Source organism: Chlorocebus sabaeus, chromosome 8 (assembly GCF_047675955.1).
Source record: "Chlorocebus sabaeus isolate Y175 chromosome 8, mChlSab1.0.hap1, whole genome shotgun sequence".
In the NCBI taxonomy this organism is placed as follows: Eukaryota; Metazoa; Chordata; class Mammalia; order Primates; family Cercopithecidae; genus Chlorocebus; species Chlorocebus sabaeus.
In genome coordinates, this window is record NC_132911.1 from 60,828,920 (window position 1) to 60,973,098 (window position 144,179).

A 144,179-nucleotide genomic window follows, 5' to 3' on the forward strand; every position below is an offset into this window, starting at 1 on the left:
AATTTGTTTAAGTTCTTTGTAGATTCTGGATATTAGCCCTTTGTGAGGTGGATAGGTTGCAAAAATTTTTTCCCATTCTGTAGGTTGCCTGTTCATTCTGATGATAGTTTCTTTTGGTGTGCAGAAGCTCTTTAATTTAATTAGATCCCATTCGTCAATTTTGGCTTTTGTTGCCATTGCTTTTGGTCTTTTAGTCATGAAGTCTTTGCCCATGCTTATTGTCTTGAATGGTATTGCCTAGGTTTTCTTCTAGGGTTTTTATGGTTTTAGGTCTTTCGTTTAAGTCTTTAATCCATCTTGAGTTAATTTTTGTATGAGGTGTAAGGAAGGGGTCCAGTTTCAGTTTTCGCATATGGCTAGCTAGTTTTGCCAACACCATTTATTAAATAGGGAATCCTTTCTCTATATCTTGTTTTTGTCAGGTTTGTCAAAGATCAGATGGTTGTAGATGTGTGGCATTATTTCTGAGGCCTCTGTTCTGTTCTATTGGTCTATATCTCTATTTTGGTACCAGTACCATGATGTTTTGGTTACTGTAGCCCTGTAGTATAGTTTGAAGTCAGGTAGTATGATGCCTCCAGTTTTGTTGTTTTTGCTTAGCATTGTCTTGGCTATACAGGTTCTTTTTTGGTTCCATATGAAATGTAAAGTAGTTTTTTCTAATGCTGTGAAGAAAGTCAGTGGTAGCTTGATGGGGATATCATTGAATCTATAAATTACTTTGGGCAGTATGGCCATTTTCATGACATTGATTCTTCCTATCCATGAGCATGGAATGTTTTTCCGTTTGTGTCCTCTCCTATTTCCTTGAGCAGTGGTTTGTAGTTCTCCCTGAAGAGGTCCTTCACATCCCTTGTAAGTGGTATTCCTAGGTATTTTATTCTCTTAGTAACAATTGTGAATGGGAGTTCACTCATGATTTGGCTCTGTTTGTCTATTATTGGTGTATAGGAATGCTTGTGATTTTTGCATGTTGATTTTGTATCCTGAGACTTTGCTGAAGTTGCTTATCAGCTTAAGGAAATTTTGGGCTGAGATGATGGAGTTTTTTAAGTACACAATCATATCATCTGCAAACAGGGACAATTTGACTTCCTCTCTTCCTATTTGCATACCCTTTATTTCTTTCTCTTTCCTGATTGCCCTGGCCAGAACTTCCAATACTATGTTGAAAGGAGTGGTGAGAGAGGGTGTCCTTGTCTTGTGCTGGTTTTCAAAGGAAACAACCCCAGCTTTTGCCCATTTAGTATGATATTGGCTGTGGGTTTGTCATAAATAGCTCTTATTATTTTGAGATACATTCCGTCAATACCTAGCTTACTGAGTTTTTTAGCATGAAGTGTGTTGAATTTTATCAAATGACTTTTCTGCATCTATTGAGATAATCATGTGGTTTTGTCATTGGTTCTATTTATGTGATGGATTATGTTTATTGATTTGCATATGTTGAACTGGCCTTGCATCCCAGAGATGAAGCTGACTTAATTGTGGTGGATAAGCTTTTTGATGTGCTGCTGGTTTCAGTTTGCCAGTATTTTATTGAGGATTTTTGCAGTGATGTTCATCAGGAATATTGGCCTGAAATTTTATTTTTTTGTTGTGTCTCTGCCAGGTTTTGGTATCAGGATGATGCTGCCTCATAAAATGAGTTAGAGAGGAATCCCTCTTTTTCTATTGTGTGGAATAGTTTCAGAAGGAATGGTACCAGCTCCTCTTTGTACCTCTGGTAAAATTCAGCTGTGAATCTGTCTGGTCCTGGGCTTTTTTTTGGTTGGTAGGCTATTAATTACTGCCTCAATTTCAGAGCTTGTTATTGGTCTATTCAGGGATTCAGCTTCTTCCTGGCTTAGTCTTGGGAGGGCGTATGTGTGCAGGAATTTATCCATTTCTTCTAGATTTTCTAATTTATTTGTGTAGAGGTGTTTATAATATTCTCTGATGGTAGTTTGTATTTCTGTGGCATCACATATGTGATTTTCCCTTTATCATTCTTTTTTTTTTCTCCCAGGCTGGAGTTCTGTGGTGCAATCTTGGCTCACCACAACCTCTGCCTCCCAGGTTCAAGCGAACTTCCCGAGTAGCTGGGACTACAGGCGTGTGCCACCATGCCCGGCTGATTTTTTTTTTTTTTTGAGACAGAGTCTCTCTCTGTTGCCCAGGCTGGAGTGCAGTGGTGCAATCTCAGCTCACTGCAAGCTCTGCCTCCCAGGTTCACACCATTCTCCTGCCTTAGCCTCCTGAGTAGCTGGAAGTTCAGGCACCCACCACAATGCCTTTGTATTTTTTTTTTTTTTTTTTTAGTAGAGGTGGGGTTTCACCGTGTTAACCAGGATGGTCTTGATATCCTGACCTCGTGATCCATCTGTCTCGGCCTCCCAAAGTGCCAGGATTACAGGCATGACCCACCGCACCCGGCCGTGCCTGGCTAATTTTTGTAATTTTAGTAGAGACGGGGTTTCACCATGTTGGCCAGGCTGGTCTTGAACTCCAGACCTCAAGAGATCTGCCCGCCTCTGCCTCCCAAAGTGCTGGGATTACAGGTGTGAGCCACCATACATAGCCCCCCTTATCAGTCTTGTGTCTATTTGATTCTTCTCTCTTTTCTTCTTTATTAGACTGGCTAGCAGTCTATGTATTTTTTTAATCTTTTCAAAAGAAAAAACACCTCCTGGATTCACTGGTTTTTTGAAGGGTTTTTTGTTTTTGTGGCTCTGTTTCCTTCAGTTCTGCTCTGATCTTAGTTACTTATTGTCTTCTGCTAGCTTTTGAATTTGTTTGCTCTTGCTTCTCTCATTTTTTTAATTGTGATGTTAGTGTGTCAATTTTAGATCTTCCCCGCTTTCTCCTTTGGGCATTTAGTGGTATAAATTTCCCTCTAAACACTGCTTTAGCTGTGTCCCAAAGATTCTAGTATGTTGTGTCTTTGTTCTCCTCGGTTTCAAATAACTTATTTATTTCTGCCTTGATTTTGTTATTTACCCAGTAGTCATTCAGAAGCAAGTTGTTCAGTTTCCATGTAGTTTGTAGTTGTGGGGTTTGGAGTGAGTTTCTTTTCTTTTTTTTTTTTTTTTTTTTTGAGATGGAGTCTTGCTCTGTCACCAGACTGAAGTGCCGTGGTGCAATCTCGGCTTACTGCAACCTCTGCCTCCCAGGTTCAAGCTATTCTCCTGCCTTAGCCTCCCAAGTAGCTTAGACTACAGGCGCACGTCAACACACCCAGTTAATTTTTGTATTTTTAGTAGAGATGGGGTTTCACCATGTTGGCCAGGATGATCTCGATCTCTTGACCTCATGATCCACCTGCCTCAGCCTCCCAAAGTGCTGGGATTACAGGCGTGAGTCACTGCACCCAACCTTGAGTGAGTTTCTTAATCCTGTGTTCTAATTTGATTGCACTGTCATTTGAGAGACTGTTTGTTATGACTTCCATTCTTTTGCATTTGCTTAGGAGTGTTTTACTTCCACTTATGTGGTCAATTTTAGAATATGTGTGATGTGGTGTTGAGAAGAATGTATATTCTGTTGATTTGGGGTGGAGACAGTTCTGTAGATGTCTATTAGGTCTGCTTGGTCCAGAGCTGAGTTCAGGTCCTGAATATCCTTGTTAATTTTCTGTCTCATTGATATGTCTAATATTGATAATGGGATGTTAAAGTCTCCCACTATTATTATGTTGGAGTCTAAGTCTGTTTGTGGGTCTCTAAGAACCATGAATCTGGGTGCTCCTATATTGGATGCAGATATATTTAGGATAGTTAGCTCTTCCTGTTGCATTGATCCCTTTACCATTATGTAATGCCCTTTTTTTGTCTTTTTTGATCTTTGTTGGTTTAAAGTCTGTTTAATCAGATACTATGATTGCAATTCTTGCTTTTTTCTTGCTTTCCATTTGCTTGGTAAATATTCCTCCATCCTTTTATTTTGAGCCTATGTGTGTCTTTGCACGTGAGGTGGGTCTCCTGAATACAGCACACTGATGGGTCTTGGCTCTTTATCCAATTTGCCAGTCTGTGTCTTTTAATTGGGGCACTTAACCTATTTACATTTAAGGTTAATATTGTTATGTGTGAATTTGATCCTGTCATTATGATGCTAATTGGTTATTTTACTCGTTAGTTGATGCAATTTCTTCATAGTGTTGATGGTCTTTGCAATTTGGTATGTTTTTGCAGTGGCTTGTACCAATTTTTCCTTTCCATATTTAGTGATTCCTTCAGGAGCTCTTGTAAGGCAGGCCTGGTGGTGACAAAATCCCTCAGCATTTGCTTGTCTGTAAAGGCTTTTATTTCTCCTTCACTTATGAAGCTTAGTTTGGTTGGATATGAAATTCTGGGTTTTCATATCCAGAATTTCATATGAAATTCTGGTTTTCTTTAAGAATGTTGAATATTAGCACCCACTGTCTTCTGGCTTATAGGGTTTCTGCCAAGAGATCCGCTGTTAGTCTGATGGGCTTCCCTTTGTAGGTAACCGATCTTTCTGGCTGCCCTTAATAGTTTTTCCTTCATTTCAACCTTGCTGAATCTGATGATTACGTGTCTCGGGGTTTCTCTTCTTGAGGAGTATTTTTGTGGTCATCTCTGTATTTCCTGAATTTGAATGTTGACATGTCTTGCTAGGTTGGGGAAGTTCTCCTGGATAATATCCTGAAGAGTGTTTTCTAACTTGGTTCCATTCTCCCCATTACTTTCAGGTACACCAATCAAATGTAAGTTTGTTCTTTTCACACAGTCCCATATTTCTTGGAGGCTTTGTTCATTTCTTTTCATCCTTTTTTCTCTAATCTTGTCTTCATGCATTATTTCATTAAGTGGATCTTGAATCTCTGATGTCCTTTCTTCCGCTTGATCAATTCGGCTATTGATACTTGTGTATGCTTCATGAAGTTCTTGTGCTGTGTTTTTCAGTTCCATCAGGTCATTTATGTTCTTCTCTAAACTGGTTGTTCTAGTTAGCAATTCTTCTAACCTTTTTTCAAGGTTCTTAGCTTCCTTGCATTGGTTTAGAACATGCTCCTTTAGCTCAGAGGAGTTTGTTATTACCCACCTTCTGAAGTCTCCTTTGGTCAGTTGATCAAACTCATTTTCCATCTAGTTTTGTTCCCTTGCTGGGAAGGAGTTGTAATACTTTGGAGGAGAAGAGGCATTCTGGGTTTTGGAATTTTCAGCCTTGTTGTGCTTGTTTTTCCTTATCTTCATGGATTTATCTACTTTTGGTCTTTGATGTTGGTGACCGTCAGATGGGATTTTGTCCTTTTTGTTGATGTTGATGTTATTCCTATTTGGTAGTTTTCCTTCTAACAGTCAGGCCCCTCTGCTGCAGGTCTGCTGGAATTTGCTGGAGGTCCACTCTAGACCCTGTCTGCCTGGGTATCTGGGTATCACCAGAACAACAAAGATTGCTGCCTGTTCCTTCCTCTGCAAGCTTCATCCCAGAGGGGCACCTGCCAGATGCCAGCCAGAGCTCTCCTGTATGAGGTGTCTGTTGACCCCTGCAGGGAAGTGTCTCCCAGTCAGGATGCATGGGGGTCAGGGACCCACTTGAAGAGGCAGTCTGTCCCATGGCAGAGTTCCAGTGCTGTGCTGGAAAATCTGTTGCTGTCTTCAGAGCCGGCAGGCAGGAACGTTTAAGTCTGCTGAAGCTGTGCTTACAGTCACCCCTTCCCCCAGGTGCTCTGTACCAGACAGATGGGAGTTTTATCTATAAGCCCCAAACTAGGGCTGCTGCCTCTCTTTCAGAGATACCCTGCCCAGAGAGGAGGAATCTAGAGAGGCAGTCTGGCTATAACAGCTTTGCTAAGCTGCCGTGTGCTCCACCTAGTTAAATCTTCCCAGCAGCTTTGTTTACACTGTGTGGGGAAAACCGCCTACTCAAACCTCAGTAATGGTGAACATCCCTCCCCCGACCAAGCTCCAGCATCCCAGGTCGACTTCAGATTGCTGTGCTGACAGCGAGAATTTCAAGCCAGTGGATCTTAGCTTGCTGGGTTTGGTTGGGGTGGGATCCGCTGAGCTAGACCACTTGGCTCCCTGGCTTCAGTCCCCTTTCCTGGGGAGTGAATGGTTCTGTCTCACTTGCATTCCAGGCCCTGGGGAATGAAAAAAAACCTCCGGCAGCTAGCTGGGTGTCTGCCCAAACAGCCTCCCAGTTTTGTATTTGAAGTCGAGAGCCCTGGTGGTGTAGGCACCCAAGGGAATCTCCTGGTCTGCAGGTTGCGAAGATCCTGGGAAAAGCATAGTATCTGGGCCAGAATGCAATGTCCCTCACAGCACAGTCCCTCAAGGCTTCCCTTGGCTAGGGGAGGGAGTTTTGTGACCCCTTGCACTTCCCGGGTGAGGTGACTCCCCACTCTGCTTTGGCTCGCCTTCCCTGGGCTGCACCCACTGTCTAACCAGTCTCAACGAGATGAGCTGGGTATTTCCGTTGGAAATGCAGAAGTCACCTGCCTTCTGGGTTGATCTCGCTGGGAGCTGCAGACTGGAGCTCTTCCTATTCAGCCAGCTTCTCAGGTCTCAAAATGTCTGTCTTTTAAAGTACTGTAGAAGTTAACTATTATCAATTGACTGAAACTGCCAAGTTTTTCTCAAGTTGGAAGTGACTTTGGAATAGAAAAAGGGACTTCATAGTTTAGTTGAATCTGGATAAATTACAAATGACAGGCTTTTAATTTGTATTATTTAATTCATAACTTCAAAATTTTGCAAAGGAACAAAATGAAAATTACATTTTCCACATAGTAAAATGAGTGTCACTTTTAATTTAGTTTGTCATGGAAATATTCCTATTACTGCAAGAATCATTCATTCAATTTAAAGCAAAATTGTGGAGTATGTATGGGCTATACTCCAAGTATATATGGACTAACTACAAGTGGTTGAACAGAGTCTTTTTAGAATTTTGTGTACTATCAATTAACATTTTTACTTATCTAAGAAATAAATGTGAACAGTATATTTTTTCATTTTCAAAGTTTCCTAATGGCCTGAACAAGAAGGTGGAATTTGGAGGCATTTAGGGTAGAAAATTAGTTGAGAATTGTTATGCAAATCTCTCATTTCCTGCTCTTCATCAATAACATCAGCAAACTGTGTTAAAAATAACTTCTTTTGGCCTGATTTTCCCTGTGTGCCTTAATGATAGTATATCTGGAATGAATCTTTACCTTGAACTGTTTATAGTTTTTTTTCATAGACTTTTCTCCCACATTTGTGTCTTCGATTCTTTTTTGCCTAGATGGCTTACTCAGTTCCCACTTCCATCTGAAACCCCCTCCTGGCCTTCTTACTCTTCTCTGTTCTCCAGGCCCCTGGTGTCTCAGCCAGTCCTGTGCCATCTGTCATCTTGCACAGTCCAGTGCTCAGAACACCTCCTTCTTGCCCTCCTTCACCAAATCCACTTCACACTCCACTTCATGCAGTTTGGTCCCCCCACCGTTTATACCATATTGCTGTGTACAGTTTATTAAATGTCAACAAGCTAAAAGATAAACAATAAACCTATAAATAATCAAGTGTTATTTGATTTCAACGTTACATTTGTGTTTATGGCCACTTGCTTAGAACTTAGTGTAGAGGGGACATTCTCCTGGACATTATTTGACACCAAATAATTCAGTCCATAGGACTATTAAAGAACAACATTTTAGCAAACTGAGTTTTAAACATCAAACTGGCTTTTATTAATGATTCATGAATCGGGTGACATTCTATATATGAAATAGAAAGGCGCCCTACTGAGCTGAGCAGGTGGGTGGGCTTTATAGTGGAAAAGACTGAAGAAAGCAGAAAGAAACAAAAAGTGGATTGGTCATTTCAACGCTACTTTCCATGCATACGTTAAACTAGAGGAGACTTCCTTATCATGTGAGCTTAGGTTGACTGGGCCCCGTTCAATTGGTTACTGTGAATCTCTCTCTCTCTTTTTTTTTTTTTTTTTTTTTTTTTTAACAATTGGCCTATTTTCACATTCAGTTTGACAATGTGGCATCTGGCATGAGTGACTCCATTCTGGTTTGATCTGGTCCGTTGGGGCCTAGTGCAGGAGCTTAATCCAAAACAGTGACCTCCCACATATTTTATTGAACAGCTTTCCCCTTTTGATCAGACTCAACCTGTACTGAGGGATTTGATAAAAATTTATGGCATCAGTACTGCTCTCAGTCACCATCATGGCTAGGTTGTCTTTGTCTTAGCATGGAACTCATAAGTCACAGAGTCAGACTTGTGGAAGACACATTCCTTTGTTCGCCTTGCATTTGTTGCTCTAATCACAGTGAAACAACCTGGTATACCACTAATTGCTGCAAATACACCTTTAAAACCCTTGAGAGAATGCACCTGGGAGAGTACAATGGGAACGATCAGGAGAATATACCAAGGGATTAGAGTATGCTTCTTTTTTTTTTTTTTTTTTTTTTTATTGTAAAGGAAATTTTATCATCTAAAAAATCAAAATTCACAGATTGGAGATTGCTCATGAGCACATCTGGTTGCCTTATTTTTTTTTTTTTTAATTTATTTATTATTATTAAACTTCAAGTTGTAGGGTACATGTGCACAACGTGCAGGTTTGCTACATATGTATACTTGTGCCATGTTGGTGTGCTGCACCCATCAACTCGTCATTTACATCAGAGTATGCTTCTTAACAAATGCCCTCATGAACCAAACCAGATAAACAAAACAAACCAAAAACAAGCCATTAACAAAGGTTAATGGCTTAGGACAAATTATAAACTCAGTTTCTGAGGGCAGTTTGTTGACAAGATTTCTGGATTTGAGCTTGAAACATATTTTCTTGGCTTAGTTTTGAATGTCTCTGGTTGTGGCATTGGACATTGTGATGAACTCTCTTAGTGTCCCACACATCAGGCATGGGGATTGTCTCCTGAAATTTACATCAAGTTGTCCAGTTCCAGCTTGTAGGGCTTCAGGAATATAGATGTTTTTGTCCTTAGTGATTCCAAGTTAGAAAGCTAGGAGAAAATTGGAAACATGAGTTTGGAAAGACACAGTCAGATATTGGAGGAAATTAGAAGATACAGGATCTAGTCCTGTCTACAGCTAGATAGCTAGATAATAGAAACCTCAAAAACAATAAACAGGTCTCTAATCTAATAACAGATGTATTTTAATTTTCTTCTGAAACATATTTTTTCTCTCGACAGCTGCTCCCATTTCTATCAAATATAATCACAGTAAATCTAAATCATTTGTAAAGTAAGTCTAGTCTCATTAAACTTGGCCTAATTTTTTGTATAAGTATAACAAGAATAGTGATCGTCATAGAGACTCTTTAAGTCTTCCGGAACTTTTGATGAGGTATCTCAGATTAGACTTTTAAAAGCCTCTTGAGACCAGGAAGCCACACCAAGGACTCACCATCAGATTTTGCCTGCAATATCTATAAATGCAGGTGAACTCCTCTCTTTTTGAGATCCCCCAAATATTTTTAAGGTTCTTGGACATAATTTTCACAAGGCTTAAAAACCCTTGAAGGCAGCTATTCTACACACATTCTCAAATATGACATTCCAATCTAAACATTGGTAATATAATCAATGTTATGGTGTTCTAATGTGTTCAATGTTTTATTGTGCCCTTTTATAAAGAGAATAGATTCTTTTTGAACTTATGCAAATAACTATTTTACCATGAAAATAAGAATACTTGCTAATAGTTTCTGAATTCTGGAGGGAATCAGAGAGAGGAAAAAGTAATTGTTTTAATTCTGTTTACAAAGGTATAATTTGCCAAATTGCTATAAGCTATACATAGCTTATGAGAAAAAAAAAAGGTTCGCTTAAATCTGGAAAATGAACCATTAAAGGACCAACAAAATTTCAAATAAAAAGGCCATCCTAATCCATAATTCTTCATCAGTTTATTCAGTCTCATGTAACTAATTCTTATTCTGCTTGATCTTGATTAACTGTTCCACGAGCCTATCAGTTTCTTCATCAGAATTCTGGAAATTCTTACCCAGTCTAATGATATAATCTCAAGCTTATCAAAAAGCTGTACTTGTCAGAGTCCCTTTCATGAATCTCATTAAAGATGAAACACTTTAGGATGGTAGTTGCTTACAAAAGCTTTCAGGAAAGTACTAAAGTAAAACAATTAACTCTGTGTGGATGACAAGACTTAAAATGGCCATGGTCAACAATCTGATGAGAGTTCATTATAATAATGATGTAATTGACAAGGAAATTTGGTTATTTCTGTGGCATACAGCATTTTAACACAATAGAAATTACAACTGATAATATTATACCAGGACATTTAGGATTATTATATAATATCTGGAATATTCATATCACTAACATTCCCATAGATATAACTTAAAGAAGGTTTAGCATTACTTGTTTGGCACTGCTTTACCATATTAAATAAACCTAATTAGTTTAATATTCCTTATTTGCAAGGTGAGAGACAAGTCCTTTGCGATTTTTAAGGAGCCCTCTAGAATATCTCATAGTTAGTTAGAGATCAAAAATATTTAATTTAGAATTTGATTTTGGGAAGTTTGTCAGAAATATTAAAGGTTTAAGACACTTGATCAAATAGAATCACAGGTCATTATGAAGCAATATTCATTTATCCATAGTGATAATTTAAAGACTTCAGAAGCAGATACAGAAAGTTATACAGTTGTAGAAAAAATTTATCTGTTTTAATAAAGAGGATGCAATTTTCTTAAGTAATCGAATATCTGATAAAAGAAAACATGAAATATAGGAACTTATTTTATAAGATAAAAAAACTTTGTTTACAAGGCAGATCATTCAAAGGGCTATTAAAAAAATGTTTTAAATAAGAGCAATACTCCAAGAAAACTTTATCCTTTTAACAGACAGAAAACCAGCTTTGAGGTTTGTGCCAATGTATTTTTGATATTAAGGCTCATTTTAAAAACCCTGTATGCCCAGATATACAGAGAGATATGCCAATATCTAGTCAAGTTTTCCAAAAGTTTTTTCAATTAATAATTTCCTTGGAAGAAACCTAACAATTGTGGTAACTACCTCAAATCTTTTATGGAAATACAAAGAAGAAACATTTATACAAAAATATTGTAGATATGCAGATTTATCTAGTATATATTTTTGTAAAGAGAAACATTTATATAAAATATCACAGGTTTTTGCTACCTGTGGTCATTTTGATTCCCATGGCTAAATAAAACACATTGGTTGGGGTTACATGGCATCCTAGATTGGTACTTAATTAAGACAAGGGAATAAAGAAGCAAAAAATTCACTGCATGGTACATGGTTGGAACCAGCATTTTTTGGTTACCATGAAAGTCAAAGGAGACAAAAGCCATGCCCAGGATAATGAGCTGCCATAGGCCCTATAATGCCAATAGGTGTAGCCATTGAGGTTTTCTCTTCTAGTGATAGCCCTCTACCATCAATTAAGAAATTGGGAAACATCTATTTGGGAAGGAAAAGAACAAAATTGCCTTTAGAAACTTCAATTCTGGGAGGAAAAAATGGTTAAATTATTTACTTAGGGTTTTGTTTGTTTGTTTGTTTAGCCCACAGAGACTTATTCTTGTTTTTGTATCATGGCTAAAAGTTCCTAATACTTACTACATGCATACTGGACTTATAAATCTCAGATAGAATCTGTTTGCCAAGAATTTGCACTGGATCAAAATATTTTTTATTTTGGTCAGTTACACTGTCCAGAAAATCTGTGATTAAAATAAATAAATAATACAGACTTAATAATCATAACTGAGGAAGTTCCCAATAGTTTTTAAGTGAAAACAATGAGGAAGCAGGTTAAGCAGACTATTAATTGAGTTCAAATATCTATAGACCAATGTCCAAAGTAAAGGTAAGAAACACACAGAGTTCAATATGATAGCTGAGGTGTCATTGATATGTAAATATGTTTGACTGGAACCTGAGAATACTTTTAAGGGGGAAAAAACCCAAACAGTAGGCAAAAATTATGTAGCTAGAGTTTTTTATAGTCAGATCTCTTTTACATACATTATCATCATATTTCATCTTCAATCCTTCTTAAAGGAAATCAAAGAATCATAATTTGCATTTTAAAGATGAAGAAAGTGAAGTCTAGAGATACAGGTTTTCAAGGGTCACACGAATGGTGTCAACCTGTAATAAGCCTCATGTTCCCATATAGGAATCCAGAAGGCACATCTCTGATGGGAAACCCATGATTTTTAACGTAGAATCATAGTGTTCAGCGTTTGAGTAAGTGGTGAGAACAGAGCAGTGTTATTGAGCATGGGTATAGTAAAGATCACTGTGAAGTAGAAATTACAATTTATAAATTCACTGATTATTAATGAGCAGGGTGGATGTGTTTTCTCCACAGTAGTGACACAGTGGGCAGAGAGAAAATCGAGCAGCACTAGGAAACTCCACTCAGATATGATTGTGATCACCAGGCAAGTGACCACGTCATGGAGATCACATTAACTGGGCGGAGATAAACTACACCTGGACAGATGTATTGTAATCTATTTTAGATTAAAAGACATTCAAAGAAAGAATACAACCTTATTCTAGGGGCTCTACTAAATTCTGGGGTGAGAGTCATCCAGCAACTCAATTTATGTATTAGACTGAATGACTGACTGACAGTTCTCCTGATTGACAAAATCCTTTTCATCTACAAACTACTGGTCAAGAAAATGGGAAGATATATATCCTAATCAAGTTAAGCTTTTGCGTCACATAAAGTACTCTTGAATATGTTTCTGTACCTATCTCTAGTTGAGACAAATTCAAATTGGGGAAGTGTATTTTCTACACTTCCTATTGTTCTGTAGCTTGATTAATTTTGAAAGATTTCTTTGTTTACATGTAAAGTAAAAATACCTTATCTCAACTTTAAGAAATGGGAGTTGGGGGAGACAGCTATTGCATTAGTCAGGGTTCTCCAGAGAATCAGAACAACAATAACAATGATATATTTTATATATAAGTATTTTATGTATATATATTGTGTGTGTGTGTGTGTATATATATATATAGAGAGAGATTTTTAACAAATTGGCTCATGCAGTTGTGAGGGCTAGTAAGTACAAAACCCATAGACTGGCTGGAGATTCAGGTAAGAGTTGAGCTTGCAGTCTATAGTCTTGAATATGAAGACTGGACACTCAGGCAGAATTTCTATGTTGCATTCTGGAGGCAGAATTCCTTCCTTTTCAGGGGACCTATTCTTTGTTTTTAAGGCCTTCAACTGATTGGATGAGGCCCACTTACATTATGGAGGGTAATCTGTTTAATTCAACATCTACTGATTTAACTGTTAATCACATCTAAAAATACTTTCACTGCAACATCTAGACTTGTGTTGAACCAAGCAACTGGCACCATGGTTAGCAAAGTGGACACATAAAATTAACCATCACAGCTTTAAAAAGAAAGAGTGAATGTTATATTTTACTATCTTTTTTCCATTTTGTTCTCCATTCACAAATACCATCTGTCACCTTTATATGTCACACAGACATAATGGCAAGAGTTTGGCATGATAGTCATTGTTTATGTTGATTTGAGTACATTAAAAAATTTTTAAAACAAGGCATCAATTTTAGGACTGAAAAGGGATGGAAAAGTCTTTTTGGAGAAGCCTGATTTTCTTTACTGCTTGTTTCTTTCACACATTAGGAGGCGTTTCCTTGTTTCCTTACTTCTATGTTAATAATGTACAGCTGTCCAAGAGCAAAGGAGAATCCATTCTGCTAGCAACGGTCCTTAGTTGCAACTTTACTTCACATTTTACAATAACAATGTAAGATTGTACTTAATACTAGTTCTGCATGTTGATATATGCATAGCAGAGGCTTCCAAACATTTCTGATCATGCTCTGTATTAGTCCATTCTCACATTGCTATAAGGAACTACCTGAGACTGGGTAATTGATGAAGAAAAGAGGTTTAATTGACTACAGTTCCACAGGCTGTACAGGAAACTGGCCTGGGAGGCCTCAGGAAACTTACAATCACGTTGGAAGGCAAAGGAGAAGCAGGCACCGTCCTCATATGGCAGAGCAGGAGAGAAAGAGTGAGGGGGAAGGTGCTACCCACTTTACAAAAACAGATCTCATGAGAACTCACTCACTAGGAAAAGGACAACAAGGGGGATGTCCGCTCCATGATCCAGTCACCTCCCACCAGGTCTGTCCTCCAATATATGTGGATTACAATTCAACATGAGATTTGGGTGGGGACACAGAGCCAAACATATGATCCTCAATACTTGTAAAAACTTTTGAACATGCACCTCTGTGTTGCTAATCGCTGTATTTGTAATTGATACACATAATGCTACCAGTGTGTACAATACAAAATATATAAAAACAGAATAGGAAAAGGTGAGAGGAAAGTAAACACAAGTGGAGGATATAATATTTTTTTCTTACTCCCCAGTGGATTGTCCTGAGCACATCCAAGGGGAGGCTACTCTTCTTTGGGTATTCACTTGTCTAGAGAATGCTTGGTAAATTGCACTGACTGTTCTCATTAGAGATAATTGAAACGCCTCACCTTGGAGTGCCAAACCATCTTTACTTGGAGAATTTTTGTAAGAATCTTTCTAAAATGCAAAGCTCATTGCAATACCCTTCAAAAAGAATACGCCAATATAATCTAACTTTTTTGGGTAATTTGTGGTTGTCAGATTTTATGCAGGAATTTTCACAAGGCCTTTTGAGTCAAGACTATTTTGTTCTTCATTAAATGGATCCCACTGCTGAGTTTTCTCCCTGTAGTTTTCCCTTCTTAGCCATAATCTGTCCTCAGGGTGTCATTTCCTAGCAACACAAACTTTTTATCTTCTCCATAGTGCTTCTTCTCTTCCATTAATAAAGCTATAACAAATAGTTTTAAATAGTTATAAATAACATTACCATTGAGAAACAAAATAAATCACATTGGAAGAGCAGAATTGACTTTTATTTTCAACAGTTAACTCTAGCCTACCAGAAATAAAAAATATAAACAAAGAAACAAAAGAAAAATGCATTGATTAGCAAAACCAAGGCCTTAGAGATCAAATTCTCACAGAAGTGGGGGAAGGTGATGGAAATCAATGCAAATATCACAGATTACATATTGTTTAAAAACAATGAAAACAGTACTAAACATGCATCTTTTGAAAAACAAGTCACATTTTGGATATTAAAATCCTGCTTCAATAAGTACCGTTTTTCCAGAATCAAAATCAAGTCTTTTGATTATGAAGGAAAGCACTGATCAGAGGGTAGATTTCCCCACAGATTATCTACCTTTTAAAGTTTCTCAAACTTGTTTTTACTTGTTGAAAAATAAAGTCTTTTGCATTTATCTATTATACAATTGCAACTTTCTTCAAAATATTTGTATAAATGCTGAGTCTTTCTTTGAATTATTAGAATATTCAAAGTGAGATTTTGGGGGCTGGCTTTCACCTCTATGTTGGACTAGCAGAGCTTGAATGAAGGTTCCCCCTCCTGCTTTGTATTATGTCCTCAGACTCACCAAACCCTCTGATCTAGAGGCCAGAGGAGAAAAATGACACTTGTTGTTTTTTTTTCTTTAAGGGGAATGAAGTGAACTTTGTATACCTACAAGGCCACAGATTTTAAACATTTTACAATGTGGGTAAGATATATTTTTCAAGCCTTGATTGTCACAGATTTACTGTATTCAGGTATTAAACTTTCAAGCAGGCCTTGACAAACTTTTCTGTAAAAGGCCAGATAGTAAACATTTCAGCCTTTACAAGAAAGAGGCAAAATCAAGGATATTCTGTGTGTACTTACATAACAGTACAAAAATAAATTTCTTTCTTTTTTCTTTTTTTTTTTCTGATACAGAGTCTCGCTGTGTCGCCCAGGCTGGAGTGCAGTGGCTGGATCTCAGCTCACTGCAAGCTCCGCCTCCCAGGTTCACGCCATTCTCCTGCCTCAGCCTCCCGAGTAGCTGGGACTACAGGCGCCCGCCACCTCGCCCAGCTAGTTTTTTTGTATTTTTTAGTAGAGATGGGGTTTCACCGTGTTAGCCAGGATGGTCTCGATCTCCTGACCTCGTGATCCACCCGTCTCGGCCTCCCAAAGTGCTGGGATTACAGGCTTGAGCCACCGCGCCCGGCCCTCAAAAATAAATTTCTACAGTAAGTTTGTTGAACAACTTCAAGATATCATAATTGAGTACAGTGTCTTTTACAATACAGGTCTATTAGTGGGAAGAATGGAATAATTTTTTCAGGCTATAACACTTCACTTCATTAGGTTGTAAAGTGAGCGCTCCCTCTCATTAAATTGATTGAAAATGTTCATCTGTAAACATGTGCCTTGAAGGCCACAGATTACAGGCAGCCATCTGACCTCTGCTCTGAAGCAGGAATGTGCAACGTTTCGCTTTTTTCATCGTAATTCTTGGGGGAGATGGTCATGAATGCAGATTTCTGAATTCCAGAGAGAAGATTTGATTTTGTTTGCTTGAAATAGGGCCCAGTAAATTGCATTGTCAGAGAGCTGCCCAGCTGATTCTGGTATCTGTGGATTCACACCGCACTTTAAGGAAGACACAGTCAGAGTGAAGGCCTGAGACTGGCCTTGGAGTTCCTGTGAAGAGACAAAAAGAAAGAGCAGGTGTTCAGTTGTGGATGTCCTGAGGTTAAAGTTTCAGGGTCATGGACTGAATGGTATTTTTAACATGCTGCAGGGCAAAAGCACCTGTTGGGATGCCCTCACCAATGCTCCCTGTCCAGAAGTTTCATGCCCACTGTTTTTCTTTCTATGCAGGACATCCTCCTTCACTTTCTGACCTTGGCTGGCTGCAGTTCTTGGCTGGCTGCAGTTCTGGCTTATCAGTGAGTCAGGTACAAGTATATCTCTGTGGTAATGCTGGGACACAGCCCAGTTAGATTCCAAATTTTACATTCTGCTTTTTCACTCTCTCCAAAACCTCACACAATCTCACAATAAACAAATCCAATAGGATTTTATAAATGTGAATAACAAGATAACTAAAGTATAGGAAACAGATAAATTATCTGAATAAAAAGATGAATTCCAATCCACTTAGGGAGATACAATTGCTTTATGAGTACGCACAAAACAAGGAGAAAGTGACCGTGCCTCAGAGGAATAACGAAAAAGCTGTGGAGTGGGAGGAATGCCTCAGAGGAATAACTAAAAAGTGGGAGGTGGCATTACCTACAATTAGGAGAAATTTGGAAAGACTTCCTGGAGGAAGAGGCACTTGAATTGATCCTTTAAAGAAGGCTAGATTTTAGATAAGTGAAGAGGGGAATGTGAGAGAACTAGTGCAAGAGGAGGCATTTCAGGAAGAAAAGTAGAATACAAAGACACAGAAATAGGAAATATTGGGCTAGGGTCAGCAATTTCTTCAATTTGTAAGAATACAAGTCATATGAAAAGAAGCAGCAGCAATAAGGTTGGGGATTTATGCTGAAAACCACACAGATCTTTGAGGACCATATTATAGAACTGGATGTTTTCCAGTGGAGACCTCCTGAGGAGTTTGGGGTAGGGGAGCATGAGAAAGCCTGTTCTTTAGGAAGATTCATCTAAAAGCAGATTATGGTAAGACCGCAGCAGGGAGAGAGTGGCGTTTAAGAAGGTGGCATTTAGGAAGGTCTGGCCTATCAGGGTGGGGGCATCTAAGAGGGAAGAGAGGAGTGGATGTCAACACCAGTGAAACGAAGTCTGTAGTGCAGGCAGCCACTTTGAAGAATGGGGCAAGAGTAAGAGAGAAAACGTGCCAGTTGTGTGTCTTGGTTCTTGCGAGGAGACTAGTACCATCAGCAGGTGATGACTGCAGAGGAAAAGGGACCTGTTTTGGAAAGAGCAGTGCTCGGGTATGCTATGCCTCCACTGCAGGTTGCATTAAGCTCTGGAAAGAGCAGTGCTCGGGTATGCTATGCCTCCACTGCAGGTTGCATTAAGCTCATAGCTGAACTACCCAGGAGGTTAACATTTGCTTGGAAGAAGGTGGCCAAATTGGGCTGGAGCAGGGACATCACAGAGTGCCCCAGGGTGCCTGACAAGGACCACACTATGACCATGAGGTGGGCCTTGCTAAATGAGGTAGCTCAGTCCTTCCTGAACGTTACCTTCTTTATCATCAGCACAGGCCCTGGAGTCAGATAGCCTGTGTGGGAGTCCTAGAGCCACTGCTTATTTGCTGTGAAACACCATGCAAGGTTCTCAACCTTGCTGGGCCTATTTTCTTCTTGTAAAACGGAGATAATAACAATGCTGACATCATAGGGATGGTGTGATAATGAGATGAGGGTGTAAGCAAAGTGCTTTGAACAGTGGCTGGCAGCTGGTGAGTTAGCAATTGTCATCATTTTACACTGGCGATGCTTAATTTTATGCATCAACTTGACTGGGTTAAGTGATACCCAGATAGCTGGTAAAATATTATTTCTGGGAGTGTCTGTGAGGGTGTCTCCAGAAGGGATTGGCATGTGAATAAGTAGAATGAGTAAAGAAGATCTCCCCTCACCAATGTGGCGGGCATCATCCAATTGGCTGGATCTGGATAGAACAAAAAGGCGGAGGAAGGGTAAATTCTCTCTCTTCTTGAGTTGTGACATCCATTATCTCTTGTCTTCAGACATCAGAGCTCTAGGTTTTCAGACCTTCAAACTCAAACTGAAATACATCACTGGACTTCCTGGTTCTTTAGCTTACACATAGAAGATTGTGGGACTTCTTAGCTCTGTAGCTGCGTGAGCCAATTCCCATAATAAATTTCCTTTTAAAATCTGTATTTCTCTTATTGGTTCTGTTTCTCTGGAGAACCCTAATACCTTGAAGAACTGACATTAATTATCAATGTACTTACATACGATATGGTTGCAAATATTGAAAGCTTCTATATCTTGACTCAGTTTAGCATATCCAAACCTCTTCCTAATCTTTGGCAAGAAAGTGAGGTCAACACTCAAGGATCCCTGAATAAGCTTTCTCTTGTAGCTGGGCAGCACTGCGGAGCCTCTTTTTGTGTATTCCTTCCCCCTCATACTGATTTAGTTCTCATTTATCTGGGATGTTCTGATGCTGAGTCTGGTCTAAAAACCACATTCAGGCTGGGTGCGGTGGCTCATGCCTGTAATCCCAGCACTTTGGGAGGCCAAGGCGGGTGGATCACGAGGTCAGGAGATCGAGACCATCCTGGCAAACACGGTGAAATTCTGTCTCTACTAAAAACACAAAAAAATTAGCCAGGCATGGTGGCAGGTGCCTGTAGTCCCAGCTACTTGGTAGGCTGAGGCAGAATGGTGTGAACCCGGGGGGCAGGAGGTGGAGCTTGCAGTGAGTGGAGATCATGCCACTGCACTCCAGCCTGGGCGACAGAGCAAGACTCCATCTCAGAAAAACAAAACAAAACAGAAACAAAAACAAAAACACACATTCGGGACCCATCTATTTACCCACTGCAGGAATATTAAGTGTGGAGTTTGGGATGTATTTAAATTATGGTGTCTATGTCAAGGATTAATCAGTCATTTCAGCTTCCTTCAGCGTAAAACCAAGTTCTTGAGGAATGGAATGGGACATTCTAATGAGTGCTTCTGTCAACATTATCCACTACCCACTCATTGCCCCTAGTCTCTTCTCTCTTCCCGTACTAAAGTTCAGAAGCCTTTGGACCATCATTTAATAGTCCTCTGACACTATCTTCTGATACTACTTATTTATTGTTCAGAGTTTGAACCTTATGGCTCCAAAGTGGATACTTGAAACTGTCCTGGTTTTCATGTTTCTTTTAGAAACTTTAGCCATTCTTCACACTTCTTCATGGATGATTTTCAAAATCTGTATTAAAAGCTTAGGTCCAATTCCTGAATTTCAGAATCACATTCTTGACACTCTACATTTCAAAGTTCCACCATCAAGTTTAATATGTCTAACTCTAAACCCACTATCTTCTTATGACCAGATTTGCATCTGAGTTTCCACATTTCAGTCGGTTTCTCTCCCTGCTTCACTATCTTGCCTTGCACAGATGCACTGTCTTCATGTCCTGCAGGCTTGGTCAGCTCAGGTTGCAATAACAAAAATCCCAGAGACTAGGTGGCTTAAACAATAAATATTTATTTCTCATAGTTCTGGAGGCTGAGACATGTAAGAACAAAGGGCTTGAAGGTTCAGTGTCTGATGTGTCCTGCTTCCTGGATTGCAGAACACCTCCTTCTCACTGTGTCCTCACAATGAGAAGAGAGAAATCAAGTTCTCTGGTGTCTCTTCTTATAAAAGCATTTATCTTGGAAGGCACAGGCAGGTGGATCACCTGAGGTCAGGAGTTCAAGACCGGCCTGGCTAACATGGTGAAACCTAGTCTCTACTAAAAATACAAAAATTAGCCGGGCATGGTGGTGGGTGTCTGGAGTCCCAGCTACTTGGGAGGCCGAGGCAGGAGAATAGCTTGAACTCGGGAGGTGGAGGCTGCAGTGAGCTGAGATGGCGCCACTGCACTCCAGCCTGCGTGACAGAGTGAGACTCCATCTCAAAAAGAAAAAAAAAAAGGCATTTATCCTATCATCTTGTTAGGTCATGAGACCTTCATGGTCTAATTACCTTCCCAAGGTCCCATTGCCAAATACCATCACATTAGGGATTAGAGTTTCAACATATATATTTTTGAGGGACACAGACATTCAGTTCATAACACATGCCAATCATTTCTCAACAGTATCTTTCCAGGCTTGCACTTTGCTCAGTTCAGTCGACTGCTTTTTTTCCTTTTCCCGATCCCATCACCTCATACCTACAGTATTCCAGGAATACTCTAGTTGCCACGCTTCCATTCTGTACATTCTCCATTCTACACACGATCCTGCTGAATGGATGTGCCCAAGTGAACGAACTGACTTACCTTAGTCCACTTCTGTTGCTATAAAGGAATACCCGAGCCTGGGTAATTCATAAAGAAAAAAGGTTTGCTTGGCTCATGATTCTGAGGTCTGGAAAATTGGGCATCTGGTGAAAGCCTCAGGCTGCTTCCATTCATGGCAAAAAATAAAGGGGAGCTGGTATGTGTAGAGGTCACATGGTGAGAGAGGAAGAAAGATGGGGGAAGGTGCCAGGCTGTTCTCAACAATCAGCTCTCACAGGAACTGATAGAGTGAGAGCTCACGCATTACCACGAGGAGGGCACCAAGCCATTTATGAGGGATCTGCCTCCATGACCCAAACACCTCCCATCAAGTCTCACTTCCAATGTTGGGGTCAAATTTCAACGTAAGATTTGGAAAGGTCAAACAAACCAAACTATAACATTGCTGTGTGGTTGCTCTGCACTAACATGCCTGCTATCCACTGAGAGGCAAGGCCCGAATGCCCTCAGTCCCACCGACACTGAAGGAGTCTCCATTTAGGGGAACTGATACCTTTAAGACCACTGGGACGTAGCTCAGCTGGGGCTCTGGCAGGTGTCTAGTGCCACAGGCTGTGAGGGCTAGATGTATGGGAAAGTAATTTGGACCATATTCCCCCAGGGAGAAATCCTTGATACTGGGCAATCTTGTGAGCAGGTGGAAGGATAGCTGGCTCCTGTGTGGCTCCCATTTTAGAAAGGATGGGGCCTTGGCTGAACATATGAATCACTGATGGAGCTTTTAAAAAATACACATGCCTGAGAGATTCTGAAAAAGAAGGTCTGGGATGGGTCTAGAATCTTTGAATTTTTAAAAACTCAGTGGGTAATTCTAGATTGAAAACTGAATTTTAGTGGTTAGCTGCACCCCCTTTAGTCAGAAAACTGACCCCATGGAGCTGTTCATTTCCCAAGCCAGAGCTAGTGCTCTTTGGGGAGCAGCAGGCAGAGTTCTCCATGGCAGTGGTTGAGGAGCAGGGGCAGTGCAGATTTTCCCAAAGGCCCTTTCCAGCACAAAGCAGTCTCCAGGGCCACAGTGCATGCATGGTGGGGTGGAGCCTTTCGCCAAGCAAGGAATTGGCCCTATTTGTGCTATGTTGCTCTCATTAGAGTCCAAGAGAAGGGCTCTTTGAGGGATGAGATTTCACAGCCCAGAGAAAAAAATTTCTCTATTCCATCTTTGTCACTGTCTTTGGGAGAGGCTAGAGGCAAAAGGAATACCGAGGGAAGCAGAAACTAGCAATGTGGGCAATGGAGCATGCTATGGGTTAAATGGTGTCTCCTCAAAAGATATGTTGGAGTCCTAACCCCTAGCATCTGTGAATGTGACATGACTCAGAAATAGAGATTTTGCAAAGGTAATAAAGTTAAGATGAGGTCAGTAGGGTGGGTCCTAATCCAATATAAAAGTTGTTCTTATAATAAAAGAAGAAGACAGGGACACGCAGGGAGTGGAGGGTCATGTGACCACAGAGGCAGAGCTAGCGTGCTGCGTCCACAAGCCAGGGAGTGCCAGGACCGCTGACAAACACGCTGGGGGAGGCAAGGAAGGATTCTTCCCTGTGGGTTTCAGAGGCAAGGAGGGATTCTCCCCTGTGGGTTTCAGAGGCAAGGAAAGATTCTTCCCTGTGGGTTTCAGAGGCAAGGAGGGATTCTCCCCTGTGGGTTTCTGATGGAGCTTGGCTCTGTCATCCCTTTTATTTGTGACATCTAGCCTCAAAACTGTGGGAGAAAACATTTCTGTTATTATAAGCCACCTAATTAGTGTTCCTTTGTTATGTTGGACTTGAAAATGAATAGAAGGCATTGTTTTTAGTCCATTCCTGTTATCTGGGTGAGGCAACATGGGGACCAGCTGGGCATGCTCTGTAAGGAGTCCCAATTCTGCTCAGGAACTATTGCCAACCTCATTAGCACAGGAACTAGGGGCCTGGGACATGGGATCACATCACAAAATTGGCCTCTAAATCCCCAATTGAAGAATCAGAAAGAACATATTTTTCAATGTATTCTTTTTCAAACAAGAATTACTATTTGAAAATATTTTTTCAATATATTTCACTTTTAATCTTTCTTCTTTACATATGAGACAGAGTAGGGATGGGACCCAGCCTTAAGCACACCATAATGTATTTTTCCATACACACCCGCTAACCATCAGACCTTGCACCACCTCCACTGGTGCCATTCCCTCTGACCACAAAACCTTGCAACCCATGTGGGAATGCTAAGGTAAGCGGCAGCCCATCATAAATCTCACACAAGGGGGTTAACTCAACCACTCGCATGCGCAGAAGACCAGAAAAATGACGATCCTGACCTCCATCCTCACCCTGCAATATATATACTAACTATTTCTCACTGCGCCTGTGCACTCTGCAGCTGTGTCCCGCACAGTACGTCGCAATTATTCATGTCGCCCTTCACTTTTTTTTTTTTTTTTGAAACAGAGTATCGATCTTGTTGCCCAGGTTGAAGTGCAATGGTGCGATCTTGGCTCACCGCAACCTCCGCCTCCCGTGTTCAAGCGATTCTCCTGCCTCAGCCTCCGGAGTAGCTGGGATTACAGGTGCGTGCCACCACGCCCGGATAATTTTTATATGTTTAGTAGAGACGAGGTTTTACCATGTTGGCGAGGCTGGTCTTAAATTCCTGACCTCAGGTGATCCGCCAACCTCGACCTCCCAAAGTGCTGGGATTACAGGTGTGAGCCAGCGCGCCCGGCCTCAAGTCGCCCTTCTTAAAACACTACAAAGACCTGCCTGCAGGGAGCCAGCTGAGAATTCTTGTTCCTCAGCTGGCTCCCCTGTGCTGGGGCGTGTGCAATAAAGCCTTATCTGGAAAACCTTCACAGACTTGTGTCAGTTTCGGTTACATGAAAGCTGGAGAACCCATAGTCAGTAACACATAGAATGGTAAATTCAGAATTGGACTACTAATTTTTGAGTCAAAAATTCTTTTTCTCTTTCCCTTTAAACTTGTGATCATATAATTTCTTTTTTACTTTATGCACTCTGTGACTGATTTATCAATGACTATAAAATCATTAATCTTGGGAAATAAAAATAAAATCCTAAGCCCGCCAGTTGACTGAATGGACTCCCTCTTGGCCAAGGGGACCCCAGAGTAAACCTTAAAAACTGAGTTCTGGCCATGACGAGATAGGAGGTCAAATATGCCTTGTTAAACCCCCTTGCTAAACGCCATTAGGCTTGCTTCCTTAAAGGTTAAGCAGAAACCAGATCGTTTGTTATTTGTTATTTATTTATTTATTTATTTATTTATTTATTTATTTATTTATTTTTGAGATGGGGTCTTGCTCTCTCGCCCGGGCTGGAGTGCAGTGCCGTGATCTCGGCTCACTGAAACCTCCGCCTCCCGGGTTCAAGTGATTCTCCCGCCTCAGCCTCCCGAGTAGCTGGGATTACAGGCTTGTGCCGCCACGCCCGGAAAATTTTTATATTTTTAGTAGAGAGGGGGTTTTACCATGTTGGCCAGGCTGGTCTCGAATTCCTGACCTCAGGTGATCCATCTGCCTCAGCCTCCCAAAGCTCTAGGATTACAGGCGTGAGCCACCGCACCTGGTCAGAAACCAGCCCTTTTGAAAGACTCCCTTCCTACTGGTATCAACCAACTCCCTGATGCGTGCCCCCCATCCTGCCTGTGTTACTGGTAGAAGGTGTCCAAGTGACATAGTAGTTAGATAGTTCCTCTTCAAACTGTAGCCTAGTCCACCTCATTCAGCCCTGTTGCTGTTACAACAAATTACCTGGGAGGCTCAAGGGGCAAATGTATTTCTTATCTCTTCCAATGTGTGTGGCTGTTGGTATTCCTTGGCTCCTAACCGTCTCTCTTTCTGTTCTGTCTTCACATTGCCTTCTCTGTGTCTGTCTTCTCCATGTGTCTGTTTTGTAAGGATCCTTGTGATTGCATTTAGAACCAACCTAGATAATCCAGGATAATCTCCTCTCCATCCTTAATTTAATCATATCTTTTGCTATGTAAGGTGATATTCATTCTTTTGCTATGTAAGGGATCCAGGGATTAGGAGATGGACACCATTTAATCTACACATCTGCCAAATGCAGAAATGCTTTCTCTTTAAATTCACAATTCTGTATAATAAGTTACCTACCTGTTACACATTTGAGGCAATAAAATATACAAGTTTTATGCATAATAAGTTACCAATTCTGAGGACTGCCTACTTTTTCATCCATAATCTAAGCCACAGTTTTAGTCTACTGTTTGCCAACATAAAATCCTTTACGTTTTCATATACACTGTATTCTACAGTTCCCTGCTGTATACATAGTTGCTTCTCTCAAGAAAAACATGAAGCCACTGGGGGCAGGGCGTGGTGGCTCATGCCTGTAATCCCAGCATGTTGGGAGGCCGAGGCGATGGGGCGGGGTGTGGGGGATCACAAGGTCAGGAGATCCAGACCATCCTGGCTAACACGGTGAAACCCCGTCTCTACTAAAAATACAAAAAAATTAGCCGGGCGTGATGGTGGGCGCTTGTGGTCCCAGCTACTCAGGAGGCTGAGGCAGGAGAATGGTGTGAACTTGGGAGGTGGAACTTGCAGTGAGCCGAGATCATGGCACTGCACTCCAGCCAGGGCTACAGAGCAAGACTCCATCTCAAAAACAAACAAACAAACAAAACAAAGAACCATGAAGCATTTAAGTAGAAAGGTTCCTAAGAGTAAACCAGTTGCCGAATTTTACAAATGAGACAACCCAAATCACACTACTATGATAACAGAGCTACGGTAGAATTCAAGAGGCGTGACCGATTCCCTAGCTTTTCCTGATATATATTTCCTTTCCTTTTATCTAACGCATCAAAGGTGTTATTCATTTGTTTCTTCAATCAAGACATATTTGTTAAGAGCCCATGAAGTACTGGGCACTACATTATGATTATCTAGAATATATAAAAATTATAAAATGTTTCACTATTGAAAAATTGTTGCTTATTTGTCAGCTTATATTCCAGTGCTCACTGTTTTAAGAAATCCTATACTTCTGTTGGCCAATTCCTTAAGGAGAAAGAAAAGTGGAAGGTTTTCTTGTTCCTCCAGGTTTTCCCTTTTCTGCATTAGGAGCAGGACCTTTTCCTTATTCTGAAAATCCCACAGCTAAATGCCATTTCCTTTACTGGCTGATCACCTGACTGCATCCTTACTCTAGGAAGCTCCGGAGACAGATGTGTGCTCTGCCTTCACATAGGAAGGAATCAATCCGCTGCCACTGGAACGAGGGGCTTGAGGTGTCCTTTATCCAGAAGTCACAAAGGATTTGTTCAGAGGCAGCTGTATTTTGCTCTTGGCTCCACTTGCAATTTATCCTCCATGTTGCAAGATGGCAGCTGGCCAGTTAGAACAGGATAATGTCATCAGGGGCTGTTATCAGCAAACCAGGTAGACTGGAAATAAGGTAATGACTGGGCCTAGTTACCAAAAGATTGGCCAGTACATCTGTGAAGCCCAGACAAGTTTTCTATGGGTATCAGCCTAAGAATTCTCTCTCTGTATATATTTCAATAAATAAACATAGGCAAGAACCAGCTCTTAGGTTTGCCTGCTAAGATGACAATACATGATTCAACTTGCTATGTTCGGGTGCTTAATAAGGCTCACTAATCTAGAAACAGGGTAAAAGTACATATCAACAAATACCTGCCAAATACCATGTTGTAACTAAGTATTTACAAATCTGCCTTCTCCTTTGGATTATACAGTCCTTAGGGACATAAGCTGTGTATTTCGCCTGTTGGTTTCCTTTGTGCCTAACACAGGACCAAGTCCACAAGAAGCACTCTCTAAATGCTTATCCTTGTTAAATTCAGTCCATCTGTACTGTGGGGCAGATATATGACAAGTTGCTTTCCCATGGATCATTTATTCTATTTCCACTGAAATGTGACTCTTGGCCTGAATATTTTCTCTTCATCAGAATACTATTAAAGTAATAGAAGAAAATGCCATATGAAATGTGATTATTTAGGACTGAATAGCTTACTCATTCTAATTCTTTTATCTATTATTATCTATTTGTCACACAGTTTGTCCTAGCTGCTTGTAATATTATGGCTTTTCCAAAAACAAAATAGAGGGAGCGTGTGCACATTCATGTATGCTGTATGTGTGTGTGCATGCATGGCTGTGTGTGGACGTGATGTATGTGTGCGTGTATGTATGCTGTATGTGTGTGCCCACAGAAGTATAGCAAATACATATGGATTTGTGAAAGACTTCCTAACAGAATTGCATCTTTAGTTACTTTTCCAATTTTTTTCTGATGTGAAGAAGCACCAGGATGAATCATCTACAGTGGCTGAGGACTATTGATTATGTTTGATAGGAAGGATATGACACCACCGATGTAACTTCTTTTGAATGGTATTAATTGTGGGAGTCATTACTGTGTTCCAGTGCTCTGGTGTCTGTCATCTGCAACACAAATTCAAATGCAGCCTCATTGGATGGTTTCTTAGACCATCTAATCAGACCATGTGACATGGCAGCATGTTGGGAAGATGATCAATGGAAAGAGCTTTAGGATAAATTACTTCTGCTTGAAAAATATTCATATTGCCTACCTGGGTAAAAATGTAATTGTGACTGTAGAGATGGAAGAAATCAATGATAAAAATAATGATTGCCTCAGATTGTTTATAATGAATTCAGTATTTTTTTATTTGCTAAATTCATGAGCAAACTGGAAAGATAGACTGAGAGGAGAAATGGACTACATGAAGGTTTGATGATGATCAAATGAACTAATTTTCTTCTTTAAGTTAATGTTTTGAACGTACATACAAGTACATGAATTATGTTCAAATATACTGATACATTTTCACAAACAGATAATACCCATCCACCCATGTCAAGTCACTGAACATTACTATCTCAGACCCTTGCCATTGGGCCCCTTTTTAAGCTGCCATCCCCCACCTTCCAAGACACCTTCCAAGACTGTCTTGACTTTTAACCTCATACATTTATTTTGAAGCTGGCATTATTTTGGTGGGGGGAGGGGATAAATGCAGGCAGAGTAAAAGGATGAAATAAGTATTCAGATCATTCAGAATCAAAAATCCTCTAGAGAACAAAAAAATGAAGAATAGTGAATGGTGTTGGTTTTGCTGAAGCAGCAGAAATGGAAATAGTAAGCAAAGAAGAAAAGTAATCTATATACAAATAATATAAAGTGATTTTTTCAGGGGTCATATTTTAAAACATAGTTTGGTTATTTTGAAAGTCATTTTATGAGTGCATATGTAGCCTTCTTGATAAATTAGAAGTACTTCAGATATGAAGACTGCTAGAATCTGTTCATAGTAATTTTTCCAAAAAGCATTTGGATAGTGCTAATATTTGGATATTGCTAATATTTAAAATCACAGACTGGGAGAGTGCTAATATTTAAAATCACAGCTGGGCGTGGTGGCTCACACCTGTAATCCCAACACTTTGGGAGGCTGAGGTGGGCAGACCTCCTGAGGTCAGGAGTTCGAGACCAGCCTGGTCAACGTGGTGAAACTCCATCTCTACTAAAAATACAAAAATTATCCGGGTGTCGTGGTGGGTGCCTGTAATCTCAGCTACTTGGGAGGCTGAGGCAGGAGAGTTGCTTGAACCTGGGACGCAGAGTTTGTGCCATTGCACTCCAGCCTAGGCAACAAGAGCGAAACTCCTTCTCAAAAATAAATAAATAAATAAATAAAATGAAATCACATGGTAAGTATAATACATAAGGCCATGAAGAAAACCTTTAGGGATAGATAGACAAAGCGTGTTATTTGACTGCCAACAGTGGTTGTACAATGGACATGAGTGACATCTATTCTCAAACAGAGCACCTGAACATAGATGTGCCCTGGCCATGGGTGCTGAGGAGGAAGTTGACTGCCAGGGACCTTCTACAGGAGAGAGTAAAGGAGTTTTAGAGAGAGGGATGCAGTTCTGCTTCCTGGAATTGAGATTTCACCTCCATGAGAAGTAAGCAGTGATAAATAGTAAAAAGTTCAGAATGGGGAGATTCAAAAAAGACTTGAAAATCAGCATTCTTGCCAAATGAAGCTTCTATGGGATGGAGGTGGTGGAAGAGGAGAGGGTTGGCCTGAAAGAGCTACCCATAGCAGGTATATAAGAACCACCTGAGCTTCACAGGGGTGATTGCTACTGTTGTCTTTTCTTGGGCCTAGGCAAGTTTTAGAGGAGTTCCCAAGCATTGTCGTGAGGCCAGTGTGCTCGCTGGGTGGGATGGCCTGGGCTTGTGCGTGGCCCGAGGATTCTCCTGGGGCCTTCCCTTTTCCCAGTCACCTTCCGAGCCACAGAAGCAGTGCACTCATTGGATGTCTGTTCTTAACATAGCTTCTCTTTCTACATTTAAAAAAAAAAAAAAATCATTATTGCATTTTGGAAAGCAGTGCTCATCAAAAGCAACTTTTAGAGTGTATTTTATTGTTCCTTTAAATGTTCTCTCCCGCTGAAACTGCCCTGGAGAGCCTAGCTGCTGCTCTTCTATTTCCCCACATCAGGGTATTCTCCACATGACTGAGCGGAGATGACTCCAGATGTGTTTAAAGACTGGACAATTCACCTATACTGTGTAGGAAATTACCTCCTTAATTACCTGGTGGAATTGTCAGCAGACATGTTCATCCGATGATAGTACTGCAGTTTTCTATTAATAATTTGCAGACTTTTATCTAACGTGCACTCATGTACAGATTATTAAAAGTTTTAAAATGTAACTGATCAGTATTGATCAATCATTGTCTTGATTTTTTTTACAGTGTATATTTCCAATCATATTTTTTAAAGCCAAGAGAACTGGTTGAATGAATATTTTCCTGAAGATATTTTTAAGATAAACCTTCCTAATGGCCTGTAAACTTTGCATATGTATGTAGTTTGATGCATATTGTCACATTTGAAAATCTTATGAGTTGTAACTGGTTTTTTACAAAATATCGAAGAGTGGAAATTGTATAATTACAATCATGTAATTAAAAGTATTAACCCAACAAAAACAACACCACTTAAAAAAAAAAAAAAGAGAGAACCACCTGAGCTTGCCTAATAAGCATAAAGGAGTGTAATGCAACTTATGCAGTGAAGCATCACATATGGTCACCATTCCTTTTCCTTCAAAGAATGTAGTCAGGACTTTTAAAAACCAGCAGCTTTGTATCACTGAAACAAAGATCGTTGTACAATTAAATAGCAATATTGAAACATTTTTGGTAATTGAATGCTCATTTGAAGCATTCTTGGCATTTATCTTGATTTAGTCTATTTAAGCCTTTCCAAAAGCAGTGCCAGTAAATGCAAATCTTAAAAGTACCAAAAACAGCCCATTAAAACTGCCCCCGTGATACTAAAGAAACATACCTTCAGATGATTTAGTAAAAGAGCCGGTGTTTTCTGGTGACTGTCTGCATTCTGGGTCTTGGTATCTGGGTAAGAAACTTGTCAGACATGTTGTCTCCTTGATTCCAGCTGGTGTTTTATCTCCTGTCTTCAAGGAAGGAAATTAGTGGGGAGAAACGTAAGCAGCACGATGGATGCTGCGAACCACAAAAGGCCCTGCCAAGTCCACAATCAATAATATGCCAATTTGTTTTCAAATGCTCTTTGTACTGATTGAGTTAAAAGGTCTATAAATGTATATGGCTTATCTGCACTGTGGTCTGAATTATATGGGATGGTGGAAATTGGTTCGCAGTGGAATATCAGTGTGTCTAAGTTTCAAAGAGAAGATTATGAGGCCAGACGCATTTCCACTGCAGGTTTGCATCTGCATATGGTGTGCCCCTTAGAGTCAGAGGGAACACAGAGCTCATTGGAGCACTAACGGAAAAGGATATGGTACAATGGGGGAGGCTGTGTCTCAGGATCTGCCATTCTACATCTGAAAATGTCACCTCACCTGTTAAAATGGATCGACAAATGACAAGTGCAAACAATCAGATATCAAAGTTGATGGGCTGGATTGATGGTAGCATTGAGTCAGCATCTCCCTACACACAAAATGCTTAAAGATCGACTTCACACATAGAAATACAAACTGCGCTTTTGAAAATTGGAGATGAAAATTATGCCTTAAAACCAATTCTTGCTATAACAAATGGAAAACTAGTTATCTTATCTTGTTTGTACATAGACATAAGCAAAAACACTTTTAAGCCCAAACTCTTACTCGATATCGTATTTTATAGAAACGTAATCTTTTGTATCAAATAGTATATCAGAGTTCAGTCAGAGAAGAACCACTAAGGTATATATAACATGTGTTAATATATACACTATTGATTATATAATACTTAATAATATAAGATACAAAGCCAGATGATGTGTAACATGTAAATAAAGAGATTTATTCCAGGGACTTGACCTCACACAGCTGTGAGAGCTGGTTAAGCAGTGTTGGTGAGGCTGCTGTCTTCACGCCTGATCTGGACCTTGACTTTTGCAGGGAAGGAAGGACAGATATATATATATAGAAAGAGAGAGAGAGAGGGAGGGAGAGAGAGAGAGAGAGAGGATGGAGCTGGAACCCAGGTACATGCGTTGGAACCCACGAGGATGGACTGGACCCTGGGTCAGTCTCTTGATAACTCTAACTTCAACTTTGTAGATGTCCTTCATGAGAAAATGGGGCTCTCTCAGAGGACTAAAACATACAAAAACTTGAAGAGGCTGAGGGAGAAACCAGGGTGGGCAGGGGGACAACTGCAGGCCCAGCTGCTGCCCATTCCAAAGAGATGCGCCAGCAGAGCAGCAAAAACATGTGGGCAACAGGGGTACCTGGTGCACATGTGGGTCCTGCTTCTCTCCCATATTCCAAATATTGCATGAAATATCTTTTATTTTACCATAATGAGAAAGATACTGGGATGGGAATTCTGGAAACCATAGCTTAGTCTAATCAAGGTGACATATGACAAAGCCACCCCAAACTTATTACAACTGTCTCATGTACAATAGAAAAAATACTAGTCTTTCCTTCCAAAAAAGGGTGATGCTTGTTTTTCTACATCATGCTTTTTCTCTGATATCCAGTAACACTGAGATATAAAGCTTAACTGCTGTTAACATACATTATGATAGCTGGTAGAGGAATGGGAGAGAGGATGGAAAAAAATTGTTAGTAACTGCAAACATATTAATATTAAAATAAGGAAAATGTTCTAACTATTTAGTTTGCATTTCTATAAATGGTCGTGTGGTCATAGTTACGACTAAAAACTTCCTCCTTCCACTTCCCAATCTGTATCTCCTTTGCCTCCAGCAAGCTCTGGGTTCTTACATGTAGGATGACTTAAAACTTCTTCCTGAAGAAGCCTTTCCTGTATTCAATTGTTGTAGTCTTTTCATGGACTTAAATCACAGGAAGGACATGGGCATATTAAAAGGCACCCTATCTTTATCAGATCGATAGCTTCATACTAGGACCCAGAGGTTGTGTTGATTTGCTTCAATAGTACATCTGAAAAAGCAGATGAAATTGGAGTCACAAGTTGATTAAGTTTTTGATGATAACTGTAATTCACTGGGATTTATTTGTCTTCTGCCCAGGCCAAGTAAGTGAGTTAAATGGGGATGTGCTAGGAATCACCAGCCCTACATATTTCAAGTCCTCAGTGGTGGCGCTCATCTCTGCAATATCTTGAAATATGGTATCACTTTTTGTTTATTATTTAGGTAGATAGAGGCAGTTCCAGTGGCTTCTAAGTAGCCTTTTCTACCATAATCACCCTCACTCCACAGGCAAAAAATATTGAGAGTGGTTTAGTGAGGCAATAGTGGCTTAGGATCTCTCATGAGATTACAATCAAGGTGTTGGTAGGGACTTCAGTCATATGAAGGCTTGACTGAGGCTGGAGGATCTTCTGTAATCAAGACAATGAAGAATGATCAAAGGATCAACATAGATCAAATTGAATGATAGAGTCCAGAAATAAACCTATATATATATGATCAAATGATTTTTGACAAATTTGCCACAGAATTCAATGGGAAAAAAAAGTGGTATTGAAACAATTGGATATTCGTATGGAAGAAAAGTTAGCATCAAGCCTTACATTACATCAGACTCCAAAATTAACTCAAAATGTCACATAAACCCCAATGTAAATGCTAAAACTATAAACTTCTAGAAGAAAGTAAAATATTTGTAATTTTTCTATAGGCAAATATTGCTTAGGACACAAAAAGCATTAACCATTAAGGAAAAATTGATAAACTAGACTTTGTCAAAATCAAAGACACTTTTTAAGACAAGGAAAATGAAAGCCACAGAATGGGAGAAAATACTTACAATACATGTATCTAAAAAAGGCCTTGTATGCAGAACATATAATGATTTGGTAAAGCTCAATAAGAAGTAGTAAAAAATCCTTGAAGAATTGTAAAATATTTGAACAGACTTTTACACAAGAAAAGAAATGAATGTCAACTAAACTTATGAAATATATTGAGCATCTTATCAAGAAAATGTACATGAGATACCACTACACATCCATTAGAATGAATAAAATTTAAAAGACTGACAGTACCCAATGTTAGTGATGATATGGTACAACTGCAACTCTTAAGCCATTGGTGGGAATGAAAGATGCTAAACCACTTTGAAAACAATTTAGCAGTTTCTTAAGAAGCTAAGCATACACCTCAGATATGACCTAGTCTTTTCATTTCTGTGTATTTAGTCAAGAGAAATAAAATTTAACAACATGTAATGACCTGTATGCAAATATTTATAGTAGCATTATTTACAATAGCCCCAAACTAGAAACAACTCAAATATCCATCACACATTTTCTCCCATTCGCCAGGTTCACTCTATTGATTGTTTTGGTGTGCAGGAACTTTTTAGCTCAATGCAATCCCACTTGTCTATTTTTGCTTTTGTTGCCAGTGATTTTGAGGTTTTTATCTAAAAATAGTGCCCAGACTAATGTCCTGTATTTTCCCCAATATTTTATTCCAGTAGTTTCATAGTTTTAGGTCTTACATTTAAGTCTTTAATCCATTTTGAGTTGATCTTTGTATATGGTGAATGATAAGGACCTAGTTTTATTTTTCTGCATATGGATATCCAGTTTTCCCCGCACCATTTATTAAAGTCTGTCCTTTCTCTAATGTATGTTCTTGATGCCTTTGTCAACCAGTAAATGGACAAGCGAAGTTGGTATATCCATACAATAAATATGACTCAGAAATAAAAAGGAATAAATTACTGATACAGCAATGATCAGTAGAATGATCAGGAGAAATATCAGAATCATTATGCTGAGTGAAAGAAGCAAATACAAAATAGTATGCACTATGATTCCATATATACTAAATTCTAGAAAATGAAAACTAATTTACAGTGACATAAACAGATAAGTTGTTGTCTAGTGCCAGGAACTGAGAGAGGGATGGATTGCGAAGGGGCGTGAAAAAAACTTTAGAGGTAATGGAGACATTCTGTATTTTGATTTTGGCAGTGATGTGATGCATCTTTCAAAACTCATTGAGTTGAATATTTTATGGATGTAGCTTATTTTACATAAATTATACTTCAACCAAGTTGTTTTTTTTGTAAAGGAACTAGTAAAAGAAACTTGTTTCCAAATATTTAAAAAATTCTAGTAATTCCTAAAAATGCCCTGCTCATTATCTCTATCTTTGAATTCACTTTGTACCTGAATTTTGATGAACTTAAAACCACAGACCTTGGCCATTCTATGCAGAAGAGGGGGAAAATATCAAGTTCACAAGCATATTGTATTGTCTCTGTTTACATCATTCCAAAGCGGGCTCTAAACCTTTACATCAGTTGAAGTTTTTCATTATGTAGAATTAGTTTTTCTTCTATATCTGTTGTGTATATATTTAGTGAGTGATGATCAGGATGGTGTGTGTGTGTGTGTGTGTGTGAGAGAGTGATATTTTAATTAAAATTTGTTTCCATGTACACATGGAAGTGTAGCTTTTATGTAATAAAGATGATCTTTAACAAAAGAAGTGAGGTTAGCCTGTAAAGTCAACCAGTTCTCTGCAATTTGTTAAAATATAGTCAAATTTAGGAAGATACAAGAGTAGACACACTGCATGCCATAACTTCTAATTTGCAATGAAGCTGGACTTAAATCTTGGAACTGTTGAACAGAGACTACTAAATTCAATCCTCTATATAATGAAAGAGAAAAGAAGAGAAATGAAGCACAAAAAGATTGTAGAAATCAGTATCTGCACCAAACACTGAAAAGCCACTGTAGATGAATGATGAAGAGGGGCCCAGAGGGTTTGTGTGGGCCGCTAATGGGGCAGGACGTGCTGATTTGCAGCACCTGCAGTGTGATTTTCTGCACTGGGATGAGACACTCTAGGTTTCCATCCTAGAATCGTTTTCAGATCAGTCTTCAAAGTGAAGCCAGCAGCCTTTGCCACTCTCTGGTCCTATCCTACATCTTTATTTCCCGTTTCCCACATTGTATGACTATTAGTTTATGTCTGCTTTTATCCACTAGATTTTCATAACTTTAAGGGCAGAGATTGTGGTGTGCCTGCCTGCCTTCCTGCCTTCCTCTCTTCCTCCTTTCCTCCCTTCTCTCCTTCTTGTCTTCCTTCCTTTGTTTTAAAACCACTGTACACATTGTCTGCTTGCATGCCTGGCACAGAAGAAACTCTTTTTTTTTTTTTTTTTTTTTTGAGATGGAGTCTCACTCTGTCGCCCAGGTTGGAGTGCAGTGGCTCGATCTCGGCTCACTGCAAGCTCCGCCTCCCGGGTTCACGCCATTCTCCTGCCTCAGCCTCCTGAGTAGCTGGGACTACAGGCGCCCGCCACCGTGCCCGGCTAATTTTTTGTATTTTTTAATAGAGACGGAGTTTCACCGTGGTCGCGATCTCCTGACCTTGTGATCCGCCCGCCTCGGCCTCCCAAAGTGCTGAGATTACAGGCGTGAGCCACTGCGCCCGGCCAGAAGAAACTCTTAATAGGTTTCTTGAATAAATGAATGAATGATCGGTGACATATGTTATATATAAATGTACACATGCATATATATATAGTATATAATTATATGTATACACTGATTGGTATTCTATTATTACTTTTGTGCGACTGCTTTATCTCTATGTAATACGTGCTTTTCTTTTACTAAATATGCACATTTGACTAAATATTTGCAAAGTTAGTTACTTTCATAGCACTACTTTTCGAGAGAAAATTAATCAGTTTCCCCTTTTCTGTAGTGTTACCTTCCAACTTATTTGAATGAGCTTGATGATTTTTATGGATTTTTTGGAAGTACAGCAGAGTCCAATTTTTCATCATTGTACTTTCTAATAATTTGTAGTATAAAATTAAACTGTCGAGAAATCAAAGTACACTGACAATCTTAAAGTCAACACTGAACAAAATGATTGCAACTAATTCATCTTTCTTTAGTTCCTGACTTTCTTTTTTTTTTTTTTTTTTTTTTTTTTTTTTTTTTTTTTTTTTTGAGACAGAGTCTCGCTCTGCCGCCCAGGCTGGAGTGCAGTGGCCGGATCTCAGCTCGCTGCAAGCTCCGCCTCCCGGGTTTACGCCATTCTCCTGCCTCAGCCTCCCGAGTAGCTGGGACTACAGGCGCCCACCACCTCGCCCGGCTAGGTTTTTGTATTTTTTAGTAGAGACGGGGTTTCACTGTGTTAGCCAGGATGGTCTTGATCTCCTGACCTCGTGATCCGCCCATCTCGGCCTCCCAAAGTGCTGGGATTACAGGCTTGAGCCACCGCGCCCGGCCTAGTTCCTGACTTTCAATTGATATTTCAGAATGAATTATTCATTTATTTGCTCAAATTTAAGGTCCAGTCATGAGAAAATTTTAAGATGCCAATTGCCACATTTAATTCTCCCTAAAACAAGAGTGAATACTTTGTAGCTTTTTGAAGTCAAAGGATCTTCCAGAAAAAATGAGCAGCTGTCAAAAATGAACATTCTTGCAAAACAGCTATTATTTATAACTGTGCCAAAAAAAGTTATCTCATTTCTTCCCTGAGTTATTTCAAGACACCAGGAATGATAGATAACAGATAAAACGACAGGCAAAGAGTACAATTAACATCTTCACCCGTTCCAGCTGGTTAACCCCAGTGAAATCCAGTATTTTCTTCTTCATCTGCATATAAAAGGCTCCTGTTATCTCAAATTACTTTTGTGATTCCTTCATTTGATTAAGATTAAATAAAGGATATTGCCTCATGAAATTATTTTGAAATTTTAGATTAGATTTTATGACTTTCTACTTTATAAATACTTGTGAGAAGTTATCAGGGAACTCAAATATCTTCAAATGAATGTGAAAATACCACTTAATCACAATATAAATAATTAAATCATATGATATGTACGTATAAAATCAGGACTAAAATGGGTTTTCTAAACTGTATTAATACTCTTGTCAGTATACTTGTTTTAGACACGCATAGCCAGTTGACTATTTGATACTGACATTTATGGCTTACAGATCTGTTAGACTGAATATAACTTCCAAGTTTTCAATCACCTTATCTATTTTTCTCATGTTGACTGCCTTCATAAACCTGTCAAGTTTTTCCAGCCAGAAATCGTGCGGTGTCTTTGATTCTTCCCTTTCCCTCCTTCTTGCTATACCTCAGTCACATCTAAGTGACAAGTGTCTCACTCGTTCTACTTCTCTGAGCTGCACAGCCACCCCTAACCCAGCTCCAGCTGCTACTTCTGGCCCCTGCTGCTCCCCTTCTTCTTTCCCCAAAGCCATCTCTACATAGTGACCACATTCTAAAAAGTAAATCAGATAACGTCACTCCTCTGTTTAAAACTTTTTGGGGGGTTTCCGTTACTCTTGGAGAAAAATGTCCAGAGGTATGATGCCCTGCATGATCTGGTTCTTACCTATCTGTCCATTTTCTCTCACACTCTTCACCTCTCGCTCAAACTGCCTCCAATCAGCTTCTCAAACAAAAACGCTTTCCACCTTTGAGGCCTTTGTTTTTCTTTCGTTTACCTAGAATATCCTCCCTGGACTTTGTATGGCTGGTTCCTTTTCTTACTTGAATGTCAGATTAGAAGAGGCAGCGGTGAAATGTAGGAGGGAATGGTGGAGCAAAGATCATATGCTAGCTACTGTGCTAGACAGGCAGGATATGTATGTGTGTGTGTATAGTATATTATATATATTATAGCATAATCTATTATTCCATTCTCTGTTAGTGAATGCAGGAATGAAAATCAGTATACACTGCCAAAAGAGTTTTTTGGCCTACACATTGAAACAAAAATATTTTCTCATTGTTTTTGATTAAAACAAAATATTCACTTAACTAGGATAATGTGAGTCTACTATCCAATTAAAATTTTGTTGCATAAAGTACAAGACATTACCTCTTGATGATATGATAGCCCAAGGTACAGTAAGAATCATAGATGGATATTCTGTTCACTCATTTTTGCAACAAATACAGCTTATACATCTATAATAATATATAAATCTTATATATATGTTTAATATATTTATTTACTTAAGAAAAATTCCCAGTAATCTAGGCATGCTAAATTGGTTTTCATATCAGGTAGTTTTAAGGATTCTAAAAAAGAACACACCTGTGTATAAATAGTGAACCTTATTTAATGCCAATAAATTATAGACATTTTAAAATAAAATATTGAAATGATGCAGTCATTAAGTGGAGTAAAAATAGTACTTGATTTTAAATGTAAAGTTTGTGTTTTAAAACAATCTGTGTAAATTATATATTCATATGTAGTAAATTTGCAACATTTAATCATTACTTTTAGATAAATTTTGTATATAATTTCCAATGTAATAATACATTAACTTTATAAATATTGGTCAGGTGTTTATAAATTGATTCAGGAAAACTTAATTTGATGTATTGCTGTAAATGGTCTCTAAATAAAATTGTGAAACGCTATATTTACCAAATTACATTCTTTAATCTTAGAGGAAAAAGATTTATTTCCTGATATGAGTTTCCAAATAATAATTAGAGAAGGCTTTATTATGAATTTAATAAATGTTAAATTATGCATAATTATAGAGCCAAGGCTAGAGACACTTCAGAAATATTTTCTTCCCCATAACAGAGGCAGCCATCCTATTGGAGACAGTAGAATAAATATATCGCCCCTCCCCTTCTCCATGAAAGTAAACACAAGATGTGGAGAACGACTACTGAGTGCAGTGGCAATTAAACCATGAAAAAGAAGTCTGAGAGGCAGAGCCTGTAGACAGCTGAGCCTTCTGAAGCGAGTGGCTACACTGCGCACTGAAGCAAATCACCGCTTGTTTGTAGCATGAGGATCAGGGAGCACTATGTCTGTTGGAGCATTCCTTATCTGGCAAAAGACCTGGGTCTAAAAAGGGAAAAGACTAGACATGTTGTTTTTTTCAAAAAGTACACTCTTTATGTGATGAGGGAATGCAAAAAATAATTAATGGCAAATAATCTAGTAGCTTCAGATTTTGTCAACTAAGAAGAGGCTTTGTTTCCACTCCTAGACATACACGTGTGCACATGTTGGCACATGCTGAAAGTTCAGAAAAACTAGTTTCACATGAAAGTGAACAACAGATAACTTTCTTTTTTTTTTTTTTTTTAATTATACTTTAAGTTCTAGGGTACATGTGCATAACGTGCAGGTTTGTTACATATGTATACTTGTGCCATGTTGGTGTGCTGCACCCATCAAACAGATAACTTTCAAAGTGAAATCCTATATAAAATTATTATAAGAAAAGAAGAGAATAAGGATCAGAATAGTTTCTTACAGTCAAAAACATGTCAGAAAGCTGGCTCCACAAAAGTAATCAAAACTGGAATCTACTCTTCCAAACTTAAAAATATGTTCAGAAATGCTACAAGATATGTTCAGTGCTTACTTTTCATCTGAGAATGAGGGGACCATCACTAACTGATCCTATCTTGACTCACCCAATTCTAAGTATTTGAATCTGTCCCTTGAAATATGCTAGCCCTAGTACTCACTCTGGTATTTCTGAAAATGTCCTGTAGCAAGTAACAGAAATACAACCCAAATGAAATTTCATTAAAAAAAGAATTTTGTGATTCATAGCTGAAAAGAAAGTGTGAATCTAATGGCTCATGGATGGTTTGAACTGGAAGCTCAAATGACGTCCTGGCAAGACGAACTTGTCTATCTTTGGGGCCTACTTTCCACCCTATCAGGTGCATAATGGGGCCAGGACTTTCTGTGTAGTAAGAGACAGGGTCACCAATAGCTACAGCATTACTGTTCGCCGTGTCTTAAACCTTAGATAAGTGTGTGCATCTCTTTCTCAATGGCTCCAGTGAAGATCATGGTTACTCGTGTGCCCAGCATGGTTCACATAACCAACTTGATTCAATTACTAGAGAGACAATCACTCTATGTTACCTGATTCAATTACTATAGACCTAACCCAGATCTACACTCACTTGAGGCCCTGGGTGGTGGTGGTGTAGTTCCAGCCGGATTTCATGGATGAAGAGTGGAGACAGACTGGCTTTTAAAAGAATGAGAAATTTCATTCCCAGAAGAAGGGAGAAAGAATGCTGGAGAAAGAAGAAAACATAAAATTCCTCTACAGGATACCAAGACAAAAGAAGCATCAACATATTTTTACACATTTTTACAACTTTACACATTTTTACAGGATTATCATTTTGTAGTCTGAAGAACCCAACTGGGATTTCTGTTTGATATGGTTTGGCTGTGTCCCCACCCAGACCTCGAATTGTAGCTCCCATACCCACATGTCATGGGAGGGACCCTGTGGGAGGTAATTGAATCATGGGGGCAGGTCTCTCCTGTGCTGTTCTCTTGATAGTAAATAAGTCTCACAAGATCTGACGGTTGTATAAAGGGGAGTTCCCCTACACATGCTCCTAGAGACAAGGTCTCTCCTGTGCTGTTTTCTTGATAGTGAACAAGTCTCACAAGATCCGATGGTTTTATAAAAGGGAGTTCCCCTACACATCCTCTCTCTTGACTGCCACCATGTAAGACAGTGCCTTTCTCCTCCTTTGCCTTCCACCATGATTGTGAGGCCTCCCCAGCCATGTGGAACTGAGTTTATTAAACCTCTTTTACTTTATAAATTACCCAGTCTCAGATATGTCTTTTTTTTTTTTTTTTTTGAGATAGAGTCTTGCTCTCTTGGCCAGACTGGAGTGCAGTGGCATGATGTCGGCTCACTGCAACCTCTGCCTCCCAGGCTCAAGCAATTCTCCTGCCTCAGCCTCCTGAGTAGCTGGGATTACAGGTGTGTGCCACCATGCCTAGCTAATTTTTGTATTTTTAGTAGAGACAGGGTTTCACCATGTTGGCCAGGCTGGTCTCGAACTCCCGACCTCAGGTAATCCTCCCGCCTTGGCCTCCCAAAGTGCTGGGATTACAGGCATGAGCCACCGTGCCCTGCTGGGTATGTCTTTATTAGTAGTATGAGAACAGACTAACGCACAGCTTCTATACAGATTTTCAGCCAAACACACACACTTACACACACACCTGAAGACATATGTAAAACAAAGTGTTGGTCTCCGTCCCAGTTAGTCCTGTTTCATCAGCACCTTTTGACAACTAGTTTAGAGCTCCTACATGCAAACTAATATATTCATTTATGTATTTCCAATACAAAATAAACATACATCTGGCAGTCATTTGTTCCGTTTAGACACTACACTGGATTCACGTTTCAACAAAAGTGTATTGGGGAGCTTTGACTAAAATTTACTTAAGAGTATTTATCCATATTTCAAATTAATTGCCACATTCTCACTTACCTTCCTGCTCCATACACAGGTATTTCACAGCTGCATTAGGGATGACTCCTAGGTACTTCAGGAAACTTGTGGCTGGGTAGAAAGAGGAATAACAGCAGCTCATTGGAAGGGCTCCCATTTGTCTTCTATGGTCTTTGCAAGAATATGCAGGTATATCTTCAAGGCATTTTAATTACAATGACCAAGTTTCCCAGTTGCCATAATTTAATTCCCAGTCACTCTTCTGCAATAGATCTATTTTTTTTTTAGAAAAAAGCTATAAATAAGGAAAATGTTTTAAGTGTTAGAAGACAATTATGATAGTAATTTATCTTTCTTAAAATTCATAACTCAAACTTAATGTCTGAGTTATGGCTAGTGCTTAAGACTCCAAGTAATGCAATGGAGTTGGAAAATTACGATCATTTATGGACATTTCTTAAATAGCTCAATCGTGTTGGCAGTTTGAGATAAGAATTAGAAATGTTTTCAGATGAAACTGCTTGTTGTCTTCAAGATAACTACTGAAAATTATGGAATCATTCAAATATAGTCTGTGAAATCACCGAAGCCTGAAGAGAGTGTTAAAGTGGGCCGAATGGATGAGTTAATAGATGGGATCTGGGTCAGAGTTAGGGAGCTGGGGTTTCTGGACCCAGGTTTACCATTTTACATGGTTAGAATTTAATGCACCCATGCTCTAAAGTACACATCTAACACAGATGATTCATAAATATTAACTGTCTTTAACTCCCTCTCAGTGAACCAATGAGGTTAAAAAAGAAAACATATCTAAAAGCTCCAAAAGGAGAAAATTGTGTAAACCAAAGTTAACCAACTAACCTATGAATTCTGAGATTTATCTTCACTCAAACAAAGTATTAATGATAGACAAAAAGACTAGGAAAGACTTTTGTTTGTTTTACAAAATGCCTATAAAAGTTATGTCACCTCAAAGGCCATAATGTCCCTTTATACTCCTCCAGAGATAGTTACACGCCTATAGAAGTCATTTTTTACCTCTATTTGAGGATGAAAAGTAAATTTTCCTAATTAGAGGAGAGTGACATAACTGATATGTATGTGTGTGTGTACATGTATGTATGTATGTATAGCAGCTATTCATACCGGTATTTGTGCACCCCAGAGAAGAAAGGAAATGTTCCTTCCAGCTCGTCAATCACTAATGAATAACACTAGTTAGAAAAAAGACAACCTGGGCTGCAAAGGCCAGCTCTGTTTTTGCCCCCACGTTCCTCTGATCAACATAATTTCCCCTCCACCTAAGTCATTGGATTTGGGGTAAGCATAATTTGTTCATAATAATTATGGTCATCGTCATTTCCCCAAGATCTGGCATCTTCAGTGCTATGGAAACTAAATTGAAGTTTGGGGATTCTGAGTTTCCCACCCACCTCACTGCATTGTTTTCTCTGAAGAGAAATAGGTTTCAGTTCTGAGACAGCTATTCCACGGGATCACAGATCGCAATGCCCAGTCATGGCTGCTGAGATGTCAAATATTGAAAACATTGCTAGGAGTATGGACTATTTGAACAATACAACACACAAACTTAATTTATTGCACATACATAAAGCCATGAACTTAACAATGCACAATCTTCTCAAGAACGCATTAAATATTTATAAAAATAACAATATAAAGAGCCCCTGAAGCAAGTCACAACAAATTTCAAAAAAATCAGTGCCATATGCCATGAGGATGAATTAAATTATTCTGTGCGAACCAAAAGAGAAAATCTGTATACACTTCGAGTTAAAAATTACAAATCTACACAACTGTGATCGAAAGAAGTTGGAATTGAGGTTAAAAATACCTAGGTCCGAACCCTAAAGGGTTCATAAAGGCATGGAATCCAACAAATACATTCTTACAGAAAAATACATGGGCTTAAATTTCATGTTAGAAGAAAGGAAGGGAAAGAAGAAAGAAAAATCAGATGACCTAGTAATTACACGGAAAGTAAAAGGAGCAAACAAATATTTAGGAATGAGAACCATCAAGGCTACAACTTGGTACTATGAGAACATAAATAAAACAGAAAAACACTAGTGATGTTCATTGGAAAATAAGAAGTAAGAAGGTGTAAATTAACATTAGGAATGAAAAAGGGAACACAAAAATGTCTAGCTGAAATTTAAAAGAAGGCTATTACTGTATAACTCAGCCAACAAATTTAAAACCTTAAACCAATTTTCTCAATCTCAGTCATGTTTCTGTTTAGGTTGAATAAGTCTTGGAAAGAGAGAGAGAGACAGAGAGAGAGAGAGAGAGAAAGAGAGAGAGAGAGAGAGAGAGTGTGTGTGTGTGTGTGTGTGTGTGTGAAGGTGGGGTGGGGCAGAGGACTGTCCTGTACTTTGTAGCGTGTTTAGCAGCATCCTTGGCCTCTACTCACTGGTTGCCAATAGCACCCAGACCTCACCCACAATTGTCTACAAATGTGGCTAAATGTCCCTGGGAAACAAAAATCACCCCTGGGTGAGAACCACTGACATAAATAAAATAGGCAACTTCCTAGAAAAATATAACTCACCAAACTCTACCTAGAAAAAATAGAAAATTTTAACATTACAGTCCTATAACCGTTAAAGAATTTGAATGAGTGGTTTAATATTCCCAGGAGCGAAGCACCAGGCCTGAGATTTTACAAGCAGATTCTACCAAACTTTCAAAGGATATAGAAATCTTTCCAGACTACAGATAAAGAAGGAATATTTCTCTACTCTTTGAAGCTAGTTTAACCTTGAGAAGAATAGTATGAGAAAGAAAAAATATAGGCCAATCTCGTGAATATTGATAAAAATCTTAAATTATTAGCAACTGAATTCAGTTTGCTAATATAATACATAGTGATCAAATTCAGGTTTTTTTCCTAGAATTTTAAAGTCATCTAGCATTAGATAATTAATATATCATTCTTTCCACAAACAAATTGAAGAGAAAGTGATCATCTCATTATTTCATTCATATGATATTCTTCAGTCAGGCCTGGTGGTTCATGCCTGTAATACCAGCACTTTGGGAGGCTGAGGTGGGCAGATCACTTCAGGTCAGGAGTTTGAGACCAGCCTGGCTGAGATGGTGAAATTTCATCTCTACTGAAAATACAAAAATTAGCCAGGCATGGTGGTGGGCTCCTGTAATCTTAGCCACTCAGGAGGCCGAGGCAGGAGAATTGCTTGAACCCAGGAGGCTGAGGTTGCAGTGAGCTGAGATGGGGCAACAGAGCAAGACCCTATCTCAAAAAACAAAACAAAACATATGATATTCTCAATGGCTGCTAAAAAATCTTTTTGATAAAATTAACAAAATTGTAAACAAAGTATGAATAGAAGGGATTTGTTTTTTACCCAGTAAAGAGTAGCTGCTAAAAACTTAGAGTACACCACCTTTTGAGAATAGAAAGCAGAAAATCATGCTCACTACTTTCACACAGTTAAATGTCTCCAGTACATTCAGTAATGTACTGCAGACTTCTCAACAATGTACAGGAGACCTTAGCCAGTGCAGTAAGGAAAAATAAAAAGAAACAAAAGATAAAATGTATGTGTATTGAAAAGAATGAATAAATATAATTTACAGATGTTCTATCTACCTACCTAAAACTCCAGAATAATCTACAAATAAATTAATAGAAATAAGATTGTCTACCTCTCTGCCTAGTTATGAAATGAAATTACACAAATTAATTGTATTCATGCACACCAGTAAAAATCAATTAGAAATGTGCATGATAAAGTAAAAAATAGCATTTATAGAAGCCACAGAAAATATAACATTTAACTGAACAAATTTAACTAAAGTGTGAAACCTGTATGGTGAAAATTATGCAAATTTATCAGATGATGTTAACAATTACATAAATAGAGAAACACACCATGCTTATCACTATGGAGACCCAATATCATTAAGATATCACATCTCCTCTACATTTTTCTACAGATTCAAGCAATCCCTCTCCCAATCTCAGCAGAGTTGACTCTAGAATTTACAGGGAAGAACAATGGTCCAAGAAGAGCTAAGATACATTTGCTGAGAAGTTAGGGGAGTTTCCCCATCAATTATCAAGAATTATTTTATAGTTAGCACAATGAGCACAACGTGTCTCAGCACTAGGATCTGCAGGGTGAAAATGCAGCAGCTCAAAGGGCTTAGTAATGTGCCCAGGTATATGAGGAAACTTGACTTACGACCAAGGCAGGTCGTCTGTCCTGCTGGAGTGCAGAGGCGCGATCTCGACTCACTGCAAGCTCCGCCTCTCGGGTTCACGCCATTCTCCTGCCTCAGTCTCCCGAGTAGCTGGGACTACAAGCCTCCGCCACCACATTCGGCTAATTTTTTTTTTTTTTTTTTAGTAGAGACGGGGTTTCACCATGTTAGCCAGGATGGTCTCGATCTCTTGACCTCGTGATCCACCTGTCTGGGTCTTCCAAAGTGCTGGGATTACAGGCATAAGCCACTGCGCCCAGCCCCTTCTGTATATATTTTTCATGTCTGTAATTTTGACCCTTTATATGAGTTGGTATAGATCTTGAAGCTAATACAGCTCACTGTTTCAGAGACTAGAGAGAAATCTCATAGAGTCTTAGCATTAAATGACATGTAATTAGAAAACAGGTTTTTTCAAGGGATGCTAAAGAGACTTGTGCACAGAAATTTAAAGCATACTAACCCGAGACAATACAGGCGAAATTATATTGTTAAATGTGAGGAACTATTTTTGATGATATTTATGATTAATTATTATCGTCTTCTAGTTCTGTTGATCCGGACATTAGCTTTTATTAATAGATAATATCTCTATTTGAGTACAGCTTAAAAGCAGCTTGCCAAAGGTCTATTTCTTCCATTTCTGTCTAGAGCACAGAAGACCTGTTACAATTATTTTTTCACAGAGCAAAAATAACATAAATTTCTTTAAAAAGTGAGTGGGATTTGACTGGCATTGCTGATGCATTACCTGAAGGATACAGTCCAGCATTCCTCAGTTTCCAGCCCTGAGGATTTCATCTGCCCAGGTGACAATAGTGGTATGCCAACCTGGACATGGTTTATAAACCATTATATTTTTCTACCTAACTACTCTATATTTAGTGTTCTTATTTTATTTAAAAGCCAGGAAAACATACAATCTGTTTGTAAATATCAATAATCACTTTTTTAACTAAAAAGAAGTTAAATTTGTGAATCAGACAACTGTGGGAAGTCCCCATGACTTGTGAAAGAGATGTACAGAAATTTCACTCATTGGAGATGGATGATTACGAAGATAATGGGCAAGATTTCTGTTTTTAGCTTAGGTTTATCACTGAGGAGTATGTTGCAATCTTAAAAATGTGTGTAAAATTTGGGAGAGATGCCGCGCACCTGTGGTCCCAGCTACGGGAACAGCTAAGATGGGAGGATCACTTGAGGCCAGGAGTTTGAGACCAGTATAGACAATGTACTAAGACATCTATCTCTAAAAAATAATTTAACAAGAAATTTATAAAATGAAACAATGTGCTTAGTTAAAATTTGATTTATCCTGCCTGACTTGAGAGATGTTGATAATTTCACCTATAATTCACACTTAAAAAATCATCAGATTACTGCTATTCAGAAAATTGCCAATATTAAAGTCTCACATATAGGAGTACTTTTAATGTAACTGTATTAAATATATTTTTGTTAATTATCTCTATATAGTAACTATTTCCCTTTGAATAGCACTAGTTAAAAGTTTTCTACCTCCCATGTGCATTGTAGTTGGTTTTTATTTTACAGGTTTTATATAAATCTCACAAAAATGTTTATTAATTTGGAAACAAAAAAGATTTATCTCTTAATCTTGGCATATCCCATGTAGAAGTTATCTGATGCCTGAGAAACAAGCTACTTTTATATCTGGAAAACACGTTACTTTTTGTATATAAAATAGCATGTAAAATGATTATGCATTTTAAAAATACAATGTTCTCACCCAAGTGCTCTTATTTCCATTCCTTTCTATTAATAGTCACTTCTGGGGCATAAACATTTCTAGTGAGTCCCTGTCCTACTCCCACTGTGCCTACAGAGCAGACCGATATATTCAGAAAGCATGGAGAGGGCACCAGGACCACAGACTCACGCCACTGCTCTGCCCCGGACAGCCTGCACCATCTGCATGGTCCTAGAAGCCCCTGTGTGCACAGACCCCACCTGATCCATTTAAACGCAGGTCAAGTTGGCCCTCATGACATCATCTCTGGGCACAAACCCCCTCCAGTCCTTACACCAAAGTGAGTTGGCTAGACCGTGTGATTCTCCACCTCCTATTTACTATTTACCTCATTTGCATGTACTTTTTCTCTTTTTAGTATTTTTAACGTACGGAAAATTATGTGATTAAGGCAACTAAGAGTGTCTGGGCATATGCAGCTTCCTCTCATCTGGACTCTGCTTTATGTGCAGAAACTCCAAATATGTGCTACGATCATCTCACTTTTGTGACACAAAATATATATATATATTCTGTTTCCACTTTCTTGTCTTGCCTTTCTTTCAAGGTCTTGCTGACCTGTATACATTTCCTTAATTTATTAATAGTTCATTTTATATCTACTGTCAATATTGGTGTCTTTTCCTCCTCCTATTCAACACATCCCCCTCTCAATCTCCTCTTGATAAGTGCTGCCCTTTGGAAGCTGAGGGCTTTCTCTTAGTGAGAGAACCATTTTTCAAGTGACTCATGGTACCACACATTCTATTTTAAGGCAGGGTGGGCTGGGCCATGTAGGGATAGGGTTGGGGCAGGCTGTTGGGAGGAATAAAAGAACTTCTGGTTGCTAAGCAACTCATGAACACCTCAGAGTTCGCAGATGCCATCCCACGTGACATGTGACCAGAGACTAGGAGTGTAGTCAAGCGTAATGACAATGATTTATTAGCTTAAGAAAAAAAACAACTGGAATGCTTCTGGTAAGAAATAACATGCTCTTTCTTCTGTTCTCTTCTCTGAAACACACAGTTATCAACAAAGAGAACAAGAACTATAGGCCGGGCACGGTGGCTCATGCCTGTAATCCCAGCACTTTAGGAGGCCGAGGTGGGTGGATCATAAGGTCAGGAGTTCTAGACCAGCCTGGCCAACACGGTGAAACCCCATCTCTACTAAAAATACAAAAATTAGCCGGGCGTGGTGGCGGGCTCCTGTAATCCCAGCTACTCAGGAGGCTGAGGCAGGAGAATCACTTGAACCCGGGAGGCAGAGGTTGCAGTGAGCCAAGATTGCACCACTGCACTCCAGCCTGGGCGACAGAGCAAGAATCCGACTCAAAAAAAAAAAAAAAAAAAAGAGAACAAGAACTACAAACCCACATCTTTGAGAAATAAGGAACTGACTAAACCTCCAAAGTACAGCCTTTGAACAATACATCCAAATATGGTGAACCTTGACCCAATGGAGGAAAAACATTGAGAGCCAGACCATATAGTTCCAGAATTTAAGTAGACTGCAGCAACTACCATTTGGAAAAGGTGGACAGTCCAGGGGAAAAACTGGGCACATCCTTGGTGGGTGAGACGGGGAGGAGATGAGTGTAGTTTCCTACTGCAGAAAAGCAGAGGGGAAGGTTCTGAAGAGGAATTCCATGTTTTCCTAATGTCCTGCAAACTATCCTCTTTACAATGAGAAATAGTCTGGAGATAAGGGAATGGAAACAGGAGAAAACAACACTCAAGTGTTTAATATACATAGATCTATATGTTTATTACTGCAACACCAGGAACCACTTAGATGTCTATGAGTGAAATGGTCACCCCAAAGTGAGTAGCATAACATGCTTGCAGAGAGACATACCCAGTCACAGGAAGTAGCAGATATGGTGCATCAAGCCACAAAAGAAAGAAAGCAAGAAGGAAGGAAGGAAAAAAGAAGAACATTTCACATTCTCTGTTCACTGACATCTCTTTTTCAACCAAGTCCCCCATCCCAGGCTTGAGTGAACAGCAGCCCTAGAAGGAATGGTCTTAGTTTAAAAATGAGAAGCAAGTAGAAAGAATCCACATGAATGCTCTTCATGGATATTATTTGAAAACAATACTTAGGGATAGGCATAACAAGCAAAGAGCAGACAAAAAATGCACATTAGAAGAATTATTCCAGGAAACAGAAAAATAAAATTTAGAAGAAAGACTATTTCTATACTTGCAAAATATTTTAAAGGAATGATAACTATTAAAACAATTTTTCAAAGGAAAATATTGATTAAATAAAGTAAGAAAAGCTCATGCAAAAAATTGAAAAGTAAGCTGGCAGACCTTGGCAGTAAACTAAAATTTCGCAATAAAACTACCACAGAATTTAGCAATAAATCTACAATTAAAGAGGGAAAGAAAAAAATAGTAACTGAAAACGGAATCAGGGATACAGAGAATAAACACAAAAATATTATATAAAATACAATGGAAAAAAATAAGATAAAAATGTTTCAAGAAAAGATGAAACATAGAGAAACAAAGAAATCCTCATAAACAGAATTGCATTCCTGAAAATGGGAGGAGATAATATAAAACTCCCAAATGTTCAGTGATATTAAGGAGGAAAAGATGTCGAAAATAAAGAATTAAATTTGTACATGGAAAGATATTCCAAGAAAAACTATAGAGAATGAAATATATCCTTGTAAAGTTAGTGAATGTCAGCAACAACTCAACAAAAGTTTCTGTGGACACATTGGTAGGAGGAAGTCACCTCTGAGGGACGCAACCTCACAGACCACTGAGTTTTCCAGGACAGCAGTCACTGCCAGAAGACAGCAGAGCAGTACCTATGGGCCCAGAAGGGGAAAAGGCAGTGTGACCCAGGGATTACATGGCCAAGTTGTTACTTTGTTGTTGATAGATGACCGCAACAGATCTATTCCACTTGTAAAGGCTTGAAGAATATGATGACCATGGAATCTCTTGAAAAGAAAATCCTTGAAGATAAGATAAAATACAGCCAAACACAAAATGGAACTAAATAGAGAATGGAAAGCTGAAAAGGAGTTGGGGAATGGCAATGAATCCTGAGACCACTGAGAAATAGAAACAGGGCCAAACCACTGTGGAGCTTATCATTACACAATATGAGGTAATAGTACAGGCCTGCATTATAAGAAAAATAATTATTAGGATGATTAAGTGTATTTTTTGGTTATAGTGGGAACTATAAGTGTCTTCACATTCTCCTTTTTATAGTTGGGAGTAAATAAATGCTGCCTAAAAGTTTAATGAATCATCACAGAGACATTTAAATAAAGTACCTAGTGTTATTTTTTAATTTCTAAAAAGAGAAAAAATTCATAAAGTGTCACTATTAAAAAAGAAAGGAAAAAACTTGCCAACAGTACCAAAAGTAATTATAAATCTTCCCTATTAGCATAATGGAAAAACCCAGAAATACACCAAACAAAAGAAAAAAGAACACAAAGAACACATTGCAACTATAGCTGGGAAAAGGAAGTAATAAAATCGAGAATTTATATTATAAAATAAATTTAGAGCATTAAGGCTAAACTATTATACTATAAATATAAATAAACCACCAATGACAATATACTCACAGAATGACTTTAAAAGTTGTGAACTACAGGCTATTTACAAGAGATACGCCTGGAACAAAATGGCATAGAAAGATTAAAAGGGCAAAAATATGTTAGACAAAGGCAAACAAAATAAAGTAAGGGTCATGATGTTTAGATAAGTCGGAATAAAAAATTAACTAATTCCTAACAAGAATGCTTAAAATAATGTATACAAACCCATATGAAGACCTAATGTTCACTTATTTTATTTCTACTAAATAACACAGCATTTGAAAGTGCAAACTGTGGAAAATATACAAAGATCTGGCATGGAAAAAATAGTTAAAATGTTTAACTCAATTCTTTTATTCCATAAAAGATCATGTAGTCAAAAAATTAATAAGGCTCTTAATCTAAGCAATGTGATTATTAGAGTTGACCACACACATACACTTATCCAACTTTACACACTTAAATTGGTGAATTAAGTTGTTTTAAATGCCATTAAATTTTGACCTACCATACATAGCCCCCAAAGGAATTTAAGTAAATTACAAAGAGAGGAAAAATTCAGGCAAAAATTTAAATCACTAATATTGAACTACAAATTGAAATGTAAGGGTTAACTTGGCTGAGATTGACTTCTTACAGCCTAACATTCCAGAAAAAGGACTGGCCTTCTAAAAAGATCCATGGAATCCAGCTTTAGCCCAGTACCCAGGCAAGCAATCCCGGACATTCTCACATTTGAAAGCTTGTCCTCAATCATGCCAGGAGAGAGGCTGATGTTTTCCTAACCATGAATGCTGATGCACTGATTCTTGCACACCATACAGCTACAACTCAAGGTTTGGACCCCAGCCTCCAGTCATGCCAGGGACAGGCTGGTGAGTCTCCCAAACTGAAGCTGAGCTGGCAGGACAGGCCTGGAGCCAAAGCTCTGCCACTTTGTATTACTATTGTGTCCTGGTTCTTGGCCACAGCAGGGGAGGTGCTAGTACTTCCCTTATCAGGAAGCTGAAAAGCTCCAGATCTAAAGGTTGGGGTCACTTGCCCAGAGGCAACATCCAAACCTTCTAAATCCGTATATTATGCCCTAGAATGCAGTGGCAAGAGAACCTCTGCACCCCTGTTTCTACTGCTGTCTCCATAAGATTTCCTCAGTGGGTATTCCCTCTACTGGGTGGTGTATGTGTTCTCTGGTCATTTGACCTTATTGGTATGATATTAATGACTGAAAAATGAAATTTTTTATAAGCCAGAAATTTTTATCATGGTCTCTTAGCTCTTGGTTAAAAGGAAAATGAAAACTAATGTTGGAGAAAAATAGATAGTTAAACACTGTGCATATAAATACATATATATACATATGTGTGTGTGTGTATATATATATATAAACCTAAGAGTCTACAGCTAAAGCTAAGCTCAGAGAAATGGGTATATTGTACTGTATATGTATAATATGTATATTACAAAATTACAAAAAATAAAAAAAGGATATCAATATATTAATTTTTTATCTTAAGAATTAAGAAACAGGTCTAAAAAAATAATAAAATTTGAAATGGAATATAATGCACTAGAAAACAAACAAAAAATTTTGAATAAACCAAGAGGTGTTTCTCCGAGAAAATAAGGAATCACACTATTAAATTAGTAGCTGTTAGGCCATTTTCCCATTGCTATAAAGAAATACTTGAGACTGGGTAGTTCATAAGAAAAGAGGTTTAATTGGCTTATAGTGACGCAGGCTGTACAGGAAGCATAACATTGGCATCTGCTTCTGGTGAGGCCTCTGGAAGCTTCCAACTATAGCAAAAGGTGAGGCAGGAGCTTTCATGGTAGGCAAGCGGCGAAGCAGGAGCAAGAGAGAAGGGGGGAGGTGCCACACACTTTTATATGACCAGATCTCTCAAGAACTTGCTCACTATCATGAGGACAGCAGTGAGGGGATGTTGCTAAACCATTTAGGAGAAATCCACCCCCATGATGTAATCACCTCCCAACAGGCCCCACCTCCAACATTGGAGATTATATTTCAATGTGAGATTTGGGTGGGGACACACATCCAAACTATATCACTCACCTTATTAAAATTTGTTAAAAACACACATTTAAAGGAAATTAAAAATGAGAGTGGGAAAATGTATTCATTTATTCAGCAAATGTTTATTGAGTTCTTGTTACATGCCAGTATGCCAGGCATATTTCCAGGTAGGATCTCAGTATATAGTGGAGAATAAGACAGAAAAAAAATACCTCATGAAGCCTGCATTCCCACGAGATTGATGAGTTCTAATAACAAAACTACACAGGAAAGTAAGATATGCTGTGTGATTGTTTTTGGGAGAACTGTAATTTTCCATAGGGTGGCCAAGGAAATGATATTTGAGGAGTGACCTAAGGTTGTTAAGGAGCAGGCTCAGTGTGCATCTGGAGGAGGTGATGCAACTCAGAAGGAAAAGCAATCCTCAGGCCCTGTGACAGAAGCGGGTCTGACCATTTGAAGGCTTTTGCAAAGAAGTAACATGATCTGACTGACTTTTTACAGAGATCAGTTTGGTTGCTGCTTCAGAGTAGATTGAGTAAGGGGCCAAGAAAAGAACAGGAAAATCAATTTATTGAGAAAGATTATTACTACTGGGAAATAAATAGATCTTATTTATATAAAACAAGAAATCTATAATTCACTCGCTTCCTTTATGTGAGGTAGGAATTAGGGACCACACTCCTGGAAAAGAAAGAAGGCATTGACTCAATCAGTTCTCCTTGCAAACAGAGTAATGACAGACCTCCTGGCCGCAAAGCAAAGTAGTTTGTACTAGCAGAACTGTCGTCATCTCTGGAGTGCTTTCATCAGGATATATCTGGTTTCTAGCATTGCTTGTGGTAAACAAACCTGCATTTGTAGATTTATGAGGCATAGCCTCCCTTGAATGTGTTATGCATGCTACTTTTCATGATCAAAATCCTCCCATCTGTGAAAATCTTGTTACTGCAGACCTCACTTAAAACCTCATCTGCTACACTGGGCTAGAGTGCTTCTGAGAAGAGAAGGAAGGATCAGGGAATCTCAAGTAATCATGAGATGAAACAGAGAGAGAGAGACATTGATATTGAATCTCTGTTTCATCTCATGAGTCCTTGTACCCTTTATATTATTATTATTAGTGTAGCTTGACACTGAATAACACCTTTGATTTGGTGGCCTGATTTGATAAACCAGTCCTTTGTGTTACTTAAGCAATAATCCAGGTGAGAGATGAAGGTCGCTTGAACCAGGGTAGTGGCAGAAAACACGGTGAAAAGTGGTAGGGTTTTGGATCTATCCAAAGGTAGAACTAATGGAATTTCAATAGGAATTGAATGGGGAATATAACAGAAGGCAAATAATCAAGGGTGATTCCATGGTGCTTGGCTTGGGCACTAGGAATAATTTACTTATTATCACACATGGAGGAAACAATAGGAGAGCATATTTGGGATAAAGGAATTAAGAGGTTAATATTGGACATGTCAAGTTTGAGCTGCTCAAAATGTGCCCAAGTGGAGCTGTGTAAAAGTTGACTATGGGAGCCAGGAATTCAAGGAAGAGCTTCTGGATAGCCATATAAATTATAGAGCCTCGGCATATAATGATATTTAAAATCACAGGATTAGAATGAGGTTGCATGAGCGCAGAAAGAAAACAGAAGAGGTTCAAGGAGCGAGCCCTAGGACACTCAGTGTTGAGGGGTCAGAGAGATAACGTGAGGCCAAGAAAACACTGAGAAGTGGCGGTCAGTGCTGTAGGAGTCAAACGTAGTCTCAAATGGTCTTCGGTCAAATAAGGTGAGTGCTGAGAATTCACCGTTAGTCATTTCAACCAGAGTTGTCAGCTTAAAGTGGTGGGGGTGACAGCCTGGTGGGAGCGGGGTCAAAAGAATATGGGAGGTCATAAATCAGAGACAGCAAATATAGGTAACTCTCTTGAAGACTTTTGCTGTTTAAGGAAGGAGAGAAATGGAATATCAGCAGGGGAGTGAAATAGGACCAAAAGGATTCTCTTTTGCATTTGGAAGAAATAATAGCATATTTATAGTGTGATCAAAAAAAAGAGGACTGGAGAGGAGAACTGCTGATGCAGCAGAAAGGAGGAGAATTGCCAGAGTCATGTCAGTGAACAGGGGCAGGTGCACTGTGCAGCAGGAGAGAATTCCGGCCTGTGAGCACAAAAGTAGGAGGTTGGGATGCTTGGGAAGACTTTCTCAGTGGGGCAAGGAGCAGAAGTCATTAGCAGAGAGTGACACTCGTCTTGCAAGAGAAAAAGAGTGAAAAGAATGGATGAAAAAAGAGTCAGGCAGCCATGAGGCAGCCACAGTGGTGAGTGGTCCTGAGTTGAAAGTGATCTGGCGCAAGGTTGTGGTTTTTTCTCCAGCCACATCCAGTGGCAGGGTGGGAGCATAGAGGAGGTGGATGGTGGCTTAGCTCAGGGAATGTGACTTGGGGAGAGGCATGGTGGATGAGTGTGTGCTAGGAAGTGATTTCATTGCTTGATAGTGGATGGAATTTAAGGTGAGTAAGGAGGGAAATACGGACTCGACTTTACAATTTCTGATTTTGGAATCTTGTGTCTTCTGTGCACTTCCAGGATCTTATCAGTTATAAAATACTCAGAGCTGTTGGCTTTTCCTATGTGTTTCACAGGACAAATAGTTGATAGGGTCCTCGGATTTCCTCAGGCCTTCCCCACAAGGCTGGACATGATGGCTGCTAAGACATCAGAGAAACGTAGGAATCCCTCCTATGTGAGGTTAGTTCAAGGGCAGGAGACCTCATGGCCTCTTATTGTAGGTGATTCTTTCTATACAGGGAAACAGAGTCATCTTTTTCTATCCATATAACTTCTGCTACCTCTTGCTTAAACAAGAATCTTTTTTCCCCCTTGTGGCTTTTAACTTTTTTTCTTTAACCATGAATAATGCTTCATTCACACCTTGTAAGGGATTATACAGAGAATGACAAGTTTAACTGCTCCTTAAAATGAATTACAATTTTATTTTTAAGAATTTTGCCCCTTTTTAAAGAGCAGAGACCTCAGAATTGTCACTGGAATTAGCATTTATTATGACAAAGCAATGTGGACTGTGATTGTCACTTAGCATTTGACGATTAGATGATAAAATAACATAATAAAATTTCCAAGTTGGAAAAAGCTAGTGTGTCTACGTTACTACATGTCTTTTAAACTTGTTTTATGTAGCCAATGAAGCAAATTTCAAGTGTTAGCTGGCAGGTCTGTTTGTAAAAGTAGAACAATATGTCATTCATGGAGGTTCTAAAACAAAATGAGCCATATTCTTAGTTTCTTCATAATCAAACATATTTAATGAAAAGTCAACAAGCCTAATCTTTCTAGAATGCTTACATGAATGCTATTTTGAGTTCACCAATGTTTGTTTTATTAAGGGGAGAAGGTTTAGTGCTAATGTTGAACAATGCTTTTGAGGAGTCGCTAATGTAGGACTCATGATGCCAGTTGCTGAGTGATTATTTGAAGTAAATGATTTCCATTGTATTCAAACACACCAGCTTTTTTGAATTTATTAATGAATGTTGATGAGTTAATTAATGACAGAGGCTTGTAGACACAATTTATTAATTTGCACAACCACATTTAATGTGCCCCAATTGTGAATCAGGTGCTGCACTGCATATAGAGTACACAAGCATGAACAAGTTTTGGCCTTCACCCTTGAATTTGGGAGACAGACAAACATACCTTTAATTACAAAACAGTGTAATAAATGCCATTAGATACATTTGAAAAATGATATTGGAAGAATTAAGATGGTAATAAATGCTTCCTGGAAAGGTGGTCTAATATTAACAGAATATGAAACATAAATTATTTTTGTATAATACTTTTTTTTTTTTCAATTCAGCAAAGCATTTAGAGGACATGTGGTGACAACCCTTTGGAGGAAATGGGGCCTTGCAAATACAATTACAATGACAGTAATATCTTCTGGGAGATGATATACATATGTGATAAACAATGTAGTACAATCTACTAACATAATGCTGAAATAAAAAAGAGTTCAAGTAGAAGAATAATAAGTATGGGCAGTATAGTCAGGAAGTAGTAGGAAAACCAGGCTCTGGATTTAGGAAGGATGCTGTTTAAAGGAGGTGAAGAAAATGGCCTCTCAGGATCTAATGCCTCTCCTGATCCTGGACATTAAACAATTTGGACACTGCTGTCATGGTTTATTAAGATCTTTTTCTTGGAACAATATCAATACACGCAACAGAATTTGAAAAGATTTGAAAACATGGTCTTACAGTACATTTTATCTACTTCTCAAGGTAGAGCTATATCCCACACACAAATCTAATAAAGATACAATATCAAAAATAAAAATTATAGGTCCATTTTACTTGTAAATATGGAAAAAATCTAGATAAAATATTTGCAAACAAAATTTAGCAGCATATTAAAAAACACATACATTTTATTTCAGATATACTAGAAGGCTTTACCATTAGGATTCTATCAACAAAAATCCTTATATTAACACATTATTGGAAAATGTAAAATTACTAAAACATTTCATTAATGCAGCCTTTGATAAAATTTCAGTCATGATTAAGATGGAAAACTCTAAGTAAAATAGAAAAGAAAAATCATTTTCTTAAACACATTTAAGCTCAGCACAACTTAAACCTAACCTCAACTAATACATTAAATTGAACAACATAATAGGTTTTTCCATCATATTGAGAAACAGACATGATACCTGCTAATTGTGTTATTATTCAACATTGTTTTTGGCAGTTTTCACTAACACAAGATAAGAAAGAGAAATAAGCAGTATAAATATTGAAAAAGAAGAGACAAATTCTAATTATTTGAAGATAATTTGATTGTAAACTGAGACAACATAAGAAATTCCATTAAAACAATGTATTGACTTAAATAAAAGTATGATAGGTAGGTCCAAGGTTTTATATGCACTAGGGAAACTAATTAGAAAGAAAGTATTGCAATAGGAAGAATGGTCCAGTCTCAGAAATTCACAAGCACTTCAGAATCAAGCAGAAAAAGATTTTTCTGTTCTAGGGTAAAGGAGGAGCAAGCGGAGATTAGTAGAATGTTTAGAGGCAAGGCTGGACAAGCAAAGGGAAGAGACCAGTGGGGTCTCACAGGAAAAGGGCTCTCTGTGTGGCTACCCGGTTCCCAGGAGAAGCTCAGAAAGGGGATGCTTTCCACTTTTTTTGTGCTTTCTCAGGCTTTGGGAGCAAGAGGAATTCAGGGCCCTATAGGAAAGAAAGAAACCTGACCAAGGATTGGTCAAGACAAAGCAGAGGGTAAGAAATAAGCAACTCCATACATTGGATGTACAGTTTTAAAATCTTATATTCTCAATTAAAAAATATATAGATACATCTATGAGGAACTTTAATAGTGGTATAAGACCTATATGATGATAAGTATAAAACTGGTAATTAAGACCATGAAAGAAAGTCATAATACGTACCATGTTCCTGCATGATCAGCCCTAACACTATAAAAATGTACATTCTTATCACATTGAGTATCTGCTTAATGCAACCAGAATCCCCCACATTTTTGCAGTTGATATGCTCATTTTAAACTTTATGTGGAAAAATAAATGTTGCTGGAAAGTTTTAAAAATCTCAAAAAAATTCTTGGTGGGGATTTGCCCTAACGAATATTAAAATGTCTACAGTCAAAACAGTATATTACACACAGCTAACATAGTATTTAATGGTAAAAGACTAAAAGCTTTCTCCCCAAATTAGAAACAGGACAAAGATTCCCACTTCTCCCACTTCAGTAAAGCTGGAGGGCAATTAAGCAAGAAAAAGAAATAAAAGATACACAGATTGGAAAAAAAAGAAATGAAACTATTTTTATTTGTAGATATCCTGATCATCTATATAGAAAATCCTAAGGAATACACACATACACATAAATTGTTAGAATTAATAAATACATTCAGCAAGGTTTCAGAATACAAGGTTTTCATAATACAAATATCAATTTTATTTCTACACCAGCAAAAAGCAATCCAAAAATAAAATTGAAAAATAATTCTATTTATAATGGCATCAAAAGGAATAAAATACTTGAGAATAAATTTAAAAAAAGAAGTATAAGCCTTGTACGGTGAAAACTACAAAACAGCATTGCTAGAAACTGAAGGAGACGTAAATGAAAACACAACCTATTTTCATGGATTGGGAGATGTAATATTGTTAAGATGGCAATACTCTTCAAACTGATCTACATATTTAATGCAATTCTATCAGAAACCCAGATGGATTTTTTTTTTTTTTTTTTTGCATAGAAATGGCAGGCTGACTTTAAACTTTTGCATAAAAATGGCAGGATTTCATATGGAAATGCAAGGGACCCAGAATGGCCCAAATAATCTTGAAAACAACAAAGCTGGAAGACTCACTTCTTAATTTCAAAACAATAAAAATGACAGTAATCATGACTGTAGTACTGGCATAAGGATAGATACGTAGATCAATGGAATAGAATTGAGAGTCCAGAAATGGACCTAAACATTTATGGGCAATTAATTTTCAACAAGGGTTCCAAGACAACTTACTGATGAAGGAATAATCTTTAACAAATGGTGCACAGGCAACTGGATATAAGCATGCGAAAAGAAGCTGGGGTCTTTCCTTACACCATAGTCAAAGTCAACTCAAAATGGATCAAAGACCTAACTGTAAGAAGCTAACACTATGAACGCTTAGAAGAAGACATAGGTGTAAATCTTAGTGATCTTAGATCAAACGAGGGTTTCTTAGATGTGATATTTAAAGCACAAGCAAACAAAGAAAATAGATAAAATGGTATTCATCAAAATTTTAAAAGACTTGTGTATTTCAAAGGACACTATCAAGAAAGGACACTATCAAGAAAGTGAACATACAATCTACATAATGGGAGAAAATATTTGCAAGTCATATATCTGATAAAGGCTTAATATCCAAAACATATAAAGAATTCTTACAATTCAACAACCAAATGACAAGTCGATTTAAAAACTGTACAAAAATCTTTAATTGGCATTTCTTCAAAGAAGATATGCAAATAGCCAGTAATCACCTAAAGAGGTGTTCAACATCATTAGTCATTAGGAAAATGCAAGTCAAAACCACATTAAGATGTCACTTTACACAAAATATTATTTTTAAAAAGATAGAAAATAAAAAGTGTGGGTGAGGATATGAAGAAACTAGAAGCCTCATATATAGATGGTGGGAATGTAAAATGTTGTAGTTGCTTTGGAAAACAATTTTGTAGTTCCTCCAAAAGTTAAAACGTAGACTTACTATATGACTCAGCAATTCCACTTGTAAGCAAATAACCAAGAGAATTAAAAACATGTTTATGCAAAAACTAGTATATGACTGTCCATTGCAACATTTTTTTTTACCCAAAAAGTAGAAACAATCTGAGTGTCCATCAGCTGTTGAATAGATAAACAAAATGTAGTATATCTATGCCATAGAATATTATTCAGTCATAAAAAGCAGTGAGATATTGATATGTGCCACAGTATGAATAGACCTTGAAAACACTTTGGTAGGTGATAGAAGCCAGACACAAAAGTCCACAAATTGTGTAATTCCATCCATTAATATACGGAATGTCCACAACAAGTAAATTCATAGAGCCAAAAAGTAGACTATTGGTTACCAGGAGATGGGGGAAAGAGAAATGGGGAGTGACTGCTGGTGGGTGTAGGGTTTCTTTTTGGGGTGATGAATACATTCTGGAATTAGATAGCTGGAGATAGTTTGCATAACTATGTGAATCCACTAAAAACCACTGAATTGCATACTTTAAAATGATGAATTTTATAGTATATGAAAAATATACCTCAATTTTAAAAGAGGAAAAACATAATGCCAAAGATATTTTAAAAATCCTCACCAGCACTTGTTATTTTCCATCTTTTTAATAATATTTTGTGTAAAGTGGTATCTTAGTGTGGTTTTGATTTGCATTTTCCTAATGAATAATGACATTGAACACCTCTTTAGGTGCTTACTGGCTATTTGCATATCTCTGTGAAGAAATGCCAATTAAAGTTTTTTGTTTCGTTTTTAAATTGACTTGCCATTATTATTCTGTGGTGCCAACAGAACAATAAAATACTTTACTCCAGAAAGAGAAACAAATATATGTGGAAATTTATTTGTTAAAGATTGCATTACAAATCAATGAAAGAAGTAAATTATTGATAACTCATGTTCACAAAATTCCCTTTTCATGTGGAAGAAAGTAAAATTAGAATCTCACTTTTCACCATATAAATGAACCCCAGTGGGATCTCTATATAACAAATAAAACTATAAAACATTAGAATATTAGGAAAATATTTGTGTAGCCTGAGTACAGGATGACCTTTTTAATTGAAAAAGTTAAAATCCATAGGGGAAATAATTTTTGATTTCTTAAAATAACATTTAAAAAGTGCATAGCAATAAACATCATACACAATATCAAGAGAAAATGGAGAGTAAATATCTGCAGCTGAGATATCAAAGTATTGCTCTCCCTAATACAAAGCTGAGAAACAGAAACTTTTAATGACCAATAGAGCAATAGGAGGTGGGGACCTGACATTTTGTAAGCTAGGAAAAATTTAAGTATTAGGGCAAGAGAACTTCTCCACTGTCATACATTATTATGAGTCTGCCTGTAGTGTAGTCTTTCTTCCCAGCCACTTTCTGAGGTTCTTACCTTCTAACCAGCTCTATCTAGGAAATTTTCCCCTCATCTTGATGGAAACATTACTTTCTTTTTCTGGACAAGAGATTTTATTTACAATAACGTCTTATTTTCCTTCCTGGGATTAGATAATTGGAGTCCACACTAGTCTGCTAAGGTGGGTAGCAAAACACTATAGGCTGGGTAGCTTATACATGAAGCTATGATTCCCTCCAAGTTCTGAAGATTGGAAGTCCAAGATCAAGGTTCTGGCTGATTTGGTTTCTGGTAAGGGCTGTCTTCCTGGATTGCAGATGGCCAGCTTCTCATAGGCACTTGGAGAGAGAAAGCTCTCTGATATCTCTTTGTATAAAGACATTAGTCTTATGGGATTAGGGCCCCACTCTCATGGCCTCATTTAACCTTAATTACCTTCTTAGAGGCACACATAGTCATACTAAAGATTAGGACTTCAATGTATAAATTTCAGGGGGACACAAACATTCAGTCTATAACAGTTCTTCTGGGCCATTTCTGCTTCACATCTCTATACTCTTGCTGAGACAGTCAATCTAGGGGCCGTAACTATATGTGAGAGGAAGAGAAAGGGAAATCAGGCATAAGTATCTCAAAAGTATTATCTCACTACATTTGGAGTAGCAAAAATGTAAAATAAATTTGAATATTCAATCAGGGAGAGAGTTACTACATTTTAATAAACTCCTACTAAAGGCTATTGTGAAGGTCTTTAAAAGCATGAAGTAGATATATGTGCATTGATCTGGAACTCATAGCAACAATATAACAAAAGCAAATCACAAAATAATATGTACAGAGGAATCTCATCTGTATTAAAAATTAAATCAAAACCTTTATGTTGGTGCACAGATGTACCAGCAAAGAAAAGGTATGAATGAGAGGCACAGGTTGCCACTGGTGAAGTGATATTGGAGATGTGCAATAGACACTATTAACTTCCTTCTGAATACATTGCTGACTTTTGAACTATTATAATGAGCAGGCTGTAATTCAAATGACTGAAATTTTTAAAAATAAAAAGATGAGCAAAGGACACTGCAGTCAAGGAGAGAGAATGAGAACAGTCTGAGATTGATGCTGCATGGTCACATGGTCTGTCCCCACAGGTGATAATAACCAGGGTGATACATCACCCTGCAGGCTGTGGGCCTTAGCTTTTCCGTTCAGAAACTGGATTTGGTTTTTCTGTCCACACAGAACTAACTGACCTCTTGGGGTCAGACTACTAACCAAGTCTATGAAACAAGGATACATATTACTAGAATAGTAATTCTAGGATACTGATTTATTGATATCCAATGGGGGAAAATGTCTCCGATTTCTGAGACACTTATTTGCATCTGGCTTCCAAAGTACCCTCCTGCTGATATCAGGATACTCAGAAATGATCGTGAATACTAAAAACATATTATGGGGATTATTTCAGCCAAATCAGGAAATCATCTGATGACTCTTTGTAGCTTTCTAGATGGTTGGAAGATAGCCTGGAGTTTTTGATGTTGTGTTTTGATGATGTGATCTCTCTCTCTCTCTCTCTTTCTACTCTCCCCCTCTTTTCTTCTCTGTCTCTCCATTCCTCCTTCTCCTCCTCCTTTTCCTTTACTCTTCCTTCCTGTTTCTCTGTTCCTTCATTTCTTCCCTCCCTCCCTTCCCTGGGACCTCATCTCCTTATCTTATTCCAGAGATGTTTTGTGGCTTAAGTATAGAGCTCACCTTTGAGGTGTTCTCAAGACCCAGAGATTCTTTACCCCTTATTTAAGATCTAGGAGAAAGTCATTATAGCCTACTACCTGCTGATTTTAGTAGAAATTCTAAATACCACTTTTAAGGTTTGATAGTCTGAGAAAACCCATCTTACTGTATGAGAAATCAATTCCCCAAGTTATAGAGGAAAAAGTCATAGATAATGCTTTTAAAAATAGAAGAAAAATTAAGTCAATATAGTTTTGACAGAACTATTTGAAGACAAAAGATAAAATATTGGAGAAATATTAGTTAGATAAATCAGTGGATACATGAGATAAATGCATTAATATTCCAAAGAGCAATTTCCTTTGAAAAGCCTCCTTTCCCTCTTTCCATATTGCTAGGCTTACAGGGGAAAGGCAATAATTCATTTTTTTAAAAAAAACTAGAGAACACAGTGGTCTCGTGTGCTATGCTATTAAATCTGAGTCAGTCAACTCTCCACCTCAAATATTTTTCCTTTTATGTTGATAGATTTTTTTTTAAAGCACCATCAATCTGAATGACAACTTTTTCTTAAACACCTTGGTTGCTCAGCAAATACAAATATGAATTTTATCCTGCTAGGAATGAAAATAGAGGTAAGCAGAGGTGTCTGCTCACCTCTGGCAATATTTTGACTTACGAGTTCATCCATGCTTCAAAATAACAGCACAGCATTACCTTCCACGGGTGACACGGCTCCATTAATGCTAAAGTCACACCCTGACTACAAGGAGCATGTACGCCACCACCCTTTGCTGGAAAGTATCCCATCTCCCAAGTTCCATCCTTTCACGGCAGCCCCGTTTTCATCTGAGCTCATTCTTAAGATGCCACTTGTTCCTATCTTTGTGTTCCTCTGGGGATCCAGATCAGAAATTTTTCACTTTTGCACTAGATAAAGAAGTAGCCACTAGCCATGTGTATATTAAAAGGAAATTATAAATTTATATCTTCCATTACGTTAGGCACAGGTAAAATGCTCAATAGCCATTAGGGCTATAGTACTAGGCAATACAGAGAACCTTTCTTTTGCTGCGGACAGTTCTAGGGGAAAACAGAAATGGAAGATGTCTCCTGTCTCTCCTACTGCATGAGGACAGCTGCCAGGTCTGGCATTTTCACAGCTGTGTCCTTAGGGTCTAGCTCAGTAGTTTTCACGTGGCACATGCATCAGTCACTAAATGAATAAATGCATGAAATGAATAAAATGATCAAACAAATGAATGAATGGGTATTGCCATTAGTAATGGTTTTTCTTGGTCTTCCTGAAGTTTTTCATGAATTAATTCTCGTTCGACCTCAATGTCTCAGCTTTAGTTATACTTCTTTAGGGAACCCTGCCCTGTCTGATCCTCCACACTGACTTAGGTCCTTTTCCCAGCATCAGTCTTATACTTTTATGGTGATACTGCCAATACTTTTGTAACTGCTTGCCTGACTTTTGGTTTCTCCTCCTAAATTAACAAAATTTATTGAGAGTAGGACCCTTAACTTACTTTTTTTTTTTAAATCCATAACACAAACACAGTGCTGGGAGGTTAACTGGAAAACTGAAGGAATCTTTTTGCCCTTTAACATTCATGTATAGGCTACTTAGATTGAAATCTAAAAATGCTTAACTGCCTTTAGAGCTTTTCTTATAAATACTCCCCAAACTAGACTCATACGGTTAAAGAAAAACAAAAAAATATGTGTATAAAACCCATTACAACCTCAGACTGTCCCTTGGCTCTCTTCAGCACGCTAAGGCAACAGAACTCAATCTGCACAAAACGATGAATAGGAAGCATTTACGGGCCATTTCCTCCCAACCTCAGTGGAAACTTCAGTTGCCTTTACTTCCTGTCATGTGCTCTCTATCCCCCAGTATCCCATACCTACTCTATGGCTATTTAAAAACAAAGCCAGTAAGTGAAAATACAAAAACATAGTCCGATGAGGTACTGAGTGTCATCCAGGCTTTTAAAAGTTATTTCCTGAATTAGTTTTCTGAGAAAAAATAAACTTACAGAAGCAATTTGCATAAAACTTTAATAGAGAGGCACATAAAATCAGTGTTCCTCAAATGACAGCATAAACAGAAATCACCTGCAGCATTTGTGGACCTTCATGTGCTTGGGTTCCTCAGTAGATGGGGCAGGGATAGGGCTGGGCATTTGAGCATCTATCAATCAAGCTCCTGGGTGACATTAATGTAGCCTGCACGTGCACTGCAAAACTTCACTGAAACTAGGGTTGATTTTCCTCCATCTTCTGTATTAGAAAAGAAAATAATTTCCACTTTATTTTTCTTATTTCATGGTTCAGTAATTATGTACCAGAACAATTCAGATATTTAAATCAAATCATATTGCCTAAAATTTTGTAGATTTCAAATTTTGACCAGGCCAGTGACTCTTTGCTGCCTGAAATTCCTCATTTTTCAATTTTTTCTGTAATATAACTGGCCATCAAGCTTATAGTGTTAAAATAGTTTAAATTTATAATCAGTAGGCTCTTAAATAAAATTTGTCAATGTCTACTTAGTACACCATTTCATATATCAGCTGCAAAAGCACGTTCAGTATTATTATTCTGTGCCACATCTGTAAATAAATAAACAGCACTGCAAACACTTCAAACCTGTTTATTCACTTTGGGGAGCTTTTCTTTGGTTCAAGTCTCAGGGGATTTTGGCTTTGGCTTTTATGCGAAAGGCTTATATAGTCCTATGTCTCTTCCACTACCCTGAAAATTTTCAGTTTACATTGTTCAATTTGTCTTTTAGATTACCTCAAAAGGTCAAAAAATTGACAGAATATACAAAAAGAGAATCTGTGGGTGGCTGTTATCTGCAGTGATTGAGTGAGAAAATCGCCTGGGTCCTGGATCAATGAGGGGCATTTGAGAGAATGGATCAAGGGGAAGACTTTGAGTACAGAGTCCCCAGGAGGCAGCTAATGTGTCATGTCCTAAAATCTAATTCATGAGAAATAATTTTTATTTCAAATGAGAAGATCAATGCCTAGGGAAGAAAATGTCACATTCAGTTTATTACTGTCTCTAAAATAATAGTATAACCTGAATCTCCATTGCTGCACCGTGTAAAAAAAAAAAAAAAAAAAAAGAATAAATGAAATCCAACTGTGTTAGCTTCACCCATTCTAAACAAAATAAAACTGCAGTTTTAGGAACCATTTCAAGTTATTTGAAAACTTTCATTTCCTAAGTCTATGCAGTTTAAATGCAGAGAACTGCATTTGAGCTCAACGTACCTTTGAGGGAAAGAAAAACATGAATATCAAATAACACTATACAGAAAGCATTTCAAGGCAATCTCTTTGATGTAGATGAAATATCCCAGCCTCAGTGGCCCCACTATTTTTCTAATGCAACAAGACATCAGGAATTTAATTAAAATTTAAAGATTTATAAAATCCATTCCTCTCTTGGGTAATATACACACAGACACTACATAGGGTTTTTCTTCCTCTCTCCACTTGATTTCTACTGTGAGTTGCTTTAGTTGGGAAGTCTTTCCCTAACAAAGAAAACATTACTAGGTTGCCAGCTATCAGTTCTATATCATTAACCTCTGAAAGTCACATTTTGTAATGCATGTTATAAGAGAATGATTAGGACTTCTATTGTTAACTTTGACAGAGTAGCTGGTTAGGTTATCAACCTATTAAACAACCTATCAATGCTGTCACCAGGAGAAAGGAAAAATGCTGAATAAAATATGAATAAAACAAACAAGCAAAAAACCCAGTTGTTTGAAGGCACCGGAGGACAACGAAGGACACCAGGCCTTGTAAGACCAAGTCCAGAAAGCGCATTGAGTGATACTTACTCTACTTTTCTATTTAACAGATTTACTGATTCCTAAGCACACAGATCATGGTGGCTGAGCAGAAGTAGCTCAGCATTTGATAGTCTCGGTAGGTGCCTCGTTAGCGCAGTAGGTAGCGCGTCAGTCTCATAATCTGATAGTCTCGGTGACCTTGGAAGAAAATAATGGGAGTTCAAAGTTGTAAAGGCAGCCAGGACTTGAGGGACCAAAATTCTCTACAAAATTGGATCATGGAGAATTAAGTCCATCATTTTACAACTGCTTTCTCCCTTGAAGCATTCACCAGTTCCTATACTTCATGGGATGGGAGGACAAAATTAGGTAGAGGGTAGCTGTGAAGGGGCAAAGCCCAAAGCAGAGCTTCAGGTCATCTCATGGGAACAAGGACACAAAAGTTTGAGTTTACAGCTTGCCAAAAAGAGAATTTCTAGTAATCGCTCCAGACTTTCAGTAGATACCCTTGAAAGGATAAACTCTGGGAAAACCAAAATGGACAAAACCTGACAATGGACGGAATCCGTCTTGAGTCATCTCAATCAATAGATCAATCCATGCCCTACAACTCCTGACTGCCTAACAGAAGACAATCCAGTCCTTTCTGTAGAAAGATCATGTCATAGAGTCCCTGAAATGTTGCATAATGTCCAACACTCAAGCAAAAATTTTATGTGTCAGGAAATGTCCAAAAGACCAAAACCTAGAGCAGGAAAATCTATTAGGAATAGACCTACATGTGATCTAGTTATTAAAGTTTAGGATTCAGTCCTGGCAATAGCAGTGACAAATATGTTCAAAAGATAAACTATATAATGAAGACTAGCCAGAGAATTGGGATCCATAATAAAAGTCAAATGGTAATTATTCTATGTTGCAAAAGCACATTAACTGAAATTAATAAAAGATGAATTTAAGAGGAAATTTGACTCAGCAGAAAAAGTATTTGGTGAAGCAGAAGCTAGGTCAAGAGGAAATACTCAAACTAAAGGACACATAACAAAGGAATGAAAAATACAGAATGTAATAGACATGTAGGACATAAGTACAAATCGAAAGTATGTGTAACTGGAGAGGAGAGAAGGACACAGCAAAATGAGAGGAAATACTAGATAATTCTTCCAAAATGTGAAAGATTCAAACCACTGATTTAGTAAGTTCTATAAAATGGCAGTGGGATAAATCAAATAAATCCACATATAGGCATATCATGGTAAACTGCTAAAGATCAAAGAGAAAAGATTAATCTTTTCTTTTGCATGCACAGGAAAATGATAAAACCTTCCAAGGAAGAACAATAAGATCAAGGGCTGATTTTCCCGCAGAATTAAAAGAAGACAAATGACAATGGAATTATATCACTAAAATGCTAAAATAATACAACTGTCGATCATGCATTCTTTGCTTTGTCAAAAGATTCTTAAAAATAGAGGTAAAGTGAAGATATTTTTGACAATTAAAAAAAGGAGAAAATTCATTGTCATTAAGCCTTTAAAAGAAATAATAAAGCACATTATTTAGGCAAATGAATGATAAAAAAATAAAGATAAGTCAATTAAAAGACTAATATTTTCAGATTGGATAATAATACAAAACCCAACTATATGATGCTTGTCACATAAATATAAAAACATAGAACAGTTGAAAATAAAAGGATGGATAAATCATAAAAATAACCAAGAGAAGGCTGTTAAAACTATACTAACAGGCAAAACTGGCTTTAAGGAAAGCGATAATACTAGAGATAAATACATTCTATAATAATAAAAGGGTCAATATATTGGAAAGACGTAACATTTCATAATTAGTAGGCTTCTTATAGCATAGTCTAAAAAATATATATGTATTATATATAGTATACATATACACTTATAAATATACATACTTTTATATACATACATACATATTTGCTATATACGTGTGTATATAAAAGTATGTGTGTACATATATATATGTGTGTGTGTATATATACGTATATCTCCAGCAGAACTAAAAGGAAAAAAAATCTGCAACCATAATGGAATGCTTTAACACATTCTTCTCAGTTACAAACAAAAGGAGCAAGATCCATAGAGAATTTGAACAGGTAATTAACAAACCTGACCTAAATGTATATACAGAACATTCTGCCTCAGGTTTCTGAGCACTCTGTATTTTGAAGTACATGTGGACCGCTTATTAATAAAGGACCATAAAACAAATTTCAACAAATTACACAGAATTTGGATTTGAGTTCTGGCCATATTAGGTGTGAATTGGAATAATTAAATGATTCCTAGGAAATCCCTACATACTAATTCATTAATTAATACTTATTAATATTAAAGAATTTCTTTGTAAATAACCTGTGGGTTCAAAAAGATATTACAATAAAAATAAGAACATGTTTTAGACTGAATGGTAATACTAACATGATACATAAAATCTTGTGAGATTTAGACACAACTGTGGTTAAAGAAGCAATTATAGTCTTTAATTCATATATTAGGAATGAAGACTGAAAGACAATGATATAAGCATCCATCTCAAGAAGCTAGAAAAACAACACATTATTTTTGAAACAGATAAAAGAAACAATTCATAAAAGATATAAAACAATGAAATAAAAAATTCTGTGTAATAGAAAAATTCAACAAAGCTGAAGCTGATTTTTAAAAATCTGAACAAAATTGATAAATTTCTGGTACGATTGATTAAAAGAAAAGGCACAAATAATCAATGCTAGAAATGAAAAAAAAAAGCAAAAAACAGACATTACTACAGAACCTAAAGAAATTAAAAATATAAAACAAGAAATTAGTAACGGCTTTGTGCCAATAAAGTTGAACATCTAAAAATAAATAAATAAATTGGATAAAACAAAACTTGCCAAAGAACACCAAGAATAAATTGAAAATCTAAATAATACTATATATACTAAATAATTTTAAGTTAAATTCTTCCCCTCCAGACAAAAATGAATAAAACAAAACAACAAAAATCTAATATAACACTCCAGTCCTAAACTGATTCATTAGTAAAATATTTCAAATATTTAAGAATGAAATAATTTTATACACTTTTTTGAAAGAATAGAACAAAGAGAATTAATCCCAGCTATGAAGCAAGTCTTATCTTGACACCAAAACTTGACAAGGATATGATAAGAAATTCAAATTGTGGATCAATCTTTCTCATAAACATAGATACAATAATCTTAAACAAAATACTAGTAAATTTAACTATACTTAATGAGTATAATTCATCAGGAGTAAGTTGGAATTATTCCGATTATGAAAGTTTGGTTTACCATTAGAAAATCAATTAATATAATACACTATCTTGTTGGGACAAATGAGAAAAAAAATAATCATTTCAATTTATTTATACAAAGCATTTGATAAAATGTAACATCTATTCATGATAAACACTTTCAGCAACCTAGGACTGGGAACTTAGGACTTACAAAAAAATTACATATAGAAATATCATATTTAATGATATTAGATAAAAAACATTTTCTTCAAGACCAGTACTAAGATTTAAGCCAATGCAATAAGGCAAAAAAGTTAAAAGTTATTATGATTAGAAAGGAAGAAATAAAACTTATTTTTCTCAGAAGGTATGATTATATATTTAGGGAAAAAAATTAAAATCTATAGGTAACTGATTAAATTAATATGTAAATTTAGCATGAACTAAAGGGTCCATACAGAAAAATCAGTAGTATTTCTATATATGAGGTTGGTGCAAAAGTAATTGCAGTTTATACTAGCCATACTTATAAAATAAAAACTAAAAAATGTATACCATTTACAATAATGTCTACTTTAGTTTGGGCTGCTATCACAAATTACCATAGACTAGTTGGCTTAAACAATGAACATGTATTTCTCATAGTTCTGGAGGCTGGAAGATTGAGATCAGGATGCCAGCCTGGTTCCATTCTGGTGCTGGCCCTCTCCCGGGATGCAGACAGCCAGCTTTTCTTCGTATCCTCACATGGTGGAAAGAAAGCTAGAGATCTCTCTGGGGTCTCTTTTACAAGGGCATTAATCCTATATAAATGAAGGCTCCACCCTCATGACCTATTCACCTCCTAACGCTCCCATCTCCCAGTACCATCACCCTGGGGATTTCAACATTCAAATTTTCGGGAGACACAACCATTCAGTTGACAACAACATCAAGATAAAAATAATAGAAATAGACCTGAAGAGAGTCCATTGACATAACCAACCTGGAGGACATCCAGGCACTATTTGCTAAAGCTCACATAGCAGGCACACCCTTAAACCCATAATTCTATTAATATTTCTTTGTAAATACCCCACCAAAACTTGTACAGAAGAATGTCCACAGCATTATTATTTATAATAGCTTTGTCACCTCCGAAGATTTTTTCCTGGACTATTCCAGGAATCAGAAAAGAAGACACCATCTTTCAAATGCAATTGACCAAAATCTTAGTATACTGGCTAATTAGGCTTTGAGGGGTGGAAATGGTGAAAAAGTAGAGGTACTTCTTGTTTTTCTGTCCTTAAAGATGGAATGTTGTTTGCCTAGAAACAAAAGGGGAAATCAGCCTGACTGAAATACAGTTTGTATTCCACGACATAGTAACCACTATTAAGGAGAAAAAACAGTTCTTCAGTTTTCAGTCATTTGGTATCTTTGTATTTCATACTCTTTTAAACTTTACAGCAGTAGAACCTCCATTTAAGTAATACTATGTTTCGAGCTAAGGATGCATGGTCCTTTGGAAACCCTTTCAGTACGATTATAATCTTGATTACCTTAATATGAAAGTAACAAAACCCAGATGGCAACACATACCCTGTTAAAAATAAAAACGATGGACCGGGCGCCGTGGCTCACACCTGTAATCCCAGCACTTTTGGGAGGCCGAGGTGGGCGGATCACGAGGTCAGGAGATGAGATCATCCTGGCGAACACAGTGAAACCCCGTCTCTACTAAAAATAAAAAATAAAATTAAAAAAATATATATATCAGGGCATGGTGGCGGGCGCCTGTAGTCCCAGCTACTCAGGAGGCTGAGGCGGGAGAATGGCGTGAACCCGGGAGGTAGAGCTTGCAGTGAGCCGAGGTTGCACCACTGCACTCCAGCCTGGGCTACAGAGCTAGCTCCGTCTCAAAAATAAATAAATACAAATAAATAAATAAAAAAATAAATAAATAAATAAATAAATGAAAACGATGTATTGCCCTGTAAAGATAATCAGACAAATTTAAAGCAGACTAAGACATAAAGAAAAGATTTTGCATTTATTGGTAATGTTATAGCTCTTTTGTGCTACAAATGAAGTATTTGCAAAGTCATAGCTTTTCAGGTTTTCAGTTTGACAAGTTGCTTTCTCACGTGTGGAAGGTAAGCACAATTTCCTATTAGTGTGCTTATGATTTTCTATGAATATTTTACTAATGGGACATGAACTCAGAAACTGATTAAGAGGGTGTTATTGTTGCTTCTGTTACTGTTTTTGTAGTTATTAGTACAATTTGCTTTTTAAAAATAAGTCATAGTTTTCCTGGTCTCAGAGATGAAGTTAGGGCTGCTTGAGTTTTTTCCCAGACAGAGACACAGAACAATGATTAAATAAACACATCGAGTTCCCATTATCAGAGTTATTCTGTAATTTCCTCCTGCTGACTTGAAAAAGTCATTTAGGCTGCATTCAGATGAAATGAGGAGAAATGAAATACAATGAAAATTCATTCTATCCCGCCTGCCATAGACTCTTGATAGAAACTCAACTCTTAACTTGCTTAATGAATTTCAGCTAATGAAATACTTGTTGTCTGTTTGACTAAATATCAGAATAAACATTAGGTGTCAGCTTGGTTAACTATACACTAATTAAATTATCATGGTTTATTCATTTTCAGATGTTTATGTACAAGATCACTTTTATGTACATGAGCTCATTATACTGTGAGATTAAGGAAAGAGACCCTATCTTATACATTTTTATTTCCTTAATACCTAACAATTTCTTCCCTTCCTAAAAATAAACAGTCTCCTGAATTTCTAACATTATGATTTTGCCTGTTCGTGAACTTTACATAATTAAAATCATATGGTATATACTGGTTTGTGTCTAGTTTTTGTCAATATCATGTTTATGAGATTCATCCATGTTGTTTTACATACCAGGAATTTGTTCAATTTTATCACTGTTGTGTTGCTTTCTGTTATATGAAGATATAAATATTTATACATACACTAAATTAATGATGGACATTTTGGTAATTAGCTATTATAAGTTACAATGGCATGAACATTTCTATACATGTTTCTTGGCATAAGTATGGACACATTTTTATTCAATATGTATCTAAGAGACAAGAATTGTTAGACAATAGGTTATATTCATGTTCAAATCTTCAAGTGGCACTATGTATTTCCAAGATATACCAATTTATGCTCCTATCAGCAGGGAATTAGAGTTCCTTTTGTTCCATATCTTTGTTATTCCTTGGTCTTGTCAGAGTTTCTAACTTCAGCTGCTCTGATGAGTTTATGAAGGTATCGCATAGAGGTTTTCATCCGCGTTTCTCTGATGACTAATGAGGTTGAGCATCTCTTCATATGTTTATTGGCCATTTTGATATTCTCTTTCGTGAAATGCTTACTCAAGTCTCTGGCTCATTTTTTCTTTTAGGCTCTGCTCCTTTCCTTATTTAGTTGTCATTATAATATATTTTGGATATTAACTCTTTATTGGTTGTATTACAAATAACTCCTCTAAGTTTTTAAGCTTTTCTCCTCAGTCTGAGACATTTTTGATAGCCAATGTTTTTAATTGTAATGCAGCCCAATATGTATAAAGAAATAGTTTCCCACTGCAAGTCATGAAGATGTTTTTCTAAATTGTATTATAGAAGCTTTGTTGCTGTTGCACATTTGTATCAATAATCCATCTAAGAGTGATATTTTTATTATGGTTTAAAGGAGAGGTAAACTTTCATTTTTTTCCATATGGCTACCTAACTGACTCATCATTGAATGGATATACCATTCTTTCTTCATTATTCTTTGTGTGTCAAAGTCAAGTGTCCATGTGCAAGTGAAGTGAATCTGTTTCTGGGTTTTCTACTTTTTTTTTTTTTTTTTTTAATGGGACAGTGTCTTGCTCTGTCACCCAGGCTGGAGTGCAGTGGCACGATCTGGGCTCACTGCAAGCTCCACCTCCCAGGTTCATGCCATTCTCCTGCCTCAGCCTCCCAAGTAGCTGGGACTACAGGCGCCTGCCACCACATCCGGCTAATTTTTTGTATTTTTAGTAGAGACGGGGTTTCACCATGTTAGCCAGGATGGTCTCGATCTCCTGACCTCGTGGTCCGCCTGCCTCGGCCTCCCAAAGTGCTGGGATTACAGGCGTGAGCCACCACGCCTGGCCTGTTTCTGGGTTTTCTACTCCATTCTCCTGATCTCTTTTTCTGTCCTTGCACCAATATGGCCAGTCACAGTTACTGTATCCTCATAATATATTTTGGAATGCGATAGAGCACATTCTCCTACTTTGTTCCTCTTATTGGAGTTTATCTTGTCTATACTTGTCGCTTATCTTCTCCACATATATTTCACAGCTAACATCTCAGTTTTCAAAAAATATCTGCTGGAATTTGATTGTAATTGCTTTAAATCTATGGATCAATTTGGGGATAATTAAAATTCCTTAAAATACTCACTCTTCCAAATTGTAGACATAGTTTAACCACTGTTTCAAAAATTTTATTAGTTTTCTTTGCAGAAATTGGGCATATCTTTTACTAGATTTATTCCCATATATTGTTTTTTAGTACTATTGTAAATAGTATGTTTGAAAGTATTTTATTTTCTAATTATTTGTGGCAGAGAGATGGAAATACATTGATTTTACATACTGATCAGTGTCCAGCAAACCTTGCTAAACTTATTCATTAATTTTGGAGTTTATCTAAAGACTCTTTGGGACTTTATACATACAAAATTATGTGATCTGTAAATAATGACAATTTTTCTTCCTTTCCAGTCCTTACATTTTAGATATTTATGTTTGTTGACATACTGCAGTGGTATCTAGAGTAAAATATTAATTAGAAGTAGTGATAGCAAGCTTTCTTACTTTAACATTTCACCATTCAGTGTCAAGTAACATTTTTGTATATTGTTTTTATTATCAGTTACCTACTAAAAACTCTGATTAATAATTTTCATTATGAATAGATGTTGAACTTTGTCATATGTTTTCTGCAATGATTGAGTTGCTCATATGATTTTTCTTTATTCTCTTAAGATGATAAATTTATATTTATTGAGTTTTCAAATGTTAACCTTCCATGCTTGTCATGCTAAGCTTTGATCATGATGCATTATTTTTAATTAATTTTTTGATTCAGTTTAATAATATTTTATTTAATTATTTTTCATCTTTGTTCATGAATAAGATTGTATTACAGCAGGTAGCTAGTCAGGTATGAGCAGGGCAGGAGAGGACTCTCCATAACTCACACACCAAGAGTGTTGGGCAACCAACAGGTGATGGTCAGGTGGTTGTTAACTGTTTCTCTAAAGTAATAATTGGTCACAGCTGGCACCAGGGAAAGGCAGGCGCCCAATAGATAGAAAACACCTGAAACTGATCAGCAGCTTCCCAATAAGATCCCGGAAGTATGCAAACATATAAAAACCTGAAGTCAAGAGGTCAGGCTGTGCACTTGGTTTCTCCAGTCGCCTGCTTGCTTTGCCCTCTTGCAAGTCGTACTTTCCTTCTTTTCCTTCCTTTCCTTACTGTTCTAAAGCTTTCTAATAAACTTTCACTCCTGCACTGAAACTTGCCTTGGTATCTTCTCTTTTATACCTTTCAGTCAAATCCTTTCTTCTGAGGATACAAAGACTGAAGTTGCTACAAACCCATATGGATACACCTCCAGTAACTTGGGATAACTTAGATCTCTGCCACTACTAACAATTGGTCTGTATTTTTTCTTTGTTGTAGTGTTCTTGTAAGGATTTGAACACATAAAATGTGTTCAGGATTATTGTCCCTTTTAAAATATTAAGTAGATGATTGTGTAAGATTGGCTACAAATTCTTCCATAACTGTGAGAAGAATTCACCTGTGTAGTGACTTCATCTGGGACTTTGTGCAAAATTTTAAATTACAGATTCTTTTTCTTTAGGAAAATTTAGATATACTGTTCCTTCTTGTCTAGTTTTAGTAAATTGTCCTTTTATATGAAGAGTCTATATAAAATTTCAAATGTGAATAAATTTGTTCATAAGATCCACTCCTTATCTTTTGCAAGACCTGTATTTATGTCTCCTTTTTCATCATTGAGATATAATTGTTCGTGGCTTCTCCTTTTTTTTCAATGATCATGCTTGCTAGGGATTTATTAATTGTATTCTTTTAAAATAATCTTTTTTGGACTTTTTAAAATCAATTCTATTTTGTTTGCTTTTTATTATATTAATTTCTAGCTTTTTCTTTATTATTTTATTCTCATTCCTTTGGCTTTGTTATTTTCTAACTTCTTAATTTAGGTCATTGATCTTCAATCTTCTTTTCTAGTATACGTATTTAAGGGAATACACTTCTCTCAAAGTATTTCCCATTTTTCAGATGTTTTATTTTTATTTTTATTTTTTTGGAGATGAAGTCTCGCTCTTGTCCCCCAGGCTGGAGTGCAGTGTACGATCTCAGCTAACTACAACCTCCGCCTCCCGGGTTCAAGTGATTCTCTTGCCTTAGCCTCCCAAGTAGCTGGGATTACAGGTGCCTGCCACCTTGCCGAGCTAATTTTTGTATTTTTAGTAGAGACAGGGTTTCACCATGTTAGACAGGCTGGTCTTGAACTCCTGACCTCAGGTGATCCACCCGCCTCAGCCACCCAAAGTGCTGGGATTACAGGTGTGAGCCACCGCGCTCAGCCTTAGATGTTATATTTTCATCATCATTCAGTTTAAGATACTTCATTATAAACTATTGTTTTGTTTTCTTCTTTGATCCATGGGATACTTTGAAGTGTATTGCTTAATTTCAAACATACTGATTTTCTAGGTCTCATTTTGTTATTGACTTTTTGCTAAATTGTACTGCAGTCAGAAAACATATATTTTGCATGACCTTATTCAATTGAAATTTGTTGATGTTTCCTTTATGGCCCATCATATAGTAACTTTTTAAATGAAAGAGCCTGTAAATAATGTGTTTTCTGCAATTCTTGGGTGTATATGCCAATCTATATATGCCAATTTCTTATTTGTGCATTTTAAATCTTCTATATCCTTACGGTTTGTTTTGTCTGCTTATGTTGGTAGTGAGAAACATATTGAAAGATCCCACTATAATTTTCTTAGAATTCTTTAGTTTATTCATGTACTCATTCATTCAACAAGCAATTATTCTGGGCCTATCAAATTTTAGAAAATATAGCCTATGAATTGCATTGAGGAAGTTTTTAGTAATTAAGGAAAGTAGTTAGACTTTTATAAATTTTAAGGCAATGTTATTAGTTTTATAAAAATTTAGGATTATTGTATCTTCCTATTGAGATAATGCTTTTCCTTTTATTTTAATAAAGTGTTTAACATTATCTTTTTTGAATATTTCATGGTTTATAGTCTACTTTGTCTGATATTGATATAGTTACACAATCTTCCTTTGGCTAGTGTTTGCATTCTATGTATTATTTTTTCATTCTTTTAATTTTACCTTTTCCTGTAAGGATTCCAAACATGCTCATTTTTGGAATCATCTTGGATCTGCAATGTGGATTAATATGAAAAATAATAACATTTTTACAGTACTTAATATGTTAGGCTCTAGCACATACATATTAATTCACTTAATCTGTACAATCATCCTATGAAAGCAATGATTATGTATTCATTTATTTAATTCATATATTAATTCACTTAATCTGCTTGATGAGTCTACAAAATCAAATTATTATTATCATTATTATCATTGTTTTACAAATGGAGAAACTGATGCTCAAACAGGAAAAAAAAACTTGCTCAAAATTATAGAGCTGATGAGAGGCAGAGACAGTTTGGAAATAGCAATCTAGCTTTGGAGTCTGTTCTTTTACTTACTATCCTGTCCTACCACTTAAAAAAATTGAGAGCCCAAAAATGTAGTAGAGGGATTTATAATTCATGGACTTGCCACCAGTACAATCACTTAGGCTCCATGCCCAGAAGGGTGCCCTGTGTTTGGGGTTTAATGCCTTGCAGTGACCATCTTGAAATCCTGCACAATTTTGTCTTTGTGATAAAATCTGTGTTTTGTGAGTGAAGATGGATGGGATAATGCAGCCCCTTACCTCCCTTGGATGGGCTCTCAGCCATCCTTTCCCCTAACTCCACGTAGCAATCGCTGTGGCCTCTCCACCAGGTCGGGGACTCGGCACAGGGAAAGTGGGATCAGGCCTTGTGCTCTGAGTCATGGGATGGGCCCAGCAGCTGTGGGGGTCTATACACACCCTTTGAGTACCCCTTGCTCAAGCAGCATATTAAATCGCAAACAGAAAACACTATGAATAGGAAATATAAAACAGGTAAGAGAGACCATGAAAGAACAGTTTCTGTCCCCTTCTTCCCTGCTTTCTGGGAAAGGGCCTCACATTTTCACTGGGCTTGTAAATTATGTCGCTGGGCCTAGTAGATGCTAGTTGGTACGTTGTTTGCTGAGACCACACTTTCATTGTCTTTATCTTTTATATCTTAAACATCTTTTAGGTACATTCTTCTATCTAGTATTTGAAACACACAACCTTTCCATAGCCCTTACATACAATTACACTTTGCTGTGGATGTTTACAGTTTACTGAGCATGATTACATGCATTGATCCGCTTCTCCTCCTGAGTCCCCAGGTGACATGGGGGAAATATTATCATCCCTGCTTTACCAAGGAATAAGTGGGTTATTCGAGGTTTCACATTGAATAAATGGCTGAACTGGGGCTTGAATATTGGTGTTCTAAATACAAAATAGTTTCCTTCCCACTAAATCACAACTTACTTTTAAGAAGGCATCTTTTTTGGATCTCAATGAGGACAATTTCACATCCAATATTGGCTATGGAATTCCCATATTGCATCTTTAGTATAGCTACTTATTAAGCACAAGCTTCTACTAACATATTTTATTCACATGGCCCTTTGGAGCCAGTTTTACAATGTTTTCAGTCACAAGCAAAGAAACAAGTAGCTGAAAGCGGGCAATTAGGATTGTACTGAGAGTTTTGGAAGTGGGTGGAATGTCCTTAAAATCCGAACATCTGGTTGTTATACTTGGTGAGCAATAAATGATTAAAGTGTTGCTGACACCAGTTAGCAGAAATGTATTCCAAAGCTTTGGTTTATGTGGGTTTTGTTTTTAAAAGGGCCAATGATAAAAATATAATCATTCCAAATGTGATTAACACACACGATTTGTCTCTCCCTTTTCAATTCATCCTATTTAGTATTCTATAAAGTATATTAAAATGATTGGTGAAACGGTGTTCACGATGATTGCTATGTCTACAACCCCTCTAAAGCACAAATGCCCCTGAATTTACAATGGTGTTATGTCCAGATAAGACCATAGTAAGTTGAAAGTTGAAAATATTGTAAGACAAAAATGCAATTAATATAGCTAACCTACCTTACACGTGCTCAAATCACTTCCTTAGCCTGTGGTTGGGCAAGGTCATCTAGCAACACCACATGCTAGAGGCTTGATGGTTCACCCTCATGATTGCAGGGCTGACTGCTTGCTGTGGCTCTGTCCCTGCCTACCATTGCGAGAGAGTATGGTACCGTGTATCACTAGCCTGGGAAAAGATCAAAATTCAAAGTATAATTTCTACTAAATGTGTATCACTTTTGCCCCATCATAAAGTCAAACCATCATAAGTGGACCCTAAGTTGGGGACTGTCTGTAAATTCGAGGATTCTTCTACATGAAATCACTTTGAGGTTTTCCAGATGCAACACAGAGAACACAGTGTTGAGATAACTTTTATTTTTGTGGTGCCATCTCTTTAATCGTTACGTATACTTGGAAATTCAATTCACTTATTACCTGTAGGCACCAGTGGCATCGGGAGGCAAATTATTAAAAAATAACAATTTCACATTAAAAAAATGCTAGCCAGTTGCAGTGACTCACACCTATAGTCCCAGCACTTCGGGAGGCCAAAGCGGGCTGATCACCAGAGGTCAGGAGTTTGAGACCAGCCTGGTGAAACCCTTTGTCTACTAAAAATAGAAAAATTAGCCAGGCGTGGTGGCAGGTGCCTGTGGTCTCACCCACTCGGGAGGCTGAGGCAGGAGAATCACTTGAACCCAGGAGGTGGAGGTTGCAGAGTCGAGACCGTGCCACTGCACTCGAGCCTGCGTGACAAAGTAAGACTCTGTCTTAAATAAAATAAAATAAAATAAAAACAATGGTGAAAGCAAATAATGGGGTAGTCTGAATCCGAAATTATTCTTTCCTGAATTTCCTGTTTATTTCAGAGCATAAACAAAAGCTGTTGGGTGCTGTTTATGCTGTTTCCTCATCTCATTGGGAATGGTGATAGAACTGTCCTGCCTGATGGAATAACTGCATAAAGTGAAACTCACGAAGGCTCTTGAATGTTACCTTCTTGTTAAGTGGAAAATTTGGGACACTGGATCTAAACAAAACAATACAAAACATATTCAGTTTTGCCCAAAAAGTAGAGTAGAAAATGGAAGTAAAGGAAGGACAAAGATAGTTCCTTGAAGTATATAACAAAATGCTCAGAAGTTGAACCAATTGATCTGTGGAGCACAGAGGGAAGTTTTGAAGCTAGAATCATAAAATGTTACTGGAAATCTAGAGGTGGTAAAGTAGGACAGTTTGGTTGTCTTGCAGGATTCTAGACATTGGAATAGAAAAGACTTGTGTGTGGGAAGGAAGTTGAGAGACAGTCCAGTGGTCTCAGTAAGTCTGATTTTGTTTGATTGCTTATTTATTTTAGTTTATTTTATCTATTTATGAATAAAATAAATAGCATCTCTTTCCTAAGAGATGCTAAAGTCTCTTAGGAAACAGAATTGGTGTGGAATCAAGGTCAGTCTGTTGTTAGGTTAAAGTAAACTCAGTTGATAGCAGAAGAGTCCTTCGGATAATTCATTTAATGCCTTTCTCAGGATCAAGAGTTTCTGTGGCCCATAGCTGTGTACTGAAATGAAGAACCGCACTCCACCCTCCCTGCTCCCACCACAGACACACACTGTGTGTACTTTTCTTAAAGCTTATGAAAATGAATTTACAGAAAATCTTACAGGCAAAGTGAATGTGAGTGAAAAGCTCTCAAGTTGCTCAATTTCCAGCCTTGTTCAGGATGCCTGCAGAGGCCTTGTTATATGTCAGGTCTGCTTGAGGCCCCAGCTCTACCAGATGTCAGCTGGTCCTCCACGCAGACTGCCCTCCTCAACCAGGCCTCCGATAGGTGCTCTCCTGCCAGCCCATCCATGGATCGAAGCTCAGAGCTGCTCCCACCGGCACATCCCTAGGCCTGGCTTGCCTCCTCTGATGCTATGAGAGGTTCTGTTCATGCCTAGAACGCATATCCTCAGTAGAGAGAAGGGGGTTTTCTTTCACTTGCTTCCTTTTGTAAGCAAACTGCCTTTTGATTGTAATACATAGGTGAATTTACTCAGGTGGACAACAATGTCACTTTATTCCTCCACAGATTTCATCTTGCTCTCAAGGCCTTGCAGTGGCAACAGCGGGGGGATTGAAGCTTGCCAGTTCCGCATAAGCCAGTTTCTCCCAGTTGAAAGCACTCCCTTCAAATTGAAGTTTGACTCCCAGTCAGAATGATTTCTTTTCCCCCAGACAGCTTCCCTGCCCCTCCTCCTTCCCAGGAAGGGACCTGAGTACGGGGAGCTTCCATTTCCTGTGGCTGTAGGGGAGGGACCCATGATGCCATGCTTTCTGGAAACTTGCTGTCCTCTGCAGCGTCCTGCAGGTCACTGGGTGTCCAGCACTGGTGCAGTTGAGGGTGCTGGCATCACTTCGAGTTTAGGCCACTCTACTGTTATTGGCGGTGGCTGCTCATGCCTCCATCCACAGGGTCCTCAGACTCATGCTGATTTGGGGCACTGGTTTGCTCAGGGGACATTTTCTCTGGCCAATATACCCAGATATGTCCTCCTGCCAAGGGAGAGGCTACTCTGAATGACAGCCCACCTCCCCAGGCTGCACTGGGGAAGGAGGAAGTGGACCCCCATGTTCTCATAGGCTGGGTAACCCATCTGGGTTTTGGTCTTTGTCCCCCTCCTCACAGAAGGTTTCGTCCTGAGAGGTGATCAGGGCTGGCCATCTGCATCCCTCTCTCCCCCTATATCACTCCAGGCTTCACTTCTGATGGGACCTGCCCAGTTCCTCCCTCACTGTCCTTCCCCGCTTGGGGCAATAAAGACAGAAGGGATGATTCAGGAACAGAAAAAGATGACTAAGATGGGGAAAATACTAACATACAGATGTTTCAAAAATATATTTCTTACTTGTTCTATTTCTTTTTATTCTCTACTTTCTTATTGAATCAAAGGTGTTCTGCAGCCTCGATTTGAGAAATAGCTGGTGGAGTCTCTCTCCCTTTCTCACTTCCACCGTCTTCCTGCCCAGTTTGCCCTGTGATCTTCCCCTGTACACAAGCCCCAATCACGGTTAACTGCCTTCCAAAAGGACAAACTCAAAGAATCCAGCCAAATCCTCAAGGATCACAGTGTTATCAACAGTCATCTGAGTTGAGAATATATACAATTATATACAGAATGTATTCTTTAATCTTCTTCTAACAAAGTTACATATAAAAGTGGGGTTATTTTTAAGGTCCTTCATAAAATGAAGAGAATGCTTCCAATTATGCCTAATTACGCCCATACACGATTTGTTTTTTCTTCCTGATTCACTAGGCCTTAGGAGCAAGAACTCCAGTACCTAAGGGAAGGATGCTGCAGCTGCCTGTCTGGGATACTGAAGGAGCAATGACTGGATGGAGAGTCAGTTGAAGATTTTCTTCAACAAGAAAAATATTCTGTAGAGAAAGTATGAATGGATCATGTGAATAAGTAGGGAAAACACTGTTTAAAAGTTCAAGAGAACAGACTATTTTAAAATTGTATCTTAGAATCTGCCACTCATGTACACATCTCAGATGTGCCCATTTTTCTCCAACTTGCTCTAGTCTAAAACAGTCAGTGAAGAGCAGCACGTTTTTGGCCACATTGAGGGCATATGCTGTGGAAGGTTGTGCCTTGGCCTTAGGGCCACAGAATTCTCAGTGCTAATCCCCGCTTGCCACTTAATAGCTGTGTGAGCTTTGATAAATCAAGGGATTTCAAATCACTTGATTTCTCTGTGCCCCAATTCCTTCTTCACCCTCTGGGGATCTTGTAAAAACTGAGTTAGCACACAGAATATCTAGCTAGTTCATTATATGGCAGCATATGGTATATATAGATACTCAATAAATATTAGTTCCTTCCTTTTTCCCCTCCTTTCAGTTGCTTCATTTAAGTAAAAATAATACATCTTCTTATATTTAAAAAGAAATAGTTCAAGACCAGCCTGGGCAACATAGTGAGGCCCTGTCTCTACAAAGTAAAAAAATTGACTGGGTATGGTGGTGTCCATCTGTCCCAGCCACTCAGGAGGCTGAGGTGAGAGGATCTTCTGAGCCCAGGAGTTCGAGACCACAGTGAGTTATAATTGCGCCACTGCACTCCAGCCTGGGCAACAAAGCAAGAACTCACCAATAAAATAAAATAAAATTTAAAATAAAATAAAATAATTGTAGGCTTTCCATTGATTTAGATTGTTCTTCCTCAAATCAGGACTGATTGCTATTGGCCTAGTTAATAAGACTAATTCTATTCTGAGACAGGGATGAGTAATTTGCTTTTAGCTTTGAACTCTGCCTCCAGAACTGCAACTCCAATATCAGGTCACTTACAGAACGAGCCACTTTCTGATGTGTGAGGTGCTTTTCTATGTCTGTATTCTGGAAACAATGGAACCTGTAGCATTTGGAGATATCACAAAGAACTTGTGGCAGAGGTGGCTACTGTCTACCAAAGATTCATATTTTCCTTCTAACCGTGCAGAACGAGGTGGTTCCCAGCCAGTTCCGCACTTCACAGAAGATTTTCCCACTTCTGTCTAGTGGCCTAGAGGGGCTGGGCCACTTGTCTTCAATGGCAGTGTCAGAGCAGAGTGCTCTCTGTCCCTTCAGGTGGATGTTGTGGCAAATCAAGGCACCCTCTTCATACCTTTTTTCTTGTCTTGTCCAACGTTGGATGTTGATGGTCAGGGTGACTTTGGAGACCATTTCTTGAAGATGGCCCAGTTTCCATCATACCTAAAGGTAAATAGGTTCCCTCTAGCAACCCACTGAGATTAATTAGCATCCTCTGTGATTCCAGTCCCCAGCCCCACCCCTGCTGCTGCCTGAAGGCAAGAACCAACCTTTATAGGGAGACCAATGGATGGGGAGTAGAGTCTGGTTCCAGGGAATCTGAGCTTGTGCAGCTGCTATGAGTCAAATGGTGTGGGGTGAAGGGTGCTGGACCAGGGGTGGACTACTCGATCCACTCACTTTATTGTAAAGCAGTTAGTTTGTTAAAAAAAAAAAAAAAGAAAAGAAAAAAAAGAAAAAAAAAGAAAAAAAAATATTTGACCTTGCAGTTTTCTTACATTGGTTTTAGGAGCTTGGGTAATGTGACTCTGCCCTGAGAGATGATCATTTTCCCAATTTCTGAGTCCTCTGGTGGAGAGCCACACCTAGACAAGGTTAATTTCTCCAGGACGGGCTGTTATATGTTACTTGAGAATCAGGATTTAGAGTGAGGACTGTGAAAATTGTGCAGTTGTTTGTATAAAACTTCAGGTTGAAGAATCACTCAGCAAAACTAAACAACAACAAAAAACGAATTAAAAGAAAATCTATTAGATGATATCTTGGTATTCAAGCTATCATCCCCTTAAAATAACTATCAACTTCTAAGTGGTAAATGGGAGATGAGTGGAAAATTCTAAAATGCCCTGTTTGCCAGCAGATTGTTTTCCATTCTTTTGTAGTATTTGGCATCTATAAACCTTAGTTCATGTTAGGCAATGTGCTTTTTCAGAAGATGAAGAAGATGGCCAAGTTGCACCTAAAAGGCACCCTGTATGTTGAATCTCCACATCATACACCTCCACTGCAGTGAAGCCTCACAGTTGCTTTTGAAAAGTATGAGTTTCTACAGTGAGCAAACAAAATAATGCATAGTTCAAAGCACTTTGTAAACTATAAAGGATTATACAAATGTCAAGTATTATTATAGCAGAGCAATTTTGTCTGTTTCTTTGAAATGTTTTTTAAATCCCTGATAACATAAAGATGTGGGTCCATCATGTCATAATGTAAGAACTCTGTTCATTTCTCTGTAACTTAAGTTTGTAAATTTTCTTTTTGAATACCCTGAACTACCCCCTCCCCTGAAAACACACACAGACACACACACACACACACACACACACACACACACAGAGCCCAAAGGGCTAGTAAATACTAAAAATTTAAAAAGTAATTCTGCTACTAAATACTAAAAATAAAAAATGATTATATTAAAACAACCTAACATTGCATAGCTTCCAAATCCTTCCCGTGTTGACTAAGGAAAGGGGATGTATTTCTGTTTTTCAGAGTACCTATGATGGTTTGCTATGTAGTATCATGTGTAGCACAATCACTCAAGTCAATGCTGGAGAATTGAAAGAAATAATTGAACATAAAGCAAGTGCTTTTTGGTATAGCAAACCAACTGTGTGTACAGCAGTACCAGGTGTGATGATTTCATTGTGTTTCACACTTTTGAGGTTGGAGTTACCCTTTCCCAAAGGCGAGTGTGGGGCCCACTGAAACGGCACAGTCAACGGCATGGTCTGCTCCCCAGGCTGGCTGTAGGAGTAGTGAGATGCAGTCATTGCTGTTGTTGAAAATTATAAGTATTTTGAGATGTTTGATCTTTTTATTTAAACAAAAAGGTTCTCCTGTAGGCGGGAGACCAAATGCTGTGCAGCAGATGTAGCTGGGTAGGGCAAGTTGATAGTGACTGACATGGTGATGGTGGTTTACAGTTTATTTTAGGTGCATTTGCACACATGAGTTTTCTATTTTCTTTTTGAAGATAAAGAAAATAGATTTAAACTGCTTATTTGAATATACGGCTTCTAAAATGTAATGCATAAAAATATTTAGAATATTAATTTTTATTCACTTGTTCAGATGTTTGAAATTGAGAAACATTTATATCCTTTCTAGTAGTGTAAATCTGTATTTTTGTCAATAGGTAAGGAAGTACTGCAGGAAAATAGGAGAGCTGTTCTGGAGACTAAGCACTGTGTGACTCTTGTGCAGTCTCTGCATTTCTCAGAAAAGACGGTATATTCCCTGTATGCACTTCAGGGGAAAAGCAGGCACACAAACAGATAAAAAGCAAAACAAAACCAAAACAATAGCACAATCCCATGAAACTAAAAAGGTCTCAAGGAAAAAAAAGACATTTATTCAATTTATTATTTAATCTTGATAGTTTTGAAACTAATGTAGAAATTTCATTTTCATTACAGACAGCAAAAAGAAAAGCTGAAAAGGAAAAAATTGTTTCATAACCCCCGTTATTTTTCCTGAAAGCAAATGGAAATCTTAGGTTTTCAATATAAATGTACTTGGCAACTATTCTAAAAGACTCAAGGCTTGGGAATGATGATGGTTCTTCCTCTTCCTCAGTGAGCAACAGCTTTCGTTTGGATAAAATGACTCACACTAACTTTACATCATCTGATGAATCAGTTATGACCTAAATGTCTGCCAAAAGTTAAAACTTTGCTCCGCACTTACATACAATGATGTCTATCCAACGAGAAAAGGATTTCCAGGTTTTGCCTGAAAATTGACAAGAATTAACACAAAACAGAATTGTATCTAACAGACACGCATAGGGAGCTCCTAGAAGTTGGGAAACCTTGACTCCCATTCACCTGACAAATATAGGTGGACTTTTCTTCTCTTCCTCCTCTCCCTCCTCCCTCTCCTCCTGCCCTTCCTCCTCTTTCCCATTCTCTTCCTCCTCCTCCCTCTGCTACTTTTTAAATATAAGTTCTATTTATATTAAAATTACTTGAATTCATAGACATTCATTCCCCCTCTTCCTTCCCTTCCTCTTCCCACTCCTTCTCTTTCTCTCCTCCTCTCTTCCTCCCCCTCCCCCTGCCCCCTCTCCTGCTCCTTTCCTTCCTCCTTCCCCTCCTACTTCTCCTCTTCCTCCTCCCACTCTTTCCCTTCCTTCTCCTCCTCCTTCCTCTCCTCTCGCTTCTCCTCTGCCTCTTCCCCTTTCTCCTCCTCCTCCTCCTTCTTTGTATTTTCTTTGATCCTAGGTGTATCCTCCACTCTCATCTTTTTCTTTCAAAATTACTTGAACAGACAAAAACTCATTTCTGTCTTTTTTTGAAGCGGGCAAAGGGAAAGATGCCTGAGAGGGGAGGGGAAGTGGAAATAAATTGCCTTCCTTCAGTTATTCTTTTGTCTTTTCTTCTCTCCGTGGCCCGTTTGTTCTCTCTAATTAAGATATATTCAGAGAAATGCAAATCAAAACCACAATGAGATACCATCTCACACCAGTTAGAACGGCAATCATTAAAAAATCAGGAAACGACAGGTGCCAGAGAGGATGTAGAGAAATAGGAACACTTTTACACTGTTGGTGGGATTGTAAACTAGTTCAACCATTGTGGAAAACAGTGTGGCGATTCCTCAAGGATCTAGAACTAGAAATACCATTTGACCCAGCCATCCCATTACTGGGGATATACCCAAAGGATTATAAGTCATGATGCTATAAAGACACATACACACGTATGTTTATTGCGGCACTATTCACAATAGCAAAGACTTGGAATCAACCCAAATGTACATCAGTGACAGACTGGATTAAGAAAATGTGGCACATATATACCATGGAATACTATGCAGCCATAAAAAAGGATGAGTCTATGTCCTTTGTAGGGACATGGGTGCAGCTGGAAACCATCATTCTCAGCAAACTATTGCAAGAACAGAAAAACAAATACCACGTGTTCTCACTCGTAGGTGGGAATTGAACAGTGAGATCACTTGGACACAGGAAGGGGATCATCACACACCAGGTCCTATTGTGGCAGGCGGGGGAGGGATAGCATAGGGAGATATACCTAATGTAAATGACGAGTTAATGGGTGCAGCACACCAACATGGCACATGTATACATATGTAACAAACCTGCACGTTGTGCACATGTACCCTAGAACTTAAAGTATAATAAAAAATAATAATAAATTTTAAAAAAAGAAAAAAGATATATGAGTGAAAAGGATACTAGAGGCAGAATATTTAGGCCTCATATTCTGAGCGCACTCTTCTAAGTGGCTGGCGTCTCTGCGCCGAGGTGCCCTGACTGACAGTGTAGACGCCCTGCTCTCATCCCCGCAGCCGTGTGGGATGGCCCCCGCGTGTGGCGAGTTTTCCACGCTTGGCGCTGGTATGTGTTCTCTGTCTGAGGGGTTTCCTTCGGCAGGTGGTGGTGAAGTGAGCAGGTGAGGTGTAGCACCCCCAGGGAGCCCTCCCCATCTCATAGATTCTGAGAACTGTTCCATAAGGGTTCTTGGAGGGTTCCCAGCAGAATCGAGCCCAGTTCCCACAGTGGTCACCAACTTGCTGTTATACACTTATATTAGTATAGTGCATTTTCTCTTTCCTGATATTCTAATATATTTTCCCCCTTCTTCCCTGTGCTTCGTGAGGTCATCTTCTAACTACCTGTCCCCAAGTCCTTTGCTTAGGTTCTGCCCTAGGAGGAACCCAAAGTGTGATGGTCACTGTCCTAAATATCATGGAAGATAAAGGGCTTGGAAGCATTTTCTTATGAACAACATTCACAGGGTTCTGGCACACGTATTTTAATGGGATTTTCTAATAGTGTGTGACAGTTAGATAGTGCTTTGTGGTTAACTACAAGCTATCAGACAAATTATTTATGTTGATCCTTAGAGGTTAGTATGCATGCAATTATTATTAACATTTTACTTATGAATAAATGGTGTCACAGAGGAAAAATGGCTTATTCAAAGTCACAGATAAGATCCACAAAGAAAACCCAGGTTTCCTTTTCCTATGTGAAATTCTATCCATACAATTAGGACATTTATCCTTTACTGTCAAATTTATGGAAAGTGAATTTTACTAATTTTTGTTTGATTTTTCCTGCTGTCTTTATTTTGACTTTCTAGTTGTGGGCCTCAAAAATAGTAATATAGTTGTTTCCTGCTTTTCCCAGTGAGGAATAGAAATGAGCCAGTTAATTTTGTAAGTTACAGCTATGGTTCATGCCTATGTACAACAGGCCAGTGATATAATGTAACAGTGAGTGATATAGTCCCTGGAAATTAATTGGGTAATTCTGTTATATAGTTGTATGATGATTCTTTTCTCTTGTTCCCAAAGCAACCCCCTAGGAGAGATGGAGATGGAGGTGGATGGGGTGGGAGTTGGAGAGAAAAAATGAATTATGTTTAGCAAAAAGAAGCAAATCTTGGGTGATTCATTTCAGATTGCCTAGGAAGACTGTCATCTCACCAAAAAAAAAAAAAAAAAAAAAAAAAAAGGCCTATTCTCGTAAGACTTCCCTACCCACTCTGCAGTGTTAAAGGAAAATTTTCTCCAAGATAAACACTTTGCATAGGCACTTATCTTACTGTAAAGACTAATTGACTAGGTCTGCAGTTCTTAATGCTGAAGCCTCAAAGTCAAAACTGCAGTGAAATTCCCAATACTTTCCTAAGCAATTACGAGATAAAATTCGATGGACAGCCAGGATAGAAGTGTGTATTTCTTGCATTCTGTACGTGCTAGTGTGCATGTAGTACTGGAAATTATTTTCTATAAAATTCAACAAATCCCTCAAGTTTTTATAAAGTTGTCTATTTTAAGGATGGCTTCAGAAACGTCTAAAACGAAATAAATAGAGTCACTGTTGACAAAATTTCCAAAATAAAAACAAGTTTTATTCCTAAACCTCCAGCATATTTAACTTCCTGGTTTGATTTAAGTTGCAGTTAGCGTTTTGTAGTGAAGAGTTATGATGTTAACCACAAGGAACATAAAAGTAAACATAAAGTCTGCTTCAAAAAAAAAAAAAAAAAAAAGCAAAACTGAAATATCAGTCTCCTTATTAAGCAGAAGTTGTTTTATACCTGGTGTCTTGTTAATTTTTGTTGAAATCTTTCTAGGATAGATTTGTCTATCTTCCATGGGTCTGGAGGGCTACCTGTACCTTTTGTGTATTTAATATTTAGTATTATTATAATCATAAGTGTTTTTTTAAAAAATTATCTGTTGTTTTTGTTGTTTGTTTTGGTTTAGGAATGTGAAGAAGGTAATATATTGGGGCTTTGGTTTCCTTCCTTTAGGAAAAAAGACTAGTTTGAAAGAGGTTTTTATTTCTGGGAAATATAAAAGAGAAGGGAATGTTTTAATGGAAAATTTCCAACCTCCTCTTCTTTTAATCCAGAGTCAGGAAACACTTTTAAAAATAGGATCAGATTTGGTACATATAGTTATGTAGGTGAAAAAGAACTGAACTGAACTTGGGCTGGACACATAAATGAAAGTCAGAGTTTTAAAAAGCCGTGTTTCTATAAATGAAGAAAGTGGAGGCTTTGCATTCATATTGCTAATTAACTCAAAAATTAAGTAAATAGCTTTTTCTGATGTTTTCTTAAATAAATCTTGTAGGGATATGATTGCTTTTGGTACATAGAAGAGTAGAATGATTTGAAAATTCAGGTTAATAGGTCAGTCGAAGGTTGAAGTTAGTGCCTAAGAATGTTACAATTCCTTGCTCCCAAGATTTTTTTACTAGCAGTGAGATATTGGGTTAACAATGTTTTCATTCACTTGCAATTCACAGGATCCATTTTCTTTTTTCAATACCATTTGTTTGACTTAAGCTTTGGAAAAATCCCACTTTTGTATTTGTAAAAGACAGGTTTTTTAATTAGAAAATGAGACATGTTCAATTTTATCTTCTGACAGGTAAAAAGTCTTGGAACAAAAGAATTAACATTTATTTTGCTAGCATAAATGTGAAAAGTCTCCAAGGACTTCTCCTTTTGGGAAATATATTTCAATCAACCTGACTATTCTGCAAAGTAAAGAGTGAGCTCTTTTTGTCTTTTATTATATTCTGAATTTGATATCAAAGAGGAATCTCTGGAGACAAGAGGCCATTATTTTGTGATCTAGTAGCTGCATGATAATGATGAAACCACCTTCCTAGATTTCATAACATGCCTCACACTTCTTAGCTGAATTTTAGAACAGAGTAAAGCTTTGCATTGCCTGGTATGTCTAAAGCAACTTTGGGCTTTGAGTACTGATTTGAATTTCTGTGCTCTCGTTGCCCTTGACTTTCCATGTGGTGTTAAGCAAGTGATTTCATTTTTCTGGATCTCCATTTCTTCATCTATTGTGCAACGAGGCTTTGTCCAGATCTTCTCAGTGCATCTCTGAGGCAATACCCTCTATTCCATAATGACTTTTTCAAATGTGGCAAAGCTAATACTTACACAATTCATGGGCAATGCTCTCAGATGCTTTAGTATTTTTCAAAGAAAGACTTTGAATTCTATGTTCAAATCAGAGGTGAGAAATATTTGCAATGATTTATCAGACAGTGTTATTTTCTCCTCTTACTGACTAATCCCACAGGAAAAGGAGTTAACATAATAGTATTCGAATCATCTCAAACCTTGAATCCAAACAATAGCTTCAGAAAAAGTTGTAGTGGTGGGAGCTGTTTGGAGGCAGCAACAAAGAGCACAGGAACTGTAGAGGCAAAGTCAGAAATAAAGTTTCTTAAACAAGACCTAAAGCACAGTCACAAAGGAAAAGACTGATAATCGTTCTTACAATAAAATTTAAGACTACTGCATGAAAAAAGACACCAGAACAATCTCAAATGACCAATGACAAATTAGAAGACTTGTGCCACGAATATAACCCAATGAATTAATATTATGTGTGTATATATATATGCATATATGTTTTATAGAAAAAATATAAATTCCTATAGAAAAATGTGTAAAATATATTTGAACTATAATTTGAAAATATAAGATGTAGAAATTATTAAATGTGTAAAATATTCAACCTTTGCTAATCAAATAATTGAAAATTCATGTTTCAGATAAAATATCTTTCACCTATTAGATTGAAAGATTTTAGAAAGAATGGTAATACAGTTGCTGTTAATGTGGAAAATTTCTTTTGGTGGAACTAGGAATTTGTGCAATATTTTCTTGGCATTTAGGCAAAAGTATTAAAAGGACTTAAAAGAGCATACTTTTAAGTATGATCCAGCAATTCTATTTGTTAGAAATCTATTCTGAGAACAAACTTACAAAATACACTATACATGGTGATTTTTAGAGTATCTTTCCAGTAGCAAAAGGTGGAATTACCCAAATGTTGAGAAAAATTAGTTAAATAAATAATGGTACATCTGCAACAAAGAATAATATGCAGCTCTTAAAAATGATTATACATGGGTTTATTGGAATCAGTCATTTATGTATATCATCAAGTTTTTAAAAAAATTACAGACCATAATGTAGCCGTGATGGAAATGTTTTTTAAAAAAAGGAAAAGAAGAAAAAAATAGACTGTGATTTGTTTGCCATAGCTGAATAGAAAAAAAAGCTGAAAGCCTATAAACCAAAATGAGGTGACCAGTTGTCAATTAGTTTCAAATTTGGGGTTATTTTTCTTATTTGTGTATACTTATATTTTCTAATTTTCTACAGTAAATACACTTTCTTTGTGAAATAGAGAAACTAGTAAAATATAACAAAATTTGTACCATTTATCATTGCAATTTCACTTCTAATAACTTTCCTAAGCAAGTAATAGGAGCTGTAGAAGAACTTTTATGTAATGTTGTTTATCAAAATGTTATTTAAAATAGGGAAAATATGGGAATAAACCTAAAAGTACAATGAGAAATGGTGAAATAAACCATAGTACCTCCACGGTATGGGATGATCATTCTTACTAATAGAAGAAAGTACTGTATTTCATGAAATAAGAGGAATACAGCAAGATTTCAAGGATGAACTCCAACAAAAAAAACCATTTTCTCATACATAAAGGGGGAAAGAAAGGCTGGATAAGCATAAACACACACCACACACAGTGGCACACACCTGCCACCGCCCCCTAAACACACACACACATTCAGGCAAGCCAGAAATGTTCAGGTTTGTTTCGTGGGTTTTACAAATGGTTTTGTCTCTTTGATATGTGTTAGCATTTTCTAAATTCTCCCCATTGAATACTTATCACTATTTTAAAACACCCCACATCAAGGTTAATGCCCTTAATTCCTGGTGTAGGGTGTAATGGTATTAGGCAAAAAAGCTGTGCCGTGACGCAAGTGTGATGCATTTGAACAGGTATGCCTTCTTTTCCCTACAGTGTCCATACTGAAAATTTGCTCCCCACCCACTGTCTGTTATGCTGTCATCTTCTCCTTCTTTAGCACACACTACATTTTTTAAAAATTAGGTTTTAGATACATTCTCACGGACAGTTAAACAAATATTTCTCCATGATCATGACCTCACAGGGACTATGCACACACACTCACTGAAGTGCCGAGTGGAAAAGGAGACCTGCAGGGGTTAACCGGTAGCTCTGCAGCTCTGAGAGTATTTCTCTGAAGTCACAGAGACAACAAGGTGGAAACATCTGTGGTAAAGAGATTGAGTTAAAGATTTTATTTTTTTCTTTTTCATTATAAATAGGTTTAACTTATATTTCCATGATGATTCGTGATGTTGAATATCTTCAGGGAATTGCAGGTCAAAACTACAGTGAGAGATCACCTTGCACCTGTAGGCCATTATTTAAAAAAAAAAAAAGAGAGAGAGACAACAAGTGTTGGTGAGGGTGTGGAGAAAAGGCAACCCCTGGTCATTGTTGGTGGGAATGTACATTGGTGCAGGTGAACAGTGTGGAGGTTCCTGAAGAGCTTAAACATAGAGCTATCATATGACCCAGCAATTTCTCTTCTGCGTATATACCCAAAGAAAATGGAATCACCACCTCATAAAGACATCAGTACTCCCATGTTAATTGCAGTATAATTCTCACTAGCCAAGATATGGAAACAACCTAAGTGTCTGCTGATGGATGAATGGATAAAGATGAATGAATGAATGCAGTATTATTCAGCCTTTAAAAGGAATCCTGCCATTTCCAACAACATCCATGAATCTGGAAGACATTGTACCAAGTAAAGTAGGCCAGATAGGGAAAGAAAAATACCGCATGATCTCAATTTTTTTTTTTTTTTTTTTTTTTTTTTTGAGATGGAGCCTTGCTCTGTCGCCCAGGCTGGAGTGCAGTGGCGCGATCTCGGCTCACTGCAAGCTCCGCCTCCCGGGTTCACGCCATTCTCCTGCCTCAGCCTCCTGAGTAGCTGGGACTGCAGGCGCCCGCCACCACGCCCGGCTAGTTTTTTGTATTTTTAGTAGAGACGGGTTTTCACCGTGATCTCAATCTCCTGACCTCGTGATCCGCCCGCCTTGGCCTCCCAAAGTGCTGGGATTACAGGCGTGAGCCACCGCGCCCGGCCTGATCTCACTTTTACGTGAAATGTTTTAAAAATTGAATACATAGAAACAGAGAGTAGAAGAGTGGTTCTCATGGTGTGTGTGTGTGGGGGGGGGGGAAATGGGAAGATGTAGGTTAAAGGGTACAAAGTTGCAGTTATGTAAGAAGAATAAATCTAGAGATGTAAAGCATAATTTCCATAGTTAGTAAAATGGAATTTTATGCATGTAATTTGCTAACAGCAGATTTTAGGTATTCTTACCATACACACACACAAAAGAAAGGTAACTATGTGAGAAGATGAATATGTCAATTTACCTGGCTGAAGTAATCACTTCACCATTTATATGTATGTCACCATGTCTATATACACCATTTAGTATACAGTAAATATGTACAATAAAAAAGAATATGAATTTCTCCATGAAATAATTTTCTATATGAAAATTGTTGTGCTAAATTTTCATGAGATTTTTTTAAATGATTCATTTGTAATATTACTACCTCCAGGTCACTCTTTTTTTCTGTAAGTCTGGCTAATGACATTATCTCTTGCAGACCCAATGTCTAGACCAGTATTGAATAAAGAATGTATTTTAGTGCCAGCTAATTATGTAGTGTTATAATTTTTTAACATATTTTTGAAAACCTGGTTTTCAAGAATCAAACCTTTTTTTTCAGAAAAACTTTCATTTTCTATTCTTTATTAGAGTAAAATTTTATTACACGAGAACCAAAACATTGTTGCTTCTGTACTATAATAAACAAAAGGTTTTCAGGCTGGCTGCAGTGGCTCATGCCTATAATCCCAGCACTTTGGGTGGCCGAGGCAGGAGTTTGAGACCAGCTTGACCAACATGGTAAAACCACATCGGTACTAAAAATACAAAAATTAGCCAGCCATAGTGGTGCATGCCTGTAGACCCAGCTACTCAGGAGGCTGAAGCGTGAGAATCGCTTGAACCTGGGAGGCGGAAGTTGCAGTGAACCGAGATTTTGGCACTGCCCTCTAGCTTGGGCAACGGAGTGAGACTTTGTCTCAAAAAAAAAAAAAAAAAAAGAAAAAGAAAGGCTTTCAACCATTGCTGTTGCCAAGGCAAAGATCTACTAGAATACTTTTCAATTAGATCAATCATATATACAAAATCAAAAAGTAAGAAAAAAATATTACCCAAACTTTCACCTTAATTCAGGAACAAATGAATATTCATTTCCTTCTTTTTCAACCAGTTTCTTTCTGCACTGGGAGTTTTTAAAAATCATAGGTGAAGAACTCAAAAGGTATTAAAAAATGTTTTAGAAATTCAAACTATCTGTTTTTTGTGAGCATTTTATGTAAAAAGGTATTATTGACACACATGACATAGGGAAATAGGCTCGTAACTTTCCAAAATTCACAGCTCAGTTTAATCAAGCAAACAATTTTCTAATGTTTAAAGAAGTACAGCTTTAAGCTAATATTTATTGCTGGATATTCATACGTGCCTAAATGTGTGATGCTTTATTAGAAATAAACTGAAAAGGATGTGTGCAGACTTGGTGTGACGACTTGTCAGCTGTGTGGACCTCCAGTAGTTCTTTGTATTCATGGAACGATTCACAAGGCGGGAGGTAAAGGCTATGTGTGAAGAAAAAAACAAAATCAAAACAGAAAGAAATGCTTTCCCTATGTTTAGTATTAAATGAAAACCAGCATACACGAAAGACTACATGGTATATCACCACAGTAGAAACTTTCTCTACAGTAGGGCGTGTCTCTGCTTTTAGACATATGGGTGATTTTTCTCTTTCATGTTCTACATTTGCCATGTGGTCTGCTATAAGTACGTTTTACTTTCATAACAGAAGAAAGACCACATTTTGTCTCTTCTGTTTCAAACATTTTGCTGAGGTCAGAGAAAATGACTACTTTCCATAAGATAATTTTCTTATTTAAGTTGTCCTTAGAAATGCATCCAAGTGGTAATTCTAATTGATAAAGAATTCTCATTCAGTACAGGATTGTTTATTTAGGAATCTTCTGCTTCTATGTCACACAATTAGCACACAAAGTATTTTTATGTGGTTATTAATCTAGTAACTTGGAGGTAATAATCTTTATACAATTTATATCTTTTACAATTTGACTTTGATTATCCCTCTGAATTTTCCCTAATCAATATCAGATAAACAATTTAGTTTACAATTTGGTTTTGATTTTCCCTCTGAGTGGTGTTTCTCTTATCAATATTCACTCTTTGAAAGAATCTATGGCTTCAGAATGCTGTTAAAATTATAGTGCCAAGTACCAGAAGATATCCCATGGACTCTCTGTACATATTTGATTGTGTCTTGCATTGTTACCTCTTATTTTATTAAAAGATATTTAACTGATACTAAATCCTGATGTAAAATCAAAAGAGTAATTTGACATTAATAGGGATTCCTGGGCTTTGCTGGCCAGTACTCTCCCATTTTCAGAACACGTGGGGCTGATGCCCCAACCCGCACCATTGTGGGGCGGGGGGCAGTTCTCTCTGGCACACTTGTGCCCTTGCATTTTCACTGAGCAGTCACCTGTCCAGATGTGTTGGAAAGTGGACATCCACTGCCATGCACTTTCCTCAGGGTTTCTGGCTTTATCTTGGGACTAGTATTTTGTATATGCTTTTTGTCTGGCTAGATGAACTGAGTATTTCCAAGTGTTTATTTCATTATTTCTCGGCCCCATAGCAGACTGAGACTGAAGTGTGGTTTTGATATTAACAGCACCTCACTTCACAGGCCACAATATAGACCAGACTGGGTCCCAGAAAGCTGCGCACTTTCACTCTTCTGCTTCATCTTGAGAGATATGTAGGTGACCTTTAAAAAATGTTGCTATGGTTAAAATAACATCACAATAGTGAAACATCAATAGTAAAAATAGTAAAAAAAAAAAAAAAAAAAAAAAAAAAAACCATCACAATGTTTAGTTAGCATTTCTGAAGGTTGTGGAAATCTGAGATGGGAGAGAGAATAGCCATCAGTTATTTAGGAAGACCTTTGCGGGGTAACTTGCTAAGGATCTGCAGATCCCTAGTGATAAAGTCAAGGCTTGCCTTTTCATGGTGCTTTCAACGTACTTTCCTATATACCATTTCGTTTTCACTTTCCTACCCACCTAATAGAGTAAGAAGGACTGACATTAATCAATTAAGGCTCAGAATCCTGGAGCAAAAGAAGGTTTGCTCTTTTTTTTTTTTTTTTTTTTTTTTTTTGAGATGGAGTCTCGCTCTGTTGCCCAGGCTAGTAGTGCAGTGGTGCCATCTTGGTTCACTGCAACCTCTGCCTCCCGGGTTCAAGTGATTCTCCTGCCTCAGCCTCCTGAGGAGCTGGGAGTTCAGGCACCAGCCACCACGCCTGGCTAATTTTTGTACTTTTAGTAGAGACAGGGTTTCACCATGTTGGTCAGACTGGTCTCGATCTCCTGACCTCAGGCGATCCACCCACCTGTGTCTCCCAAAGTGTAGGGATTACAGGTGTGAGCCACCGTGCCCGGCCAGAAGTTTCCTTCTAAATAAGACTAGGGACATTGCCTATTTTGTTCACACTATATCCCCGATGCCTAGAATGGTGCCTGACAAATATTCAATTTCCCCTAGATCTCTGTTGAATGAAACAAATGAGAGAAAAAAGCTACCAGGTTTCGTAGTCAGGACTAGCATCTCCCCAACCCCCTTGCCCCAGAGATTCACATTTCTGATCAGTGTTTCTTTTTTTATATCATGTAAACTTAATCCTTAGAATGTGAGACTAACTACCAATTAACTTATTTCTTTGAATGACAGACTAAACAGCAAAAGATATTCAGAAATAACATTCTGGGTCATCCAAATTTTAATTGGAAAGTTTTAGCCCTCACTGTGTGGACTTGCCCATGTGTACTTGTGTGGTTACTAATACTCCAAGTGCCTGCTTGCTTGAACTTGGTTGATAGCCATAGATTCAGTGATGTCAAGCCAGGTTAATAGACACCAACTTGAAGTAAAGATTTGGTGGATGAGGTACATGAAAAACTAGCGATGAGCCTCCATCTGCTTACCCACCTACCTTTGAAAATAAATCAGTGATAAACAAAAAGTTTGTAGAATCAGAACTGAGCGCTTGTCTAACTCACATTTACCTGATTATTGCCAGTGTATCACTTTATTCATACTATAAAAAAATCAATGAACAGGTATTTATGACATAAACTTCAATGCTACAAAATGTTGATGTTTAAAAAAAAAGCTTTATATCTTTATATTTGACTCACAATAAGGGAGTAATATATTTAGAATAGGTAAATAGAAAATTGTTTCTCAAGTTGAAGTAACTAACCCTGTAGAACGTCTTAGCTGAAGAGACCTTGTTATCTATCAGTGTAATTCACGTGGAGCGCCTCAGGGCTAAGCAGTGCTCAGCTGTAGGCTGGGAACTGATGGCGCTATCAGAGCTGAAGAAACAGTTTCGTGATGGGTGTCTGGAGACAGTAGCTAGCTCTTCTCAAAAAAGCAGCCCTAAAATATCCTAAAATTGCTGGTTGCACAAGAGACAAAAACTGATTAAGAAAATGAGAAAAATAAGATAATAAACGCCGCACTAACACTGAGTGGATGTGGAACATTATTTCTGTATTTCAGAGCCAACTACTGTTATAAATTATGAATGTTCCTTGTCCCTGAAATGAAAGGATGAGGGCTTCGTGAAGCTGGTCCTGTGGCTATTTCCCACTGGTGCTTATAGCTCTTTTTATCATCTTGACAAGTATTATAAGTGAAAGCTTTTTGTGACTCTAATAATAAATTTTTGTAAAATTCAAAAAAATCCATTTTCTGGCTGAAAGAAAGGGAAATTACTGTGATAGTTTTAGGCGTTTTGTGATAGTTTAATATGTTATATATAACAATGTTTTATTTTTACTCTCTTTTCATTAAGAAGAAGCTCTTTAGAGTAATATCAGTGGAAGTTATCATCAAAATAAATACTGCTATTCGTTCTAGCTTAGTCAGAAATAAATGTATAACTAGGTCTGGGCAACTTAAAGGGTGTTATTCTCAATAATTACTTCAATTAATGACAAAGAGAAACTAGTCAGATTCTAGATACAACCCAGTGAAATAAACCACTTCCTGTCTCTACAAATATCTTAGAGATAATATAAAAGGACATTATTTATCTGTGGAAAATGCATATGATATAATATTTCAGCCTGAATACCTTTTTTCCACAGAGTACTTGAATCCTTTCACAAAATAGTATGTAAATTATGAATTGCTAAAATGTACATATGTATATATTCCTAAATAAATGTGTATGCCTGTATGAGTATGAATAAGACTTGGATATTAACTTCTTTATATATATCCTATTTTTTCCCTGTAGCATTACATGCGTTTGTGACTTAAATTTTTTTTTTTTTTGGTAATTTCCTGCTAATTATTCTTTCCATATCAATCCAATCTTTTGACTTTTCTTTAACTCTTGTGTATTATTTTTCTAATACTGCCTTTTAAATGATTCAAAAATTTAATGGAATATTACAATTTTTTTTCTAGTCTCACACAGTTTGTTTGACTCAGAAATCCCGCAGCATTTTATATGGGTGGTTCTGGCTCAGGGTCTGTCATGGGTTGGCCAGGTTGTTGGCCAGAGTTGCTGTCATCTGAAAGCTTGACTGGGGCAGGAGGATGTGTTTCCAAGAAAGCCCACCCAGATGACTGTTGGCCAAAAGCCTCAGTTCTTTTCTGGCTGTAGGTTGAGGAGCTCAGTTTCTTGCAACTGGGTTCTCCCCTTAGGGCTTCTCATGACATGACATCTAATTTTTCCCAGGATGAGTGATTTAAGAGATACAGAGAGTGAGAAGATTACATTGCCTTTTATGACCTAGACGTTGCTGTCTCACAGTATATCTTCAACTTTATTCTCTTCATTAGAAGTTAGTGACTAAGTTCAACCTATACTCAACAAAAGAAAATTAGACCCAACCACTGAAAGTTAGGGATGTCAGAAAATATGTTGACTTTTTATACACCATCACATCTTCCAAGTTTTTTTTTAGTCAGGTAACAATCAAAACCCAGGATTTGTTTCTTTTAGTCAACATCTGTCTTATGCTATACTTTCTAAATAAAATTACTGTCTTCTGGAGTGTTAAAATAGAACTTGAAATTCACTACTCAGATTAAGAAAGGAAATGGAGTGTATCTCTGTACTTCTTCTCCTGCTCCATACCTATTGACATTCAAAATACTAAATTAAAAATGAATGCATACCTATGGTTCTAGAGTAGAAGAAAAGGTCTCGTAAGGGGACCAGTAGTTAGGGGACAAGTTTGGAATGCAGATAGTACAACATTCAAAGAGCTGAATAAAGCATGGCACAAAAGGTGGTTCAGATACAACAGCAAGCTATCCCTAATTCTCTAATTCAGGAGAAGCCCTACAAAGGACCTAACCTTCCCATAGGCCAGCTACCTATGCTAATCAGTCTTTTTCCCATATTGTACAAAGACAATGAAATATGAAACATTTAGGAAAGCTATTGGTAAGACATATAAAAACAGAAGTGAAAACAGAGAAATTATTCTAAAGGAAAAAGGTAATTCAGACAATTCTTTGAGGATTTTCAATTTTCTACTCATTCAGAGATGCATTTTATTCACTATTAGTTTTGTAGTGGGAAGTTATTCCAAGTATCTATTCCACTATTTTGCCAAGAATTATAGTGTAAAGAATTTCTTAAATATAAAAAGAATCTAACCTATTCTTAAAGTTATTATGAATTAGTGTCATCTATTGGATGAGGGCTGAGGTCTGTACTGAAAGCAGAATTCAGGGCCAGAGAAAAAGAGAAGAAATAATTAAAATTATTTTTAAATGCAGCAAATGATCTGACCAAAGTAACCAGGTTCCGAGCCAGGACATAGGTTGAACAGACAGTAAAAAGCCAGCAAGCTGACTGACACAGATCTCTTGTAAACTTAGTGGACATCCGGTTGTCTGCCTTTGTAGAGATGGCTACAAGGGCTTTCTGCTCGATTTAGCTAGCTAACCTAGCCCTCCAGTGAGATATTATTAGAAATTCATAATAATTTTGCCACTCAGAAGAATTCTGAGAAGTAATTCTCTAGCAAACTCCAAGTCAGTTTTGGTTTTAATTTTCCAAGTGGAGAAGTGAATTTCTGTTGAAAGAATGCCACATATGGCATGATAGGAACACAGAAAACCCTTACCTCCCTATTTCTTTTACTTTTGACTGGCCCAGTTATAAGGAAATGGTTGGTTTTAGCTGGCAATTGCCTTGTGGAAAAGTGATGACCCATAGGACATTTTTGGCCTAAATTTTGCTTTGAAAATTTTTGCCTTATTTCTGATTTCTGCATGTCTTTTTTTTTTTTCACTTTCCCATTTTCATTAAAATATGCTATATCCTGCCACAAAAAGTGTAGCTGTCAATCTATAAAATAGCACAATTTCAGTAATCGTGTCTGGTATTTTAAATTGAGAACCCTGAAAAAAATATTATTATGGCTCTAAAGAATATAGAACTCCTCAGGAAACCTCATAAAAAAAGAATTCAGAGTGTGTGTCACCCTAGAAAGGAAGGAAGGGAGGCGGAGAGGGAGAGAGAAAAAATTTAGTAGATCATTTTAAGTTCCAGAAAATGTAATGAAAGGAGAATCAAAATTTTTAGTTTAAGAGGAAAAACGTTAGTTTCATGAAAATTATTATTTGTTTTTCTTTGTTCATGCCCTTTTTCCTTTAACCTTTTTTTTTTTTTACAACAGAAGATATTTAGATCATTAGGTCTAGTTCCTAATAATTCATGAAAATAATGAGATCACTGGTAAACATTTTTTTTGGTCAACATAAAACATAAAAATGTATGTTTAGAGTTGAAGCCAGAAAATGTGTATGCATCTATTTGGTGCTTGCTTTTAAAAATATAACCTACTTCATCCTTTGTTTTTTTCCTTGCATAATACATCATCAATGTGAAGTAAAAGAAGTCTGAATTAAAGGAATGTTATGTCTACATTGTGGGCCCTTCTCACAGTAGCCAAGCAACAAAATACTTGCATTTAATTCTGCATACTATGTTTTGAGGAGAAAGTTGACAAATTAGGGAATATCCAGAGGACAAAATATTGTGCAGACTCTACAAATTGCTTCATACAAGGAACAGGTGAAAGAACTGGGGTTGCTCAGCCTAAAGGAGAATAGAATATGTAAACTATCTTTAGAGATTGAAAGTCTTTTTGGGGTGGAGTGTATATTTGTGGTTATAGTAGCAGAATGTGAAGTATATTTGTGTGGAAACATAGACTGGAATTAATTTGAGTAGCTCCACAGGCAAAATTGGGAACAAAAGGAAGATTATGAAGTAGATGTGGACTCAAGATTAAAAAAAAAAAAGGGATTATCAAATCATTGGAATAATGCCACAATGGGGATCCCTTGGGCAGCAGCGGATCGCCATAATTTGAATCAAAGGCAGACGATCATCTATCAGAAATGCTGCAGAAAGAGTTTTATCAATCTATAAAGGACTTTGGGTAAAATTATTCTATTGGTTACTTAAAACCCACAGTTATAGCAGCAGTCAGTCCTTGCAACTTAGAAAAGATTTAGTGACTATACAGAAAATACAAAGAAGAACAACTAGAATGACTACAGACAGGAGGTGCTCCTTATAAAAACATACCAAAAATATTAGAACTCTCACTTGAAAAGGTAAAGATATGATTCAAAATTTCAAAAAAATTAGTTTGTTTACAGTAATATTAAGAAAGACTTTGTAACGCATTTACCCTTTAATCCACATTTTTAAAAATCAAGGCAACATCTAGTGTTAGAAATAAAAGCAACCAAAGAATGAGTCACTGTCAGTCCATTCTTGCAATGTTATAAAGAGATAATTGAGGCTGGGTAATTTATAAAGAAAAGAGGTTTAATTGGCTTAGTTTCTGCAGGCTGTACAGGAAGCATGGTGCCAGCAACTGCTTCTGGGGACACCTACAATCAAGGTGGAAGGTAAAGAGGGAGCAGGACATCACACAGTGAGAGCAGGTAGCAAGAGAGAGATGGAGGGTGGGGGCACACTTTTTAAACAACCCGGTCTCACGTGAGCGCACTGAGTGAGAGCTCACTCCTCACCATGAGGATAGCTCTAAGCCATTCATGAGGGGATCCTCCATCGTGATCCAATCACCTCCAACCAGGTCCCACCACCAACGTTGGAATCACTTTTCAACATGAGATTTGGAGGGGACAAACATCTAAACCATATCAGCCACAATGTTGTTGATGTGGCTATGGTATAAAAGACTGATGAGAGCTCCTCACAGACCTCCCATCTCTCTCTGTTTCCACTAATCATACACATTAATGGCAGATTAATCTTCCTAAAGCCTTCATCTAAGTCCTACTGGAGTCATTTTCCTACTTAGAATCCTTCAGTGTCTTCTGAGTTCATACCAACAAAGTCCAAATTCGGTGTCTTCCGTGGTCTGATAGATATCAACTATCTACCCAGACCCACTGTCAACTTTTTATGTATCAGCCAGATGCCTTGAACTTTCCAAATTTCGTGTCTCAGTTTTGAATATTCCCATCTACTGGCATAGCTTTCTTTTGCATCTGCAATTGTCCACCTCCTACCTACTCTTTGAGACCTAGCTCAAATGCTGTCATCTCCACAGAGCTCTCCTGATCTCCCAGACAGAAATAATCTCCCATTCTAAACTGCAAACATATTTTATATCTTTTTAATTTCACTTTAATTTTTTACACTCAAGTCGTGTAAGTACATGTCCTAGTCCACCTCCTAAACTGCTACAAGCAAAAACCAGCTCTTATGATTCCATGATTCCCAGAGGGCCTTCTGTATGACTCAATGAATGAATATTTTGCCATACCCAATGATTACTAGAAATGCCAGTCAGTCCCAAGGATATTTCAACCTGCTGCATCATTCATGCAGGGTTGACACAGGATTCTAGCAAGGAAAGATGGCACCAGCCCTGTGAGCAGATTACAGACCTCCTCAATTGCAGCCTTGATCGCCCATATGGATTGCTTTTTTTCCTTGCATTTCTTTTCTCCTCTTGTCTTTATATTACATTTGTAGTTTCCAGGAAGCTAGGCATAGGCACCCAAATTGAATATTACAAGCATATTTTCCTTCAATTTTTTTTTTGTTTGTTTTCTTTGTTTTTTGTTTTTTGTTTTTCTGAGACAGGGTCTCACTCTGTTGTGCAGGCTGGAGTGCAGTGCAGTGCAGTGAAATGATCATAGTTCACTGCAGCCTATAATTCTTGGGCTCAAGCAAGCAAACCTCTCACTTCAACCTCCTGAGTAACTGGGACCACAGGTGCGTGCAACCAAACTTGGCTATTTAAAAAAAATTTTTTATAGACATGGGCTCTTGCTATGTTGCCAGGCTGGTCCTGAACTCCTGGCCTCAAACCATTCTCTAGCTTTGGCCTTCCAAAGTGCTGGGATTGCAGGTGTGAGCTACTGTGCCTGTCTCCTTCGAATTTCTCGATGAATCACTGAGTGAAAACGCTTTCTAGCCTGCCCCACTCACACCCACACCCACCGTGTACAATAACCCTTTTTAACTGTCCATTTTATTTTATTTCCTTTCTTTCTTTCTTTCTTCCTTGCTTCCCCAGGTTGATGTGTTTAACCAACACTTTTCCCAACAATTACTTCTCAATTTACTCTACTTTGGTGATTTTATTTTCTCCCATCTTATCAAAACCACCTCTATTAACAAGCCATCTTTTAAGCAAACATATTTGAATATCTTTAATGATTCCTCTTTCACACATCGTTATCAGTAGACCCACCAGACCTAAAGTTTATGGTACAATGAAGTCAATTTTATAAACGAAAAGCTACAGAATAAATTTTGGTGATGATATTAATGATATGTGTTTGTTTTCTTTTTGAGACGGAGTCTCGCACTGTCGCCCAGGCTGGAGTGCAGTGGCGCGATCTCGGCTCACAGTGATATGTATTCTTACAGGGATTTCATTACAGCTTTTCTTTCTTACTGCCTTTAATTTGTTTTTGTTTGAATGTGATATACTATGTGACAAAATTGTATGTTGCTACTTTTTAACAATTGCTTATAGGATTAAAAAAAATTTCTAATTAATTCAGATGTCTGGCTTCCAAATTATGTTCATGTAAAAATATAATATTTAAATTTTAACAACAAGCACTGGTGATTTCTACCTCTTTATTAATTGTCTATTTTCAAAGTTATTCCTATAGATAGTAAACTTAGTTGGAGCCACTGCTCGCTGTTTCCAAAAGAGAATTGAAAACCTGAGGGTGACACTCATAAGATTGGTATTTCATTTGAAAGCCCATGGGTTTAAGACACATCTAGGCATGAATCACATGGGCTGTCCAGGTGCTTATTTGCACATGGGACCAAGAAGCATCCCAAGAAAACACTCACCATGAAGGAAGGAGTCAGCTCCATTAGCCTAAGCCTATTAAAATGTTTTCAGTAACTGGAAGGGAGAGAAAACTTCTGAATTTGGATGATGCCTGTCATCATCCTGGATTTGTCTTCCAAAATGCAAAGGAGTGGATTCTATGGAAAACAGAGAACTAAAAAAAAAAACAAAAAACAAAAAACAAACAAAAACAAAAACAAAAAAAACACAGAAGAACAATTTTGGTGGAGTCTCTACAGCTGCTTCTTAGCTTCTTCTCCACCCACATAATCATGGACATTGTCTCATGTCTCATGAGCTTCCAAGCATCTTGGGTCGTGGGACCCCGCAGAACCTTGGTGTGCTAGGGAGCACTCTCAGTACCAGAGGTAGCAGATGTTTTGTGCAGTACATTTGAAACTTCCAAGAAATACCAGGGTGACTTTTCAAATACGTTAGCTAGGGTGAGAACCAGTGACATTAGGTCACCACTTTTAATGGATCACCTGTGCTCACTGGCTGGTGAAAGGTAAGAATACTCAGGTTTCACAGTAGATTATTTGTAATCTACTCAATGCCCTGAGGCAACAGGAAAATGAATAAAGCATGCACATATATACATACAACTTTCAGAGTATGTATTACACTTTTGTGACTTCTCATCTCACCTTTGAGACCTTCCTTGATCATCATTGGAACCATTTAGGTAAAAAATGAGAAATTGGAAGAGCAAGTGACTAGTCTTTTAAGCACCCTGTGCTCCTTAAAATGCATATACCCTTACAACACAGCTTTGTTGCAGGGGTAAACATGGAATAATGTCTTTCTTTCACAAGTGCAGCAGAGTATAAATAATTCAACAGTAAAACCTATTGTACTTCCAACAATGTTTTTATTCTGTATTCAATATCATCACTAAATTCAGTAGCGGGGGTGAAATTTACAGCTGTGCTTTCTTATAAGCACTGTCCTAGGTACCACCAAAGAACCATTACTGACAGTCAGATGGAATCAATATTCACGGAAAGGTTTTTTGGGGTAGCCCAGGGCTTCAGACACAGATGTCCAAATCAGGGACTAGGGAATGGCGTTTTTGGTTATTGCTGTTATGCTATCGAGCAAGAGTCATGTTCTCATTCCAGCTTTTGATGATGTTTCTCTCTGGGCTTTCTGTAAAGAGCCAGTTGGTGCTAATAACTGAGAAAAGGTATAAACATTTCTGAGAACTGCATTTTGGTGCTGAAGTAGGCTTTGCACTGTCTCATCTGTAATCAGTGTTTGTGGCCCAGATGGAACTATGACAACCAGTTATAGCTAAAAGATGACCAAGAAAGGCAGCCGTTAGTATAGAGTAGTGCTTTTCCAACTGTAAATGTGCACAGAAACCAGGTCGGGAATTCTTGATGACACACAGATTCTGGCTTAGTAAGTTGGGGTTAGGCCCAATAATTTGCATTTCTAACTAGCTCTCAGGTGACAGTGATGGTGATGCTGGTTCAAGAAGAGCAATCTGAGTAGCAAGCATCTAAGATAGCACCTTGCATGCCAAACTAAGACGCCTGGGGCAATTGCTCTATGGGACAACAAATTACAGAAAAGTTTTAAGATGAGAAACCACACGACCAATTTAATATTTGAGGGAGATCAAGGTCTGCACTAAGTAAAGCACTGTGATTGATAAAGAGAAAGAGAAGAAATCTGAAAATTCGGTCTCTGCCTTACAAAGAGATTGCCCTCTTGTAAATAGCAAAGGACATTGGGCATTGATATTTTACTGTAACCCAAATGTACCACCTGTCCATGGGCTCAAATGACATCAGATAAACTTTCTTCCTTAGGTTTCATGGGCCATGGTTCTGACCTACACAGCTTCAGCACCTCAAGCCTTGCCTCCTGCTCCCGTCATTTCCAGGAGTCTCCCATAGGTTGCACATGTTCAGGAACTGCTCTTTTGTGTGTTTGGCTCTGGTTTCCTTACTGATGTCCACTTCAGGCAAAGTGATTTGAGGCTAATGCTCAGTCCCTGCCAGTGCCCTCTGTGGCCTAGGCTCTCCTCGCAGGGCTGACTCCTGATGCTCCCAGAGCTGCAGGATGCTAAATGCAAAAGTCAGGACATGCTGTTGAAGGGAAACCTTATTCTCCATCCCCTGGGGTTTTCTTTCATGTGGAGGAATGTCCATTAATGTAACATCACTGCCCTCTCCCCACCTCTCCTTCCATTTCAACTTATTCCCTGACCAAGGAAGAGATATGGCTTCATTGGACTCATGTTTGGAAGAAAAATTCCAATTAATGATCTAGCTTCTTTTTTCCCTTTTCCTTAGAGCGGTGGTTCTCAAGGTGTGGACTTTGAATCAGCACATCAGCACCACCTGGAGCTTATTAGAAATACAAATTACCGGGCCCAAACCAAGCTGCAAAATCAGAAACTCGGGAGTGTGGTGGAGAGTGAGGTCCTGCAATCTGTGATTTAAATACTCCCTCTGGGTGGATTCTAGGACACTGGTTCTCAAACATTAGAGAACATCAGAATCACTCCTGCAGTTTCTGATTCTAGAGAAAGGTCTGCATTATTCAGAAAATGTGCATTATTCAGTATTTTTTGAGGTAAGGTTTTGGTTTCCTTGGGCTTAAAGTTATATAAAAGCAAAGCCTACTAACTCTTCCTATAGGAAACAGATATGTTTACCTGAAAAATTAAATTTGAAATCAAACTAATGCAACATATAAACATGCACTTGCAAGAATAACAAAACATAATTTGTGAGGAAAATTACATAGCTGTTGAGCAGTAAGATCACTCCTTCCGACCTAGCTGAAAGTTGTAACCAGGAAGGAATGGGCTGCTTATTTTGAAAAATAACAAAGAACTTCTCACTTCTTTAGGGGAAAGAATTTTTATGGATAATGTTAAATTTAAATGCCATGGCCATGAAGAGACCCTGATTTCTGAATTTATTCTTCATCTTTCAATCGGCTGTGATTCTTTATTTACTCTAGAAGACACCACAACCCGGATAAAGTCTACCGGGGTGTTGGTGAAAAAGGAGTCCTGAAAAATATACCTAGCCAGGCCCTACTTGCATAGCATGAAGAGTAACTCATAAAATGAGAGACTTGGCGCCTTCCTGGCAAATGCGCCTCCAGAAAATATTTAATTCATTTATTCAAACACATTTTCATTAAACAATTCCAGAGACTTTTTTTGAATACTTACTCTGTGCCAAACTCTGAGGCTAGAAACATGATAATTTATAAGAAGAAATTTGGCTCTATATGTGAAAGCATTCGTCAATACATTTTATTAGCAATAACATGTGTGAGATTGACAAAATGCTTTCACATGTAATATTCCACTCAGGTTTTCCAGAACCTTATAAGATAGGCTTCCCTTCACCTTTTATGGATGGGGAACCTGAATGACGCCCAGGTCAAAAGGGCAAATCAAGGCCTCCCGTGCCGGGGTCCTGTTCCCAGACCCTACCCCCATTGTTCTTCCATCACAACATGCTCGGCTCCTCACACAGGGTGGTCCTGGCTCCCTCTTTGATGGAAACTGTGGATATGAACTTATTTGGAAAACATGTCTTCGCAGATGTAAGTAAGTTAAGAATCTTGAAATGAGATCACTCTGAATTATCCAGGGGAGATTTAAACTAATGACAAATGCCTTTAAGAAGAAGGGAAGACACAGAGGGAGACAACCTCATAAGGATGGAGGCAGAGACTGGAGTGACACTGCCACTAGCCGAGGAACACCCGCAGCTGCCAGAAAAAGAAGAGGCAAGGAGGGGGCTTCCTCTAGAGCTTATGGAGAGAGTATGGCTCTGCAGCATCTGGATTTCTGACTTCTGGCCTCCACAGTTGCAAAAAAATAAATTCCTGTTGTTTTAAGCCACTATGTTTGCGGTCATTTTGTGATGGCAGGCCCTGAATTAGGATACTAATTCAGTAGTCATCAATCCATTTCTGAAATTACTCTCCTTGGCAATTCTAAGCTGTGTTTGTCACCTTTCTTTAATCCTAATCTCCTGAGAGCAAGGACTCTGCTTTACATTAGACTCTATTCTGTTCAAATGCCTGCTAGGGAAGCATCCTTGAAAAAAAGATTGAAATAATGGAATAAGTTTTGGTGTTCTCAATGGACTTGCAGTTATTCCCAAAAGATGAGAAAAGGAAAGAAGCAAACATCTATTTAGTTTTTTGAGGTTACTTTACATTTGTAATTGATTTTATTCTACAGTTAACTTTTAAGGTCACTAGGTATTTCTTTAACATAATTATGCTATTTTCTTATAGAAGGAAATATATGAGAGCTGCAGAGCAAGCAAAGTACTCTACCCTGCGCTGGTCTTTCCCCATGCAATGGTTACATCCTTGGGTGGCGTTAAGCCCCAGGGGCATTACCCTTCTCCTTGCAAGTGCTCAGCTCCTGCAGCTGTAACCACTGATCCTATGCCTACTTTCAAAGACTTGAATCATGGTCTGTTCCCTTTCAGGAAGGTTAGCTAGAAATATAGCTCTGTGCAAAGCCTCCTAGTGGATCATACTTGCAAACAATTCTTTTCATAATCATCTTTTATTTATTCACTACAAAGTGAAAGAGAAGCAAAACCAAGTAATTTTCTCTAAATACCTTATGAACAGTGTACTGCACTGTATAATTACAAATTAATTATAATGAGTGGATTCAGGTTGATATTTTAATTGCATCTCTAGCTAGCCACCGTTGGAAGTATGTGTTCGAGATTTAAAACCTAAAAGCAAATTTACAACTTGCCACAATCCTTGCCCATAAATGCCACTCATACATGCCAGCAATCCAACTTCTGAGCTTGATTTGCAGAGAAAGAAACAAAAAACTATAATGAGTGGATGGCTCTTGTTCTTAGAACTGAGAAAAAACTGTATGTAAATCACATAGAATAGGCTTTACTATTCTATAAAAATATATTGAGACACAGAACAAAAATAGTAAGTGGACAGTGCATCTAGATATTTTAAAATAGAATGACATGTGGTCTCACAATCTGAGGGTGGTTTCTTCACAGCTCATTTAGGTACAATTTTGCTTGAAATAAAACTGGAAATATGACTCTACACTGAGTGTTTTTAAAGCATCCATGTTGCTGATGGAATTTCCTCAGGACTTTACATGATGTTTACTTTCGAGGTGTTTCAGACAGTAATCTCACCTTATTTTTCTTGCTCTTTTAGCAAATTCAGAAGTTTCTTGAGACTGGATAAAGAAAAAATAGAAAAAAGTTTTGCTCTTTTATCTCTGCCTGAAACTTCTGAATCAAAGCCAATTGGCTAGCCCTAAATCCTGAGTACCTTCTCTCGTAAGGATTGCCAAGTCTGCGTTGTAACAACCAAGATGATAATGAATCATCATTTCTTTCTGTCTTCTTGAGTTGATGAGAGTTTCCTTAGCTTTCTGTTAAGTGCCTTCTGATACACTTGATAAAATTGTTCGTCACTATAGAAGCTACATTAGTTATTTCTGTGGGTGAGGCAGAGTCATTCATTGCCAGATAGCAAGATGGTAGGAGTGTAGAAGGCAACTTACTCTTTATAACACAGGGGCAGAAATCAATTCCGGGGCCCAAGATATGGGATCTAAATAGAGTTTCTCTTCATATTTGAATATATTATCGCTCACATAGAAGCTATTTGTGGTGTAGAAAGATCATGAATAACAAATTGTATTCTACCTTGCATTTGAAGGAAAACTACCTGCTGGGGTCTTAGTTTGGATTCAATTCAATTCATTCAAAGTTATAAGCATTAAAAGGTGATGATGTTTTCAGGAGCAGCCTAGTGGGATGGAGAGACATTTTCAAAAACTAAATATCAAGTAGAATGTGACAAGTGCTTTTATTAGAAATAAACTGGATGAGAAGGGGACAGTGTGGTAAGCAAGATTAATTTCAACTGGATGGCTCAAGAAAGACAAAAATCAACTGAAAATAGATGAAAGACTTAATATAATACTTGAAACTATAAAAATACTAGAAGAAAACATAAGGGAAAAATTCTGTGTTCTAGACAATGAATTTTGGGATATGATTCCCAAAACACAGGCAACAAAAGAAAAAGTAGACAAATGGAATGGCATTAACTAAAAAGCTCATGCACAGCAAAAGAAACAATTAGCAGAACAAAATTGACATCCCACAGAGCGGGAGAAACTATTTCAAACTATCTATCCAATAAGAGAGTTAATATTAAAAATATATAAGGAACTCAAACAACTCAATATCAAGAAAAAAATCTGATTAAAAAAATGGGCAAAAGACCCATATAGACATTTATCAAAAAGAAACGTACGAATGGTCAACAGGTTCATGAACAGATGCTCAATATCACCAATCATTAGAAAAATGCAAATTAAAACCACAATGAGATATCACCTCACATCTGTTAGAATGGCAATTGACAAAAAGATGAAAGAAAACAAGACAAAAGATTGGCAAGGATGCCAATCATTAGAAAAATGCAAATTAAAACCACAATGAGATATCACCTCCCATCTGTTAGAATGGCAATTGACAAAAAGATAAAAGAAAACAAGACAAAAGATTGGCAAGGATGTGGAGAAAGGGGAACCCTTGTACACTATTGGTGGGAATGTAAATTAGTACACCCAGTATGGAAAACAGTATGGCGTTTCCTCAAAAAACTAAAAATAGAACTACTATATGATCTAGCAATCCCACTGCTGGATGTATCATCCCAAAGAATGGAAATCAATGTATCAAAGAGCTCCCATGTTTATTGAAGAATTATTCATAATAACCGAGATGTGTAATCAACCTAAGTGTCCATCAACAAATGAATGGATAGAGAAAATGTGATATATGTACACAATGGAATACTACTCAGGCATTAAAAAGAAGAAAATTCTCTCATTTATGCCAACATGGGTGAACCGAGAGGACATTATGCTAAGTGAAATAGGTCAGGCACAGAATGACAAATACAACAAAATCTCACTTATATGTGGAATCCAAAAAAGTTGAACTCATTAAAGTAAAAAGTTGAGTGGTGGCAGAGGCTGGAGCGGGGAGAAAAGGGATCAGCAGGTACAAAGTTTCAGTCAGAGAGGAGAAATAAGGTTTTGAGAAATATTGCACAGCAAGGTGACTGCGGTTAATAAAGCTTCACTGTATATTCCAAAATAACTAAGAGAGTAAATTTCAAAGAAGTAACCACAAAAGGTGATAAGTAAGTGAGGCGATGGAGATGTGAATTAGCTTGATTTAATCATTCCACATTGTTTACTGGTATCAATACATCAGTCATAGCTCATAAATGTATACAATTATTACCTATTAAAATAATGATAATTTTTAAAAAGGCTTTATGAAGGAGGTGATATTTGAGTTGTAGCATGGAAGAATACTTAGGATTTTGGTAGGCAAAACTGACGAGGAAGGCACCACAAAATGGGCTAATGATTGCAATAAAACCAGAAAAAGAGACAGCATTTCTAGACTTGGAGAAATACTTTTATTCTTTTGTAACTTGAAGAAAAATAATATGTATATAGACCAGCTCCAAAGCCTCAGGGATGTCCAAGAACTGACCTCAATCTTCCACAGTCCACAGGACGAGGCACTGTTTGTAAATTTATTACATGATCTATGTCTCTGACTGAACGATTCTGTTGGCTTTGTATTTTTTAGACTATTGTGGTTGTAGTAGTTCTCTATACCTATGGATTTTCGGTTCGGTTCTCAAAAGACCTGTCACAGGTATGAGGCTGATGTGAACCAGAAGTGTCACAGAGTTTTCTAAGAAATACAGACTTTTCCAAATTTAGGAAATCGTTTTCAGAGGACACTTGGAATCATGACCTTAATTTGTATAACCCAAAGTGCTGTTCTTAGTGAGGAGGAAGCAGCACTCTAAAATGCCCACCTTATTAATTGTGATAAAGTTGAGGTCATTTTGAAAAATATTTTTAGAAACGGGCACATTCTTTGAAATGCCATTTTATTTTTCTTCTTTTTACTATTTACCAGATGTTGTGAAGAATTTTATAATTATTGTTTTAAATTCATTTAAACAGAAAATGCTTGTTTATTGAACTCTCTAGTGAGATGCCTTTTATTTATTTTCTTGAAAACATTTTTCAAGGAAGCATTAACTTGGAAGGCAGTTTAGTCTCATAAGGGAAGCTCAAGGCAGGAAACCAGACACATGGTCCTATTGTCCTGTGACTTTGGGTAAGGAATATCACCTCCTTGTAGCTCAGTTCTTACCATTATTTTTTTAATAATAGAGAAGGTATTAAATAATATCTATCACTTGTTATCTCACATAAGTGAAATGAGACTATAAGGAAATAGATAAATAAGACTGTTTAGATAAAAATACTTTGATTATTTTAATAGCCCTTTAGTAAATTCTTTTTGACTCTGCTTAGAATTCATAAAGTTATGTAGGGGAGTCCACTAATAAATACATGGTTTTATCCTGAGCCTTAGCTTTAGTGTCTGATGTGATGTAGATTTTTGATAAATTTAAAAATAAGAAATTTGTGCAAGAAACTTCTACTCTTCACCCTGGCTAGAAATCAGCTTGCTTTAGGCTTAAATCCATAAAACATAATCAGAGTTTTTTATGAGGAACACTTACTAAAGTCATTAAATAAAGGTCAGAATATCAATATAATACTCTATTATTTTTTAAAAGGATTGCGAGTTAGCCAATGGTTATAAATTCTCCTGCAGATTTATTTACATTCTGAGTGTCTGCACAGTTCTGTGTGCCATAATTCCATATTTATACTCCACATGTCTTTGGCACATCAGATAAATATATTTTATTGTATTATTCTGCTTCTGACATGTGACTATTTCTCTATTCCTTTCTAAAATCTCTTTTTTTCCTGCTTCTGGTTTCTTATCTTTGAACTACCTGTACTTTTCTCAAAAATACTCTTAGTATTTCATAACTGTCATTTTATGAGTCATCATAGTGCATACATGAGACATTATAAAAGTTTATATTACCTGCTTTGGGCAGAAAAAATAAAGCCAAGGAGAGTTTGTGTTAGGAATCATCACGGAGACAATGGAGCCAAGATTTCAAGGTGCTTTTACCTGACCAAAAAGTGTGCCCACATCTCCCCATCAGCAGACCTTGCAAAGTTCTTGATTGAGTCATTTTGTAAATCTTGATTCTTTATAAGATTTTATACTAACTCACACAGGCTGATATTTAAGATTTATGGAAGAACTATGACACAACTCTATGAAATGAAAGTAAACATATCAATAAAACATGAAAAAAGTTTTATTTCACAATACATAAATAATGGTTGATTTTAAACCAAACTGTACCATGTATGTAAATCGAGTCAATGATTTAGTTGTCATATGCTGTATTTCTTACGGGTTCCATTTGATGCACAGATTCCAAGGTAGGGGATTTCTAGCTCAGATTAAAGTGTCAAAGGGGCACAGCTAACAGGGACAGGTAGAGGTCCTATTTTGTAGCAGAGTGTGATTATTCCCCCAACTCAGGGTGTATTATAAATTAAAGGAATTCAAAAATAATTTTCCCAAAACATGTTTATTCACTTTGCATATTTTTCTTTCCTACTATTTTGCCAATTAAATTTACACAGGCTGGTCTACATGTTCCAACAACACTCCATGGTGCAGGCATGCATGCCCTTTTAGTACTTCTCTTTGCAGCAAAGCTACTTAACCTGTGGCCCCTGGGTCCTGAGTGGCTCAAGGATGGTTTTCAGCAGCCCTAGTCACTTCCTGGAGTTGTGTGTACAATTTTATGGGTAGCACATATGTGCATTATTCTGCACAGAGTAACTTTCATTAAAAGACCTGAAATATATTCCTCCAAAATAAAGAACACCTACTTATCTGTTCCTTTCGTTTAAACATCTGAGGACACACAGATCTCATTTATGAGCCCTGATTCCTGCAACATACACAGAATAGATTTCTATGAGAAAAATCAATGAGAACAGTGATTAAATCAAACAAATTTTAGTTTAAATGCTAGATGCATTTGAGATATAATTGATGAAATAGCTATAACTAAGGTCCCATTTCACTTGAGGTTCTTGAAGTGAAGAACTCCATAATTTTACCATGAATACACAGTGATTTTAAATGCCCAATAGACAACAGAAGTGGGTAGAGCAAAAGGAAAATAAGAATTTTAGGGAGCAAAATATTGGGTACCTTAGGCCAAGGGTCCCCAACCCCTGGGCCACAGAACAGTACCAGGTCACACAGCAGGAGGTGAGTGGCAGGTAAGCCAGTGAAGCTTCATCTATATTTACAGCCACTCCCCACTGTTTGCATTACTGCCTGAGCTATACCTCCTGTCAGATCAGCAGTGGCAATAGATTCTCACAGGAGCGTGAACCCTGTTGTGAACTGCGCATGTGAGGGATCTAATTTGCATGCTTCTTATGAAAATCTAATGCCTGATGATCTGTCACTGTCTCTCATCTCCCCTAGAAGGGACTGTCTGGTTGCAGGAAAACAGGCTCAGAGCTCCCATTGATTCTACATTATGGTGAGTTGTATAATTAATTCATTATATATTACAATGTAATAATATAAATAAAGTGCACAATAAATGTAATGCACTTGAATCATCCCCAAACCATCCTCCTCTCCCTACCCCTAGCATGTGGAAAAGTTGTCTTCCACGAAACCAGTCCCTGGTGCCAAAAAGGTTGGGAACTGCTGCCTTGGACGCATTGACCTTTGCACTCTCCATGTGTGCTCTAATTTCACGGGGATGTCCTAGTGCAAAGGCAGCCCACTGCTCTTCAGAAGGTGGAGGATGCTTTCTGCCTCTGTTGGTCCCTGTAGATATCTAGTTTGGGATGTGCAATACATAGACTCCTTCCCAGAGCTTGGGAGTTCTGTCACAGAATTTTTTGGAGGCTTCCAATCTTGCCTTTCAACTGAGGCTCCAGTCTCTAACCTCTTCGGTCATGTTCTCAAACTTGCATGCACAGGCAATGCTGTGGAAATGAGCTCCTGAAAGAAAGCTTAATGGCAAAGAATGGGGTTTTACCACTAACTTTATCATCTTAGGCAAAATTTGTGATGTGTGTTTGGTTTTGTCACCTGGAAGTTGAGGGAAGTATATAGGGGCTCTTCCCATTCTTCCCATGCTCAATGTTGAACAAATTATGAAGAGAGGAATGCATATCTGGCCCTCTTTCCCTCCTCCCACTAGATTACTCTGTCTTCACAAGGTGTATTTCTTAAATTAACATTTTAATTTTAGTTCTGTGTGCAGTCATGTGCCATTAACAACAGGGATACTTTCTGAAAAATTTATCATCAGGAGATTTCATCATTGTGCAAACATCACAGAGTGCACTTCCACAAACCTAGATGGTACACCTACCACACACCTGGGCTATATGGTACAGCTTATTGCTCCTAGGCTACACACCTATACAGCATGTTACTCTACTGAATACTGTAGGCAATTATAACACAATGGTATTTGTGTATCTAAGCATAAAAAATGTACAGTAAAAATATGATATTATAATCTTATGGAAACATAATCATATATATACGGTTCTTTGTGGACTGAAATGTGTTATGTGGCATGTAACTGTACATGCACCCCATTGTATTAAGTTCTATAGCTTTATGTTACAGAATAGCTGATTGTCTGTTCTTATGGAAGCTTTGTGTCCTCAGGGAATAGCAGATATTTACAGAGCAGAGAAGGGATTCCTACCTTTCCTTCTCCTCCTCTCCATGCTTAGAAAATGTCATGTTTTTCTGGGTGAAGAAGATACATTTCACTCAAGTTAGACTTAGATTTTTAACCTCAGTCATCAAATGACCACTTTAAGGTCTTATATTTCTAATTTATTTTATTGGCCAGATAAATATGGCTAATAATAGTTAAAATGAGTGATTATTACATGTTTGACATAAAGGTAAGATCTTTACACATTTTATTTAATCTGCACAACAATGTCTAGGTCACAATAATAGGACCAGGTATGTGCCTTTACCTTTTCTATTTTATCGATAAGGGCATTTTGTTAGTGTGCTAGGGCTGCCATAATGAAGTACCACACACAGGGTGGCTTAAACAACATAAATTTATTGGCTCACAGTACTAGAGGCTGGAAGTCCAAAGGCAAGGTGCCCGCAGGTTGGTTTCTTCTGAGGGTTGTGAGGGAGAGTCTGTTCTAGGCCTCTTTCAGGTGTTTTTATACCTCTTCCCTCCATACTTATCTGTGTCCAAATTTCCTCCTCTTATGAGTCATACTAGATTAGGACTCACTCAAACAAATGCATTTTAATTCAATTGCCTCTTTAAAGACCTTATCTCCAAATCCAATTATATTCTGAGACACTGAGGGTTAGAACTTCAATATATGAACTTTTGAGGGGCCACTTCAGCCCACAGCAGGCACTGAATGCCAGAGAGGTTTAATAACCTTAAAGTTTCACAGCTGGAGTGTGGCCAAAAATTTGATCTGCCACAGTGGCTGTGCATGATCCTATTTTCTCTACCCTATGGTTTTATTTAACTGGTTGGAAATCTGTGGAGAGAAACAGGAGAGAACACAAGAAGTGAACTTTACATTTATATAGAGTTTACTAGCAATGGAGGGTGAACTGAAGGAGGTTTGGTGCAAAGTGACTAATTCTCATCGCTGCCTGTGCCTGCTTAATGCTGGTCAGATTAAAGAGATCTCTGTCCATCAGGAGCTACCTGACACCCAGGCAACGTGCAGAGCCTTATTCAAGCTGGAAGGAGCTTTCCAATTCACTCTTCCTCAAATTTTCACTGGACACCTACTCTGTCATGCTGTCTTAGTCTGTTTTGTGCTGCTATAACAGAATACCACAGATGGACAATTTATAAACAATAGAAGTGTATTTGGTTGTGGAGCCTGGGAAGCCTGGGATTGAGAAGCTCGCATCTGGCAAGGAACTTCTAGTTGCATCATAACATGGAGGAAGGCATCCTATGGTGAGAAAGCATGCCAGAGATCTGAATGTTCTCTCATGACAAACCCGCCCTTGAGGTAAAGAAGCCACTCCCATAATAACAACATTAATCCATTCATGAAGGCAGAGCATTCATGCCCTATTCACCTGTTAAAGGACCTACCTCTCAACACTATTGCATCAGGGGGTTACATTTTCAACACATGAACACCGGGGGACACATTCAAACCACAGCACATGTCAAGACTGTTCCAGATGGCAAAGACACAAGTCAACATGGGATGTCTCTGCTGCCTGCAGGGTGCTTGCGTTCCGGTCAGGGAGGCAGGCAATACACAAACTGTACACAATGCTCTGTCAGTGGGGCAGAGTGCTAGACAGAGAACAGAAAGTGGGATGAGGGGCAGGAAGTGATGAGAAATGTGAAGATCTGGGACAAGTGCTCCAGGCAGAAGAATAGCATGTAAAAAGGCTCCCGGGGGAATTAGGCTTGCCTGCTCAGGAAATGCCAAGGAATGAGGTGAGTGGGGCACAGTGAACAAAGGTGGTGACTGAAGACGATTCAGGTAGTTGAGATCTACAAGGCCCAATAAACCAAGGGGAGGAGTTAGAATTTTATTCTGAGTGTAATGTGAAACCTTTGAAGAGCTGGTGTGTCCCTGTTGTGTGTGGGAGTTGGGGGGGCGGGGAGGCATGTACTGTGTTTTGCATTTTGAAAGGATTATTCTCGGATCTCTGAGGAGAATAGACTGTGTGTTGGGGTGGGAAAGTGAAAACAGGGAGCCCAGTTAGGGTCATTCACTCACTTAATCAATCAATCAATCAATCAGAATGTCACCTTACAATGGGATATATACGTGGAGGATGGAATTACAACCCTGGAGTCTCAAATCCTGAGTTTTATTTTTGGTGTGCTCATTCAGTCCATTTTCTGTGATCTTGAATTAGGTCCTTAAAATTCCTGAGAGGCAAAGGAAAAAGTCTGAAGATTTTCTGCCTTTAGATTTGTGAGTTGTAGGTGTTTGACAAAACATGAGCTTCTGAGTATAGAGGGAATGTCAGGACTGTCAGAATGTTGTCTGCCTCCAGTTGATGGAGCCAGTGTGGCCGTTATAGTCACTCCAAAAGGTCACATCAAGGTAAAGAGAAGCACTTAATGCTCGAATTATTGATGTTCCCGTTAACATGCTTTCCCCACAAAAGCCCTGTCTGGCTAGAAGCCTGGGGACGAGGCCTCTGCTGACTGGATCTAGCACCAACTTTGCTATACAACTAATCCCCTGGTATCCCGTCTGGCTACCAGGGTGGAAACTGCCTTCACTTTCCAGGCAGCCCCAGTGATTCCTCCACAACCCAATTCTTTTAAAAGCTGAGGGCCAAGTCCCACAGAGCAAGAGCCAGGAAATACCGGCCACCTAAGCTTTTGAGAATCAAGGAGTCAAAGAACCTAACAATGTTGGCTTGTCTTGGTTTACTTGGATCTGAGCCTCCTGAGAAAGATTCCTGTAAATGGCCTGAATATATATTTTGTTTCTCAGAGCAATAACATTCTAGGACATTGCCTCTGTTCAGAGCTCTCCTAAGCAGGCAGTAATTATGGGCAGTGGAACTAATCACTGTACATATACCTTTGTAAATCTGGCTCTCATTGGTGGAATTTGTTTAACACCCTCCAAAGTAGGGTACATGCTTTTTTGGCATTAACATTAATCTGAGTCTTTAAGGGACTATCACAAAATATGACACTGGATGAATGAGAATGATGTGATAGAAAAGTCCAAAGTTTCTATGTACTTCTATATACTGGACCCTGGGCATGAAATTTGAAAAAGTCTTAGGTGCTGTTTACCTTCTTGATGGATTAAATCTGAAGAAAAGGGAGGGATAAAAGACATTAACCAACTTCTAAATTCTTTTATTAGTAAGAAACCATTGTGTTTAGGGGCTCAGATTTGTAAAAAGGGGGAAAAACCCTGCAAATAACTTACTATGTTTAAGGAAAGTACTTCCTTTTCAAAATAAGAATACAATCAATTGCAAAAATTGCTTTGAAAGAAGAAAGAAATATTCACAATGGGGCAACTTTCAATTGTATGATATATCCGCAAAATCAATTCCTTTTCTTCCTGTTTACTTTTCATAATTTTTTATACATTTGTTAGTCATAAAACTTATTTAAAAAGGCTTAACTGATTCTGAATCTGTCTTCTCTGATTTTTAAAAAATAAATAGAAAGACATTTAGATTTTACTTATAACCAGATAAATCCATTCACATGAAAAACACAGGGGACTGTAACTTTCTTGAAGGCCTAAGCAGCAGAGGAAATTGTTCTAAAGGTGGAAAGACGGATGCTGTTGAAATGAACTCAGATTTAAATGTGCCACCTGAAGAAAGGAGAGACAATATAAGTAAAGCGCACTAAATGTTAACTATTTTAATATGAGTTTAGCATCAGGGATAGAGGTAATGGCTTAAATAGTAAATTTTAAAAGATAGCTGAGATTGATTTAGCCTGGTATTCTACATTTTCCCTCTTTCCTTATTGTGCACCAACTTCTAGAAAAATGAGTTTGGGTTCTTCAAGTGCACATGTACAGTGCATATAAAACTTAGAAGCATGTCAGAGAGAAGGTAAAGCTAGTCTTAGTGTAAAAATTTACAAATTATCTGAAGAGTGGTTTGTCCACATGCACATGACTGCACCTTAACTTTTTATAGATCTACTACTAAATAATAAAACAATGAGTCACTGGTCTGGTGACTCCATTTATAAGAATTTCCTGAGTATGAAAATGACATATATTCCACATCACGTGGAGTTTTTCATTTTTCGATGTGCCTTGCCAGCTTGTTAGGTGTTTTGGGATAGTGTAGTGGTGGTGCAGTGGTATTGGGAAGGGAAAGTGAATGAATGCACATGCATGTCCGTACCCTGGACAGACATTGCTCACCAGTCATAACAACCTTTCTTCTGAGTCCAGATGCAGCTTTAGACTCTTTCTCAGCACAGCATTCTAGGCAGACACAACCAATTGCTTTGAAAGCAGGCATTCCAGTTAAGCCTTGTTACTATCTCTGACACGGTATATGCATGCTCCTAAAGTTGTGACTAAAATCCTAATGGACAAGATGAATATTCTGATGAGTGGACAGAAAGAATAGTTCAGAGGAGCCAAAATGACAAGGCAGCAATAGCTAAAGACCGCCAAATGAAAACATTACGTCTTTTAACCTTGGGAGTAAGTTTTTGGATGTGTGTGTGTGTGTGTGTGTGTGTGTGTGTGTGTATGTGCACGAATAATGTCAGGAACCTCCATTCTTGTTAGATATTTGAACTGCATAATTAAATGTATACAGAGATGGCATGCTGAATAATGCCAATAAGAATGATAGTGAAAATAATACATCTAATCTGTAGTAGGCATGAAAGACTTTATATATTATCTCTGTTCCGCTCATTAAGCCTGCAAAGTGAGCCCAGAGAAGATAAGCATCTTATAGAAGATCAAGCAGGTGGAAAGCAGAGGAGTCAGCACAGAAACCAAGTTTCGTATGACCTCCAAATACATGTTCTTTCTAGTCCATCAGGTTGATTTTCACAATTGCAAATAACACAACAGGTGACATTTTAGGTGACAACCAAGACACAAAATGACCTATCAACTGGAATTATGGTTCTGAGCTAAGACTAAATTGAAAAACAATCAGTTTTAACTTCTATAGTACGATTGTTCCTCTAAGACGGCAGTCCTCAATCTTTTTGGCGCCAGGGGCCAGCTTCATGGAAGACAATTTTTTCGTGGACAGGGGAATGGGAACAGGGGATGGTTTCAGGCTGACACTGTTCCACTTCAGATAGTCAGGCATTAGAGGTCTCGTAAGGAGTGTGCAACCTAGATCCCAAGCATAGGCAGTTCACAATAGGGTTTGTGCTGCTGTGAGAATCTAATGCTGCTGCTGATCTGACAGGACAAGGAGTTCAGGTGGTAATGCCCACTTGCCTACCGTTCACCTCCTGCTCTGCGGCTCGGTTCCTAAGGTTCCTAACAGGCCCAGGACTGGTATGCGTCCATGGACTGGAGGTTGGGGACCCCTGCCCTAAGATATAGGGAGGGTAGGAGGCTTGAGAGTCTTTCCATTGAAAAGACTTGAAAGCTCCATTTTACTTAGGTTAAAATATGCCACTTAGCTTGGCTTTCGTTAATAGACAGAAAGTGTCCTGATCAAAGGAAATACTATTCCCAAGGAAGCCAGCATGGAAATCAGGGGAGAACATACAGGAGGGCTCACTTCTCATCTTCCCAGGATTCAAGAAAGGAGCTTACACATGTAGCCGTTCGTTGGCAATGATTTTTAATATTTTTATTCAGCATTTATTTAGTAGCAATGGGAGAAATTGATTTTCTAAAATTGATTTTCTAGACTAAAAATCTATATTTCTTCTTTATCTTTAAAATAGGAGATTTGCTTCTGAAACTAAAAATCATTACAATTTTGTTCAAGGTTTTCTTTTGTTTCTGTTTTTCTGACACTAAAACTAGATAGTATTAGTGTCAGAAACATGAGGAGGATAGAAGTAACTTACATGGATATTATTTTACAGCATTATTCAAAATGTGTATATTTCTTTGGATTTTTCCTATCTGTAAAATATTTTGTATTTTTCTCCTCAGTTCTTTCTTGTCATTTCCTAAACCAAATGTATTCTCGGAAATCTTATTAAAGGGTTTTAGCTTTCAGTGATCATTCATAATGTGATTTGCCATTTAATATTTGACTTCAGAATGCTGACTCTGTGATGGCTGTTTTTAGGTGACTGCCAGGTGACTGGTCTCAGAGAGGCCTGTGGGCAACTTGGATTTTTTCTAATCCTGTTGCAAAAATAGCCACTGGAGTTTTTGTTTTGTTTTGTTTTAACTCAAGTATAGTGTCTGGGACAAATTTACATACTACAATTTTATGAGGAACCATGACAAAAACTGAGTTACCTGGGACCATATTCCATTTATTACAATGATATTTAGTGTCCAGTATAGATCAGTGCCCTAGCCAGCAGCAAACTGGCCCACACTTAGTCTGCTTCTGAATAAAAAGAAATCAAACTGCATTTTTGAGCATGCATTACCAAAACTTTACTTTTATGACTTTAAACACATAACTCTTTCCCTCCTCATTATTTATAAGTCAGAGTTAAATTGAAAGGGAAATAGGTGGATGATTTGGAAATTCAACTATAGGTACTCCACAGATGGCTTACATTATACTGAAGGGTATGTAAAATTTGGCAGCAACAACAAATATACTTTCCTTACCCTCAAAATGAAAGGGAAAGTCTTAAATAAAAAGTGGGTTTTTGAAATTGTATTCAAAGGTATTTTCTAATTCTTTGAAAATGCTTTAAGTAGGGATCCCCATTTTAGAACATATTTGACTTACAGTTTTACTTACATTACTGAGTAGTAGCATGTGCAGCTTTGTGAACTTCATGGTGCTTTCGAATGAGGCGGTCAGAGACTGGGCAACCCTGTGTAACTAATCTTGTTGAGCCTCACTGGTGAGAATAAAGAATGTTCTTAAAAACAGCAACATAAATTTCAATAGGCATCTCATAAATGTTTGCGGTAGTTTGTTTTCTTATCACTTTGATCATCAAAGATCCCATCTCCTCCTGGTTGCTGGTTCGGATTCAGAGATGTTGCCATACCTGAGTCTTCTTTCTTCACAGAAACATTACACTGAAAAAGAATAATATTTAAACATTTCATTTAAAGGATCCTGCCAATCTTGTTACCTCTGAGTCTTCCTAGTCTTAGAAGCACAAAGTTTTAGTATTTAAGATTACGGTAATACCTGCTGGGAAAAAGTATACATTTCTCAGCTTGACTGTTGAATCAGACTCTTGCTTGTGTTCAGAGAAAGCAATTTGCTGAAAAGTCAGGCTTTGTTAAAAGTGAATTTGCTAAAGTGCTTTAGCATATCAAGAACCAGGCTTGGAGGGCTCAGACCACAGAGTTTTTATGCACGTAGAAAAGGTCTCCTGACCGACCACAGAATCTTTAATCTGTATGGAGAAGCTGTTCTTTTACGGCAGCTAGGCTGTGAGATTTGATACTATAGGATAAGCTAAAAATGTAATGTAGAGAGAAGAAAAGTCCCAAATCCACAACTTCTAACCCAAGACTTTCAGGGGAACAGGGAGATGGAGGTAGGAGAGGCAAGAAACAAGTATTGTGTTAGATCTCTGTGTGCTTATCGACCTGGACGGGGAAATATATGAGGCAGATTAAAAGGGACTTGGAGAAACTGAGAACTTGGGCCTGTATTCATCTTTGGAGGTCTCAGAGGTCACCTGGCAAAAAGTCTCACACAGTCTTCTGTGGGTGGCTGCATCAAGATCAATTTAGTAAGCAAGAGAGATGTGGAAATTTGTCGAGCCAGAGAGAGCCTGGCATTGTGCTTCCCAGCCACCTTGAGTTATCAGGTGGCCTTATGGAAGCTCAAGATCACTATGTGCACACAAAAAGGAGAAGGAGTCAGGCAGGCAGCTGGCAGAAGCAAACGGCCTGCTGAGGCTGGCTACCAGGAGTGGGGCTGAACTGCAGCATATATGTGCATGTGTATGTGTGTGCACGTGTGTGCATCTGTGTGTGTGAGTATAAAATTCAGGTTTAGGAGAAAGATTGGAATAGTCATAGAGAGATCAAGAAACTATATTAGTCCATTCTCACGCTGCTAATAAAGACATACACAGGACTTGGTAATTTATAAAGGAAAGAGGTTTAATTGACTCACAATTTTGCAGGGCTGGGGAGGCCTCAGGAAGCTTACAATCATGGCAGAAGAGGAAGCAAATGCATTCTCTTCACATGGTGGCAGCAAGGAGAAGTGCCGAGCAAAAGGAGGAATATCTCCTTATAAAATCATCAGCTCTCCTGAGAACTCACTCACTATCACGAGAAAAGTATAGAGGTAACTCTCCCCATGATTCAGTTACCTCCCACCGGGTCCTCCCATGACAAAATGAGATTTGGGTGGTGACACAGCCAAACAATATCATTAACTATGTTTATTTATTTATTTAGTTTTGCACATCTGACTCTAGTTTAACAAACTTGGGACCCTAATATAAAGAAAAATAGAGCTGACAAAAGGTATATCTTATCCCTATTTTTGAGACTTGATTTGGGCATCATAATGGGATGAAAGGGTAGTGGGGTGCAAGAAAAGAGAGAGGGAGATATTTCAGCAGCAGGGGCTTTTCACTGTGCAGTCTATGAGACTTTGATGTTTTGTGAATAAGCCTACAGCCTATAAACCTACATGAGACCCCTGAAATTTTGTACTACATTTTTAGGTATATGGATTTTGGGGAGAGGGAGGATATATCACTTGTGGCAAATTTTAAGGAAAACACAGTTTTAAGAAAACTGTTTTAAGTTTTAAGAAGAACCCAGTTAAGAACTGTTTTTCAAGCACACCAATTTCTTCACCCCAAACTATGTTCAGCTATTTTGGACTGGAGAAGTTTCTATTGTGTGACAGCTCTGGATTAGAACCAAGAAAAAAAAGGCCTGAATTAGGGGAAGAAGGATCCATTCTTAGCTGTTGCTATGGTCTGAATGTTTGCTTCCCCACATATTCATGTATCAAAACCCAATCACCAATGTGAAGATATTAGGAGGTGGGGTATTTGGGAGGCGATTAAATCATAAGGGTCGAGCCCTCATGAATGAGATCAGTGCCATCAGAAAAGAGGCTCTAGAGAGCTCCCTCACCCACTTCACCATGTGAGGACACAGTGAGAAGGAATCGTTTATGAACCTCAAAGCAGTATCTCACCAGACACTGAATCTGCTAGCACCTTAATCTTGGACTTCCCAGCCTCCGGGAAATAAATTTCTGAGAAATAAATTTCAGTTGTTTATAAACCACCCAGCCTATGGTATTTTTTAATAGTACACAAATGGACTATGAGAGCTGTTTTGTTGTGGTCTTTTGAGATCAGGTTTTTTTGGAATTATTCCAGATATCCCAGAAGCATATTAGGTGGAGGTAGAATGCTTACTTTCACCCTGTGCACACCGGCCAGTAACAAATCCAAACGGGATGTTTGGGGTTGAACTCATGATCTCAAGAATGCATGGAAATGGATAATGACTAGGAATCCCTATTTTTAATTAGAATACTAGACACTGTGGCCATTCTGAACTATATGATGAGTTGCTACTTATGAATGTTATGAAGACTTAAGCAAAGGTATAGATAACATACATTTGAATGTTTTAACTCACGACACCAGCTGTCTTGCTCTAGAAATTAAAAAAAAAACATTGCAATGGGCAGTCAAGAGGCTTATGTTTATGTGCTGGATTCGAAGGAGCTCATCCATTTTCTTGAGGCTGTTGAGTTCCCTGCCAGTTTCCTACCTGTGTTCTCCAGGCTCTATCAGTCTATGGACAGAGAAGGAAATGTGCCATCTAGCCCCAAAACTTAATCTCCTATGTTGTAATATTAAATGAAATTTAGTTGAGATTTCTATTTGGGGTGGGATGATGTATGGAGTCGTTATAATAGCTTCAAAATGTAAATGTAAAAACCTCCTCTTTTGTTCCAGAAGCACTGTTTTCCCAAGCAAAATTCTCCACAGATCTGAAGGATATTTGTGAATTAGACTTTTGGGAGTTCTTCCAGTTCCTCAGGCTTTGGTGTCATATGTTTTCAGACTGAAGAAAACACAAAACAAATGGTTTTCATTGTTTGGAAACTGCATTGTGATTCATAAATAGTTCTGTCCAATGTTTCCTTGAAAACATTTCTTCTGACCAAACATGTTGGAGAACTTTCAGTTGGGAGAAGAGAATTCCTGAGGTATGTCATCATGAAATCTATCTAAGCTGCCTCAGGCTTCTCCTGGTAATCAGAGCACAGTCCCTGTGTTCCTGCCACGAACTCTGTTTTCCATGGCATCTGGAGCCTCTGGCCTCTAAATGCTTTATCTCTTCAATGTCATTCTCAGCAATCAGAATGCCATTGATATTAGAGCTCATGGGCTGATTAAATCATCAGCCGGCCATCAGTTCAGTTAAGGAAAAATAAAAACATAAAAACAAACAACAAACTAATGCCCCTCAGATGTCAGCCAGATGTTGGCATAAAATAAAATCCATCTTCTCTGCTGCCAGTTATGATAGAGCTCCTTTATCCAAGTTTAGTTCCAGAACAAACTCAAGCCTCCCACCTTGAAACAGATGAGAGCTTCAGGGCACACACACTCAAAGGGCTCTGAAATTCGAGTCAATGGTGCATCTCTGGCTCTCCCAAGGTGGACTGGCTTTGGGGATAAGGAGGGGATGTGCATAACCACAACCAAAAATGGCCACAGTGGGCGCACTCTGCCAAGAGGCCTCCACCTTTTAGTTAGAGGGAACTAGAAAGAAAATGCAGCAATCAGGTTTGAATGTTTTTCTAAAAACTCAGTCTGAGATGATTGCATTTGTCTCCTAGGACTGTTTCAACAAAGTATCACAAATTGGGTGGCTTAAGAAAACAGAGATTCATTCCCTCACAGTTCTGCCCGCCAGAAATCCTACATTAAGACAGAGTTGGGTCCTTCTTAGAGCACTAAGGGAGAATCTGTTCCATGCCTCTGTCCCAGCTTCTCGTGGTTGTTGGCAATCCTTGGTGTTCCTGTAAATGCATCACTTCAATCCCTGCCTCACACTTCACATGGTGTTCTCTGTGTGTCAAAGTTCCCTCTACTTAAAAGGACATTAGTCATGTTTGATTGAGTTCACCCCACACCACTATGGCCTCATCTTAATTTGATTATACCTGCAAAGACTATTTCTAAATAAGGTCACATTCGTAGTTTCTGGGTCGATAGGATTTTTAAAGAAGTTATTATGGATATATAATAGCTGTGCATATTTATGGGGTACGTATGATATTTTAATATATACATACAATGTGTCATGATCAAATCAGGGTAATTGGGCTATGCATCACCTCAAATGTTTATCATTAATTTATGTTAAGAACAATACAGTTCCACTCTTTTAGCTATCTTGAAACACATAATAAATTATTAACTATAGTCACCCTATTGTGCTACTAAACACTAAATCTTATTTTTTCTGTCTAACCGAATTTTCGTACCCATTAAAAAATCTATTTCCCCCTCCCTATTACCATTCCTAGCATCTGGTAACCATCCTTCTACTCTCTATGTCCATGAATTCATTGTTTTTAGCTCCCACATGAATGAGAACATTCAATATTTGTCTTTCTGCGCCTGGCTTATTTCATTTACCATGATGTCCTCCAGTTCCATCCATGTTGCAAATGACAGGATTTCATTCTTTTTATGACTGAATAATATTCCATTGTGTATATGTACTATATTTTCTTTATCCATTCATCCCTTCATGGAGATATGTTAGTTGAGGGGACCCCATTCAATCCAGTTCTGAGACCATTCTGTGTCTAGAGACTAGTTAGAGCCATTGTTAGAGTTCCTGTCGTGGGCAGAATATAATGCTGCTCAGGAGTCTTTGTTGAAGCCTTGAAAATTTAGATTGTGCTGGACCTGACCTGTCTCACTGGCTAGGGCTAAGACGCATGTATTTTGTCTTACACTACTTTTTGTCTTATTAGAAATATATACCATATGTAGTCTTAAATGATTGCTTTCTGTTTAACTAATATTTTTACCTGCCCCGGCTACACAAGATTGGTCTGTCCTCTTATGAAAACATCTACGGGAAACAAGCAGGTTCTCCTTTAGAAACTGAAGTTGATGAAGCGATCCCAGATATTTATAACTACCAACATTTTTGCAATGAATTCTGATAATGTCTACATTTTCCTAGGAATTCAAATACCTGACAGAATAGTTTTTTTATTTTATCTTCCCTATGGATTATAGTCACTTGTCAATTTCTGCCTCCAGCCTGAGTTTTGAAAAAAAACCAGAAATTAGATGAGAAGCTGCTTCTTCCACTATTAAAGATATCACAGCAACTATTTCTTCTGTCTCTGGCTTCTGATGAGTTACATTTTTGCTAATGATGATCCTGTCCTACTTACTTCCAATGAGAGAAAGGCTTGGAGGTGCACGATAATATGTTCAAAAGTGAACTCCCATGGTCTGTTTGCATTTTAATAATGGCTAGTTTTGGTCAGCATTCTCAAGCTGTTTTCCTCTGGACACTGTTGTCTTGTGAGTTAGTATTTGATGTTCCGTGATAAAAAAGATCATTGGTCAAACTTGCTTGGGAAATATTGGATTGTAAACACGTCCTAGAGACTCTCAGTGCACATTAGCATATCAGACACTGTAAGAATGCAGTAAAGAAATCCTAAATAAAGAAATCTAAAATTTGTCTAGGTTGCTCTACCCAGTGTTTTCTTTTCAAAAAAAAAACTCTTTCAAATTTTTTTTCTAAGAAGTAAACAATTTAGAGAATACTGTGCTAATACTCAGAGAAAAAAACAGATGTGCTATATATCTCACCTAAAAAATTAGACAACTGATATGTGCTCTGTAGTTTTTATGTTTACTTTGTGATTTTATCTTATTAAAGCCTTACCAGATGTCGGAGATGTCATGACAGAAAGACATTTAAAAATGTTTAGAAATTTTTTATTTTATTTGTTTATCTATTTAATTTTTATACTTTTAATTCTTATTTTAGATTTGGGGGTACATTTACTTATTTGTTACATGGGTATGTTGTGTGATGCTGAGGTTCGGGATATGAATAATTCCATCACCCAGATAGTGAGTATAGTGCACAACAGTTAGTTTTTCAATCCTTCCCCCTTCCTTCCTCCCGATTCTAGTAGTCCCCAGTGTCTATTGTTGCCATCTTTATGTCCATGAGTACCCAATGCTGAGCTCCCAGGCATAAATGAGAACATGTGATATTTGATTTTCTGTTTCAGTGTTAATTCACTTGGCATAATGACTTCCAGCTGCATCCATGTTGCTACAAAGGACATGATTTCATTCATTTTTATGGCTGTATAGTATTCGATGGTATATATGTACCATATTTTCTTTATCCAGTTCACTACTGATTCCATGTCTTTACTATGGTGAATAGTGCTGGAATGAAGTGTGTCTATTTGGTAGAACAATTTATATTCCTTTGGGAGTTGATATGGTTTGGCTGTGTCCCCACCCAAATTTCATCTTGAATTGTAGTTCTCATAATCTCCACGTGTAGTTGGAGGGAACTGGTGAGAGGTAATTGAATCATGGGGGCGGTCCCCCCATGCTATTATTATAATAGTAAGTTCTCACAAGATCTGATGGTTTTATAAGGGGCTTCCCACTTTACTGGGCTCTCAATCTTCTTCCTGCTGCTATGTGAAGAAGGATGTGTTTGCCTCCCCTTCCACCATAATTATAAGTTTCCTGAGGCCTCCCCAGTCCTGGGGAACTATGAGCCAATTAAACCTCTTTCCTTTATAATGTATGCTATAATATATGCAGTCTTGGGCAGTTCTTTATAGCAGCATGAGAACGGACTAATACAGGTGTATACCCAGTAATGGGATTGCTGGATCAAATTGTAGCTCTGTTTTAAATTATTTGAGAAATCTTCAAACTGCTTTCTACAGTGGCTGAACTAATTTACATTCCCACCAACAGTGTATAAGCATTTCCTTTTCTCTGCAGCCTCACTAGCATCTGTTGTTTAAAAAAAAAAAAAAATCCATGTTTTTATTACAGCAGGAATAGACTTCAGCCCTTTGGTTTTTTAATAGACTTTAATTTTTAAGGGAGCATTATGTTTCCAGAAAACTTGAGCAGAAAGTACAGAGATTTTTCCATACACTTTCTGCCCCCAAATATACACAGTCCTGCCTACTATCAAAATCCCCTCTAGAGTGATGCATTTGTTACATCCCATGAACCTACATTAATACATCATGATCACCTAGAGTCCATAGTTTACAACACCTTTGGTGTTGTACATTCTATAGGTTTGGACAAATGTATAATGACATATTTGCACCATTATAGAATTATACATAATATTTTCACCACCCTGAAAATCCTCTGTGCTCCACCTATTTAACCCTCCCTCCCCTCAACTCTTGACAATCACTGATCCTCTTACTATCATTTTAGTTTTGACTTTTCCACCATGTCATGTAGTTGAAATCAAATGATATGTGGCCTTTTCAGATTGGCTTCTTTCTCTTAGTAATTATGCATTTAAGTTTCTTCCGTGTCTTTTAGTGGCTATTTGCTCATTTTGTTTTATCACCAAATACTATTCTATTGTCTGGATGTACCAGAGTTTGTTGATCCATCCACCTGTTGAGGGCCATCTTAGTTGCTCCCAAGTTTTGGCAATTATGAATAAAGCTGCTGTAAACATCCATGTGCAGGTTTTTGTGTGGATGTAAGTATTCAATTCATGTGGGTAAATGCCAAGGCAATAAATTTGTGGATAACATATTAAGAGTATGTTTAACTTTGTCAGAAACTGCCAAACTGTCTTTCAAAGCTGCTGTATCATTTTGTATTCCCACAAATACAAAATTGTCATTTTAATTTTGAGAATTGTGACAATTGTGGCAAATGGGCTGCCCATAACAAAATGCCACAAACAGGGTAGCTTAAATGACAGACACTTCTTTTCTCCCAGTCTTGGATGCTAGAATTTACTCCACATCTTCTTCACTACTATTTGGTGTTGTCAGTGTTCTAGATGTTGGCCACTCTCATGGGGATGTAGTAATATTTCATTATTGTTTTAATTTGCATTTCCTTATGACATATGATGTAGAACATCCTTACATAGGTTTATTATCCATTTGTAAATGTTCTTTGGTGATGTGTCTGTTCAAGTCTTGTGCCCAGTTTTTAATAGGGATTTTGTTTTCTTATTACTGAGCTTTAAGTGTTCTTTGTACATTTTAGATAACAGTGCCTTTTTATGTAATTTGTAAATATTTTATGTAATTATGTAAATATTTGCAAAATGTAAATTTACATTTTCTATAAATTATCTTCCCATTCTCTAGACAGTGTCTTTCACAGAGCATCAGTTTTTAATTTTAATACAGACCAGTTTATTCATTTTTTCTTTCATGGGTCATGCCTTGGTGTTGTATCTAAAAAGTCATCATTATGCCAAAGATCGTCTAGGTTTTTTTTCTCTGTTATCTTTTAAGAGTTTTATAGTTTTGTGTTGTGTTCTAAATTTAGGTCTATGATCCATTTCAAGTTTGTGATGAATGTAAGGTCTGTGCCTAGATTCTTTTTTTTTTTTTTAACATTTGGAAATCAGGTTGTTTCAGAGCTATTTATTGACAAGGATACCCTTTCTCCTTTTCTCCATCGTATTGCCTTTGCTCTGTTGTCTAAGAGCAGTTGACTATATTAATAGGGGTCTGTTTCTGGGCTCTTTATTCTGTTCCATAGATTTATATGTCTTTTCTTCTGCCAGTGCCACACTCTGATTACGGTAGCTTTATGTAAGTCTTGAAGTCAGGTAATGTCAGTCCTCCAACTTTGTTCTTCTCCTTCAATATTATAGTGGCTATTGTCTATCTTTTTCCTCTCTGTATAAACTTCAGAATCAGTTTGTTGATATACACAAAGTGACTTGCTAAAATTTTGACTGGAAATTGTGTTGAATCTAGATGAAGTTGGGAAGATCTGCCATCTTGTCAACATTGAGTCTTCCTGTTGATTATATGGAATACCTCTTCATTTATTTCATTCTGCTTTGATTTCTTTTATCAGAGTTTTTAGTTTTCCATATATAGATCTTGTACATATTTTGTTAGAGTTATACCTAAGTATTTCATTTTTGAGGGGAGCTAATGCAAATTGTGCTGTAATTTTAATTTCAAAGTTCACTAGCTGATTTAAGGAAAGTCACTGACAATTGTATATTAACCTTGTATCTTGTAACATTGCTATAATTTATTATTAGTTCCAGGAGGTTTTTTGCTAATTCCTTGGGATTTTCTGAATAGACTATCATGTCATCTATGAACAAAGTTTTATTTCTGCCCAATCTGTAACCTTTTATTTCCTTTTCCTTTTTTATTACATTAGCTTAGGCTTCCAGTATAATGTTGAAAAGCAAGAGTAAGAGGGGACATCCTTGCCTTTGTTCCTGATCTTAATAGGAAAGTTACTAGTTTCTCACCAGTAAGTAATGTTAGCTGATTTAAAGATATTATTAATCAAGTTGAGAAAGTTCCATTTCTCCTTTACTGAGAGTTTTATCATGAATAGGTGTTGGATGTCATCAAATGCATTTTCTGCATCTATTGATATGATTATTTGATTTTTTTTCATTACTCTCTTAATGTAATGGGTTATATTAATTGACTTTTGAATGTTGAAACAGACTTACCTACCTGAAATGAATCCCACTTGCTTGTAATGTGTTATTCTTTTTATACGTTGTAGGATTTGATTTGCTGATATTTTGTTGAGTGTTTTATGAGATATATTAGTCTTTTATTACAGTATCATTGCCTGGTTTTAATATTAGGGTAATGCTGGTTTCAGAGAATGAGTTAGGAAGTAGCCCTTCTGTTTCTATCTTCTGAAAGAGATTGTAGAGAACTGGTATAACCTCTCTCTCAAATATTTTGTAGAATTCACTATTAAACCCAGATAGGCTGGTGCTTTCTGTTTTAGAAGGTTGTTAATTATTTATTCCATTTTAAAAATTGATATAGGACTATTCAGTATGTCTGTTTATTCCTGTGTGAGTTTTGGCAGATTGTGCCTTTGAAGGAATTGGTTCATTTTCATCTAGGATATGAAATTTGTGGGTATAGAGTTGTTCATCCTATACCTTTTGCTATCCTTTTTAATGTTCATGGTATCTGTGGTAATGTTCCCTTTTTAATTTTTGATATTGGTAATTCATTTTTCTCTTTTATTTTTGCTTAATTACCCTAGCTGAAGATTTATCAATTTTATTGATCTTGTCAAATAATGCACCTTTGGTTTTATTGATTTTCTCTGTTGATTTACTATTTTTAATTTCATTGATTTCTGTTATAATTGTTATTATTTATTTTCTTCTGCTTACTTTGGATTTAATTTGCCCTTCATTTTGTAGTTTCCTAAGATGGAAGCTTAGATTATTAATTTTAAATATTTCTTATTTTTTATTATATGCATTCAGTGCTATACATTTCCCTCTAAGCATTGCTTTCATTGTCTCCCACATATTTTGGTAAGTTGTGTTTTCATTTTCATTAATTCAAAATATTTAAAAATTTCTCTTGAAATTTCTTTGACCCATATGCTATTTAAAAGTGTTTTGTTTAATCACCAAATAGTCTGAGTTTTTTTCCAGTCATCTTCCTGTTATTGAATTCTAGTTTAATTTCACTGCATTTGGAGGGCAAATATTGAATTATTTACATTGTTTTCAAAGTGCTAAGATGTGTTCCGTAAACCAGAATGTGGTCTATCTTGCTAAATATCCTGTATGAGCTTGAGAAGAAGGTACATTCTGCTATTGTTGGTTGATGTAGTCCATACGTGTCCATTATCTACAGGTGATTGATGCTGCTGCTTAGGTCAACTTTGTGCTTAATGATTTTTTGCCTACTGGATCTGGCCAATTCTGATAGGGAGGCTTTAAAGTCTTCAACTATAATGGTGGTTTCATCTCTTTCTCCTTACAGTTCTGTCAGTTTTCACCTTACATATTTTGATGCTCTATTTTTACATGTATACACAATGATTATATGTCCTCTTGCAGAATCAACCCCCTTATCATTACACAGTGCTTTTATCCCTGTCTGCTTGGGCTGCTATAACAAAATATCACAAACAGAGTAGCTTAAATGACAAGCATTTATTTTTTCCCAGTCTTAGATGCTAGGATTCTATGGCCAAGGTGGTGGCAAATTCAGTTTCTGATGAGGGCTATCTTCCTGGCTTTAGGAATAGATTAGGATTAGATTATACCACCAATCCTATCAGATCAGGATCACAATGTTATTGCCTCATTTAACTTTAGTTACTTCGTTAAAGACCCTCATCTCCAAATATAGTCACATATAGAACTTCAATATATTATTTTTTGGGGAAAATATACTTTTATGCCATTTAATCTCTGACATCTTTTCTTGCTCTGAAGTGTGTTCAGCCTGAAATTAATATAGCTATTCTCTCTTTTGATTAGTGCTAACTTAATATATCTTTTACATCTATCTCCATCTCTTAACTTTTAATCTATTTTTTTTATAGTTAAAGTGGATTTCTTTTATACAGCATAAAGTTGTGCCATGGTTTTTGATCTACTCTGACAATCTTTGTCTCTTAATTGGTGTGCTTAGATCACTGGTGTTTAAAGTGATTATTGATATAGTATGTCTAATATCTACTATATTTGTTATTCTTTTTGTTATTTTCCCTTATTCTTTGTTCCTCTTTGTTTTCCTTTCTTTTATCCTTTTTGTGGTTTTAATTGAGCATTGTATGTGATTCCATTTTCTTTCTTTCTTAGCACACCAGTCATGCTTTTTTAGTGGTTCCTCTAAAGTTTGCAATATATGTTTACAATTAATCCAAGTTTTCTTTCAAATAGCCTTCTATTGCTTTACAGATAGTGGAAGTACTTTATAATAACAAAATAATTCTAATTCCTTCACCTCTCTCTTTTTAATTTCTGTCATTTATCTCCCTTATACATAAGCTTATTGTATGAATCAGTTTTCATGCTGCTGGTGAAGACATACCTGAGACTGGGCAATTTAAAAAAGAAAGAGGTTTAATGGACTGACAGTTCCATGTGGCTGAGGAGGCTTCACAATCATGGCAGAAGGCAAAAAGCACATCTCACGTGGCGGCAGACAAGAGAAGAGAATAAGAGTCAAGCAAAAGGGGTTTGCTCTTATAAAACCGTCAGATCTCATGAGACTTACTCACTACTACAAGAACAGTATGGTGGAAACTGCCCCCATGATTCAATTATCTCCCACTGGGTCACTCCCACAACACAAGGGAATTATGGGAGCTACAATTCAAGATGATTTGGGTAGGAATACAGCCAAACCATATCATTAATATATATATAAATAAAATATATTATATATATAAATATATGTAATATATATAAATATATGTAATATATATAAATATATTACATATAATATATATGAATAAATTGCTGTTAGTTTTTGATCAAATTGTATCTACTAGATCAATTAAGGATTTAAAAAGTGTTTATTTTACATTAACAAGTGTTTATTTTACATTCACTTATTACTTCTCTGATACTCTTCCTTTCTTTATGTAGATCTGAGTTTCTGACATACAATTTTCCTTCTTTCTGATTAACATTTCTGCAAGGCATATTTCTGCAAGGCTACAAATTCCTTCAATGTTAGTCCAAGAAAATCTTTATTTCTCCTTTGCTTTTGAAGGATAATTCTTCCAGGTACAGAATTCTAGGTTATGTTTATTTTTCTCTCTCAAAATCTTAAATATTTCACTCCCCTCTCTTTTTGGTTGTATAGTTTTTGAGACATCAGATGTCATTTTTAACTTTGCTCCTCCATAGGTAAGGTGTTTTTTCCCTCTGACTTTTTTCAAGACTTTTTCTTTGCCTTTGATTTTCTGCAGTTTGAATATGATATGTACAGATGTGTGTGTGTGTGTCTGTGTGTGTGTTTTACATTTATCCTGCCTCATGTTCTCTGAGCTTCCTGAATCTGTGTTTTGGTGTCTGACATTGATTTGGGGAAACTCTCAGTCATTATTGTGTCACATATTTTTCTGTTTCTTTCTTTCTTCTTCTTATCTTCCCATTATTATGAATATGTTGTGGGTTTTTTTTTTTTTTTTTTGTAGTTGTCTCATAGATCTATGATATTTTGCTCCATTTTCCAGTTTTTTTCTTTGATTTTTTGATTTGGAACTTTCTATTGACATATTAATAATAATTGTGTTAAATTCCCAGTCTGATAATTCCAACATCCCTATCATATCTAAGACTAGTTCTGATGCTTTCTCTATCTCTTAAAATTATGTTTTTGTCCTTTTAGTATGCCTTGATCTTGTCATACATGAAGTCCTGGGTAAAAGGAACTGCTGTAAATAGGCCTTTAGTAATGTGGTGGTAAGGTATTGAGGAGGGGAAGAGTGTACTGTGGTCCTCTGATTAGGTTTTAGTCTTTTAGCGAGCCTGTGCCTCTAGACTGTGAGCTTCACAAATATTTCCAAGTGATGCTCCCTCTCAATCCCTGCTTAGATGGGACAGAATGACGAGGGTGGGCTGAAGTTGGGTATTTTTCACCCCCTGTGTTGGCCAGAGTGGGCTAACGTTGGATATCATCCTTTCCCCCAGGTCAGTTAGGTTCTAATAATGCCCCAGGAGGTTAGTCTCAGGTTAGCTAGTTTCTCTGGAGGGCAGACCTTATTAAGAAGAAAAAGTGCTCCGGCATACCTTAAAATGATTCCTTTTTCCCTCCTTTGCTAGAGGCATGAGGGGATTTTTCTTTAATATTTACTATGAAAACCTATAAAACTCCTGGAGATAAAGCTCACAAAAATGTGGAGGTGGACCTATGACTGAGTCTCCCTGGAGTTTTAATCTTTCAGACTTGCCACACTGAGTCTCCAGAAATTCATTTCTCATTTACAGTTCAGGTTTTCCTACCCACACATGTGTTCTCTTGGAGTTTTCTGCTTCTGGATTTCTGCTTCTGTAAGTTATGATTCTTTGTATTTGCCTTTCTGTCTTTCCAATTGTGGGATCAGCAGTTTGCTCACTGACCTTGCTTCTCCAATAGATCTAAGAATACTTGTTGACTTTTCAGTTTGTTCAGTTTTTACTTGTTAGGACTTGGGATAAAGTGATTACTTCTCAGCTTCTTATATACCTGACTTGAAATCGGTATTCATTGACATCATTTCTTTTTCATCAGTTCTTTTCTGTGCCAAATACTAGCCTTAGGCATCAAAGAATGTATCTACTAAAATGAAAATCTTAGGTTGAATAGGACTTTACAATTTTATAATGTGTTTTATGTGTTTTGTGTCAAAGTGACCTGGCTCATTTAGGTGCAAAGGAAACTTTGTTCTCATTTTATGCATGAGAATAATGAGCTCAGAGATCCTGAGTGACATATTTGCACAGCAAATATGTAAATATGTGCAGCAAATATGTAACTGAAAACTGGATTTTCTGACTCCAAAACCACATCTCTTCCTAAACCTCAAATAGTACCATTTGCTAAATGAAAGAACTTAACATAGAGATGAAGCCAGTTTAGTATAGTGGGAAAGAGGATAGGCTTGCAAGTCGGATAAATCTGGGCTCAAATCACAGATGTGTTGTTAGTTTTGTGACTTGGAAAATTTTTTTAAGCTTCCTGAGTCTCAGTTTACTAGTTGCAAAATGGGGCTAATATGACCTGCCTTGCTGAGATATTATGAGGATTCAACAAAATGATGTACTCAAACAACTTACCATGAAATCTGATAGTAATCTACTCAAAACATTATTAGTTGGTATGTGATCATCAGTAAGATAAAGAGAATCACCACTAGGTGGGGCAGATTTCAGCACAAGGTCAAAAGATTCAGATCAGTCCAGAGCTTCAGCCCACTGAGAATGGCATCTAGAATCCTAGGTGCAATTCAGCTAATACATAATAATTTACATATCTATCTTGAATTCTTGCATTCATTCAATAAATATTTATAGAGCTAATACTGCTTTAGGTGCTTAGGATGCATCAGTGAACAACACTGACTTGTATCCCTGCCCTGAGAGGGTCTCGGTGTTAGCAGAGAATGATAGACAACAGAGAATTGCCTAATGAATAAGGAAATTACTTTGTGTGTGAGAAGGTAATAAGTGCTACAAATAATAGCAAAGTGGAGCAGAGCAGGGGAAACAAGAATACAGTGGGAGGGACAGCCTGTAATTTAAATGATGTGGTCAGGGTCAACCTCATTTCAAAAGTAACATTGAAACATATGCTTGGACGAAGTGAAGGAATATAAAGGAAGAGCTCGGAAGAAGAGCACTGGGTCACAGGATGCAGCCTGGACAGCACTAAGGCAGGAGGGTGCTTTGCGCCAGGTAGGCATTTCAAAAATTGGGGGTTTACTCCGAGTTAGATGGGGAGGAGCCATGGCAAGGTTTTGAACACAGGAGTGACGATCTGATTTACATTTTAAGATAAATACTCTGGCTCCTCTTTAGAGAATTAAAGGGTGGAAACAGGGTAACATTTAAGAAGTTATTGCGTTAATCCAAGTATAGGGTGATAATAGGTAGTACTAGAGTGGTAGCACAGGAGAGAGAAGAGAGTGGCTGGATTCTATATAGAGTGAATGTAAAACCAGTAGGGTTTCTTTAAAGAGTTGAAAAGATTGGAAGTGTTGATGAAAGAAAACAGGACTCGAGAATGACTCCAAGTATTTTAACCTCAGCTAAAGAATGGACTTGACCTTAAGACCGAGCTAAGGATGGAGTTGCCACTGGCTGCGATGGGATTCCACATTACTGATTATTATGGCTCTAGCAAGACCTCAACATATTTGTTGAACTGCAGACTTGGCTATGGCCCTAAAATGAGCTAGTTTTGAATTACAGAGGATTCAGTGCAGAATTGGGAAGTTGAAGGGGAAAAAATCTTGATGTCACTATTCTTACTATGAGAGGTCTGATGTCATCGTGCCATCATTTGTCACCAGCTGCCTGGGGTTCAGCAGTGTCTGTCACAGCAGTCTCTCAGAGGTAATTCTTGGGCATGAGATTATCATTTAGGAGGAAACTGAAATTGTAGTAACTTTCAATTGAATACCTAGCACTAAAACTCTAGGAGCTCTCTGCATGTTGTGGCTAATAGAAAAGCAAAAGTCTGAGAAATGGTAATATAGTTCTGGAATTTACAGTGCCATATTATGATTGTAAGAAGTAAAGGTATATTTATTTCTCTGCGGGTAAGAAAGTAGTACTTTAGGAGTGAGTATAATTAAGGAAGTCTTTTAGGTAGGGACAAAGTAATTTAATTTCCATAAACTATTAAGGCAATTCCACCGTTATTTTTCCCTAAGCCCCCAAGAAAATGAAAATGTAGTTTGCCAGCAGTGTTTTTTTGTCTTTTTTTTTTTTTAACCAGAAGTTTAGCATTTTGTTTCTGTTTAAGATGTTCTTTCAATTACTTTTCTCCCTTAAACTATAAAAGTTCCCTCTAACAACTTGTGGGGAGTTTTCCTGCATTTTCTGCATAGTTTGCCAATTCCCTGGTAAGTTTTTAAATACCTTTAGACACCCAATAATCTCTTGCCTAAGAGGATATGTACAAAAATGATCTTTAGGCTAATAAGAGGATATTATTAAATTATTAAGACTATTAAGAAACATTCAGGAGTTATGATTTATTTATTCATTCAGCACACACAATGATCACTTCCTATAAAACAGGTACTGTGCTTGGCCCTAAGGATATCACCCATTGGCTAATGGAAGACAAGCATACAAAATAACACTTTAGTAGATACAGTTTGACAAATCCAATTATAAAAGAATGGAACAGTGGTAACACGGACGAAGGCATGATTAAGTATTTTTGGAGGGATGGAAAGTGGCTGAGTTAGGTCTTCAGTGAAGAATAAGGGCTTTCAATATGCATATGCATGGTAGAGCATATGGAATAAGCACCTGCCCAGACAGGGCAGTATATGATGCATAAGCTCACTGAAGAACGGAAAAGGCAGTAAGTAATTGAGGGAGCATCAGAAAGGTTCCTGAAAGCATGAAGAGTGTCATGGGTTAAATTGTGTCATAAGCTTAAGTCCTAACGCCCAGTTCCTCAGAATGTGACCTTATTTGGAAATTGGAAAGTGAAGATAATCTGACTTAAGCATATCAGCCAGGAAATCCAGTTAGAGAACTGGGTTTTTGATATCTGTGAAATCCAGACAGAAATAGAAAAATTACCTTTGGTTGATCATAGTGTTCCCATCCTCGGCCAGAGAAGGAATTTCCAGGTACATTTGGCTCAGATAGTTTGTGCAAACAGATGAAAATAGTTCTTACCAAATTGTATGACTATAATAAAATGGCTAGTTTAAGAACACACCTGTGTCCAGAACACACTGTGAGGATGAACAAACTTTCTCCTGGGACCGCGGAGATGATAGGGAACAGCATCTGGTAGTTGTTTTCTCCATTGCATCGGGTTTTTTAATGTGAGGGTGTCACGGTGTTTGTGTCACACTGGCATGCAGACATTCTGCTAGGACAATATCGCATATGACTGGCACATATAAACTATGCTAGTAATATATCAGTGGAGAAATTCACCGGGGAAGCCATCTAAGCCTTCGGTAAAGAACAAAAAATAAGAAAAGATGACAATTTGAAAGTATATTTCTTGTGATGGTTACTGAAGAATCAAGCTATGCTTGAAGTTTTGCTAAGGTAATGGGGCACTTGGAGAAGGAACAGAAAACAGCAGAATGAGCCAGGTATAGGGCAGGTATCTGTGTGGTCACCACAAACCTGGCGCACGCTTCTCATTCCCTCTCTAGCCATCTTTTCAATTCCATGACTTTGAGGAGAGAAGGAAAAAACCCTCAATTTGAAAACAGAAAATCCCTCTTATTTATTTCTAATATAATGATACCTTACTTAACATCAATGCTGTTGTTCCTTCTTTTATTGTGTTTTTATTTACCTCTAGATGTTAAACAATAAAATTACCTTCTAGATATGATAATAATGTAATATTCAATTTCACATAGGATTGTAAACCGTTGTTAAAATTATGAATTGATCATAGATTTTCCGGGAATTCCCTCCCAGAATAAGGAAACAGAAAATAGAAGGTAAACTTTGGATGGTACGGAGACATGAAAAGCTCTGGGGACAAAAAAGGTGGGCAGATATTTTTCTCTATCCATCTGATGTTTTATCTTTAAGAAAACCAACATTCTGACTTCATATTTTTAATAAGAATCTAGTAAATAGCTTTAGGCTAGGATGGATTATGAGAGATAAAATTATTCTTGTTAAAAGTGTGTCTAATGTTATTGGTTATTGAGAGAAGTCACACACACACACACACACACACACACACCCCACTTACTGAAAGTTCCATGAACAGTTAAGTGTGTCCTATATATTGAACAAAAATTAAAAAGCTAGAGACTATTCATTGGCATTAGACAGCTTACCAATTTTGGCATGTGACACCTGTGGGAAAAAACATGAAATAGTAAGAATTGGTGCTTCACAAAATTAATGTGAGTTAATTCTTTCACAGCACCAGATTTTAATTTTATCCAAAATTTATTTGAATCTTTACAAAAGTCAAAGTACCCTTTACATCTATAAGTTCATTTCCTCTTATTTAAAAAATCTTTTGTTTTTGTTTCTACAAAGCTCTTAGTAAAAAGAAAACCTAATCTTTGCTCAAAGTCAGCCAGCTAAT